Source organism: Ranitomeya imitator, chromosome 6, assembly GCF_032444005.1.
Source record: "Ranitomeya imitator isolate aRanImi1 chromosome 6, aRanImi1.pri, whole genome shotgun sequence".
Taxonomy (NCBI): domain Eukaryota; kingdom Metazoa; phylum Chordata; class Amphibia; order Anura; family Dendrobatidae; genus Ranitomeya; species Ranitomeya imitator.
Window position 1 is genome coordinate 291,347,520 of NC_091287.1, and position 144,179 is coordinate 291,491,698.

At 47.5% G+C, this 144,179-nt stretch overlaps 5 non-coding genes and 12 pseudogenes across 5 annotated transcripts; all 17 read right to left on the reverse strand.

Moving 5' to 3' along the window:
* Positions 1-2,780: 2,780 nt before the first annotated feature.
* On the reverse strand, positions 2,781-2,970 carry LOC138643742 (U2 spliceosomal RNA). The gene has a single exon (XR_011314263.1). It is a non-coding gene; the product is annotated as a U2 spliceosomal RNA (small nuclear RNA).
* Positions 2,971-4,181: 1,211 nt separating this feature from the next.
* On the reverse strand, positions 4,182-4,371 carry LOC138643752 (U2 spliceosomal RNA). The gene has a single exon (XR_011314270.1). It is a non-coding gene; the product is annotated as a U2 spliceosomal RNA (small nuclear RNA).
* A 1,289-nt stretch (positions 4,372-5,660) lies between these two features.
* Positions 5,661-5,866, reverse strand: LOC138643724 (U2 spliceosomal RNA; annotated as a pseudogene).
* An 8,198-nt stretch (positions 5,867-14,064) lies between these two features.
* Positions 14,065-14,276, reverse strand: LOC138643700 (U2 spliceosomal RNA; annotated as a pseudogene).
* Positions 14,277-16,419: 2,143 nt separating this feature from the next.
* Positions 16,420-16,631, reverse strand: LOC138643715 (U2 spliceosomal RNA; annotated as a pseudogene).
* A 1,171-nt stretch (positions 16,632-17,802) lies between these two features.
* LOC138643711 (U2 spliceosomal RNA) lies at positions 17,803-18,014 on the reverse strand (annotated as a pseudogene).
* Positions 18,015-28,939: 10,925 nt separating this feature from the next.
* On the reverse strand, positions 28,940-29,151 carry LOC138643709 (U2 spliceosomal RNA; annotated as a pseudogene).
* A 4,593-nt stretch (positions 29,152-33,744) lies between these two features.
* LOC138643704 (U2 spliceosomal RNA) lies at positions 33,745-33,956 on the reverse strand (annotated as a pseudogene).
* Positions 33,957-35,118: 1,162 nt separating this feature from the next.
* LOC138643705 (U2 spliceosomal RNA) lies at positions 35,119-35,327 on the reverse strand (annotated as a pseudogene).
* Positions 35,328-40,448: 5,121 nt separating this feature from the next.
* On the reverse strand, positions 40,449-40,660 carry LOC138643729 (U2 spliceosomal RNA; annotated as a pseudogene).
* Positions 40,661-41,821: 1,161 nt separating this feature from the next.
* LOC138643719 (U2 spliceosomal RNA) lies at positions 41,822-42,027 on the reverse strand (annotated as a pseudogene).
* Positions 42,028-51,845: 9,818 nt separating this feature from the next.
* LOC138643744 (U2 spliceosomal RNA) lies at positions 51,846-52,054 on the reverse strand (annotated as a pseudogene).
* An 11,700-nt stretch (positions 52,055-63,754) lies between these two features.
* On the reverse strand, positions 63,755-63,966 carry LOC138643720 (U2 spliceosomal RNA; annotated as a pseudogene).
* Positions 63,967-65,154: 1,188 nt separating this feature from the next.
* On the reverse strand, positions 65,155-65,350 carry LOC138643740 (U2 spliceosomal RNA). Its single transcript, XR_011314261.1, has one exon. It is a non-coding gene; the product is annotated as a U2 spliceosomal RNA (small nuclear RNA).
* Positions 65,351-67,791: 2,441 nt separating this feature from the next.
* Positions 67,792-67,978, reverse strand: LOC138643747 (U2 spliceosomal RNA). The gene has a single exon (XR_011314266.1). It is a non-coding gene; the product is annotated as a U2 spliceosomal RNA (small nuclear RNA).
* A 6,350-nt stretch (positions 67,979-74,328) lies between these two features.
* On the reverse strand, positions 74,329-74,518 carry LOC138643751 (U2 spliceosomal RNA). Its single transcript, XR_011314269.1, has one exon. It is a non-coding gene; the product is annotated as a U2 spliceosomal RNA (small nuclear RNA).
* A 48,161-nt stretch (positions 74,519-122,679) lies between these two features.
* On the reverse strand, positions 122,680-122,887 carry LOC138643660 (U2 spliceosomal RNA; annotated as a pseudogene).
* Between the last annotated feature and the right edge of the window lie 21,292 nt (positions 122,888-144,179).

The window sequence follows — 144,179 nt, forward strand, 5'->3', positions numbered from 1 at the left end:
CCAAGGCCTAACACGGATACCCTTTGGGGAGATGAGGCAAAAGATTGCCCTGAGGAGGACATTTTAGCAAAGCGGACGCCTTCACAATGGCAGATCTGCTGTTTGTTCAAGCTGTGAGCCCCTCGTTTTTAATCTGCATAACCCCACCTATTGTAACCATCCCCCCTCTTTGTTCCAATGTGCACTACTGAGTGCCAGGAGGAGGGCGAGAGGGAATTTAAAAAAACAAACAAGTGAGCAGCTGTCTTCCCTTAGCTCTCCTGATGCCAGGTATAGACCCTGCTGCCTACCTATCACCATGCTGCCCGCCGCTGTTCCAGCAGCAGACTGAAGATGACTGCCACCGCACTGCTTTATATAGGCCAAGGGCCCATTGTGACACGTGAGGGTTCCAGCCCATTGTGACACGCAGGGCCGGCGTCAGCACCCGGCACAGCGGGCAAATGCCGGGGCTTTGGGAAGAAAGGGGGGCCCACTAGCAGCTGGGAGAGCAGAGCAGGAGATAACATGCTTTCTCCCCCCACAAAGTCACTGCTGGCTGCGTTCTCTTAACCCCTATGTGCCAGCTCTGGCACAAGCATCTTCTCACTCAGTCAGTGCAGCCAGGCAGGCACACATAGGGGTTAAGAGAAGGCAGCCAGCGTGACTGTTTGTGGGCGGTGAGAGCATGTTCTCTGCTCTCCCCCCTGGCTGGCTGCAGACAGTGCTGCTGAGCTGAACTTATCAGGAAGATTCCGGAGGAGCTAGTCCTACCAGAGTGCAAAGGTATCCAGCAATAATTGCAGTTGGTCCTGTGGCTCAGTCTGCTGCTGTCTGTCTATGCTGCCTAAAAATGTGGGTGATGTCTGGAGGAGCAGCTGGTGGGGTGCAGCCTGCAGCCGCCCAGCTCTCCCAGAACCCCAGAATACATGCATGCTGCACCAAACCTGCACCAGTGGGGTAGGAAGAAGCTTAACCCCTTCCCATCTGTATGAAGGTTATTGCTAAACCTTAAATATAACAATCTGACCCGCATAAATGGGGTTAACCAGATGCCAGGAGGAAGGGGAGCTGCTGCCATGTGGGCTGTAGGTTGGGGCCCCGTGGCCCCATGCTGGTGACTGGAGGGACTCTGCCCAGTGCTGGCATGTGGGTGATTTCTGCTCCGGGAGTCTCAGCTTCTCTCCTCCACATCACACTGTGCAGTCACAGCAACATTGGTTGTGTCTGTCCAGGTCCCAGCAGCTGCCACTGCTCCCACCAAGGACATGGCATCACTTAACCCTTCCCCTGCAGCCACCGGCAACAAATCCACATTATTCCTTGATTAAATCAGGTTCCAACCCAATAGAGGAGCAGACATTTCCTGCTGCCATTAGGGTCCAGGAGGGGGTGACATTGGCTGCCCTGCTACTCTGTAGTGGGGGGTGACAAGTGTAACATGGGGTAACGATGAAGGAGAAATGCACAGGATAATAGTGAGAGCGACAGAGGGCAGTGTATGGTATGGAGCAGTCACGGGTGGGCTGCAAGATCCCCCCATACTGTACATGATTGCTCGGGACAGGGAGGCGTTTAATGAGCTTCTAATGACAGGGCACTAATTGGGTCATTAGGGTTTGTGGAAAGGATTCAGCATCAGGTCCCTCATTAATGCCCGAGCGATGTTACTTTATAGCACAGATCTGTTAGGGCCGCAAAACCAAACAACGTTGTTTATGTAGAAAAGTCTTTGTTTCATAGAAAAACTCAAAACAGAAAAGATTTTCTGATACAACAACGCCCTGCTCACGACACTGCACAGCACCTCTCCTGTATATATACACGGCACAGCACCTTTCCCCCTGTATATATACACTGCACAGCACCTTTCCTCCTGTATGTATACATTGCACAGCACTTCTCCTGTATATATACACTGCACAGCACCTTTCCTCCTGTATATATACACTGCACAGTACCACTCCTCCTGTCCTGTATATATACACTGCAGAATTTACAATAGCTGTCACTCATGTAAGAAGTGAAATCTGGCATTGTACTATACATTTCTCTGCCGTATCTGTGCATCATAAATCGGGTATGTGTTAAAGGGGTGGGGCCCACTGAGACTCTTTTGCCCGGGGCCCTCAAAAACCTGGAGCCGGCCCTGGTGACACGTGAGGGTTCCGGACCATGGCCAAGGGCCCATTGTGACACGTGAGAGTTCCGTGCGCAGATTCTATCTAATGCAGGCAGTGCACCTGGTTGCTAGAAAGCATTAGAATACCCACAGAGGTGGAGATAGGCAGCGTATTCAAGATCAGCACAGATACAATTTTTCCTTTTTTTTTTTTTAAATACATATACACCAAATTTAAAAGTCAGTGGTCCACAAGAGGGAGACAATGTTTTACAAAAGAAATCATGCTGTAACAAACGTGGTACGTATGGCAGAACTACTTCTGGGTTACTTAAATTAAAACACTAAGTACTGATAGCAAGGGGCCTAACTTTGCAGACGATATATTTGCAACACTGTAACAAAGGCCAAATACGTGTCCACATCTTCACACACTGGTTGCAACCAATAAAGAGAGATTGATTGATAGATTTCATATTGAACACAATACAATGCTTGACATGCAGAGGTGCAAACAATGCAATGCGCCCAAAATGTTGCAATTGGTCAAGTTAAATCTAGCAAAATGCATTTGGCATCTGAAATGTGCAACTTTGACCCTGAAAAGAATTCACATAATGGGTTAAAACACAACGTGTGCTGATTTCAATTCAATCTGTATTTGGAAGCCGTATCAGAGAAGGAGTGCACTGTTCCCGGAGAAGATACCGCAATAACGGGTCAATGCCTGGAGTGGACAGAGCAAGCTCTTTTTCCCTCTCCCAAATCCATTTACTATATGGTCTCCAATTAGGAGACGTATCAGATACTACACTTGATCTAGGGCGGCGGCGACGACGACGATCATAGCCAAAAGACTGAGAAACGATAACCAGAAATGGTTTTGTACTTGTGCCGCCCCCCCGAGGCCTGACACTCATCCGTCATCCTAGCCAGAAGGCCGAGAAGCAATAGCCCGAAATGGTTTTGCACTTGTGCCGCACCAAGGCCTAACACTGATACCCTTTGGGGAGATGGAGCAAAAGATTGCCCTGAGGAAGACATTTTAGCAACCGGACGCCTTCACAATGGCAGATCTGCTGTTTGTTCAAGCTGTGAGCCCCTCGTTTTTAATCTGCATAACCCCACCTATTGTAACCCTCCCCCCTCTTTGTTCCAATGTGCACAACTGAGTTCCAGGAGGAGGGCGAGAGGGAAATTCAAAAAACAAACAAGCGAGCAGCTGTCTTCCCTTAGCTCTCCTGATGCCAGGTGTAGACCCTGCTGCCTACCTATCACCATGCTGCCCGCCGCTGTTCCAGCAGCAGACTGAAGATGACTACCACCGCACTGCTTTTTATAGGCCAAGGGCCCATTGTGACACGTGAGGGTTCCAGCCCGTTGTGACACGTGAGGGTTCCGGACCATGGCCAAGGGCCCATTGTGACACGTGAGGGTTCCGGAACATGGCCAAGGGCCCATTGTGACACGTGAGGGTTCCGCTCGCAGATTCTATCTAATGCAGGCAGCGCACCTGTTTGCTAGAAAGCATTAGAATACTCACAGAGGTGAAGATACGCAGCATATTCAAGATGAGCACAGATAAAATTTTTCCTGTTTTAAATACATATACACCAAATGTAAAAGTCAGTGGTCCACAAGAGGGAGACAATATTTTACAAAAGAAATCATGCTGTCACAAACGTGGTGCGTATGGCAGAACTACTTCTGGGTTACTTAAATTAAAACACTAAGTACTGATAGCAAGGGGCCTAACTTTGCAGACGATACATTTGCAACACTGTAACAAAGGCCAAATACATGTCCACCTCTTCACACACCGGTTGCAACCAGTAAAGAGAGAATGATTGATTGATAGATTGATAGATTTCATATTGAACACAATACAATGCTTGACATGCATAGGTGCAAACAATGCAATGCGCGCAAAATGTTGCAATTGGTCCAGTTAAATCTAGCAAAATGCATTTGGCATCTGAAATGTGCAACTTTGACCCTGAAAAGAATTCACATAATGGGTTAAAACACAATGTGTGCTGATTTCAATTCAATCTGTCTGTATTTGGAAGCCGTATCAGAGAAGGAGTGCACTGTTCCCGGAGAAGATACCGCAATAACGGGTCAATGCCTGGAGTGGACGGAGCAAGCTCTTTTTCCCTCTCCCAAATCCATTTACTATATGGTCTCCAATTAGGAGACGTATCAGATACTACACGTGATCTTGGGCGGCGGCGGCGACGACGATCATAGCCAAAAGACTGAGAAGCGATAACCAGAAATGGTTTTGTACTTGTGCCGCCCCCCCAAGGCCTGACAATCATCCGTCATCCTAGCCAGAAGGCCGAGAAGCAATAGCCAGAAATGGTTTTGTACTTGTGCCGCCCCCCCCGAGGCCTGACACTCATCCGTCATCCTAGCCAGAAGGCCGAGAAGCAATAGCCAGAAATTGTTTTGCACTTGTGCTGCACCAAGGCCTAACACTGACACCCTTTGGGGAGATGGAGCAAAAGATTACCCTGAGGAGGACATTTTAGCAAAGCGGACGCCTTCACAATGGCAGATCTGCTGTTTGTTCAAGCTGTGAGCCCCTCGTTTTTAATCTGCATAACCCCACCTATTGTAACCCTCCCCCCTCTTTGTTCCAATGTGCACTACTGAGTGCCAGCAGGGGGGGCGAGAGGGAAATTAAAAACCAAACAAGCGAGCAGCTGTCTTCCCTTAGCTCTCCTGATGCCAGGTATAGACCCTGCTGCCTACCTATCACCATGCTGCCCGCCGCTGTTCCAGCAGCAGACTGAAGATGACTGCCACCGCACGGCTTTATATAGGCCAAGGGCCCATTGTGACACGTGAGGGTTCCAGCCGATTGTGACACGTGAGGGTTCCGGACCATGGCCAAGGGCCCATTGTGACACGTGAGGGTTCCGGACCATGGCCAAGGGCCCATTGTGACACGTGAGAGTTCCATGCGCAGATTCTATCTAATGCAGGCAGTGCACCTGGTTGCTAGAAAGCATTAGAATACTCACAGAGGTGGAGATAGGCAGCGTATTCAAGATCAGCACAGATACAATTTTTCCTTTTTTTTTTTTTTTAAATACATATACACCAAATTTAAAAGTCAGTGGTCCACAAGAGGGAGACAATGTTTTACAAAAGAAATCATGCTGTAACAAACGTGGTATGTATGGCAGAACTACTTCTGGGTTACTTAAATTAAAACACTAAGTACTGATAGCAAGGGGCCTAACTTTGCAGACGATATATTTGCAACACTGTAACAAAGGCCAAATACGTGTCCACATCTTCACACACTGGTTGCAACCAATAAAGAGAGATTGATTGATAGATTTCATATTGAACGCAATACAATGCTTGACATGCAGAGGTGCAAACAATGCAATGCGCCCAAAATGTTGCAATTGGTCAAGTTAAATCTAGCAAAATGCATTTGGCATCTGAAATGTGCAACTTTGACCCTGAAAAGAATTCACATAATGGGTTAAAATACAACGTGTGCGGATTTCCATTCAATCTGTATTTGGAAGCCGTATCAGAGAAGGAGTGCACTGTTCCCAGAGAAGATACCGCAATAACGGGTCAATGCGTGGAGTGGACAGAGCAAGCTCGTTTTCCATCTCCCAAATCCATTTACTATAGGGTGTCCAACTAGAAGATGTATCAGATATTAAACTGATAAGCACAGATACTACACTTGATCTTGGGCGGCGGCGACGATCACAGCGAAAAAGGCCGAAAAGCCATAACCAGAAATGGTTTTGTACTTATGCCGCCCCCCGAGGCCTGACACTCATCCGTCATCCTAGCCAGAAGGCCGAGAAGCAATAGCCAGAAATTGTTTTGCACTTGTGCCGCACCAAGGCCTAACACTGATACCCTTTGGGGAGATGGAGCAAAAGATTACCCTGAGGAGGACATTTTAGCAAAGCGGACGCCTTCACAATGGCAGATCTGCTGTTTGTTCAAGCTGTGAGCCCCTCGTTTTTAATCTGCATAACCCCACCTATTGTAACCCTCCCCCCTCTTTGTTCCAATGTGCACTACTGAGTGCCAGCAGGGGGGCGAGAGGGAAATTAAAAACCAAACAAGCGAGCAGCTGTCTTCCCTTAGCTCTCCTGATGCCAGGTATAGACCCTGCTGCCTACCTATCACCATGCTGCCCGCCGCTGTTCCAGCAGCAGACTGAAGATGACTGCCACCGCACTGCTTTATATAGGCCAAGGGCCCATTGTGACACGTGAGGGTTCCAGCCGATTGTGACACGTGAGGGTTCCGGACCATGGCCAAGGGCCCATTGTGACACGTGAGGGTTCCGGACCATGGCCAAGGGCCCATTGTGACACGTGAGAGTTCCGTGCGCAGATTCTATCTAATGCAGGCAGTGCACCTGGTTGCTAGAAAGCATTAGAATACTCACAGAGGTGGAGATATGCAGCGTATTCAAGATCAGCACAGATACAATTTTTCCTTTTTTTTTTTTTTTTTAAATACATATACACCAAATTTAAAAGTCAGTGGTCCACAAGAGGGAGACAATGTTTTACAAAAGAAATCATGCTGTAACAAACGTGGTATGTATGGCAGAACTACTTCTGGGTTACTTAAATTAAAACACTAAGTACTGATAGCAAGGGGCCTAACTTTGCAGACGATATATTTGCAACACTGTAACAAAGGCCAAATACGTGTCCACATCTTCACACACTGGTTGCAACCAATAAAGAGAGATTGATTGATAGATTTCATATTGAACGCAATACAATGCTTGACATGCAGAGGTGCAAACAATGCAATGCGCCCAAAATGTTGCAATTGGTCAAGTTGTTCTGTCCTCACTAGCTGAGGCAGGCTCATACGTAGCTATACAGTCAGCTAAACCGCTATACCGGGGTCCAATAAGGAGACTGTGGTTGAGTCTGTGCTTTATTAAACGTAGTGGTATATTAATGCGGTGAAACTGTGAACAATGATATACATAGAATCAGTGCATGGCATAGAACAGATACATAATACACATGATATACATTATGCATAACATTTAGAAAGCTAGTGACTAAACTGGGAGTACAACTGGTTAAACTAAGCTAATATAGAGCAGGAATATCTATAGGAAGCATAAAGACATACCGGCAATGCAATAGCAAGGGGGATGAAGTGAAGCGTCTTTCCTTGAAGGCAAACTGAAGAAAGTGAAAGGAAAAATGGAGGAAAATGGAGGCTGAGCTACCATAATGCATTGCAAAGGAGGAGGAGAATCAGACATGGATAATACAAAAACAAGATTGAACTGCCAACATAACTCTGACCGCTAGAGGGAGCCAAAGCATCACAGATGAATAAAGGCATGAATATATCAATACTGTATACTGAGGAAACTGCAATTATGCAAGCAAATAACCAGGGAAACAATATTAGATGGCGGAGACAGAACACTCCCCGTCTGGCATCAACGGATGTCACTACTCCTTTCTTCCGAAGGCAACAATAGGACCAGTTCAGATACCGGTCTGGAAAATGTCTTAGGTTCATTCCCTTTGGTCATCCTTAGCTCAACTTTGCGGACGTTGCCGTCCTTGCTCGGGAATGTTGCGGTAACTAGACCAAGTGGCCACTGGTTCCGGTGAATCTGACACTTTCACAAGAACAAGGTCACCTATGTTCAGATTAGGTTTAGTAGATTGCCACTTCGTCCGTGGCTGCAGGGTAGACAAATATTGTTTGCGCCACCTGTCCCAGAAAGTATTTGCAAGACTTTGTACCTGTCTCCATTGGCGCTTGTAGAGGTCCTTCGCGTCGAATCCTCCTGGAGGGGCACTGGACAGTCCTGTTTTCTGGGTAAGTAAAGTAGCTGGAGTCAATAACAAAGGCTCCTCAGGGTCGTTAGGAACTGGAACCAGGGGTCTTGCGTTAATTATAGCTGCAGCTTCAGCCATGAAGGTGATGAGACCTTCGTGGGTGAGTCTCGCTGCTCCTTCTTGAAGAAGAGTGGAGTCAAGAATTCTCCGTACTAGACCAATCATTCGTTCCCAAGATCCTCCCATATGTGAAGAGTGAGGTGGGTTGAATGACCATGTGCAGCCTTGGTCACTGAGGAACCTCTCGAGAGTCTTATAGTTTAGATTTGAGGGTATTCCTAATTCCTTTGCTGCACCAACGAAGTTAGTACCTCTGTCTGAACGTATGTGCTTGATAGGACCACGGATGGCCATAAAACGTCTTAAGGCATTGATGAAGCTTGACGTGTCAAGGGACTCGATGACCTCTATGTGGACGGCTCTGATTGACATGCAAGTGAACATGACTGCCCAACATTTACTATTGGCTTGGCCGCCTCTCGTACGACGTGTAACAACTGACCAAGGCCCAAACACATCGAGACCAACGCTAGTAAAGGGAGGGTCTGGGCTGAGTCTATCTGCTGGTAGGTCAGCCATCTTTTGGGTTTGAGTTGAACCACGAAGCTTACGGCAGGTAACACATTTGTAGATGACACTACTGATGAGTCTTTTTGCACCGATGATCCACAAGCCAGCAGATCTGATGGCTCCTTCTGTAAATAGTCTTCCTTGGTGCTTGACCAGATTGTGGTAATGTTGTACGATTAGGTAGGCAACATGACATTTTCCGGGAAGTATAAGAGGGTATTTCTCCACAAACTCCATCTCAGCTTCTTTGAGTCGGCCTCCTACCCTCAGCAGGCCGCTGTTGTCGATGAATGGGTCGAGTTTTCTCAATACGCTGCTCGCTGGTATTGGAGCTTTGTTAGTAAGATATTGGATTTCTGCCAAGTAGGTTTCTCTTTGAACAGTGAGGATAATGTGATTTCTAGAGAACTCTAAGTCGGAGGTAACGTAGGTATTTTTACAAAGATGCCAACCTTTACATTTTTCTGTGCCACAAGTTCTGGTAGCCATGAATGAGCGAGCTATATGTGTCAGGCAGGTAATGGCTCGAGTAAGTGACTTCCAACTTGAGAATCTGTTGAACCTGCAAGATCCAAGCTGGATAACAGAGGTCATTGTATGTAGTGTAGACACCTGAGGGCGGATTTCAGCATCTGAGTCCTCGCCTACAAGTTCGAAGGTGTCTGGAAAACATTCCTCAATGTACAATAGTTTTGGTCCAGAGAGCCACATTGTGCTTCCTAGTCGACTTGCGTCAACTGCTCTAGTTGCATGATCTGCGGGATTCTGGTCTGTGGGTATGTAATGCCACTGCTGTGGGTGAACTGATCTCCTGATTCGTAGCACTCTGTTATTGACATAAACGTAGAATCACCTGGTTTCGTTGTGGATATATCCCAGGACTACTTTGCTGTCTGAGTAGAACTTGGCTTGTGTCAGGTCGATATCCATTTCGGATGCGATGAACTCCGCTAACTCAACGGCTAAGACTGCGGCACAAAGCTCTAACCTGGGTATAGTGTGCTCTGGTTGTGGTGCGAGTTTGGCCTTTCCCATGACGAAACCAATGTGGCACTGACATTTGGAGTCTACAGTTTTGAGGTAGGCAACAGCGGCAATTGCTTTGACAGAAGCATCTGCAAATACGTACAGTCTTTGGCTCTGTATCTCAGTAGATGGCACAGGGGTGTATGGTCTTGGCATATGCAAGTTGGAGAGTGCCGCTAACGAGTTCTTCCACTATTCCCACTGGATCCTCTTATCAGGTGGCAGAGGTGCATCCCAGTCAGATGTTTCCCTAGTTAAGTCTCTTAGTAGGGCCTTGCCTTGTATAGTAACAGGAGCTGCAAAACCCAAGGGGTTGTACAGACTGTTGATGGTAGACAGGACGCCTCTACGTGTGAAAGACCTTTCTTCCTGGCTGACCTGAAAGGTGAAAGTGTCTGATTGTAAATTCCAGAGAAGCCCGAGGCTGCGATGCATTGGTGCGGGGTCTGACCCCATGTCCAGGTCTCTGAGACCATTACATAGGTCTTGAGAAGGGAACGCTTCCATGAGTTCTTGGCTGTTTGAGGCTATTTTATGAAGCCTAAGGTTCGAGCAGGCAAGCATGTCCTGAGCTCTCCTGAGAAGACTGATGGCAGTCTCATTTGAAGGCATGGCTTTTAGACAGTCGTCGACATAAAAGTCCTTTTCTATGAATTGTCTGACATCTGCTCCGTATTCTGGTTCTCCTTCCTGAGCTGACCTTTTGAGTCCGTAAATGGCGACTGCAGGTGAAGGACTGTTGCCAAAGATGTGCACTCTCATGCGATACTCTGTGACTTCTTTAGTAGGATCATTGTCTCTGTACCAGAAGAATCTTAGGAAGTTCCTGTCTCTCTCTCTCACAAGGAAACAATGGAACATTTGCTGGATGTCAGCGATAAAGGCAATGGAATCCTTACGGAAGCGCATAAGTACACCCAGTAGTTTGTTATTGAGGTCTGGTCCTGTCAGCAGAACGTCATTCAGGGAGACATCATTAAATTTAGCACTGGAATCAAACACGACTCTGATCTGGCCTGGTTTCTTAGGGTGGTATACTCCGAACATGGGTAGGAACCAGCATTCTTCAGAGTCTTTGAGAGTGGGAGCTAGTTCTGCGTGACGGTTTTCAAAAATCTTTGACATGAAGGAGAAAAAGTGATCTTTCATCTCTGGTTTCTTTTGCAGATTACGAATGAGAGAGGAGAAACGTTGTAATGCCTGATTTCTGTTGTTCGGTAGACGTGGTCTGTGGGTTTTGAAGGGAAGAGGTGCGACCCAGCTGTTGGTCTCATCTTTAACGAGTCCCTTGTCCATTACCTCTAAGAACATCTTGTCCTCTACCGACATTGCCACTTGGTTGTCCTGCTTAGTTCTCTGGAAGACTGTGCCCCCCTAACTGATCCTCATAGCTTCCCGACACTATACTGCTGTCGTGAGTAAAGTCTATTAAATGATCAGGTAGTTGGATGCTGTGTGGCAGTTCCCTGACATGGAACTCATTGTTACAAGGTTGAAACAGAGATGGACGTCCTTTCTCCAATGTATTTGTCAGCATGCTTGTCACAGAAGATGGGGCGTGCATGCGTCCCAAGCATACGTTGCCAATTATGACCCATCCTAGGTCTAGCCTTTGGGCATAGGGAGCATTGTGGAGTCTGTTGATATGACGTCTCACTTTATGAACCTGTAGGATATCTCTCCCCAACAGCAGAATTATCTGGGCCTGATGGTCGAGTTCCGGTATGAGGTGTGCTATTTGTTTTAAGTGAGCGTGATGGATTGCTACATCTGGCGTAGGGATTTCAGATCTGTTGTCTGGGATCTGGTTACATTCGATGATCGTAGGTAGTGGTAGGCAGAATTGTCCGTCTAAAGACTCGATCTGGTAGTCAGTAGCTTTCCTGCCTGCTGTTGTCACAGTACCTGCACACGTCTTTAAGGAGTAGGGAGTGCTTGGCCCTTTGATGTTGAATAGGTCAAAGAACGTTGATCTAGCCAAGGATCGATTACTTTGGTCATCTAAGATAGCATACAGTCTTACAGCTTGGTCTCTATGGCCCTTCGGGTATACTTTGACGAGGCATATTTTTGAACAGGACCTACTGTCTATTGTCCCTTTGCAGACCTCGGTGCATTGTGAAGTGATCTCTGGCGTAGCTGTATCAGTGTTCCTTTCCTCCCCGCCATGCTCACTGTCAGCTGGCGTGTTTTGTGTACACCATGGAGCTGGGCCAGGGTGTAGAGCGGTGTTATGATCTGTGGTGCCACATTCTGTGCATTTTACACTGACCTTGCAATCCTTGGCGAGATGAGCTGTGGACGAGCAGCACTTGTAGCAGATACCGTTTTCTTTCAGGAAGCTTCTTCGATCTGGCATAGAGTTTCCTCTGAAGGCTCTGCATTTCAGGAGAGGATGAGGCTTCTGATGAAGTGGGCACTGCTTGTCAGGGTCCTGCACCTTTGTCTCTGATTGGGAGCGGCCAGCAGACCTGTAATTAGAACCTGGAGAAGAAACATAAGTCTTGTGTACTTCCACAGATGTTCTGCGTGGATTTGCAGGTGGTGATGGTGTGGCATATGGTATTGCAAAGTCAAAGCTGGGATCGTTTCTAATTCTTGCTTGTTGGTGTATGAAGTCTACAAAAACGGAGAAGGGAGGGACTGGAACGCTGTGTTTGTATTTGTACGTGGAACCATGTGTGAGCCACCTCTCCTGTAGATTGTAGGGCAACTTCTGGACTATAGGGTTAACACCTCTGGCTGTGTCGAGAAATGCAAGTCCCTGTAGGTCGTCCTCGTATTTGGCAACTTGGACTTCCTTTAGCAAGTCGCTTAGCTCTCTAAGTTTCTGGAGACCTTTGTTAGATATTTTAGGAAAGTCATCGATTCTTTTGAACAAGGCTCTTTCTATTACTTCTGCTGAGCCGTAACACTCATCCAGCCTTTTCCAGATCTCTTTGAGGCCAGTCTCAGGGCGGTTTATATTAATGTCTCTGATCCTTACTGCGTGTTTGACTGACTCTTCTCCCAGGTATTTGACTAACAGGTCTATCTCTTCCCTGTGTTGTAGCCCCAAGTCTCTAATGACATTTTGGAAGGAAGCTCTGTAACCTTCAGCTCGGTCAGTGAATTTCATGAGTCCCTTGGTAACCAGTTCACGTCGTGTGAAGAACTTGGCAAATTCTGTCGTGAACCGGTTGTCAGCAGAGTATACTGGTGATGGGTCGCCCTGATAGTTTTGTGAGGTGCGTTCGTACCTGTTAGTGTCCTCATGGTGGTGCCAGCCGGTGTCGTATTGCTTCGGCCTGATGTACGGTGCGTCAGCAGGGTGATCCACGTTGGTTACTTTGCTGGAGGTGTCGTATTCTGGTTTTGGTACTGGTTCAGGGTTATAGTTTGGATCAGGAAGGTCATTAACATACTTAGATGTGCGTTGTGGTGAGTCTTGCAGTGGAAACTCCAGACTCGACGTACTGCTTTGGCTATGCAGCTTGGGATTTTGCGCGGCTTCTAGCGATTCTGCTTCGGCGAGGGCTGCGGCAGCTTCCCTTTTTGCTGCTAGGCTTTCTAAGGTGGCATCCACACGTGCCTTCTCTAACTGCGACCTTCTCTTTTGATCGGCTCTCTCTAAGCGCGACCTTCTCTCTTGATCGGCTCTCTCTTCATCTATGCGTGCTTTTTCTAATTTAAGTTGCATCTCTTGGTCAGCAAAGCTCGCTCGTATTTTGGCAGCTTCAGCATTTGCGCGGGCAATGGCGACAGCGCTGCTGATGGATGTTGTCTTTGAGGAGACGGAAGTAACAGATCTTGTCCTATGCGATTTGTGAGACATGGTGTCTTGGGAAAGTGCTTGGCTGTGCAGAGATTGCTGTAGCTGTATTTAGTCTCTGAGTAGCCGGTGACTTGAATCCCACTAGTTGGATGGCTGCCGTTTCACTGTTCTGTCCTCACTAGCTGAGGCAGGCTCATACGTAGCTATACAGTCAGCTAAACCGCTATACCGGGGTCCGATAAGGAGACTGTGGTTGAGTCTGTGCTTTATTAAACGTAGTGGTATATTGATGCGGTGAAACGGCAATGCAATAGCAAGGGGGATGAAGTGAAGCGTCTTTCCTTGAAGGCAAACTGAAGAAAGTGAAAGGAAAAATGGAGGGAAATGGAGGCTGAGCTACCATAATGCATTGCAAAGGAGGAGGAGAATCAGACATGGATAATACAAAAACAAGATTGAACTGCCAACATAACTCTGACCGCTAGAGGGAGCCAAAGCATCACAGATGAATAAAGGCATGAATATATCAATACTGTATACTGAAGAAACTGCAATTATGCAAGCAAATAATCAGGGTAACAATATTAGATGGCGGAGACAGAACACAAGTTAAATCTAGCAAAATGCATTTGGCATCTGAAATGTGCAACTTTGACCCTGAAAAGAATTCACATAATGGGTTAAAACACAACGTGTGCGGATTTCCATTCAATCTGTATTTGGAAGCCGTATCAGAGAAGGAGTGCACTGTTCCCGGAGAAGATACCGCAATAACGGGTCAATGCGTGGAGTGGACAGAGCAAGCTCGTTTTTCATCTCCCAAATCCATTTACTATAGGGTGTCCAACTAGAAGATGTATCAGATATTAAACTGATAAGAACAGATACTACACTTGATCTTGGGCGGCGACGACGACGACGATCATAGCGAAAAAGGCCGAAAAGCCATAACCAGAAATGGTTTTGTACTTATGCCCCCCCCCCCCCCCGAGGCTTCTGATGAAGTGGGCACTGCTTGTCAGGGTCCTGCACCTTTGTCTCTGATTGGGAGCGGCCAGCAGACCTGTAATTAGAACCTGGAGAAGAAACATAAGTCTTGTGTACTTCCACAGATGTTCTGCGTGGATTTGCAGGTGGTGATGGTGTGGCATATGGTATTGCAAAGTCAAAGCTGGGATCGTTTCTAATTCTTGCTTGTTGGTGTATGAAGTCTACAAAAACGGAGAAGGGAGGGAATGGAACGCTGTGTTTGTATTTGTACGTGGAACCATGTGTGAGCCACCTCTCCTGTAGATTGTAGGGCAACTTCTGGACTATAGGGGTAACACCTCTGGCTGTGTCGAGAAATGCAAGTCCCTGTAGGTCGTCCTCGTATTTGGCAACTTGGACTTCCTTTAGCAAGTCGCTTAGCTCTCTAAGTTTCTGGAGACCTTTGTTAGATATTTTAGGAAAGTCATCGATTCTTTTGAACAAGGCTCTTTCTATTACTTCTGCTGAGCCGTAACACTCATCCAGCCTTTTCCAGATCTCTTTGAGGCCAGTCTCAGGGCGGTTTATATTAATGTCTCTGATCCTTACTGCGTGTTTGACTGACTCTTCTCCCAGGTATTTGACTAACAGGTCTATCTCTTCCCTGTGTTGTAGCCCCAAGTCTCTAATGACATTTTGGAAGGAAGCTTTCCAAGCTCTGTAACCTTCAGCTCGGTCAGTGAATTTCATGAGTCCCTTGGTAACCAGTTCACATCGTGTGAAGAACTTGGCAAATTCTGTCGTGAACCGGTTGTCAGCAGAGTATACTGGTGATGGGTCGCCCTGATAGTGATGTGAGGTGCGTTCGTACCTGTTAGTGTCCTCATGGTGGTGCCAGCCGGTGTCGTATTGCTTCGGCCTGATGTACGGTGCGTCAGCAGGGTGATCCACGTTGGTTACTTTGCTGGAGGTGTCGTATTCTGGTTTTGGTACTGGTTCAGGGTTATAGTTTGGATCAGGAAGGTCATTAACATACTGAGATGTGCGTTGTGGTGAGTCTTGCAGTGGAAACTCCAGACTCGACGTACTGCTTTGGCTATGCAGCTTGGGATTTTGCGCAGCTTCTAGCGATTCTGCTTCGGCGAGGGCTGCGGCAGCTTCCCTTTTTGCTGCTAGGCTTTCTAAGGTGGCATCCACACGTGCCTTCTCTAACTGCGACCTTCTCTTTTGATCGGCTCTCTCTAAGCGCGACCTTCTCTCTTGATCGGCTCTCTCTTCATCTATGCGTGCTTTTTCTAATTTAAGTTGCATCTCTTGGTCAGCAAAGCTCGCTCGTATTTTGGCAGGTTCAGCATTTGCGCGGGCAATGGCGACAGCGCTGCTGATGGATGTTGTCTTTGAGGAGACGGAAGTAACAGATCTTGTCCTATGCGATTTGTGAGACATGGTGTCTTGGGAAAGTGCTTGGCTGTGCAGAGATTGCTGTAGCTGTATTTAGTCTCTGAGTAGCCGGTGACTTGAATCCCACTAGTTGGATGGCTGCCGTTTCACTGTTCTGTCCTCACTAGCTGAGGCAGGCTCATACGTAGCTATACAGTCAGCTAAACCGCTATACCGGGGTCCAATAAGGAGACTGTGGTTGAGTCTGTGCTTTATTAAACGTAGTGGTATATTGATGCGGTGAAACGGCAATGCAATAGCAAGGGGGATGAAGTGAAGCGTCTTTCCTTGAAGGCAAACTGAAGAAAGTGAAAGGAAAAATGGAGGGAAATGGAGGCTGAGCTACCATAATGCATTGCAAAGGAGGAGGAGAATCAGACATGGATAATACAAAAACAAGATTGAACTGCCAACATAACTCTGACCGCTAGAGGGAGCCAAAGCATCACAGATGAATAAAGGCATGAATATATCAATACTGTATACTGAAGAAACTGCAATTATGCAAGCAAATAATCAGGGTAACAATATTAGATGGCGGAGACAGAACACAAGTTAAATCTAGCAAAATGCATTTGGCATCTGAAATGTGCAACTTTGACCCTGAAAAGAATTCACATAATGGGTTAAAACACAACGTGTGCGGATTTCCATTCAATCTGTATTTGGAAGCCGTATCAGAGAAGGGGTGCACTGTTCCCAGAGAACATATCGCAATAACGGGTCAATGCGTGGAGTGGACAGAGCAAGCTCGTTTTCCATCTCCCAAATCCATTTACTATAGGGTGTCCAACTAGAAGATGTATCAGATATTAAACTGATAAGAACAGATACTACACTTGATCTTGGGCGGCGACGACGACGACGATCATAGCGAAAAAGGCCGAAAAGCCATAACCAGAAATGGTTTTGTACTTATGCCCCCCCCCCCTCCTGAGGCCTGACACTCATCCGTCATCCTAGCCAGAAGGCCGAGAAGCAATAGCCAGAAATTGTTTTGCACTTGTGCCGCACCAAGGCCTAACACTGATACCCTTTGGGGAGATGGAGCAAAAAATTGCCTTGAGGAGGACATTTTAGCAAAGCGGACGCCTTCACAATGGCAGATCTGCTGTTTGTTCAAGCTGTGAGCCCCTCGTTTTTAATCTGCATAACCCCACCTATTGTAACCCTCCCCCCTCTTTGTTCCAATGTGCACTACTGAGTGCCAGCAGGGGGGGCGAGAGGGAAATTAAAAACCAGACAAGCGTGCAGCTGTCTTCCCTTAGCTCTCCTGATGCCAGGTATAGACCCTGCTGCCTACCTATCACCATGCTGCCTGCCGCTGTTCCAGCAGCAGACTAAAGATGACTGCCACCGCACTGCTTTATATAGGCCAAGGGCCCATTGTGACACGTGAGGGTTCCAGCCCATTGTGACACGTGAGGGTTCCGGACCATGGCCAAGGGCCCATTGTGACACGTGAGAGTTCCGTGCGCAGATTCTATCTAATGCAGGCAGTGCACCTGGTTGCTAGAAAGCATTAGAATACTCACAGAGGTGGAGATAGGCAGCGTATTCAAGATCAGCACAGATACAATTTTTTATTTTTTATTTTTAAATACATATACACCAAATTTAAAAGTCAGTGGTCCACAAGAGGGAGACAATGTTTTACAAAAGAAATCATGCTGTAACAAACGTGGTATGTATGGCAGAACTACTTCTGGGTTACTTAAATTAAAACACTAAGTACTGATAGCAAGGGGCCTAACTTTGCAGACGATATATTTACAACACTGTAACAAAGGCCAAATACGTGTCCACATCTTCACACACACACTGGTTGCAACCAATAAAGAGAGATTGATTGATAGATTTCATATTGAACGCAATACAATGCTTGACATGCAGAGGTGCAAACAATGCAATGCACCCAAAATGTTGCAATTGGGCAAGTTAAATCTAGCAAAATGCATTTGGCATCTGAAATGTGCAACTTTGACCCTGAAAAGAATTCACATAATGGGTTAAAACACAACGTGTGCGGATTTCCATTCAATCTGTGTTTGGAAGCCGTATCAGAGAAGGAGTGCACTGTTCCCGGAGAAGATACCGCAATAACGGGTCAATGCGTGGAGTGGACAGAGCAAGCTCGTTTTCCATCTCCCAAATCCATTTACTATAGGGTGTCTAATTAGAAGATGTATCAGATATTAAACTGATAAGAACAGATACTACACTTGATCTTGGGCGGTGGCGACGACGACGATCATAGCGAAAAAGGCCGAAAAGCCATAACCAGAAATGGTTTTGTACTTATGCCGCCCCCCGAGGCCTGACACTCATCCGTCATCCTAGCCAGAAGGCCGAGAAGCAATAGCCAGAAATTGTTTTGCACTTGTGCCGCACCAAGGCCTAACACTGATACCCTTTGGGGAGATGGAGCAAAAGATTACCCTGAGGAGGACATTTTAGCAAAGCGGACGCCTTCACAATGGCAGATCTGCTGTTTGTTCAAGCTGTGAGCCCCTCGTTTTTAATCTGCATAACCCCACCTATTGTAACCCTCCCCCCTCTTTGTTCCAATGTGCACTACTGAGCAGGGCTGCCACTAGAAATTTCGGGGCCCCATACTGGCAAAATTTTCGGGGCCCCCTTGAGACTCCGCCCAGGCTCCACCCAGCCCCGCCTCCACGCTCCACCCCTCGAGCTGTCCACAGTCCCACCGCTCTCTCTTGGAAAAACTCCACTTCTCACCTATCACACATTAACAGTTCCCATCACCAGATCACACATATAGCCGGCAGCTTTTGTTTTGGCCAAAAGATTTTTTATGCTGCCACCATAACACAGTAGACACTTTTGGCCGGGCCCTACTCTACTGTAACCTATTAAATATTTGTTAAAATATGCAATACAATTTAGGTATATTTATATTTATTTTTCAATTTTTTAAATGACCAATAATATCACATACAAAGAACAAATACCACAACACCATGACCAGACCACATATTACCACCACATAGTGACTGAATACTACAATTCTGATCAGTAATAAAAAAAAAGCACCATACTATCACCATAAGTGCCATTATACACAGGAGATCTGTACTTAGTATGCAGTGTTTGTGTACAGATAATACAGTGATCACTAGTGAAATTATACACAGGAGCTCTGTATACAGTGTATAGTGTCAGTGTATAGGTAACACACTGACTTACCAGTGACGTCTCTAGGTTGAAGTCCTTCATCTTTCATCCAGCACAGACCGCCATCATTTCATCCAGCCAGGACTCGTTTCTGCAGCAAATAACACAGTTATCTCGAGCTCTGCTTGTAGAATACATTAATTAATTTTCCCAACTTCTACATTACACCACATGAAGAAAAAGAGGCGACATAGTATCACTCTACACAGTAACAGGATCGCCCCCTCATTTAAAACAGTATCCTCAAAAAATAAAATAAATACATCACTGCAGTAATAATATCCCTAAATTAGTCCCTATGGTAATAATATTCCCCATCCTGGCCACCGTGTGTCTCATTCCTGGCGTCAGCCATATGTTCTCCCATCCTGCCCTCATGAGTATCCATTCTGCCCCATATGATCTCCCCATCCTGACCCATTTGTCTCCATCATATCAATCCTGCCCCATGATCCTGCAAGATCTGTCTCCAGTCATGCCCCCATGTCTTTCATCATACCCCGTATCTCCATTCTGCCCCTGTGTCCAGCATCTCCTCTGCCCCTGTGTCCAGCATCTCCTCTGCCCCTGTGTCCAGCATCTCCTCTGCCCCTGTGTCCAGCATCTCCTCTGCCCCTGTGTCCAGCATCTCCACTGCCCCTGTCTGTGTTCAGCATCTCCTCTGCCCCTGTGTCCAGCATCTCCTCTGCCCCTGTCTGTGTCCAGCATCTCCTCTGCCCCTGTGTCCAGCATCTCCTCTGCCCCTGTCTGTGTCCAGCATCTCCTCTGCCCCTGTCTGTGTCCAGCATCTCCTCTGCCCCTGTCTGTGTCCAGCATCTCCTCTGCCCCTGTGTCCAGCATCTCCTCTGCCCCTGTCTGTGTCCAGCATCTCCTCTGCCCCTGTGTCCAGCATCTCCTCTGCCCCTGTCTGTGTCCAGCATCTCCTCTGCCCCTGTGTCCAGCATCTCCTCTGCCCCTGTCTGTGTTCAGCATCTCCTCTGCCCCTGTGTGTCCAGCATCTCCTCTGCCCCTGTCTGTGTCCAGCATCTCCTCTGCCCCTGTGTCCAGCATCTCCTCTGCCCCTGTGTCCAGCATCTCCTCTGCCCCTGTGTCCAGCATCTCCTCTGCCCCTGTGTGTCCAGCATCTCCTCTGCCCCTGTGTGTCCAGCATCTCCTCTGCCCCTGTGTGTCCAGCATCTCCTCTGCCCCTGTGTGTCCAGCATCTCCTCTGCCCCTGTGTCCAGCATCTCCTCTGCCCCTGTGTGTCCAGCATCTCCTCTGCCCCTGTCTGTGTCCAGCATCTCCTCTGCCCCTGTCTGTGTCCAGCATCTCCTCTGCCCCTGTGTCCAGCATCTCCTCTGCCCCTGTCTGTGTCCAGCATCTCCTCTGCCCCTGTCTGTGTCCAGCATCTCCTCTGCCCCTGTCTGTGTCCAGCATCTCCTCTGCCCCTGTCTGTGTCCAGCATCTCCTCTGCCCCTGTCTGTGTCCAGCATCTCCTCTGCCCCTGTCTGTGTCCAGCATCTCCTCTGCCCCTGTCTGTGTCCAGCATCTCCTCTGCCCCTGTCTGTGTCCAGCATCTCCTCTGCCCCTGTGTCCAGCATCTCCTCTGCCCTTGTGTGTCCAGCATCTCCTCTGCCCCTGTCTGTGTCCAGCATCTCCTCTGCCCCTGTGTGTCCAGCATCTCCTCTGCCCCTGTGTCCAGCATCTCCTCTGCCCCTGTCTGTGTCCAGCATCTCCTCTGCCCCTGTGTGTCCAGCATCTCCTCTGCCCCTGTGTGTCCAGCATCTCCTCTGCCCCTGTCTGTGTCCAGCATCTCCTCTGCCCCTGTGTCCAGCATCTCCTCTGCCCCTGTCTGTGTCCAGCATCTCCTCTGCCCCTGTCTGTGTCCAGCATCTCCTCTGCCCCTGTCTGTGTCCAGCATCTCCTCTGCCCCTGTCTGTGTCCAGCATCTACTCTGCCCCTGTCTGTGTCCAGCATCTCCTCTGCCCCTGTCTGTGTCCAGCATCTCCTCTGCCCCTGTCTGTGTCCAGCATCTCCTCTGCCCCTGTCTGTGTCCAGCATCTCCTCTGCCCCTGTCTGTGTCCAGCATCTCCTCTGCCCCTGTGTGTCCAGCATCTCCTCTGCCCCTGTCTGTGTCCAGCATCTCCTCTGCCCCTGTGTGTCCAGCATCTCCTCTGCCCCTGTGTGTCCAGCATCTCCTCTGCCCCTGTGTGTCCAGCATCTCCTCTGCCCCTGTCTGTGTCCAGCATCTCCTCTGCCCCTGTGTCCAGCATCTCCTCTGCCCCTGTGTGTCCAGCATCTCCTCTGCCCCTGTCTGTGTCCAGCATCTCCTCTGCCCCTGTGTGTCCAGCATCTCCTCTGCCCCTGTGTCCAGCATCTCCTCTGCCCCTGTCTGTGTCCAGCATCTCCTCTGCCCCGTGTGTCCAGCATCTCCTCTGCCCCTGTCTGTGTCCAGCATCTCCTCTGCCCCTGTGTCCAGCATCTCCTCTGCCCCTGTCTGTGTCCAGCATCTCCTCTGCCCCTGTCTGTGTCCAGCATCTCCTCTGCCCCTGTCTGTGTCCAGCATCTCCTCTGCCCCTGTCTGTGTCCAGCATCTCCTCTGCCCGTCTGTGTCCAGCATCTCCTCTGCCCCTGTGTCCAGCATCTCCTCTGCCCCTGCCTGTGTCCAGCATCTCCTCTGCCCCTGTGTGTCCAGCATCTCCTCTGCCCCTGTGTGTCCAGCATCTCCTCTGCCCCTGTGTGTCCAGCATCTCCTCTGCCCCTGTGTGTCCAGCATCTCCTCTGCCCCTGTGTCCAGCATCTCCTCTGCCCCTGTCTGTGTCCAGCATCTCCTCTGCCCCTGTGTCCAGCATCTCCTCTGCCCCTGTCTGTGTCCAGCATCTCCTCTGCCCCTGTGTCCAGCATCTCCTCTGCCCCTGTCTGTGTCCAGCATCTCCTCTGCCCCTGTCTGTGTCCAGCATCTCCTCTGCCCCTGTCTGTGTCCAGCATCTCCTCTGCCCCTGTGTCCAGCATCTCCTCTGCCCGTGTGTCCAGCATCTCCTCTGCCCCTGTCTGTGTCCAGCATCTCCTCTGCCCCTGTCTGTGTCCAGCATCTCCTCTGCCCCTGTGTTCAGCATCTCCTCTGCCCCTGTGTGTCCAGCATCTCCTCTGCCCCTGTCTGTGTCCAGCATCTCCTCTGCCGACTGCCCCTGTCTGTGTCCAGCATCTCCTCTGCCCCTGTCTGTGTCCAGCATCTCCTCTGCCCCGGGCCCCCTCCCCTGGATCGCCGCTACCAAAAAAAAAAAAAAACTTCTTACCTTGCCATGCTCCCGCGGCGGGCGAAGCTCCTCCACGCAGGTGAAGGACGCACTCGCCGGCGGCTGACGATGACGTCAGACGCCGGCGAGGTGCGACTGCGCACTGCCGCCGTTCAAGTCAGCTGCCAGCCTCCGACTGGCTGGCGGCGACTGTTAACTATTGACGTGCGGGCACGGGCCCGCACGTCAATAGTGAGCCGCAGCGCCTGCAGGGGGGGCCCGGTGAGCAGATGAGACGGGGCCCGATGCGGGCCCCCTCTGCCCACCGGGCCCCATACGCCAGTCATGGCTGTCATGCCCTGATGGCGGCCCTGCTACTGAGTGCCAGCAGGGGGGCGAGAGGGAAATTAAAAACCAAACAAGCGAGCAGCTGTCTTCCCTTAGCTCTCCTGATGCCAGGTATAGACCCTGCTGCCTACCTATCACCATGCTGCCCGCCGCTGTTCCAGCAGCAGACTGAAGATGACTGCCACCGCACTGCTTTATATAGGCCAAGGGCCCATTGTGACACGTGAGGGTTCCAGCCCATTGTGACATGTGAGGTTTCCGGACCATGGCCAAGGGCCCATTGTGACACGTGAGAGTTCCGTGCGCAGATTCTATCTAATGCAGGCAGTGCACCTGGTTGCTAGAAAGCATTAGAATACTCACAGAGGTGGAGATAGGCAGCGTATTCAAGATCAGCACAGATACAATTTTTCCTTTTTTTTTTTTTTTTTAAATACATATACACCAAATTTAAAAGTCAGTGGTCCACAAGAGGGAGACAATGTTTTACAAAAGAAATCATGCTGTAACAAACGTGGTATGTATGCAGCGTCGGACTGGAGTACCTTGGGCCCACCAGAGAAAAATCATTCTTGGGGCCCACCATGCCGTTTAAAAATACCACACAGGATGGATCCTATATACCACGCCACACACGAGAGCTGACAGATCCTCAATATATAATACACCACACAGGAGAGCTGAGAGATCCTCTATATACTACACCACACAGGAGAGCTGACAGATCCTCTATATACTACACCACACAGGAGAGCTGACAGATCCTCTATATACTACACCACACGGGAGAGCTGACAGATCCTCTATATACTACACCACACAGGAGAGCTGACAGATCCTCTATATACCACACCACACAGGAGAGCTGACAGATCCTCTATATACTACACCACACAGGAGAGCTGACAGATCCTCTATATACTACACCACACGGGAGAGCTGACAAATCCTCTATATACTACACCACACAGGAGAGCTGATATCCTCTATATACTACACCACACGGGAGAGCTGACAAATCCTCTATATACTACACCACACGGGAGAGCTGACAGATCCTCTATATACTACACCACACACGAGAGCTGACAGATCCTATATATACTACACCACACAGGAGAGCTGACAGATCCTCTATATACTACACCACACAGGAGAGCTGACAGATCCTCTATATACCACCCCACACAGGAGAGCTGACAGATCCTCTATATACTACACCACACAGGAGAGCTGACAGATCCTCTATATACTACACCACACAGGAGAGCTGATATCCTCTATATACTACACCACACAGGAGAGCTGACAGATCCTCTATATACTACACCACACGGGAGAGCTGACAGATCCTCTATATACTACACCACACACGAGAGCTGACAGATCCTCTATATACCATCCCACACATGAGAGCTGACAGATCCTCTATATACTACACCACACGGGAGAGCTGACAGATCCTCTATATACTACACCACACAGGAGAGCTGACAGATCCTCTATATACTACACCACACAGGAGTGCTGACAGATCCTCTATATACTACACCACACGGGAGGGCTGACAGATCCTCTATATACTACACCACACACGAGAGCTGACAGATCCTCTATATACCACCCCACACACGAGAGCTGACAAATCCTCTATATACTGTAAGAGGGTGAACTGTAGTCCCACTGAGAGGGCACTAGGATCCTGTGGTTTTTGCCTGTTGCAGCAGAAGACAGACAGTGCAAAACTCCCAGAGACAATGTGTGCTGGGGGGTAGGGTCCAGTGTCTCGTGTGTGAAGTGAAACTAGGAAGTGAGAGCTGAGAGAGAAAAGGCGGGAAGCAAAGGAGAAGCTGCTGTGAGATCTTAAAAAAAGAGACTGTGTGTGGATTTACTGCAAGTGTTTTTGGAGGAAAAGAAGCTTTTGAGAGACTTTTTGTTGCTAACGTTCCCCTGGAGAAGAGCTAACCTTTTGTTTAACTCTGTGAGAGACTTGTGTTGCTAACATTTCCTGGAGAAGAGCTAACCCTTTATCTAAGAAAAGACTGAGACTTTACTAAGAACCCAGTACGAATTTGGAAGTCTGTGGATTCCCTGTGCATTGAGTGGAGAAACAAGTCTGGACAGACGGCTGATACAGAGACGGACGGATTGTCGTGGAAGCATTCCTAGGAGCTACAGAAGCAGAGACAACATCGTGAGACCACTAATTAAGTCCCCGGCGTTTGGGCTCGGCATCGGCCGACAAGACAAGAGGAGCTTGCTGTAACTTATTGGCGCTGAAGATATGGACTGGCTACAGCCTGTGCGGATTCCTGCCTGAGAGGAAATCTATCTCAGGATACGGTACCATAGTTATAGATACCCGGGTATCTCTGCTCAGAGTGTTAAGTTGTTACTTTAGAGGTGTATCTTATATTAGAGTTGTGTAAGTTATACTCAATGTGCCATTCCAGGGGCTCCCTTAATAACACTACATTCAATTTACACTTGTTCCTGTTTTTAGTTGCCTGTTAGGTAAATTTCTTACTAGTCTGTTGTAGTATACAGTTCTCAGGAGACCTTGGAGTGGCACAGTGATTTCAGCTGCTGATGAGCTAGTGTATCTTTGGGGTGCATCTGCCTTAATATTCTCCATATTACCTTGATTATTTTGCCTTTGAGTAAATACCGTTGGAGATTTCTGCCTTGGTCTTGGTTTGTGACTCACTGGATCATATTCGGACCTCTGGTCATTACAATACTACACGACACGGGAGAGCTGACAGATCCTCTATATACTACACCACACAGGAGAGCTGATATCCTCTATATACTACACCACACAGGAGAGCTGACAAATCCTCTATATACTACACCACACGGGAGAGCTGACAGATCCTCTATATACTACACCACACACGAGAGCTGACAGATCCTCTATATACCACCCCACACACGAGAGCTGACAGATCCTCTATATACTACACCACACGGGAGAGCTGACAGATCCTCTATATACTACACCACACAGGAGAGCTGACAGATCCTCTATATACTACACCACACAGGAGAGCTGACAGATCCTCTATATACTACACCACACACGAGAGCTGACAGATCCTCTATATACCACCCCACACACGAGAGCTGACAGATCCTCTATATACTACACCACACGGGAGAGCTGACAGATCCTCTATATACTACACCACACGGGAGAGCTGACAGATCCTCTATATACTACACCACACACGAGAGCTGACAGATCCTCTATATACCACCCCACACACGAGAGCTGACAGATCCTCTATATACTACACCACACGGGAGAGCTGACAGATCCTCTATATACTACACCACACAGGAGAGCTGACAGATCCTCTATATACTACACCACACAGGAGAGCTGACAGATCCTCTATATACTACACCACACAGGAGAGCTGACAGATCCTCTATATAATACACCACACAGGAGAGCTGACAGATCCTCTATATACTACACCACACAGGAGAGCTGACAGATCCTCTATATACTACACCACACAGGAGAGCTGACAGATCATCTATATACTACACCACACAGGAGAGCTGACAGATCATCTATATACTACACCACACGGGAGAGCTGACAGATCCTCTATATAATACACCACACGGGAGAGCTGACAGATCCTCTATATACTACACCACACAGGAGAGCTGACAGATCCTCTATATACTACACCACACAGGAGAGCTGACAGATCATCTATATACTACACCACACGGGAGAGCTGACAGATCATCTATATACATACATATATATGCATATATACATACATCTCTATATACTACACTACACAGGAGAGCAGTATTGTAAGTCCAGTGTGTGTAGTAAAATACTTACCGGTGGCCATATTCCACTGCAATGAAGACAGAAGCAACGACACAGCGGCAGAAGACGGCGATTGCTGCATATTTTATTACACACAGGGAAGCTTTCTGTTGGGGGCGAGACATTGTTTTTATTAGTATGATTTTGGGGTAGATGTGATTTTTTTCATCACTTGTTATAGCTTTTTTTGTGGAATTGTGGCGACCCGAAAAAAGGACATTTGGAATTCTTGAGTTGTTTCTCTTTACGGTGTTTACTGATCGAGTTAATTGTTTTTATATTTTGATAGATCGGACGTTTCTGAACCCAGCAATGCCAAATATGTGTTGTTTTTTTATTTTTTAAATATATTTATTTTCAATTGACTAAAAAGGGGTGATTTGAACTTTTAGGAATTTTTTAAATTTTGTTTTTACCTTTCACTGGTACAGATAGCCCCCTTAGAGGACATGAGGATGCGATCATCCGATCGCATGTGCCATTAAATACAGTGATGCCACAGCATCACTGCAGATAGCAGAAATCACAGTCTCCTTTAAAGCCTGGCCACAGGAAGAAGACCCCTGGCTGTCATTACAACCCATCGGTGACCCACGATCACGTCATGGGCGCCAATGGGTGAGAGAATGATGCGCACGCATGTTGGCATGTGTTATATGCTGCTGTCAGAGATTGACACTGGCATTTAACACGCGCCATACATGTAAGGCTGATGTCGTAAAGGTGTTACCTGAGGACCCCCTTCACCACTGTGTCACCTCTATTTTCCTGTGGGCTCCCTTCACCACTGTGTCACCCAATATCCTGTGGGCCCCCTCCCCCACTGTGCTACCTCTATTTTGCCGTGGGCCCCCTCCCCCACTATGCTACCTCTATTTTCCTGTGGGCCCCCTCCCCCACTGTGTCACCTCTATTTTTCTTTGGGCTCCCTCCCCCACTGTGTCACCTCTATTTTCCTGTGGGCCCCCTCCCCCACTGTGTCACCTCTATTTTCCTGTGGACCCCCTCCCCCACTGTGTCACCCAATATCCTGTGGGCCCCCTCCCCCCACTGTGCTACCTCTATTTTCCTGTGGGCCCCCTCCCCCACTGTGCTACCTCTATTTTCCTGTGGGCCCCCTCCCCCACTGTGCTACCTCTATTTTCCTGTGGGCCCCCTCCCCCACTGTGCTACCTCTATTTCTCTGTGGGCCCCCTCCCCCACTGTGCTACCTCTATTTTCCTGTGGGCCCCCTCCCCCACTGTGTCACCTCTATTTTCCTGTGGGCCCCCTCCCCCACTGTGCTACCTTTATTTTCCTGTGGGCCTCCTACCCCACTGTGTCACCTCTATTTTCCTGTGGGCCCCCTCCCCCACTGTGCTACCTCTATTTTCCTGTGGGCCCCCTCCCCCACTGTGCTACCTCTATTTTCCTGTGGGCCCCCTACCCCACTGTGTCACCTCTATTTTCCTGTGGGCCCCCTCCCCCACTATGTCACCTCTGATTTCCTATGGGCCTAGTCAGAGAGGGAAAGTGGAGGCACAGTAAAATAGAGGTGGATGACACAATAGGGGAGGGGGTCCACAAGAAAATTAGAATATCACTGTGGGCCCCCTCCCCTAACTGTCTCTGTGCAGGCATCATAGAGTTATTTACTTACAGTCACAGTGACTCTGACTGCAGCCATCAGACTCCTTCTGCAAGTTCTGCTCCGCTGCTGCTTGGGTAGGACTGCTGACCAATCACAGCACAGCTCCTTGCCTGAGCTGTGCTGTGAGCTCACACAAAGAAAACTAACGCTGATTGGCTGAATTGCAGCCAATCAGCGTTTACACTGCTGCCCAGGGCTTTGTGGATTGTGGAAGAGGAGCAGAGATCATACCCAGCACAGGAAACAGGTGACTGCGGCGGGTCAGCTGTGTGTGCTGTCTGCTCTCAGCCTCACAGTCAGCTGTTCCTTTGACTGTGCTGCTGGCTGAAGAGAGGGTCGGCAGTCTGCACACACAGCTCTCCTGGCAGAGGAATGGCAGCGGCAGCAGGTAATGTGAAGGAGCTGCTCCTGCACTTCCCATCACCTGTGCAGTCTGCCAGCTGTGCCTTCTATACAATAAAGTGCGCACTGCTGTGCACAAGCTATGAGAATGCAGGGCAGGCACAAATGAAGGAGGCAGGAGATGGGGGGCGGGGCCCACCGGAGGATTCTCCGGTGTCCCGGTGCCCCAGTCCGACCCTGTATGTATGGCAGAACTACTTCTGGGTTACTTAAATTAAAACACTAAGTACTGATAGCAAGGGGCCTAACTTTGCAGACGATATATTTGCAACACTGTAACAAAGGCCAAATACGTGTCCACATCTTCACACACTGGTTGCAACCAATAAAGAGAGATTGATTGATAGATTTCATATTGAACGCAATACAATGCTTGACATGCAGAGGTGCAAACAATGCAATGCGCCCAAAATGTTGCAATTGGTCAAGTTAAATCTAACAAAATGCATTTGGCATCTGAAATGTGCAACTTTGACCCTGAAAAGACTTCACATAATGGGTTAAAACACAACGTGTGCGGATTTCCATTCAATCTGTGTTTGGAAGCCGTATCAAAGAAGGAGTGCACTGTTCCCGGAGAAGATACCGCAATAACAGGTCAATGCGTGGAGTGGACAGAGCAAGCTCGTTTTCCATCTCCCAAATCCATTTACTATAGGGTGTCCAACTAGAAGATGTATCAGATATTAAACTGATAAGAACAGATACTACACTTGATCTTGGGCGGCGGCGACGACGACGATCATAGCGAAAAAGGCCGAAAAGCCATAACCAGAAATGGTTTTGTACTTATGCCGCCCCCCGAGGCCTGACACTCATCCGTCATCCTAGCCAGAAGGCCGAGAAGCAATAGCCAGAAATTGTTTTGCACTTGTGCCGCACCAAGGCCTAACACTGATACCCTTTGGGGAGATGGAGCAAAAGATTACCCTGAGGAGGACATTTTAGCAAAGCGGACGCCTTCACAATGGCAGATCTGCTGTTTGCTCAAGCTGTGAGCCCCTCATTTTTAATCTGCATAACCCCACCTATTGTAACCCTCCCCCCTCTTTGTTCCAATGTGCACTACTGAGTGCCAGCAGGGGGGGCGAGAGGGAAATTAAAAACCAAACAAGCGAGCAGCTGTCTTCCCTTAGCTCTCCTGATGCCAGGTATAGACCCTGCTGCCTACCTACCACCATGCTCAGGGCCGCCATCAGGGCATGACAGCCGTGACTGGCGTATGGGGCCCGGTGAGCAGAGGGGGCCCGCATCGGGCCCCGTCTCATCTGGTCACCGGGCCCCCCCTGCAGGCGCTGCGGCAGCGGCACACTATTGACGTGCGGGCCCGCGCCCGCACGTCAATAGTTAACAGCCGCCAGCCAGTCTGAGGCTGGCGGCTGAATAGGGCCGCAGTGCGCACTCGCCAGCGTCTGACGTCATTGTCAGCCGCCGGGCCCGGCGGCGAGTGCGTCTGTGTGGAGCCTGGAGAGGGAGCTTCACCCGGCGCTGGAGCTTGGCCAGGTAAGAAGTTGTGTTTTTTTTTTTCTTTGAGAGCTGCTGTGATCCGGGGGGCAGGATGATGGACACACAGGGGCAGAAATGCTGGACACACAGGGGCAGAATGGTGGACACAGTGGGGCAGAATGCTGGACACACAGGGGCAGAAATGCCGGACACAGTGGGGCAGAAATGCTGGACACAGTGGGGCAGAAATGCTGGACACAGTGGGGCAGAAATGCTGGACACACAGGGGCAGAATGGTGGACACACAGGGGCAGAATGCTGGACACACAGGGGCAGAAATGCCGGACACAGTGGGGCAGAATGGTGGACACAGTGGGGCAGAATGCTGGACACAGTGGGGCAGAAATGCTGGACACAATGGGACAGAATGGTGGACACACAGGGGCAGAATGGTGGACACACAGGGGCAGAATGGTGGACACAGTGGGGCAGAATGCTGGACACAGTGACACAGGGGCAGAAATGCCGGACACAGTGGGGCAGAATGGTGGACACAGTGGGACAGAAATGTGGACACACAGGGGCAGAAATGCTGGACACAGTGGGGCAGAAATGCTGGACACAGTGGGGCAGAAATGCTGGACACAGTGGGGCAGAAATGCTGGACACAGTGGGGCAGAAATGCTGGACACAGTGGGGCAGAAATGCTGGACACAGTGGGGCAGAAATGCTGGACACAGTGGGGCAGAAATGCTGGACACAGTGGGGCAGAAATGCTGGACACAGTGGGGCAGAATGGTGGACACAGTGGGGCAGAAATGCTGGACACAGTGGGGCAGAAATGCTGGACACAGTGGGGCAGGATGCTGGACACAGTGGGGCAGGATGCTGGACACAGTGGGGCAGGATGCTGGACACAATGGGGGCAGGATGCTGGACACAGTGGGGCAGAAATGCTGGACACAGTGGGGCAGAAATGCTGGACACAGTGGGGCAGAAATGCTGGACACAGTGGGGCAGAAATGCTGGACACAGTGGGGCAGAAATGCTGGACACAGTGGGGCAGAAATGCTGGACACAGTGGGGCAGAAATGCTGGACACAGTGGGGCAGAAATGCTGGACACAGTGGGGCAGAAATGCTGGACACAGTGGGGCAGAAATGCTGGACACAGTGGGGCAGAATGGTGGACACAGGGGCAGAATGCTGGACACAGTGGGGCAGAATGCTGGACACAGTGGGGCAGAAATGCTGGACACAGTGGGGCAGAAATGCTGGACACAGTGGGGCAGAAATGCTGGACACAGTGGGGCAGAAATGCTGGACACAGTGGGGCAGAAATGCTGGACACAGTGGAGCAGAAATGCTGGACACAGTGGGGCAGAAATGCTGGACACAGTGGGGCAGAATGGTGGACACAGTGGGGCAGAAATGCTGGACACAGTGGGGCAGAAATGCTGGACACAGTGGGGCAGAAATGCTGGACACAGTGGGGCAGGATGCTGGACACAGTGGGGCAGGATGCTGGACACAATGGGGGCAGGATGCTGGACACAGTGGGGCAGAAATGCTGGACACAGTGGGGCAGAAATGCTGGACACAGTGGGGCAGAAATGCTGGACACAGTGGGGCAGAAATGCTGGACACAGTGGGGCAGAATGCTGGACACAGTGGGGCAGAAATGCTGGACACAGTGACAGGGGCAGAATGCTGGACACAGTGACAGGTGCAGAATGCTGGACACAGGGGCAGACTGTGAGACCCAGGGGCAGAATGCGAGACACGGGGCAGAATGGAGATACGGGGCATGATTGGAGACACGGGGCAGGATGAAAGACATGGGGGCATGACTGGAGACAGATGGGGCAGGATTGGAGACAGATGGGGCAGAATGGAGACACAGGGGGCATGATTGGAGACAAGTGTCAGGATTGTAGACATGGGGGCATGGTTGGAGACATAGGGGGTAGAATGGAGACATGGGGCATGATTGGAGACACTGGGGGCAGAATTGGAGACAGATCGTGCAGGATCATGGGGCAGGATGGATATGATGGAGACAGATGGGGCAGGATGGAGAGATCACATGGGGCGATCATATGGGGCAGGATAAGGAGATCATATGGGGCAGAATGGATACTCATGAGGGCAGGATGGGAGAATATCTGGCTGACGCCAGGAATGAGACACACGGGGCCAGGCTGGGTGATATTATTAATACCATAGGGGCTAATTTAGGGATATTATTACTGCAGTGATGTATTTATTTTATTTTTTGAGTATACTGTTTTAAATGGGGGGCGGTCCTGTTACTGTATAGAGTGATACTATGTCGCCTTCTTCATGTGGTGTAATGTAGAAGTTGTGAAAAATTAAGTAATGTGTTCTGCAAGCGGAGCTCGAGATAACTGTGTTATTTCCTGCAGAGAGAAGTCCTGGCTGGATGAAATGATGGCGGTCTGTGCTGGATGAAAGATAAAGGACTTCACCTAGAGACGTCACTGGTGAGTCAGTGTGTTACCTATACACTGACACTATACACTGTATACAGAGCTCCTGTGTATAATTTCACTAGTGATCACTATATTATCTGTACACAGACACTGCATACTAAGTACAGATCTCCTGTGTATAATGGCACTTATGGTGATAGTATGGTGCTTTTTTAAAAATTACTGATCAGAATTGTAGTATTCAGTCACTATGTGGTGGTAATATGTGGTCTGGACATGGTGTTGTGGTATTTGTTCCTTGTATGTGATATTATTCGATCACTGTGGTGGTAATATGTCATCTGGTCATGGTGTTGTGGTATTTGTTCCTTCTATGTGATATTATTGGGCATTTTAAAAATTGAAAAATAAATAAAAATATACCTAAATTGTATTGCATATTTTAACAAATATTTAATAGGTTACAGCAGAGTAGGGCCCGGCCAAAAGTGTCTACCGTGTTATGGTGGCGGCTTAAAAAATCTTTTGGCCAAAACAAAAGCTGCCTGCTATATGTGTGATCTGGTGATGGGAACTGTTAATGTGTGATTAGTGAGAAGTGGAGTTTTTCCAAGAGAGAGCGGTGGGACTGTGGACAGTTCGAGGGGTGGAGCCTGGAGGCGGGGCTGGGGTGGAGCCTGGGCGGAGTCTCAAGGGGGCCCCGAAAATATTGCCAGTATGGGGCCCCGAAATTTCTAGTGGCAGCCCTGACCATGCTGCCCACCACTGTTCCAGCAGCAGACTGAAGATGACTGCCACCGCACTGCTTTATATAGGCCAAGGGCCCATTGTGACACGTGAGGGTTCCAGCCCATTGTGACACGTGAGAGTTCCGTGCACAGATTCTATCTAATGCAGGCAGTGCACTTGGTTGCTAGAAAGCATTAGAATACTCACAGAGGTGGAGATAGGCAGCGTATTCAAGATCAGCACAGATACAATTTTTCCTTTTTTTTTTTTTAAATACATAAACACCAAATTTAAAAGTCAGTGGTCCACAAGAGGGAGACAATGTTTTACAAAAGAAATCATGCTGTAACAAACGTGGTATGTATGGCAGAACTACTTCTGGGTTACTTAAATTAAAACACTAAGTACTGATAGCAAGAGGCCTAACTTTGCAGACGATATATTTGCAACACTGTAACAAAGGCCAAATACGTGTCCACATCTTCACACACTGGTTGCAACCAATAAAGAGAGATTGATTGATAGATTTCATATTGAACGCAATACAATGCTTGACATGCAGAGGTGCAAACAATGCAATGCGCCCAAAATGTTGCAATTGGTCAAGTTAAATCTAGCAAAATGCATTTGGCATCTGAAATGTGCAACTTTGACCCTGAAAACAATTCACATAATGGGTTAAAACACAACGTGTGCGGATTTCCATTCAATCTGTGTTTGGAAGCCGTATCAGAGAAGGAGTGCACTGTTCCCGGAGAAGATACCGCAATAACGGGTCAATGCGTGGAGTGGACAGAGCAAGCTCGTTTTCCATCTCCCAAATCCATTTACTATAGGGTGTCCAACTAGAAGATGTATCAGATATTAAACTGATAAGAACAGATACTACACTTGATCTTGGGCGGCAGCGGTGACGACGATCATAGCGAAAAAGGCCGAAAAGCCATAACCAGAAATGGTTTTGTACTTATGCCGCCCCCCGAGGCCTGACACTCATCCGTCATCCTAGCCAGAAGGCCGAGAAGCAATAGCCAGAAATTGTTTTGCACTTGTGCCGCACCAAGGCCTAACACTGATACCCTTTGGGGAGATGGAGCAAAAGATTACCCTGAGGAGGACATTTTAGCAAAGCGGACGCCTTCACAATGGCAGATCTGCTGTTTGTTCAAGCTGTGAGCCCCTCGCTTTTAATCTGCATAACCCCACCTATTGTAACCTGCCCCCCTCTTTGTTCCAATGTGCACTACTGAGTGCCAGCAGGGGGGGCGAGAGGGAAATTAAAAACCAAACAAGCGAGCAGCTGTCTTCCCTTAGCTCTCCTGATGCCAGGTATAGACCCTGCTGCCTACTTATCACCATGGTGACCGCCGCTGTTCCAGCAGCAGACTGAAGATGACTGCCACCGCACTGCTTTATATAGGCCAAGGGCCCATTGTGACACGTGAGGGTTCCAGCCCATTGTGACACGTGAGGGTTCCGGACCATGGCCAAGGGCCCAATGTGACACGTGAGAGTTCTGTGCACAGATTCTATCTAATGCAGGCAGTGCACCTGGTTGCTAGAAAGCATTAGAATACTCACAGAGGTGGAGATAGGCAGCGTATTCAAGATCAGCACAGATACAATTTTTCCTTTTTTTTTTTTTAAATACATATACACCAAATTTAAAAGTCAGTGGTCCACAAGAGGGAGACAATGTTTTACAAAAGAAATCATGCTGTAACAAACGTGGTATGTATGGCAGAACTACTTCTGGGTTACTTAAATTAAAACACTAAGTACTGATAGCAAGGGGCCTAACTTTGCATACGATATATTTGCAACACTGTAACAAAGGCCAAATACGTGTCCACATCTTCACACACTGGTTGCAACCAATAAAGAGAGATTGATTGATAGATTTCATATTGAACGCAATACAATGTTTGACATGCAGAGGTGCAAACAATGCAATGCGCCCAAAATGTTGCAATTGGTCAAGTTAAATCTAGCAAAATGCATTTGGCATCTGAAATGTGCAACTTTGACCCTGAAAAGAATTCACATAATGGGTTAAAACACAACGTGTGCGGATTTCCAATCAATCTGTGTTTGGAAGCCGTATCAGAGAAGGAGTGCACTGTTCCCGGAGAAGATACCGCAATAACGGGTCAATGCGTGGAGTGGACAGAGCAAGCTCGTTTTCCATCTCCCAAATCCATTTACTATAGGGTGTCCAACTAGAAGATGTATCAGATATTAAACTGATAAGAACAGATACTACACTTGATCTTGGGCGGCGGCGACGACGATCATAGCGTAAAAGGCCAAAAAGCCATAACCAGAAATGGTTTTGTACTTATGCCGCCCCTCGAGGCCTGACACTCATCCGTCATCCTAGCCAGAAGGCCGAGAAGCAATAGCCAGAAATTGTTTTGCACTTGTGCCGCACCAAGGCCTAACACTGATACCCAGGGGCGTAACTATAGCGGTCGCAATTGCGACGGGGCCCGGACTTCCTAAGGGCCCGGACCCGCCCCCGCCCCCGCCCCCGCCCCCGCCCCCGCCCCCGCCCTTCCGTCCATGGACAATAGCGAAGGAGAATGAATGACTCACCGACCAAACCATTTGTGAGTGACCCGCAGCAGGGAGCCGTCACCGCAGGTCCTCCAATTACATGGGGGAAGATGGATGGAGTCAATGCAGTCACATGATCCAACCATGTGACCTGGAGAGGCGTGTCCACACAGGTCCTTCAGTGAGTCGCACCAAAGGAAAGGAGTCAGGACTGGCCCCCTGCCTGCTGCTCTCCCTGCTCCTCAGCCTCATCTCCCCTGTAAGTGGCAGCCGCTGCAGAACTTCATTACAATCGGAAAAGTTCCTGTTCTCATCAGCTCTGCTGTGCCGGCAGATATGGAGCCGAGCTGAGATTGTCTCCATGTTTGGGAGTGAGTTGGTCAGATGTAGCAGTGCTGAGGGGCTCGGTGTTTGCAGGGAGTTGTCATGGTGTAGAGAGTGGTCAGCAGCAGTGTAAGATGTAGCAGTGCCATGTTTGTTATTTGTAGCAGGGCTGCAGTGTTTTATCCACACGTGTCCGGATGACTTTGTCCAGATGTAGCTGAGTTTGTGGAGATGTAGCAGAGCTAAAATAGTTCTGTGTTTTCTTAGACGTGGCACAGCAGAGCCTGACTTATGCAAAGAAATGTAGCAGAGCTGAGTGTGTATGATGTAGCGGATCAGCAGAGCTGAGGTTTATTCGCAGACGCAGAATAGCAGAGCTGTGAGATGATAAAGCACACAGCCGGCTCTGCTACATGTCCCATATTCCCTGCTGCAGAGGCCTCCAGGGCTGGCGGCTGCTACAGATCTCCTGCGGCTGTGGAACTACAAAGCTCAGCTCCATGCTGGCAATCCTCTCCTCTGTAGGGAGCAGGGACCTCTGGAGTCGGTGGATTTCCTTCCTCCATCACTGCCCTCTGAGTGCAGAGTCCCGGGAATTCCCAGGTTCATCCTTATTGTTGGTGCCGCTCATGTAAAGTGTTGGCTTCAGCCTGGCAACTGCCATGTTCTGGAGCTGGTGGAGGTTCCTGCCTCCCTCTGGTGCTGACAGAGTTAATACCCCGTATTCCTGGTGCTGCCACTATATGTGCTGGCATTACAGCCTGGCACCTTCCCTGCACCTTCCCTGCACCCTCCATGGCACCTTCCCTGGCACCTTCCCTGGGACCTTCCCTGCACCTTCCCTGCTTCTTCCCTGCACCCTCCCTGGCACCTTCCCTGTGACCTTCCCTGGCACGTTCCCTGCTTCTTCCCTGTGACCTTCCCTGGCACGTTCCCTGCACCTTCCCTAGGACCTTCCCTGCTTCTTCCCTGGCACCTTCCCTGCTTCTTCCCTGGGACCTTCCCTGTTCCTTCCCTGGCACTACCTGCTCCTTCCCTGGCACCTTCCCTGCTCCTTCCCTGGCACCTTCCCTGCTCCTTCCCTGGCACCTTCCCTGCACCTTCCCTGGGACCTTCCCTGGACCTTCCCTGCTCCTTCCCTGGCACTACCTGCTCCTTCCCTGGCACCTTCCCTGCTCCTTCCCTGGCACCTTCCCTGCACCTTCCCTGGGACCTTCCCTGGCACCTTCCCTGCTCCTTCCCTGGCACCTTCCCTGCTCCTTCCCTGGCACCTTCCCTGCACCTTCCCTGGGACCTTCCCTGGACCTTCCCTGCTCCTTCCCTGGACCTACCCTGCTTCTTCCCTGCACCTTCCCTGGACCTTCCCTCCGGACCTGCGCTAGGAACGGGAGAGGTGAGGATTTTACTTTTTTTTTTTTTCTTTATCTCTGACTCTGTCTGGGGGCAATGCTGGAGACCATGGGGCAGATTGCTGGACACACTGGGGGCAATACTGGAGACCATGGGGCAGAATGCTGGACACACTGGGGCAATACCTTTGACCATGGGGCAGATTGCTGGACACTGGGGCAATACTGGAGACCCTGGGGCAGATTTCTGGACATACTGGGGCAGATTTCTGGACATACTGGGGCAATGCTGGAGACCCTGGGGCAGACTTCTGGACACACTGGGGCAATGCTGGACACTGGGGCAGATTTTTGGACACATTGAGGCAATGCTGGAGACCCTGGGGCAGATTTCTGGACACACTGGGGCAATGCTGGACACTGGGGCAGATTGCTGGACACACTGGGGGTAATATGCTGGACACACTGGGGCAATGCTGGACACTGGGGGTAATATGCTGGGGACACTGGGGGTAATATGCTGGACACACTGGGGGTAATATGCTGGACACACTGGGGCAATGCTGGACACTGGGGGTAATATGCTGGACACACTGGGGGTAATATGCTGGACACACTGGGGCAGACTGCTGGACACACTGGGGCAATGCTGGACACTGGGGGTAATATGCTGGACACACTGGGGCAATGCTGGACACTGGGGGTAATATGCTGGACACACTGGGGCAGACTGCTGGACACACTGGGGCAATGCTGAAAACTGGGGCAGATTGCTGGACACACTGGGGGCAGTGCTGGACATACTGGGGCAGATTGCTGGACACACTGGGGGTAATATGCTGGACACACTGGGGCAGATTGCTGGACACACTGGGGGCAGGACTTGAGGCATGGGCAGAATGTAGATACGGGGCATGATTGGAGACACGGGGCAGGATTGGATCATGGGGCAGGATGGATACGATGGAGACATATGGGGCAGGATGTGGAGATCATATGGGGTAGAATGGATACTCATGAGGGCAGGATGCGAGAACATATGGCTGGAGCCAGGAATGAGACACACGGGGCCAGGGTGGGGAATATTATTACCATAGGGGCTAATTAAGGGATATTATTACTGCAGTGATGTATTTATTTTATTTTTTGAGTATACTGTTTTAAATGGGGGGGCGGTCCTGTTACTATGCAGAATGACACTATATCGCCTTTTTTTCTTCATGTGATGTAATGTAGAAGTTGTGAAAAGTTAAGTAATGTGTTCTGCAAGCGGAGCTCGAGATAACTGTGTTATTTCCTGCAGAAACGAGTCCTGGCTGGAAGGAATGATGGCGGTCTATGCTGGATGAAAGATGAAGGACTTCACCTAGAGACGTCACTGGTGAGTCAGTGTTACCTATACACTGACACTATACACTGTATACTATATACAGAGGTCCTGTGTACAATGTCACCAGTGATCACTGTATTATCTATACATTATATACAGAGCTCCTGTGTATAATACCACCAGTGATCTCTGTATTACCTCTACACAGACACTGCATACTAAGTACAGATCTCCTGTGAATACTGGCACTTATGGTGATAGTATTGTGTTTTTTTTTTTAATTACTGATCAGTATTGTAGTATTCAGTCACTATGTGGTGGTAATATGTGGTCTGGAAATGGTGTTGTGGTATTTGTCCCTTGTATGTAGTATTATTCGATCACTATGTGGTCTGGTCATGGTGTGGTGGTATTACGTCACAGGTTTGGCATGTGGGGGTGACACCATTAGGCCCAGTTTAAGTTCTACAAAACAGGAAAACCATTTTTGGTAACCTTTGTGTGTATTGAGCCGGGGGAGGGGGGGGGGGGCGCCAAACTCGGGAACAGCCCCGGGCGGCAAAAGCTCTAGCTACGCCTCTGAACAGCACACAGATTTCAAACGCCGGGAGTGCGCATGGAATTAGAGCGAGGGAGGACATATTACTGTAGGGACATGTTAGTTATAAAATCATTTTTCTCAGCGAGTACAGGGCAGTATTAGGTCAGACTATACAACATTGCAACACAACTATAGTGTGCGAAATGAATAGGGAAAATGTGAATTTCGGTGGGAAATATTTTGGCGCGGGGGGCCCCATTTGAAAGTTCGCATCGGGGCCCCTCACTTTGTAGTTACGCCACTGCTGATACCCTTTGGGGAGATGGAGCAAAAGATTACCCTGAGGAGGATATTTTAGCAAAGCGGACGCCTTCACAATGGCAGATCTGCTGTTTGTTCAAGCTGTGAGCCCCTCGTTTTTAATCTGCATAACCCCACCTATTGTAACCCTCCCCCCTCTTTGTTCCAATGTGCACTACTGAGTGCCAGCAGGGGGGGCGAGAGGGAAATTAAAAACCAAACAAGCGAGCAGCTGTCTTCCCTTAGCTCTCCTGATGCCAGGTATAGACCCTGCTGCCTACCTATCACCATGCTGCCCGCCGCTGTTCCAGCAGCAGACTGAAGATGACTGCCACCACACTGCTTTATATAGGCCAAGGGCCCATTGTGACACGTGAGGGTTCCAGCCCATTGTGACACGTGAGGGTTCCGGACCATGGCCAAGGGCCCATTGTGACACGTGAGAGTTCCGTGCACAGATTCTATCTAATGCAGGCAGTGCACCTGGTTGCTAGAAAGCATTAGAATACTCACAGAGGTGGAGATAGGCAGCGTATTCAAGATCAGCACAGATACAATTTTTCCTTTTTTTTTTTAAATACATATACACCAAATTTAAAAGTCAGTGGTCCACAAGAGGGAGACAATGTTTTACAAAAGAAATCATGCTGTAACAAACGTGGTATGTATGGCAGAACTACTTCTGGGTTACTTAAATTAAAACACTAAGTACTGATAGCAAGGGGCCTAACTTTGCAGACGATATATTTGCAACACTGTAACAAAGGCCAAATACGTGTCCACATCTTCACACACTGGTTGCAACCAATAAAGAGAGATTGATTGATAGATTTCATATTGAACGCAATACAATGCTTGACATGCAGAGGTGCAAACAATGCAATGCGCCCAAAATGTTGCAATTGGTCAAGTTAAATCTAGCAAAATGCATTTGGCATCTGAAATGTGCAACTTTGACCCTGAAAAGAATTCACATAATGGGTTAAAACACAACGTGTGCGGATTTCCATTCAATCTGTGTTTGGAAGCCGTATCAGAGAAGGAGTGCACTGTTCCCGGAGAAGATACCGCAATAACGGGTCAATGCGTGGAGTGGACAGAGCAAGCTCGTTTTCCATCTCCCAAATCCATTTACTATAGGGTGTCCAACTAGAAGATGTATCAGATATTAAACTGATAAGAACAGATACTACACTTGAGATTGGGCGGCGGCGACGACGACGATCATAGCGAAAAAGGCCGAAAAGCCATAACCAGAAATGGTTTTGTACTTATGCCGCCCCCCGAGGCCTGACACTCATCCGTCATCCTAGCCAGAAGGCCGAGAAGCAATAGCCAGAAACTGTTTTGCACTTGTGCCGCACCAAGGCCTAACACTGATACCCTTTGGGGAGATGGAGCAAAAGATTACCCTGAGGAGGACATTTTAGCAAAGCGGACGCCTTCACAATGGCAGATCTGCTGTTTGTTCAAGCTGTGAGCCCCTCGTTTTTAATCTGCATAACCCCACCTATTGTAACCCTCCCCCCTCTTTGTTCCAATGTGCACTACTGAGTGCCAGCAGGGGGGGCGAGAGGGAAATTCAAAACCAAACAAGCGAGCAGCTGTCTTCCCTTAGCTCTCCTGATGCCAGGTATAGACCCTGCTGCCTACCTATCACCATGCTGCCCGCCGCTGTTCCAGCAGCAGACTGAAGATGACTGCCACCGCACTGCTTTATATAGGCCAAGGGCCCTTTCTGACACGTGACGGTTCCAGCCCATTGTGACACGTGAGGGTTCCGGACCATGGCCAAGGGCCCATTGTGACACGTGAGAGTTCCGTGCGCAGATTCTATCTAATGCAGGCAGTGCACCTGGTTGCTAGAAAGCATTAGAATACTCACAGAGGTGGAGATAGGCAGCCTATTCAAGATCAGCACAGATACAATTTTTCCTTTTTTTTTTTTAAATACATATACACCAAATTTAAAAGTCAGTGGTCCACAAGAAGGAGACAATGTTTTACAAAAGAAATCATGCTGTAACAAACGTGGTATGTATGGCAGAACTACTTCTGGGTTACTGAAATTAAAACACTAAGTACTTATAGCAAGGGGCCTAACTTTGCAGACGATATATTTGCAACACTGTAACAAAGGCCAAATACGTGTCCACATCTTCACACACTGGTTGCAACCAATTAAGAGAGATTGATTGATAGATTTCATATTGAACGCAATACAATGCTTGACATGCAGAGGTGCAAACAATGCAATGCGCCCAAAATGTTGCAATTGGTCAAGTTAAATCTAGCAAAATGCATTTGGCATCTGAAATGTACAACTTTGACCCTGAAAAGAATTCACATAATGGGTTAAAACACAACGTGTGCGGATTTCCATTCAATCTGTATTTGGAAGCCGTATCAGAGAAGGAGTGCACTGTTCCCGGAGAAGATACCGCAATAACGGGTCAATGCGTGGAGTGGACAGAGCAAGCTCGTTTTCCATCTCCCAAATCCATTTACTATAGGGTGTCCAACTAGAAGATGTATCAGATATTAAACTGATAAGAACAGATACTACACTTGATGTTGGGCGGCGACGACGATCATAGCGAAAAACCCCGAAAAGCCATAACCAGAAATGGTTTTGTACTTATGCCGCCCCCCGAGGCCTGACACTCATCCGTCATCCTAGCCAGAAGGCCGAGAAGCAATAGCCAGAAATTGTTTTGCACTTGTGCCGCACCAAGGCCTAACACTGATACCCTTTGGGGAGATGGAGCAAAAGATTGCCCTGAGGAGGACATTTTAGCAAAGCAGACGCCTTCACAATGGCAGATCTGCTGTTTGTTCAAGCTGTGAGCCCCTCGTTTTTAATCTGCATAACCCCACCTATTGTAACCCTCCCTCCCCCCTCTTTGTTCCAATGTGCACTACTGAGTGCCAGCAGGGGGGGCGAGAGGGAAATTAAAAACCAAACAAGCGAGCAGCTGTCTTCCCTTAGCTCTCCTGATGCCAGGTATAGACCCTGCTGCCTACCTATCACCATGCTGCCCGCCGCTGTTCCAGCAGCAGACTGAAGACGACTGCCACCGCACTGCTTTATATAGGCCAAGGGCCCATTGTGACACGTGAGGGTTCCAGCCCATTGTGACACGTGAGGGTTCCGGACCATGGCCAAGGGCCCATTGTGACACGTGAGAGATCCGTGCGCAGATTCTATCTAATGCAGGCAGTGCACCTGGTTGCTAGAAAGCATTAGAATACTCACAGAGGTGGAGATAGGCAGCGTATTCAAGATCAGCACAGATAGAATTTTTCCTTTTTTTTTTTTTAAATACATATACACCAAATTTAAAAGTCAGTTGTCCACAAGAGGGAGACAATGTTTTACAAAAGAAATCATGCTGTAACAAACGTGGTATGTATGGCAGAACTACTTCTGGGTTACTTAAATTAAAACACTAAGTACTGATAGCAAGGGGCCTAACTTTGCAGATGATATATTTGCAACAATGTAACAAAGGCCAAATACGTGTCCACATCTTCACACACTGGTTGCAACCAATAAAGAGAGATTGATTGATAGATTTCATATTGAACACAATACAATGCTTAACATGCAGAGGTGCAAACAATGCAATGCGCCCAAAATGTTGCAATTGGTCAAGTTAAATCTAGCAAAATGCATTTGGCATCTGAAATGTGCAACTTTGACCCTGAAAAGAATTCACATAATGGGTTAAAACACAACGTGTGCGGATTTCCATTCAATCTGTATTTGGAAGCCGTATCAGAGAAGGAGTGCACTGTTCCCGGAGAAGATACCGCAATAACGGGTCAATGCGTGGAGTGGACAGAGCAATCTCGTTTTCCATCTCCCTGATATGGAAATTTGGGTTGGATAAATTTACCTGTGTGTGCTGCGGCCGCTCCCAATTATTATTTATGAGCCCTCAAGAATGAATGAGTCTGACACGTGATGACAGCTTGACATTCAATCAAAGACTGGCCATTTATTTCCTGATACATAGTTTTTATAATAGCATATAGAAAGGTGTGGTTGGGGCGGTTAGTTAATTAACATACAATTCAGTTATTGGTTATCTGATATATATGGAATATTGTGATTAATGCGCATATGACTGCTGATTATGCAACTAAAATGAAGTTCTCTGCATCTGGGACAAAGTTGAGACAACTCAGCAGCACTTAATACATCTGGAGTTCTTCTGCTTTTTGGGTGGAAAACACCGAACAGTCTGTCTGGCTTATATTAGATTATTTCAGCCATTTTAAGCAATTGATTATAAAGTAGCTGAGTAGATAGATATATATTTGCTTTTGTGTAAGTATATGTGATTTAAAGGAATATACATGCAAGTGAGATCTACATGATATAAATATTTCTATCACAAGCCCCCCTTAGATATCACTTGCCCTAAGCCTAGCCTCCTGTCCCAAAGCGCTGCAACTCTTTTGTGCTGCCGGCGATCCGACGCAAACCTAGTGTCTACGCCCTACACCGTACAGTCTTTCGCAATGAGCGATCAGGAGATCTGTCCCTAAACGGGGGTAGAAACATGCATGGTCTCATATTGGCGACTCTGTGCGATCAGTTCCACATATTCGTCGTCATCAGGATTGGAGGAGCCATCAGGTGGGTGAATCTGAATTCGGATAGGTTCGTCCAGGAGGAGATGTGACATCAGGTTTGTTGTTTCCTTTACTGTCTTTTCGATCATCAGGATCATTCTGGCTTAGGCGTATCTTCTGGTACGGGAGCCTTCTTGCAGTGCGATGCGTGGATCCAATTGGCCTTCCCTCTAGTTTCACAGAGGTTGGTGTCGTCAGCAGCACTTGGAAGGGACCGTCAAATCTGGGGTCGAGCGATCTCCTCACAAACTTCTTCACCAACACCCAGTCTCCTGGTTTCAGGGAGTGTGAACCGGGTACTGATCCTGGATCTGGTAATGAAGAGAAAACTCGAGAATGGATGTTAGCAAGTTTCTTGGTGAGTTCAATTACATAAGCAGACAAAGTATCATATTGCATTGTCAACTGCTGAGGGAAGAATACCCCTAGCCGAGGGCTGGACCCAAACAGAATCTCATAAGGTGACAACTTTTCTGGGCCCCGGGGAGTGTGCCTGACACTAAACAGTATGATGGGGAGTGTTTCATGCCATGGTTTGCGTGTCTCTTGGGCAACTTTTAACATCCTGTTTTTGAGTGTCCCATTCAGTCTTTCTACTTTCCCGCTACTCTGGGGGTGGTAGGGAGTGTGTAGGCCTAAATCTAACCCTACTGCTGACCAGATCTCCCTTGTGAGGTTTGCTGTGAATGCGGGCCCCTGATCACTCTCTATCACTTCTGGGACCCCGTATCTGCACACGATCTCTGAGAGTAGCTTCTTTGCAGTAGTCTTTGCTGACTGATTCCTCGCTGGGAAAGCTTCTGGCCATCCTGAAAACACGTCCACGACCACAAGGGCATATTCGAATTCTCCACTTGGCGGCATCTGGATGTGGTCTATCTGGATCCTCTGGAAGGGGTACAGCGGTCTGGCAAGATGATGTGTGGGAACTTTCTCCATTCTTCCAGGGTTGCATTTGCCGCAGGTCAGACAGCTGCTAGTGAACTTGGCTGTTAGGGTGGAGATCCCTGGAGCGAACCAGTAAGCACCAATCAGATCATTCATCTGTGTCTTTGATCTGTGCGTGGGCCCATGTGCCCACTGGACCACCATAGGGTACATGCTTCGGGGTAAACAGGGTTTGTAGTCCATTGAGTATACTCTTCCTTCTTGATGTGTTGCACCCTTCCGCATCCAATTCTCCTTCTCCTCCTTTAGGGCTTGTTCTTGCAACTTCTTGAATAGATCCCAAGGCGTCATCTCATCTGGTGTCTTGTCCTCAGTTGCCACGTAGTAGCCTTCCGGCTCTACGACCTCTCCCATTTCTCCATACTGTCTTCCTTTGGCGGCTTCTTTGGCTGCCATATCTGTCATGTTGTTGCCCCGTGCCTCTACTGTGTTCAGTTTTCCATGTGCTTTGACCTTCAGTACTGCCACCATTTTTGGGAGTTGGAGTGCGCTCAGTAGGTCTTTAATAGCTCCATGATGCTTTACGGTTGTTCCACTTGCTGTGATGAAGTCTCTTGCAGCCCAGATGGGTCCGAAGTCGTGTGCTATGCCATGCGAATACCTTGAATCGGTGTAAATGTTCGCAGTTTTGCCTTCTGCAATCTGGCAAGCCTTCGTCAACGCTATCAGTTCTGCTTCTTGGGCTGACAGGCTAGGTGGCAGACTCCTGGACCACAGGATTTCTTGATTGCTGGTCACTGCACATCCCGTGTGAAATCTTCCTTCATCATCTGCAAATCTGGAGCCATCTACATAGAGGATCAACTCTGGGTTGGCCAGTGGCTCTTCTGCCACATTGGGTAGTCCTGCTGTTTCCTGTTGCATGATGCTGAAACAATCATGATCATCCGGTCGGAGCAAATCCAGATCCTTGTGGAAGGTATCATGCAGATTTTGATCTGGAGGGTCCATATCTGTATCCCCCCTTGGGAGTGGGAGTAGAGTGGCTGGATTGAGGACTGTACATCTGGAGATGGTGACGTTGTCAGGCAGTAGTAGTGAGCACTGTAGACGAAGATGTCTTGCGGTGGAGAGATGTTTTGGCTGGGTTTGATTGAGAATTGCTGAGATGTCATGTGGAGCCAGGATTTCCAGTGGATGTCCAAGAATGATGTCAGCTGTTTTGTCCAGGAGGGCCTGTGCTGCAAATACTGCTCTCATGCAGGAGGGGGCTCCCCTTGCAACTGGATCCAGGCGAGCTGAAAAATAGCCTAGAGGTCTCTGTCTTCCCCCGTGAGTCTGTGTCAGGACTCCAGTAGCATGGCCTTCTTTCTCCATCAGGTAGAGATGGAATGGCTTCTCGTAGTCAGGTAGGCCTAGCGCTGGCGCTGAGACTACTGAGTCTTTTAGCTTCTTGAACGAACTGAAGGCCACATCTGTTAGCAGGAACGGGGTTACGTTAACGCAGTCATACAGAGGTTGCATTAGGACTGAGGCATCAGGGATCCAGGTTCTGCAGTACGATACTAGACAAAGAAAAGCTTGTAGTGCCTTTGGAGATGTTGGGGGAGCCATCCTCTCCACTGTGGTCTTCCGGTCATCTGTCAGGTGTTTAGTCTGGTGAGCAATGCAGTGCCCAAGGAATGTAACTTGCTTCAGACACCACTGGACTTTGTTCTTCGAGACCTTGCAGTGTTGTTTCGCCAGGTAGAGTAGGAGAGACACGGAATGTGCTTTACACGTGTCAAAGTCAACTGCACAAAGGAGTAGATCATCCACGTATTGTAGCAGGGTCACTTCTGCATGTTCTGTGATCCAGTTGGCGAGAACTGTGGACATTGCTTTGGTGAATTGCGAGGGGCTGTTCTGGGCCCCCTGGGGCATCACCGCCCATGTGTACTGTGCCCCCTGATGCGTGAAGGCAAACAGGAACTGGTCATCTGGATGGAGGGGAACACTGAAGAAAGCATTTGCCAGGTCGATCACCGTGAATACTGTTGCTGTGGAAGGCACATTCGAGAGCAGGGTGTGTGGATTCGGCACAATTGGAGTTTCAAATACTGTAGCGTCATTCACCGCTCTTAGGTCATGTACCATTTTGAACTTGGCTGGCTCTCCTTTTACAGTCTTTTTCTTGACAGGGAAAAGCGGGGTATTGCAAGGAGAGGTGCAGGGGACAACGACCCCTATTTCCAGGAACACCTTCAATTGGTCTGAGACGGCTTGACTCTGTGCAATGGACAAGGGATACTGGGCCTTACTAGGATATGGAGTACCTGGCTTGAGCGATACCCGCACCGGGGCAACCTGAAGTTTTCCCACATCTTGGGGTCCCTTAGACCATAGACTTTCTGGTACTACGTCCAGTACCTCCTTGGGTAGGCCTTCATGGGTTGTTTGAGGTTCCTGTAAGGCTGCCAGCATGACTGACTCTTCCTGGGTCAGAGGTGAAGAAAGGGTCACGGTCCCATCTTCCTGGAACACTATGGTTGCTTTTAGTTTCTGTAGAAGGTCTGCCCCCAGTAGGTTGAGTGGGCAGGTTCTTGACACCACAAACTGGGACAGGATAGAGTGTCCTGGCTGAGTGCACACGCTCAGAGGCTTTGTAAGCTGAGAATTTCTGACTTGACCGTTGATGCCTACGCAAGACACAGAGGATTCTGATAGGCAGGTAGGGTCAGGGAGTTCCACATGTCTCATCACACTTCTGGCTGCACCAGTGTCCACAAGAAAAGACCTGACAACGCCATCCACTTTCAGGGTAATTTGAGGGGTTGGTCCTGCTGAAGGGGTTTTGCATGTCAGGAGCGTGGTGTCTTGCGGACCTGGCTTGCCCCTGTCCTATGGATGGGGCGCTTCACTGTCCACCTTGTCTGCTCCTCGGCTTGCTCCTCTGGGCAGGGTCTTGGGTTGTGGTGGAGCTCTGCACCGGCTCTGATAATGACCCAATTTGCCGCAGTTGAAACATCTGACGTTCCTTCTGTCTCGGTATTGCGGTGGCTCTTCAGAGTCTATGGCTGCCATAAGGGGTGTTGTCTTCCGCACTCCTGGTTGGGACTCGATCCCTTTGGCTACGGTGAGCAGGGTGTCCATTGCTATTGACCTGTACTCGGGTCTAGCCACTATCAGTGGCTTCTTGATTGGTTCTCTGAGTCCATGCACAAAGGCCTGTGCCAACATCTGCCTGTGTATCTGATCATGAATGGTGAAGCCCAGGTCCTGGAAAACCTGCATTACTCTGCCATGAAACTTCTCCACAGTCTCTGTCTTCTCCTGACTCATGTCATGTAAGCTGAGGGCCTGTCCGGCCAGCCTGCCTTTGGCCCACTCTCTGAGTTGTTCAATCAGCTTCGGCCCTGACTCCCAGGCATGTACGTCTAAGTCTGCTGAAAGCTTGAAGTGTTCTTTCATGATTGGCCAGAAGGCATCACCTGCCTTTATCTCCATCACTGCCCACAGATCATTCCAGGTGGCTGCATATGTGTGCTGGTTCTGCTGCATTCTTCTGTAGAATGGCATGGGGTGCATCTCTGGGTCTGGAAGATTGTTGAGGATACTGGTCACCTGACTTGGGGTGAAGTGCACATAGTGTAATGGTGGTGCTTCTATCTGCCCGTCTCCTAGGTGCCCGTGGGTTTTTCTTTCTAGTACTGGGTAGCATGTATGAAGTCCCCTCTTCATCCTCATCAGAGGAATAGTTGTGATAGAGTGCACTGGGGTCCCGCAGTGGCTGATAAGCGGTCTTGGATATTGTCTTTTTGTGAGAGGATGTGTCCCCACCCTGCTGAGGCTGTGGAGGATTATAGTTCCATTGTGGTGTGAATGTTGGCTGCTCTGACCAGGGATACTGATCACCATCTGATGGTGATGCCTGTCTCCCCCCCCTGTCCCCGGACCTGAGCTGCCTGCTGCCGGGTTTGCCTGGGGGAAGCCTGCTGCGGCTTGGGGGGTGCCTTCTACTGGGGGATCTCCACCCTCCTCCCCCGATTCCATGACTGTCAGAGGCTTGGCTGTATTGGGAACATAGAATGTGCCTTGTGCTGTGAGCACTGGATACAGAAACACCACACTGCCTGGACTCGGCACCTGCCTGACAGCAGATCAGGAGAAGGAGAGTGTGGCACAGAGTAAGGAAAAGATGGGTGAGTTAGAGGAAAGGGAGAGTGCTTCAGAGAGAGAGAGAGAGGAGGAGATGAAAAGTGTGAAGGAGGTGGGTGTGGTGTAGGAGGAGGAGGTGAAGAAGAAGAAGAAGGAGGTGGGTGTGGTGTAGGAGGAGGAGGTGAAGAAGAAGAAGGAGGTGAGTGTGGTGTAGGAGGAGGAGATGAAGAAGAAGAAGAAGGAGGTGGGTGTGGTGTAGGAGGAGAAGGTGGGGAATAATGAGAAGGGTGAGGAAGAGAAAGAGGAGGAGAAAGAGGTGGAGATGAAAGAGGAGGAGGAGAGGGCAGTGCAGAAGATGGAGAGGAAAAAGATGGAGGAGAAAGACAAGAAGAGAATTCCTTCTTCTTTGATGCAGCCCGTGCCGGCATTGTCAGAGTAACAGTGCCATCTCCCTGTACCAAGTTTGGGCGGGGCGCACCAAATGCTGAGCAAGTCTCCCTGTACAATGGATTCTGCTGGGTGCAGACTGCACACACCCAATATTTTTCATCCCCATATGGGGGAGGTGCTGATGGTTTAACACCTTTCCCTACTTTGTACACATAAAATTCACTTCCTGACTCCTTCACATATCATTCAGTGCTCCCTAGACGTTGTAAGTCTGTAGCCACCTTATACCATGCTGTTGCAGTGGGCAGCAAGTTAGTATCAACTAGCTTTCCTTTCTTTCTTTTTAAGACATCATGCCATTCTGCAGCTCTAAGTCTGCCTCCTTGATGCATTTCACATACTTTCATGAGCTGCCTGTAATTCTTCACATATCTGACACCTTCATGCTCCGCTACTATTTGAGGAGCCGTTTTCTCATCAGGAAGCAAAAGGCTCTCCTGTTGCTTGGCCAAATTATTCCCCATTGCAAAAAGAGAAATAAAAAACACAACAATAAAAATCTCAAGTAGGTAAGTATATAAAAACACGAAAAGTAGAAGAAAAAGGGAGCTTTCAAAAAATTGATGCAAGATGTTGAAATCAAAACATAAAAGAACCATAAAAAAAACTGGGTACACGATCCAAAACTCAGGATTTTCACAGAGAAGGAAGAAAAATAAATAAATAAAAACCCCTTTTAAACAAAAAAAATGAAGGGGCAGAAAAGAAAAGAAACTTTGAAAAACTTAAAGTCTAAAAACTTAAAAAAAAATGCAACAAAACAACAGAAAATAAAATAAAATTAAAACGGCTTCTCCTCTCCCCCCCCCTTTTTTTTTTCTTTCTCTCCGTACTCTGCGCTCAAATGCAGTCAGAGACACACTTCCCCTTTTTATCAGCAGCTGCTGTTATACCAAAAATCACATATGTCACATCAAAAATAATAGATATCATTTAGTTTCACCTCTTCAAATAAAAATCATATATATGCAAAAACAGGAAACTTGGCAACAAAAAGAATAGGAAAAAAAAGACAAAAAAAAAAAAAAACGGTGGTGACCGTGTAATTTACAATGCATATATTTCTCCTAACTGCATGGAGGAGGGGAAGTTCTAAATAGAGAACAGACGGGGAGAGAGAAGAGAAAAAAAAAACTTCTCTTTCAATTCTACACAGTTAAGCAACAATACATGACATTAACAGACAAAGAACATTGACATCCAGGAGATTCGACACCCTCTTTATTATTTTGTGACACGTGCAGGAAGCTTTGGGAAACAGACTACTGCCAATCGCACTGAGCACACCTATGCCCGGGCCACCTGAGTGAGAAACACAACAGGTGGGATTTCTACCACCCCGTTCCAACCTATCTAACTAGATAGTCGGCACTACGGGAATCTGCAGTAGCCCTCTAAGTTATCACTACCCGTGCCTGGAGCCTGGGGCCAGCTGCCCCGGGATTAACTATCCCTCCTATGTACGGGAATCCTGCAATAACTTATCGAGCGATTTGACCTCCTGCGGTCTGTTACCCAGCAACCACAAACAGTCACTGTTCCTTGCTTCTCCCGGATGTTACACAAACACAGAACATATACACGGCACACAGCAGACATCTCGACTTATATCCCAGGGTTTAGGTTCAGGCTCGGACTTTTTACACTACCTGGGAATGCGGTGGTGACCACACCTGACCGGCTAAAGGTACAGACCCGGACTGGGCACAGGGGACATTCAGGTAAGATGATAGAATTTTCTTACCTTACACTGATGGAGCTGCAGTCTCCGTCCCGTGGGCCAAGGCCGTGGCCCGCACCCTCGTCTGTGCGGTCAGTCGGATCCCCTCCTGTGATATCTTCATCCGGCCTCGCGGGGGCGCCACTTGATATGGAGATTTGGGTTGGATAAATTTACCCGTGTGTGCTGCGGCCGCTCCCAATTATTATTTATGAGCCCTCAAGAATGAATGAGTCTGACACGTGATGACAGCTTGACATTCAATCAAAGACTGGCCATTTATTTCCTGATACATAGTTTTTATAATAGCATATAGAAAGGTGTGGTTGGGGCGGTTAGTTAATTAACATACAATTCAGTTATTGGTTATCTGATATATATGGAATATTGTGATTAATGCGCATATGACTGCTGATTATGCAACTAAAATGAAGTTCTCTGCATCTGGGACAAAGTTGAGACAACTCAGCAGCACTTAATACATCTGGAGTTCTTCTGCTTTTTGGGTGGAAAACACCGAACAGTCTGTCTGGCTTATATTAGTTTATTTCAGCCATTTTAAGCAATTGATTATAAAGTAGCTGAGTAGATAGATATATATTTGCTTTTGTGTAAGTATATGTGATTTAAAGGAATATACATGCAAGTGAGATCTACATGATATAAATATTTCTATCACATCCCAAATCCATTTACTATAGGGTGTCCAACTAGAAGATGTATCAGATATTAAACTGATAAGAACAGATACTACACTTGATCTTGGGTGGCGACGACGACGATCATAGCGAAAAAGGCCGAAAAGCCATAACCAGAAATGGTTTTGTACTTATGCCGCCCCCCGAGGCCTGACACTCATCCGTCATCCTAGCCAGAAGGCCGAGAAGCAATAGCCAGAAATTGTTTTGCAATTGTGCCGCACCAAGGCCTAACACTGATACCCTTTGGGGAGATGGAGCAAAAGATTGCCCTGAGGAGGACATTTTAGCAAAGCGGACGCCTTCACAATGGCAGATCTGCTGTTTGTTCAAGCTGTGAGCCCCTCATTTTTAATCTGCATAACCCCACCTATTGTAACCCTCCCCCCTCTTTGTTCCAATGTGCACTACTGAGTGCCAGCAGGGGGGGCGAGAGGGAAATTAAAAACCAAACAAGCGAGCAGCTGTCTTCCCTTAGCTCTCCTGATGCCAGGTATAGACCCTGCTGCCTACCTATCACCATGCTGCCCGCCGCTGTTCCAGCAGCAGACTGAAGATGACTGCCACCGCACTGCTTTATATAGGCCAAGGGCCCATTGTGACACGTGAGGGTTCCAGCCCATTGTGACACGTGAGGGTTCCGGACCATGGCCAAGGGCCCATTGTGACACGTGAGAGTTCCGTGCGCAGATTCTATCTAATGCAGGCAGTGCACCTGGTTGCTAGAAAGCATTAGAATACTCACAGAGGTGGAGATAGGCAGCGTATTCAAGATCAGCACAGATACAATTTTTCCTTTTTTTTTTTTAAATACATATACACCAAATTTAAAAGTCAGTGGTCCACAAGAGGGAGACAATGTTTTACAAAAGAAATCATGCTGTAACAAACGTGGTATGTATGGCAGAACTACTTCTGGGTTACTTAACCCCTTCCCGACCCTTGACGCCACGTAGGCATCATGAAAGTCGGTGCCAATCCGACCCATGACGCCTATGTGGCGTCATGGAAAGATCGCGTCCCTGCAGATCGGGTGAAAGGGTTAACTCCCATTTCACCCGATCTGCAGGGACAGGGGGAGTGGTATTTTAGCCCAGGGGGGGGTGTCTTCACCCCCCCGTGGCTACGATTGCTCTGATTGGCTGTTGAAAGTGAAACTGCCAATCAGAGCGATTTGTAATATTTCACCTATTATAACGGGTGAAATATTACAATCCAGCCATGGCCGATGCTGCAATATCATCGGCCATGGCTGGAAATACTAATGTGCCCCCACCCCACCGATCGGCCTCCCAGCCCTCCGATCTGCCCGGTACACTGCCCCGCTCCCCTCCGTCCTGTGCTCCGCTCCCCCCCGTGCTCTTGTCCGCTCACCCCCGTGCTCCAATCACCCCCCCGTGCTCCAATCACCCCCCCTGCACTCCGATCCACCCCCCGTGCTCCGTTCCACCCCCCGTGCTCCGTTCCACCCCCCCGTGCTCCGTTCCACCCTCCCCGTGCTCCGTTCCATCCCTCCCGCGCTCCGATTCACCCCCCCATGCTCCGATCCCCCCCCGTGCTCCCCCCCACCCCATCATACTTACCGATCCTGCCGGGGTCCGTCCGTCTTCTCCCCGGGCGCCGCCATCTTCCAAAATGGCGGGCTCATGCGCAATGCGCCCGCCGAATCTGCCGGCCGGCAGATTCGTTCCAAAGTGCATTTTGATCACTGAGATATAATCTATCTCAGTGATCAAAATAAAAAAATAATAAATGACCCCCCCCCCTTTGTCACCCCCATAGGTAGGGACAATAAAAAAATAAAGAATTTTTTTTCCCCACTAATGTTAGAATAGGGTTAGGGGTAGGGTTAGGGGTAGGGTTAGGGCTAGGGTTAGGGTTAGGGGTAGGGTTAGGGGTAGGGTTAGGGGTAGGGTTAGGGGTAGGGTTAGGGGTAGGGTTAGGGCTAGGGTTAGGGCTAGGGTTAGGGCTAGGGGGTTAGGGCTAGGGTTAGGGCTAGGGTTAGGGCTAGGGTTAGGGCTAGGGTTAGGGCTAGGGCTAGGGTTAGGGCTAGGGTTAGGGCTAGGGTTAGGGCTAGGGTTAGGGTTTCGTTATGTGCACACGTATTCTGGTCCTCTGCGGATTTTTCCGCTGCGGATTTGATTAATCCGCAGTGCTAAACCGCTGCGGATTTATGGCGGATTTACCGCGTTTTTTCTGCGCATTTCACTGCGGTTTTACAACTCCGATTTTCTATTGGAGCAGTTGTAAAACCGCTGCGGAATCCGCACAAAGAAGTGACATGCTGCGGAATGTAAACCGCTGCGTTTCCGTGCAGTTTTTCCGCAGCATGTGTACAGCGATTTTTGTTTCCCATGGGTTTGCATTGAACTGTAAACTCATGGGAAACTGCTGCGGATCCGCAGTGTTTTCCGCAGCGTGTGCACATACCTTTAGAATTAGGCTATGTGCCCACACTGCGGATTGGCCGCTGCGGATTCGCAGCAGTGTTCCATCAGGTTTACAGTACCATGTAAACCTATGGAAAACCAAATCCGCTGTGCCCATGGTGCGGAAAATACCGCGCTGAAACGCTGAGTTGTATTTTCCGCAGCATGTCAATTCTTTGTGCGGATTCCGCAGCGTTTTACACCTGTTCCTCAATAGGAATCCGCAGGTGAAATCCGCACAAAAAACACTGGAAATCCGCGGAAAATCTGCAGGTAAAACGCAGTGCCTTTTACCCGCGGATTTTTCAAAAATGATGCTGAAAAATCTCACACGAATCCGCAACGTGGGCACATAGCCTTAGGGTTAGGGTTGGAATTAGGGTTGTGATTAGGGTTATGGCTACAGTTGGGATTAGGGTTAGGGGTGTGGGGGGGTTAGTGTTGGAGGTAGAATTGAGGGGTTTCCACTGTTTAGGCACATCAGGGGTCTCCAAACGCAACATGGCACCACCATTGATTCCAGCCAATCTCGTATTCAAAAAGTCAAATGGTGCTCCCTCAATTCCGAGCCCCGACGTGCGCCCAAACAGTGGTTTACCCCCACATATGGGGTACCAGCATACTCAGGATAAACTGCGCAACAATTACTGGGGTCCAATTTATCCTGTTACCCTTGTGAAAAAAAAATGCTTGCTAAAACATCATTTTTGAGGAAAGAAAAATGATTTTTTATTTTCACGGCTCTACGTTGTAAACGTCTGTGAAGCACTTGGGGGTTCAAAGTGCTCACCACATATCTAGATAAGTTCCTTGGGGGGTCTAGTTTCTAAAATGGGGTCACTTGTGGGGGGTTTCTACTGTTTAGGAACACCAGGGGCTCTGCAAACGTAACGTGACGCCCGCAGACCATTCCATCAAATTCTGCATTTCAAAAGTCACTACTTCCCTTCTGAGCCCCGACGTGTGCCCAAACAGTGGTTTACCTCCACACATGGGGTATCAGCGTACTCAGGAGAAACTGGACAACAACTTTTGGGGTCCAATTTCTCCTGTAACCCTTGGGAAAATAAAAAATTCTGGGCGAAATAATTATTTTTGAGGAAAGAAAACGTATTTATTATTTTCACGGTTCTGCATTATAATCTTCTATGAAGCACTTGGGGGTTCAAAGTGCTCACCACACATCTAGATAATATATCCAAGGAGAACTAAGAGTCAAAGAAATTGCCAGAAATAACGTAATCAATCATAACCAATCTTTATTAAGAACAATACAAAATTATTAAAACTGGTACCACATATACAATGACATGTGAAAAATCTATTACCCTATTAGTGTTGTGAGTCTGATTCTTTCCGCATGCCTTCCGCTATCGGGGATCTCCACATGAATATGGCACAAGAATACATACATTTCTAAAGGAATCAGAAGAAACCGTGATATAAGAACAAATTATGGACTATATAATGTCATGTAAAGACATGTGTCATTTGTCATCTATAGGCTATAGATCATACATAGGGACTAAGTCGGTATTTTTTTGTTATACGGTAGTAACTAGATAACCTGATAGGTAGACAAGAAACGGATATAGATCATTTTTTCATATATATAAATACCTATCCTGTTTTCGTTCATGTGTTGTTCTGATGTTGCGGAATTAGCATGTGGTTTGATGATTTTATATAGTATATAAATTACCACATTATGCAATGACTCACCATTAATAGCTTTTGTTTCACTTTTTCCTTTTTTCTAAGCGGTATTTGCACTTTTATGTTCATTGTACCGTTGGTATATGAACTGTGTCTTTTGTTTTTTCCTCTATTTGGGTGAGACTACAGCCCAGGGATTAGGTGGACTGTGTCCCACAATGGAGGATTAGACTCATTATAATGTGCTAACCAGCTACATTTTATGGCTGGCTATTAATAGCGACTCACATCGGGCACTTGTCACTTTGTTTCTTAGCATTTGACACTTTATATACTCCTGGGTTTCGGTCCCCTGCTCGCCGGCGATTACTTGTCATGTGGTGTGGGCGTAGCGCTAGCCCGCTCACGTGATGGTAGGATGCTAACGTAGTAGAAGGGCTGGAACGCAGGGATGCGGTTCACTCATGCGCACTAATACCGGCACAATCGTCGCCTGATTGGCGGCGACTTATATATAAACCGGACGGAGATCCGAATTAGGCCACGCCCCCTGAGGAAGCGGTATTCACCAGACGCGAAACGCGCGTTGGGGTAAACAACAGAGACCAGGACAGGACCTGCCACACCGATCATGGGTAAATAGAGTCTTGAACGTTACTTCACTTTATATATTTTACTATTACAAACATCTGATCGGCCTGGCGATCTGACTGCTGTGGTATACTATTGACACTGTGTATGCTTACCTTAAGGGACAGTCTCAATACCACGGTATGTCGGTGGATCTATACCTGTCATTGTAGCACATTTGTTGCATGGTACATATAAACCTATTTGATGGGGTCCTGATCCAGGGTCTATTGTTTTTTGATGTACTCACGGATTTTTCACATGTCATTGTATATGTGGTACCAGTTTTAATAATTTTGTATTGTTCTTAATAAAGATTGGTTATGATTGATTACGTTATTTCTGGCAATTTCTTTGACTCTTAGTTCTCCTTGGATATATGATTATGATTTGAGTCGCCATAGTAATTTTTGGTCGATTATTCTTTGCTGATGTTCTGTTTATATATATGCTTATTTTCTGTATGTTTTACAGTATCTAAAGTCAGTTCCACTATGGATTATAAAGCCCGTGAACAGACGTGGCTGACACAACTTAACGATGTATTCTGTGATGATCCTGGTACATCTTCGATGGGTGACGGCAGGGGCAAGCAAGAGATTTTTAGACAATTAAAAGACCATCTTAATAAGCGCCTCAGGATATGGTGGAATCGTGCTTTTTTGAATAAGTATTTAGAAAGGGGGCTCATACCACGGGGACTCCGTGTTCAGGTATTCCCATCATTTGAGGTTGAAGATACCACATTTCGCCTGAAATGGGAGGAATTAGCAACAACGTGTTCGAGAGGGTTTATGGAGCTTTTAGTGCTAAATAATCAAAACAATCTGGAGGCTCTTGATCAAAAAATTGAAGAATTGCAAACTAAACTGAAACAAGATTTATCTTGTGAAGCCCTAACTAAATTTAATGCTGAACTAGACAGTGAATTTTGTAGATGGGAGAAAGAAATATGTGATAATAAATCTAAGAAATTCCAACGCGATATGAACGATCAGCAATCTAACACGGTGTATAGATGGAATAGAAGAGGTACTCGGATTAGGGGATCCTCCCGTGCCAGATCTGCCTCCACCGTGTCAGTCACATCAAGTGAGGAATCAAACCCAACACAGCCCAGATATTATGATTTGCGCAACTCTGGCCTAAATCGTGATAAGAGTGTGGTTAGACGTAAGAATCTCCAGACCAGTCAACCAGCTAAGAAAAATAAAAAGGGACTGGAGGTAATAAATCTTTCTACGCACATTCTTACTAATGATCAACTGGATGTGTTACAGAAGGGTTTGACGTTCTCTCCGACTAATAAATTTGATCTTTTTACAGCCGTCAAAGATCTGTTCCTCTTCTCAAGGAAACTAATTTTCAAAAAAATTTTTGAAAAAGATGGCTGTATTCAAACAAGTGATGACATTGAGAGGGAGGCGTTAATGGCACTGGAGGATTTACTAAATGAACAGACGTCCACGGTGAGTACGTTTCCACGAGATTGTGGGCCCAGGTCCACTAATTTTCCCCCCTTGTCTCTGTGTCCTGCAGTGGATATATTTACCAAAATGGTAATTAAAGAATTTCAAGATATATCCACAAGACGTAATAATGACAATCTGACATCCAGACAAAGGATAGCATTGGAACAACTACAAAAATATGATGATTTAGTGATAAAACCAGCAGACAAGGGGGGAAATGTGGTCCTGTGGCCCAACTCACTTTATGAAAAAGAGGCGTTTAAACATTTGAGAGACAAAGAAACGTATAAAAAATTGGACTCTAATCCAACCAATGCTTTCTTCCATGAGCTTGAAGGGATACTAATGGATGCCCATGATAGAGGCATTATCCCGAAGAAGGTATTGGATGGCCTACTCACTAAATTCCCTAGAGTTCCCACTCTGTATTTTATTCCTAAAATTCATAAAAATCCCATCGATCCGCCGGGCCGTCCGATTGTCTCTGGCATGGGGGGTTTGAGCGACCCGGTATGTAAATTCATTGACTACTATCTTAAACCACTTGTGGAGTCGCTCCCCTCCTATGTCAGGGACACGTCGGACGTGCTCCGCCGGATCGATGGGATACAACTTGAAGACAATATGTGTCTTGTCACTGCGGACGTGCAGTCATTGTACACGTGCATTGGCCATGAACATGGGCTGGAGGCTGTCCGCTTCTTCTTAGGTGCAAGTAATTGGGATGGTGCCATGTGTGAGCTGGTCATGGATCTGTTGACTTTTATTTTAACCAAAAATTTTTTTGTCTTTAAAGACGTTTTTTATTTGCAACAGCGCGGCACTGCCATGGGCGCGGCCTGTGCGCCTTCCTTCGCCAATCTCTTCCTGGGGTATTGGGAGAGGGAGATTTTTGGCGGAGGGGGGCCGCAGGCCGTGGACCATGTGCAGTGCTGGCTGCGCTACATCGATGACCTGCTCATCATATGGCAGGGGCCTGATGACGCACTGCATAACTTTATGCAAGAGCTAAATAACAACGTATATAATATCAAGTTGACGTATCAGACAAGCAAGACTGAGGTGGACTTTCTAGACATCAAAATTGAGGTGGATGAAAACCTGTATTTACAGACGGATGTCTTTAGAAAGTCCACTGCAGTCAACTCACTGTTACATGCGAACTCGGGCCACCCGTATAGTACCATTAGGGCCATCCCTGTTGGTCAGCACCTTCGAATGAAGCGGATATGCTCTTCTACGGCTAAGTTTGAAGCACAGGCATCTGACCTTAGAGTCAGATTTCAAGCAAGGGGGTATAGTAATAGAAGCATCAGACAGGGATATTTGAGAGCTAGACATGCGCCACGAGATGAACTATTGTGTTCAAATGGCAGAAATCAAAAAAGAAAGGAACAACAGGATGTCATACGTTATATTACAACCTATAACAGTGAGTGGTCCACAATGAGGGGATGTCTCCAGAAACACTGGGATATTCTCAGAAGTGATCCTACGCTCTCTAAATGCCTCACTAACTACCCCGCAATGACTGCCAGAAAGAGCAAAAATTTGAGAGATCTGCTAGTCTCCAGCCACTATGCCCCTAAGAAAACAAAATATGACTTTGGCTCGGGTGGACCGCCTAAAGGGTGTTTCCCGTGCAGAAACTGTATTACATGCCCAAATATCTGCCGGACCACTACTTTTGATTCAGTGGACGGTAGTAGAACTTATACTATCAACCATCATATAAACTGCAATACGACCCAGGTAGTTTATTATGCGGTATGTGGCTGCCCGAAAATTTATGTGGGCCTAACGTCCCGACGTTTGGGAACTCGCATACGTGAGCACGTACGCGACATAATGGCCGCAAAGACAGTGACTGACATGTCGCTGTTGAAAACGATACCACGTCATTTTAGACAATTTCATGGATGTAGTCCCAAAACATTTCAAGCACGAGGTATTGATCATGTCCTTTGTGGCATAAGAGGGGGTGATGTGAAGCGCATTCTGGCACAGCGGGAGTGCCGTTGGATTACCCTATTAGGTACAATGGCTCCCATGGGTCTTAATGAAACTCAAGGCTTCTCATCCTTCCTATAGACTATGCCGGGAATCTCTTTTTGTCATTTGCCGTTAAACATTGATTTTAATTTGTCTCTCTGTCTTTATTCATTTTTTAGTGTTGTGAGTCTGATTCTTTCCGCATGCCTTCCGCTATCGGGGATCTCCACATGAATATGGCACAAGAATACATACATTTCTAAAGGAATCAGAAGAAACCGTGATATAAGAACAAATTATGGACTATATAATGTCATGTAAAGACATGTGTCATTTGTCATCTATACGCTATAGATCATACATAGGGACTAAGTCGGTATTTTTTTGTTATACGGTAGTAACTAGATAACCTGATAGGTAGACAAGAAACGGATATAGATCATTTTTTCATATATATAAATACCTATCCTGTTTTCGTTCATGTGTTGTTCTGATGTTGCGGAATTAGCATGTGGTTTGATGATTTTATATAGTATATAAATTACCACATTATGCAATGACTCACCATTAATAGCTTTTGTTTCACTTTTTCCTTTTTTCTAAGCGGTATTTGCACTTTTATGTTCATTGTACCGTTGGTATATGAACTGTGTCTTTTGTTTTTTCCTCTATTTGGGTGAGACTACAGCCCAGGGATTAGGTGGACTGTGTCCCACAATGGAGGATTAGACTCATTATAATGTGCTAACCAGCTACATTTTATGGCTGGCTATTAATAGCGACTCACATCGGGCACTTGTCACTTTGTTTCTTAGCATTTGACACTTTATATACTCCTGGGTTTCGGTCCCCTGCTCGCCGGCGATTACTTGTCATGTGGTGTGGGCGTAGCGCTAGCCCGCTCACGTGATGGTAGGATGCTAACGTAGTAGAAGGGCTGGAACGCAGGGATGCGGTTCACTCATGCGCACTAATACCGGCACAATCGTCGCCTGATTGGCGGCGACTTATATATAAACCGGACGGAGATCCGAATTAGGCCACGCCCCCTGAGGAAGCGGTATTCACCAGACGCGAAACGCGCGTTGGGGTAAACAACAGAGACCAGGACAGGACCTGCCACACCGATCATGGGTAAATAGAGTCTTGAACGTTACTTCACTTTATATATTTTACTATTACAAACATCTGATCGGCCTGGCGATCTGACTGCTGTGGTATACTATTGACACTGTGTATGCTTACCTTAAGGGACAGTCTCAATACCACGGTATGTCGGTGGATCTATACCTGTCATTGTAGCACATTTGTTGCATGGTACATATAAACCTATTTGATGGGGTCCTGATCCAGGGTCTATTGTTTTTTGATGTACTCACGGATTTTTCACATGTCATTGTATATGTGGTACCAGTTTTAATAATTTTGTATTGTTCTTAATAAAGATTGGTTATGATTGATTACGTTATTTCTGGCAATTTCTTTGACTCTTAGTTCTCCTTGGATATATGATTATGATTTGAGTCGCCATAGTAATTTTTGGTCGATTATTCTTTGCTGATGTTCTGTTTATACACATCTAGATAAGTTCCTTTCGGGGTCTAGTTTCCAAAATGGGGTCACTTGTGGGGGGTTTCTACTGTTAAGCCACATCAGGGGCTCTGCAAACGCAACGTGACGCCCACAGAGCATTCCATCAAAGTCTGCATTTCAAAACGTCACTACTTCACTTCCGAGCCCCGGCATGTGCCCAAACAGTGGTTTACCCCCACATATGAGGTATCAGCGTACTCAGGACAAATTGGACAACAACTTTCGTGGTTCAGTTTCTCCTGTTACCCTTGGGAAAATAAAAAATTGCAGGCTAAAAGATCATTTTTGAGAAAATAATTTTTTTTTTTTATTTTCATGGCTCTGCGTTATAAACTTCTGTGAAGCACTTGGGGGTTCAAAGTCCTCACCACACATCTAGATTAGTTCCTTTGGGGGTATAGTTTCCAAAATGGGGTCATTTCTGGGGGATCTCCAATGTTTAGGCACACAGGGGCTCTCCAAACGTGACATGGTGTCTGCTAACAATTGGAGCTAATTTTCCATTCAAAAAGTAAAATGGCACGCCTTCCCTTCCGAGCCCTGCCGTGTGCCCAAACAGTGGTTTACCCCCACATATGAGGTATCGGCGTACACGGGAGAAATTGCCCAACAAATTTTATGATCCATTTTATCCTATTGCCCATGTGAAAATGAAAAAATTGAGGCGAAAATAATTTTTTGTGTGAAAAAAAAGTACTTTTTAATATTTACAGATCAATTTGTGAAGCACCTGAGGGTTTAAAGTGCTCACTATGCATCTAGATAAGTTCCATGGGGCGTCTAGTTTCCAAAATGGGGTCACTTGTGGGGGAGCTCCAATTTTTAGGCACACGGGGGCTCTCCAAACGTGACATGGTGTCCGCTAAAGAGTGGAGCCAATTTTTTATTCAAAAAGTCAAATGGCGCTCCTTCCTTTCCAAGCCCTGCCGTGCGCCCAAACAGTGGTTTACCCCCACATATGAGGTATCAGCGTACTCAGGACAAATTGGACAACAACTTTCGTGGTTCAGTTTCTCCTTTTACCATTGGGAAAATAAAAAAATTGTTGCTAAAATATAATTTTTGTGACTAAAATGTTAAATGTTCATTTTTTCCTTCCATGTTGCTTCTGCTGCTGTGAAGCACCTGAAGGGTTAATAAACTTCTTGAATGTGGTTTTGAGTACCTTGAGGGGTGCAGTTTTTAGAATGGTGTCACTTTTGGGTATTTTCAGCCATATAGACCCCTCAAACTGACTTCAAATGTGAGGTGGTCCCTAAAAAAATGGTTTTGTAAATTTCGTTGTAAAAATGAGAAATCGCTGGTCAAATTTTAACCCTTATAACTTCCTAGCAAAAAAAAAAATTGTTTCCAAAATTGTGCTGATGTAAAGTATACATGTGGGAAATGTTATTTATTAACTATTTTGTGTCACATAACTCTCTAGTTTAACAGAATAAAAATTCAAAATGTGAAAATTGCGAAATTTTCAAAATTTTTGCCAAATTTCCGTTTTTATCACAAATAAACGCAGATTTTATTAACCTAAATTTACCATTAACATGAAGCCCAATATGTCACGAAAAAACAATCTCAGAACCGCTAGGATCCGTTGAAGCGTTCCTGAGTTATTACCTCATAAAGGGACACTGGTCAGAATTGCAAAAAATGGCAAGGTCTTTAAGGTCCAAATAGGCTGGGTCATGAAGGGGTTAAATTAAAACACTAAGTACTGATAGCAAGGGGCCTAACTTTGCAGACGATATATTTGCAACACTGTAACAAAGGCCAAATACGTGTCCACATCTTCACACACTGGTTGCAACCAATAAAGAGAGATTGATTGATAGATTTCATATTGAACGCAATACAATGCTTGACATGCAGAGGTGCAAACAATGCAATGCGCCCAAAATGTTGCAATTGGTCAAGTTAAATCTAGCAAAATGCATTTGGCATCTGAAATGTGCAACTTTGACCCTGAAAAGAATTCACATAATGGGTTAAAACACAACGTGTGCGGATTTCCATTCAATCTGTATTTGGAAGCCGTATCAGAGAAGGAGTGCACTGTTCCCGGAGAAGATACCGCAATAACGGGTCAATGCGTGGAGTGGACAGAGCAAGCTCGTTTTCCATCTCCCAAATCCATTTACTATAGGGTGTCCAACTAGAAGATGTATCAGATATTAAACTGATAAGAACAGATACTACAGTTGATCTTGGGCGACGACGACGACGACGATCATAGCGAAAAAGGCCGAAAAGCCATAACCAGAAATGGTTTTGTACTTATGCCGCCCCCCGAGGCCTGACACTCATCCGTCATCCTAGCCAGAAGGCCGAGAAGCAATAGCCAGAAATTGTTTTGCACTTGTGCCGCACCAAGGCCTAACACTGATACCCTTTGGGGAGATGGAGCAAAAGATTGCCCTGAGGAGGACATTTTAGCAAAGCGGACGCCTTCACAATGGCAGATCTGCTGTTTGTTCAAGCTGTGAGCCCCTCGTTTTTAATCTGCATAACCCCACCTATTGTAACCCTCCCCCCTCTTTGTTCCAATGTGCAGTACTGAGTGCCAGCAGGGGGGGCGAGAGGGAAATTAAAAACCAAACAAGCGAGCAGCTGTCTTCCCTTAGCTCTCCTGATGCCAGGTATAGACCCTGCTGCCTACCTATCACCATGCTGCCCGCCGCTGTTCCAGCAGCAGACTGAAGATGACTGCCACCGCACTGCTTTATATAGGCCAAGGGCCCATTGTGACACGTGAGGGTTCCAGCCCATTGTGACATGTGAGGGTTCCGGACCATGGCCAAGGGCCCATTGTGACACGTGAGAGTTCCGTGCACAGATTCTATCTAATGCAGGCAACGCACCTGGTTGCTAGAAAGCATTAGAATACTCACAGAGGTGGAGATAGGCAGCGTATTCAAGATCAGCACAGATACAATTTTTCCTTTTTTTTTTTTTTTAAATACATATACACCAAATTTAAAAGTCAGTGGTCCACAAGAGGGAGACAATGTTTTACAAAAGAAATCATGCTGTAACAAACGTGGTATGTATGGCAGAACTACTTCTGGGTTACTTAAATTAAAACACTAAGTACTGATAGCAAGGGGACTAACTTTGCAGACGATACATTTGCAACACTGTAACAAAGGCCAAATACGTGTCCACATCTTCACACACCGGCTGCAACCAGTAAAGAGAGATTGATTGATTGATTGATTGATTGATTGATTGATAGATTTCATATTGAACACAATACAATGCTTGACATGCATAGGTGCAAACAATGCAATGCGCGCAAAATGTTGCAATTGGTCCAGTTAAATCTAGCAAAATGCATTTGTCATCTGAAATGTGCAACTTTGACCCTGAAAAGAATTCACATAATGGGTTAAAACACAACATGTGTTGATTTCAATTCAATCTGTATTTGGAAGCCATATCAGAGAAGGAGTGCACTGTTCCCGGAGAAGATACCGCAATAACGGGTCAATGCCTGGAGTGGACAGAGCAAGCTCTTTTTCCCTCTCCCAAATCCATTTACTATATGGTCTCCAAGTAGGAGACGTATCAGATACTACACTTGATCTCGGGCGGCGGCGACGACGACGACGACGATCATAGCCAAAAGACCAAGAAGCAATAACCAGAAATGGATTTGTACTTGTGCCGACCCCCGAGGCCTAACACTCATTTTTTTTTTTTTTTAAACCATTCAGGTTAATCTCACAGCAAAAATACGACCAACATATCTCTGCCATAATATCCTCATCATCATGGTTCATTTCTTTAATTCACCATCAAAAAAACAACACTCAGGTATAATAACTAAACCCATTAACATAAGCATAAACCCCAACCTACATATTATTTAACAAAAGGAACTTATTTTACTCAGGTAATACTATCTAAACCTCCCTCCTCCCGAAACCTATCCTTGTCTCGTACTAGTTTCCAAAACTCTTCATGTTCCTTATTTATCTTTTTCTCCTCCCGTTTTATCACTTTTGTCTCTTTTCTTACAAAAAAATCTTCAAAATTCTCATTTGCCGGTTCCTTTACATTTCCCTTGACTTTTACAACCAAATCAACTTTTTTAGGTCCTTTCAATTTCACCTTCTGATGTATCTTCATTATTTCTTCTTCTAGCACATCTCTTGTCATTACCATTTTTTCCTCCTTTTTACCATCAAATATATTTGTCTTTAACTCTTCATTTTCATTTTTACCATCAAATATATTTTCCTCCAACTTCTTCTTAACATGTTCTACATACAAAAAGCCATCCTTTCCATTCACCATTATTTTTCCAGTCTTTATCTCTTCATTTTCACACTTCCACCATAGAAATCTCCTCTTACCATTCCAAACTCCAATACTATTAATATAGTCCTTATGAAAAACCACCATCCTGAAGCAACTTTTCAAATAATCCAATACATCCGTCATTTCCACATAAGGATCATCCATCTGAACAATCAATTTTTTTGGTTCCCCCAAAAATAACGCCTTCACACTGAAACTATCTGAATATTCTTCTCTCCAATTATCCAAAAAACAAAAACACTTATCTTCAGACTTTAAAGTAATATCAAAAATTCTCTTCATCTTAATTTCCTGCATGCACAAAATATCCATTCTTCCAACTGATCCATGCTTCTCCAATAAGTCCAAAATCTTCTGTTCGTCCAAAAGACCATCCAACGATAATTTCTTAACGAAAAATCTCAAACAATTCTTCTTCCTGAAAAGGCCCATCTTTTAATCCTTATGACTGCCCCCCACAGCTATGTGTGGTGACAGGGGTGATCGCCTCTCGTTGCCCAGGGACTAATCCGACTCCCCTATAGCAGCAGGAGGGTGAAGCCACACTGTTATATGCAGCGATCCCTCCAGGCCAAGGAGCCGGGTACCCTGGGCACCTTAGGCCAGACCAAGCGCAGCAACCGTCAAGCCACTGTACTTGATCCTAGCCAGAAGGCCGAGAAGCAATAGCCAGAAATGGTTTTGCACTTGTGCCGCACCAAGGCCCAAACACTGATACCCTTTGGGGAGATGGAGCAAAAGATTGCCCTGAGGAGGACATTTTAGCAAACTGGACGCCTTCACAATGGCAGATCTGCTGTTTGTTCAAGCTGTGAGCCCCTCGTTTTTAATCTGCATAACCCCACCTATTGTAACCCTCCCCCCTCTTTGTTCCAATGTGCAATACTGAGTGCCAGGAGGAGGGCGAGAGGGAAATTAAAAACCAAACAAGCGAGCAGCTGTCTTCCCTTAGCTCTCCTGATGCCAGGTATAGACCCTGCTGCCTACCTATCACCATGCTGCCCGCCGCTGTTCCAGCAGCAGACTGAAGATGACTGCCACCGCACTGCTTTATATAGGCCAAGGGCCCATTGTGACACGTGAGGGTTCCGGACCATGGCCAAGGGCCCATTATGACACGTGAGGGTTCCGGAACATGGCCAAGGGCCCATTGTGACACGTGAAGGTTCCGCGCGCAGATTCTATCTAATGCAGGCAGCGCACCTGGCTGCTAGAAAGCATTAGAATACTCACAGAGGTGGAGATAGGCAGCGTATTCAAGATGAGCACAGATACAATTTTTCCTTTTTTTAAATACATATACACCAAATGTAAAAGTCAGTGGTCCACAAGAGGGAGACAATGTTTTACAAAAGAAATCATGCTGTCACAAACGTGGTACGTATGGCAGAACTACTTCTGGGTTACTTAAATTAAAACACTAAGTACTGAAAGCAAGGGGCCTAACTTTGCAGACGATACATTTGCAACACTGTAACAAAGGCCAAATACGTGTCCACATCTTCACACACCGGTTGCAACCAGTAAAGAGAGATTGATTGATTGATAGATTTCATATTGAACACAATACAATGCTTGACATGCATAGGTGCAAACAATGCAATGCGCGCAAAATGTTGCAATTGGTCAAGTTAAATCTAGCAAAATGCATTTGGCATCTGAAATGTGCAACTTTGACCCTGATAAGAATTCACATAATGGGTTAAAACACAACGTGTTCTGATTTCAATTCAATTTGCATTTGGAAGCCGTGTCAGAGAAGGAGTGCACTGTTCCCGGAAAAGATACCGCAGTAACAGGTCAGTGCCTGGAGTGAACAGAGCAAGCTCTTTTTCCATCTCCCAAATCCATTTACTATATGGTCTCCAATTAGGAGACGTATCAGATACTACACTTGATCTTGGGCGCCGGCGACGACGATCATAGCCAAAAGACCAAGAAGCAATAACCAGAAATGGATTTGTACTTTTGCCGACCCCCGAGGCCTAACACTCATTTTTTTTTTTTTTTCCCTCAGATGGGAAGTTCCACAGTCAGATATCCAAAACTATATGGAACTCAACTCCCAAAACAGCGTGCCACATACTCAATGTAACCACCATGCCCATCATCATTGGAAAACACAACAAAATGTATTGTTAACAACCAAAAAAAGCCTCAAGATACATTAACAAAATGTTTCCACTTTTTAGTTTTCAAAATTCCCTCTGCATCCACCTCCCCTCTCCTCCTCTGATCACACACAAAGCAAAAATACAATTTTCCCAAAATGATTCTTAAACAATTTTTAACCTCAATATCCTTCCTTTTAAACACATACATATTCCTCACATCCCACAATACCTCTTTTATACATGCCATCATCAACCACAATACTCTCTCCTTTTCCCCACACATACCCAATCCAAACATAAAAAGCTCAAAAGACAACAGATTCACCTCACACAGCTCCTTACACAAATGACCCAGACCTGCAATCACACTTCTAGCATACTGACAATTCCAAAACAAATGCACCACACTCTCACTCCCACCACATCCACTCCTCGGACACTTCTCACTCCTCACTAAATCCCGATTTTTCAGAAACTCCCTCACCGGTAACAGCCCATGCAATGACTGCCATACAATCTCACTCTGCCTATTTGTCATACCCTTCATACGTACCTTCTTCCATACTTTCTGCACATCATCCCCTTACCAATTTAAGATCTGGCAAGGACAGCCTGTGAGCTCGTCCAACAATAATGTCACATTCCATCTCTCTGCACTCAATCATCTTATATACAGCTTTCCTCTTTTCTAACAATCTCACATCCACATCACACAGTTCATACTTCACTAAAAATTTGTAAGCCCACACATACCACACAGTAACCTCAAAAGCCACTGGGCTCCTAAGATCTCTTTCACGCCATTTCAAACGAAACAAGAAATTTCCAAACAAAAACCTGCACATACATGCATACTTCCCATCCATCCTAATCACGCCTAATACAAACACCATAATATTCATGCCGAAAAATACATTCAAATTTGGGAAACCCAGTCCCCCCTTATCCAAACTCTTCATAACAATTTCTCTCCTTGCACGCTCCATACATGAACCCCAAAAAGAGACAAACAAAACCCTATTTAATCTTCTAATACACATGTAGCTTGGTGGAAAAACCATCTCAACATACAAAAAAATAGGTAACACAACACTCTTAATAACTAAAATTTTACCAAAAAACGTAAGATCCCTCAAATTCCAAAAATTTAACTTACGCTCCACTCTCTCTCTCACATCCACCCAGCTTTCCTCTCCATCCAATTTCTCTGAAAATTTCACACCCAAAACCTTTATCGGTCCACTCACCACATTCACTCCAGCATCATCGCTCAGACTCCTCCCCCCAAAATTCTTACACTCACTCTTCTCCCAATTCACTTTAAAAGCAGATGCTCCACAAAAAATAGAAACCAACAACTTCACACGCCGTACCGAACACTCTGAATCACACAACACACACACACATCATCCATATAGCCACTCATCTTCCACTCTCTCCCCCCATCCCGGTACTTGCACACCCCGAATCACCTTATCTTTTCTTAACAGACATAACAAAGGCTTAATTGTGCAAATAAATACGATAGGGGACAAAGGGCACCCCTGCCGAACACCTGAAAATACATTTACTCTCCTACCCACATTTCCATTCAACAACACACAACTATAAATGTTCTTATACAAACTTCTCACTCTCTCAACAAACTCAGAAGGAAAACCCATCTTCACCAACACACTAAACAAAAAACCATGCGCCAATCTATCATACGCCTTCCCAAAATCCAAACTCAACACATACACCCCCTTCTTACGATTCATGCAGTCCCACAAACAATCTCTCAACATACACAAACTTCCATGTATTCGTCTTCCAGACACCGCACAACATTGCTCCTCAACCACCACACTCCCAACCACGCCACGCATCCTGTTAGCCAAAAGTTTCGCATAAATCTTATAATCACAATTTAGCAATGTGATCGGCCTCCAATTTTTAAGATTTTTCAAATCACCTTTTTTTGGCAATAACACAACCACCCCTGCACGCATACCATTTGCCACCTCTGCATTCGCCCACATATACTTACATACATCCCCAAAATCCTTCCCAATCACATCCCAAATCACACAATAAAATTCCACCGGTAAACCATCCTCCCCCGGTGATTTATTCATCGTCATACTACACACCACCTTCCATACTTCTTCACCCGTCACATCACCCATCAAACTTTCCCTTTCAATATTATTCAAACTATTTTCCAAAACACTCAGCACCTCACTCTCCAAACCTTCATCCCTCCATTTCACAGCATACAAATCATCATAAAACTTTGCCACTTCCTGATACAAGTCCGCACCACTCACTTCATTTCCATCCATCCCATTCAAAACACTCATACTCTGTCTCTTCCCAAAAACTTTTTTAAAGGAAAAACGCGAACACTTCTCATTCTTCTCCAAATTCTCTATCTTGGCCCTGTACACAATACTCCTCCCTCTTTCTAACAAAAAATCATTCACTTCTTTTTTCACTTTCACTAAATCTTCACTCACATCCATCCCTCCGGCCCTCAACTTATACAACACACTCAATCTTGCATTTAAGAAAACAAACCTTTCTCTCTTTGCAGCCGCACACTTGTACCCGAGTTTTTTAAAAAAAAACTCTTGGTTTTCCATTTAACCCAATCCCACCATTCACACACATTTCTGAAATCACTCCTGCACCCACACCATTCTGCATAATCTCTTTCATACTCCTCTCTCACACCCTGTCCTTCCAGCAAAGTCACATTCAACTTCCACACACCTTTCCCAGCCACCTCATTAACATGCAAATCCAATTCACACTTCATACACACATGATCCGAAAAAACCACACTCTCCTGTGCATAACTAACAGGAATCAGATTTTTTGAAACAAAACAATAGTCCAATCTAGACGCCACCCTCCCACTGTCAGAAAAAAACGTATTTAACAACGGAGTTATCTTGCATGCACGCTGCATATCCTTTAAACCAAAATCACTCACCATAACCATTAACACTTTCCCTGACACATCCACATTCACACTTCCCACAATACAGTTCATATCACCCACTATCACAACAGGTACTCTTCCTGGAATAAAAAACTTAATTTTTTCAAATAAAACTTTACGCTCCTGTTTTTCTACAGGAGCATATACATTAATAACACAAAAACGAACATTTCTAAATTCAAAATTTGCCAACACACACCTCCCAACCTCAATCACCATATAGTCACACAAATTCACATCATTTCCCTTCACCAAAAAACCCACACCATCATTTTTATTACAGGCACTCCCTGACCACACAGACGCACCATGAGGCCATTCACTCCCCTTCACATCATCCACAATCCCACACTCCTGCAGACAAAAAATTCCTGCATTTTGGGTTGCAAAAAAATCCAAAATGGCCGCCCGCCGCAACCTGTTTTTAAAAACCCTCACATTTTGTGATATGATTGCAAAACCCATAACATACACAGGAACAAAAAATACAAAAAAAAAAACAACCTACAAACAGGACATTACACAACTTACATGTAAGAAAAAAAATGGAAGAAAAAAAAAAAAACACCATTTTTAAAGGCAACTGCTATATACATAAAAAAACACCTAGCTACTGAAACAATAGCACATAACTATGCAGTATCGCCACTGTCCTCCTCCACCATCTGCGCTGAGCAGCTTTCAGAGCCGCTGACCTCCATACACTCCTCCACACGTGTCTTCTTCCGCCCAACCTTCCTCTGGGGCGCTCCTCCTTCAGGAACCTCAAAATCATGGATTTCCCCACCACACTCCCTGGGACACTTTCGACCTCCAGGCTCCTCTTCTGAGGAAAAAACACCAATGTTTCTTGGGCCAGACTCAGGAATCAAAGACTCAGCCATCTCCTCCACCTCAGAAATATCAAAGTCCATCAATGATCCCATCTCCTCAGCTTTGGTAACTGGGACCTCCTTTTTTTTCTTATTTTTATTAGCCATAGCACGCTCTTCCTGCTTTGCGGCTCTCCAGAATAATTTGTCCTCCCGCTCCTCCTTCCTTTTTTCAGCCTCCTTGTCCTCCTGCCGCCTCTCCCGCCATCTCTCAATCATAGAGGGCGGAATTACCTCAGCGCTTTGCTGCGCAGAAGCCTTGCTTTCCTCCCGCTTCCTCTCCTCCTCATGTTTCTTGACCTCCTCCTCTCTCTTTTTTTCCTCCTCCTGCCTCCGCTCCTCCTCACGTTTCTTTACTTCTTCCTCCCGCCTCTCCTCCTCTCTAGTCGACCTCCACGGCCCACCATATGGACAGTCCTTATACAGGTGCCCTGTATTACCACACCGGTCACACTCACGTGGCATTGGACACTGAGCTGCCGCATGGCCTTCTCTTTTGCAATTACGGCAAACCAAGCTCTTATCACACATGCTCTGCAAGTGCAAAAATTGAAAACACTTCCTGCAGTATAGAGGCTGCCCTGCATATGTCAGAAAGCCCCTATGACCCGCCACTGAAAAATTCGCCGGGGGGTGGGTGAAACCTCCCAAACAACTTGGGTCTTTCCTCAGTTTCACACGAAACACATACTTGCAGTTGAAAATGCCTAAGCAATTTTTCTGTTTCTCTCCACCCTTGACATATTCACAGTACCGAGCCAGGAACTGCTCCAGCAGAATTACTTCTGTATAAGGGTTATATACAGTAACCGTCACCACTTTTTCCATGAGCCCAAACAGAGGCTCCACCCGCACTCCCTCCAGGCATGGGTCACCATCATGACTTCGGAGCCACTCAAACACAGTTAAACAGCAAAGCTCACTCACAAAGGTAACATCATATGAACCTTGGTTATGAAATTAATTCACATTGAAAATATCAGTCCGATGAGCTCCAGCCTTTCCCTCCAGCAGGTCACGAACCACGTACACCACGTTGTTTTTGGCACCATCTTCCACGACCACACGAATCGTATTCTTGATGAACATCTTCAATCTTCTCTGCCGATATGAATATCGCAGTAGCAAATTAGCAGCACGCTGCCAGGAAACACTCGCACCCCCTGACCGCGATACAAGATTGCAGCCAGAAGGCCGAGAAGCAATAGCCAGAAATGGTTTTGCACTTGTGCCGCACCACGGCCTAACACGGATACCCTTTGGGGAGATGAGGCAAAAGATTGCCCTGAGGAGGACATTTTAGCAAACCGGACGCCTTCACAATGGCAGATCTGCTGTTTGTTCAAGCTGTGAGCCCCTCATTTTTAATCTGCATAACCCCACCTATTGTTACGCTTCCCCCTCTTTGTTCCAATGTGCAATACTGAGTGCCAGGAGGAGGGCGAGAGGGAAATTCAAAAAACAAACAAGTGAGCAGCTGTCTTCCCTTAGCTCTCCTGATGCCAGGTATAGACCCTGCTGCCTACCTATCACCATGCTGCCCGCCGCTGTTCCAGCAGCAGACTGAAGATGACTGCCACCGCACTGCTTTATATAGGCCAAGGGCCCATTGTGACACGTGAGGGTTCCAGCCCGTTGTGACACGTGAGGGTTCCGGACCATGGCCAAGGGCCCATTGTGACACGTGAGGGTTCCGGAACATGGCCAAGGGCCCATTGTGACATGTGAGGGTTCCGCGCGCAGATTCTATCTAATGCAGGCAGCGCACCTGGTTGCTAGAAAGCATTAGAATACTCACAGAGGTGGAGATAGGCAGCGTATTCAAAATGAGCACAGATACAATTTTTCCTTTTTTTAAATACATATACACAAAATTTAAAAGTCAGTGGTCCACAAGAGGGAGACCATGTTTTACAAAAGAAATCATGCTGTCACAAACGTGGTACGTATGGTAGAACTACTTCTGGGTTACTTAAATTAAAACACTAAGTACTGATAGCAAGGGGCCTAACTTTGCAGACAATACATTTGCAACACTGTAACAAAGGCCAAATACGTGTCCACATCTTCACACACCGGTTGCAACCAGTAAAGAGAGATTGATTGATTGATAGATTTCATATTGAACACAATACAATGCTTGACATGCATAGGTGCAAACAATGCAATGCGCGCAAAATGTTGCAATTGGTCCAGTTAAATCTAGCAAAATGCATTTGGCATCTGAAATGTGCAACTTTGACCCTGAAAAGAATTCACATAATGGGTTAAAACACAACGTGTGCTGATTTCAATTCAATCTGTATTTGGAAGCCGTATCAGAGAAGGAGTGCACTGTTCCCGGAGAAAATACCGCAATAACGGGTCAATGCCTGGAGTGGACAGAGCAAGCTCTTTTTCCCTCTCTCAAATCCATTTACTATATGGTCTCCAATTAGGAGACGTATCAGATACTACACTTGATCTTGGGCGGCGGCGACGACGACGATCATAGCCAAAAGACAAAGAAGCAATAACCAGAAATTAATTTGTACTTGTGCCGACCCCCGAGGCCTGACACTCATGCGTCATCCTAGCCAGAAGGCCGAGAAGCAATGGCCAGAAATGGTTTTGCACTTGTGCCGCACCAAGGCCCAACACTGATACCCTTTGGGGAGATGGAGCAAAAGATTGCCCTGAGGAGGACATTTTAGCAAACCGGACGCTTTCACAATGGCAGATCTGCTGTTTATTCAAGCTGTGAGCCCCTCGTTTTTAATCTGCATAACCCCACCTATTGTAACCCTCCCCCCTCTTTGTTCCAATGTGCAATACTGAGTGCCAGGAGGAGGGCGAGAGGGAAATTCAAAAAACAAACAAGCGAGCAGCTGTCTTCCCTTAGCTCTCCTGATGCCAGGTATAGACCCTGCTGCCTACCTATCACCATGCTGCCTGCCCAGTAGCGTAGCTACCGGGGGGCAGAGGGGGCCATCGCCCTGGGCCCCGCGCTCTGAGGGGGCCCACCCGGAGCTACACTACTGCAATTGCATCGGCGCGCTGCAGTTCCACTCTGCGACAGGGCAGGGAGAATCGATCTCCCTGCTCTGCCGCTATAGGGCCCCTGAGCAGGCGGTGGGGGGGGCCCGGAGCCAGCAGTGGGCCCCCCGCCCACTATTGCAATGTGAGCTGTATCGGCATCTAGCCGATACAGCTCACCGCAGTGATGAGGGAAGGAGCGCTGCGCTCCTTCTCCCATCATCCCCCACACTGACAGCGGGCGCGATGACGTCACTGTCCGGCGCCCGCAGTCAGTGTAGATGAGCGGGAGCAGGGAGCGTCGCTGGAAGAACAAGGAGGAAGAGAGGTGAGTATTTGTTTATTTATAGGATCTGCATATTGGGGGGGTGCTGCCTTATTTACAGGATCTGTCTATTGGGGGGGTGTGCTGCCTTATTTATAGGATCTGTCTATTGGGGCGGTGCTGCCTTATTTACAGAATCTGCCTATTTGGGGGGGTGCTGCCTTATTTACAAGATCTGTCTATTGGGGGGGGTGCTGCCTTTTTTATAGGATCTGTCTATTGGGGGGGTGATGCCTTATTTATAGGATCTGTTTATTGGGGGTGTGTGCTGCCTTATTTATAGGATCTGCCTATTGGGGGGGGTGCTGCCTTATTTATAGGATCTGTCTATTGGGGGGGTGTGCTGCCTTATTTACAGGATCTGTCTACTGGGGGGGTGTGCTGCCTTATTTACATGATCTGCCTATTGGGGGGGGGGGTGCTGCCTTATTTACATGGTCTGTCTATTGGGGGGGTGCTGCCTTATATACAGAATCTGCCTATTGGGAGGGCGTTGCTTCATATACATGATCTGCCTATTGGGGGGTGCTGCCTTTTATACAGGATCGGTCTATTCGGGGGGTGCTGCCTTATATACAGGATTTGCCTATTGGGGGGTGCTGCTTTATATACAGGATCTGCCTATTGGGGGGTGCTGCCTTATATACAGGATCGGCCTATTGGGGGGGTGCTGCCTTATATACAGGATTTGCCTATTGGGGGGTGCTTCCTTATATACAGGATCTGCCTATTGGGGGGGTTCTGCCTTATATACGGGATCTGCCTATGGGGGTGCTGCCTTATATATGGGATCTGCCTATGGGGGGTGCTGCCTTATATACAGTATCTGCCTATGGGGGATTCTGCCTTATATACAGGATCTGCCTATAGCGGGGGGTGCTGTCTTATTCTACAGGATCTGCTTATGGGGGGAGTGCTGCCTTATATACAGGATCTGCCTAGAGGGGGGAGTGCTGCCTTATTCTACAGGATCTGTCTATTGGGGGGGTGCTGCCTTATATACAGAATCTGCCTATTGGGAGGGCGTTGCTTCATATACATGATCTGCCTATTGGGGGGTGCTGCCTTTTATACAGGATCGGTCTATTCGGGGGGTGCTGCCTTATATACAGGATTTGCCTATTGGGGGTGCTGCTTTATATACAGGATCTGCCTATTGGGGGGTGCTGCCTTATATACCGGATCGGCCTATTGGGGGGGTGCTGCCTTATATACAGGATTTGCCTATTGGGGGGTGCTTCCTTATATACAGGATCTGCCTATAGGGGGGAGTACTGCCTTATTCTACAGGATCTTCCTATGGGGGGAGTGCTGCCTTATATACAGGATCTGCCTATAGGGGGGAGTACTGCCTTATTCTAAAGGATCTGCCTATGGGGGGGTGCTGCCCTATACTACAGGGTCTGCCTATGGGGAGTGCTTTAAACTACAGGGTCTGCCTATATGGGTGCTGCCTTGTGCTATATTGAGGACTATCTGGCACATTATAGTATATGGCGTTTATCTATGGGGCCATCATACAGTATGGGGATTACAGTGTTGGAGCCATCAAACAGTTTGAAGGCTACTAAGGCGTCAGTATACTGTGTGGGTGGTACTATACAGTTAGGGGGCATTATGCTGTGTATAGGGGAGCTGTACGGGGGGAGACTCGGGACATTATTAAATGTAAAGTGGGCACTTATTGAAATAGGGGAAATCAGGTTACTGTGACTATCAAAGGGGCACACAGAGGGCATTATTACTTTCTAGGGGGCAAAATGTGGGCTCTGTTTTCTAGGGCACTTGCACCCGGCATTACAATATTATAGAGGGGTGCTTTAGAATTTAGAGGGTACAGAGAACCACAGAGTAGGTGCAGTAATAGGGTTACATACGGCAGCAGCGGCTCAGTATTGGGGTATCAGGTGCAGTAATAGGGACACATACGGCAGCAGTGGCTCAGTATTGGGGTATCAGGTGCAGTAATAGGGACACATACGGCAGCAGCGGCTCAGTATTGGGGTATCAGGTGCAGTAATAGGGACACATATGGCAGCAGCGGCTCAGTATTGGGGTATCAGGTGCAGTAATAGGGACACATACGGCAGCAGAGGTTCAGTATTGGGGTATCAGGAACAGTAATAGGAACACATACGGCAGCAGCGGCTCAGTATTGTGGTATCAGGTGCAGTAATATGGACACATACGGCAGCAGCGGCTCAGTATTGGGGTATCGGTCAGTAATAGGGACAAATAGGGCAGCAGCGGCTCAGTATTGGGGTATCAGGTGTAGTAATAGGGACACATACGGCAGCAGGGGCTCAGTATTGGGGTATTAGGTGTAGTAATAGGGACACATACGGCAGCAGCGGCTCAGTATTGGGATATCAGGTGCAGTAATAGGGACACATACGGCAGCAGCGGCTCAGTATTGGGGTATCGGGCAGTAATAGGGACACGTAGGGCAGCAGCGGCTCAGTATTGGGGTATCAGGTGTAGTAATAGGGAAATATATGGCAGCAGGGGCTCAGTATTGGGGTATCAGCAGGATTAGGGGTTTGTGCAGGTTGAGAATAGATGGTGATGGCTGGTATGTGAGAAGTGAAACGTGTCTTTGTTGTTTTCTCTGCAGACAAGTTGTAGCTGGAAGAAGTTGTCATGTCGGTCTGGGCTAGATGGAAAAGACGGGAAAAGTGACTATTCCATCATAAAGAACGTCAATGGTAAGTCCTTATCTGTAACTGTGCTGTGATCTCTTATATGCTCTGTAGGGCTGGTATTTACCACTGACCATATGGCGGTAATATCCATGTTGGTCGATATATAGAGATTATCTTCAGTAACAGCGCGGTCATCTGCTGAGGTTCTCCACTATTAGGGGGCGTCATCGAGTTGTAATCAAGGTTACCTGGTTAGGGGCCCACTCAGAAGCTTCGCCCCCCCTGGACCAAAACCCTAGCTACGCCTCTGTGCCCGCCGCTGTTCCAGCAGCAGACTGAAGATGACTGCCACCACACTGCTTTTTATAGGCCAAGGGCCCATTGTGACACGTGAGGGTTCCAGCCCATTGTGACACGTGAGGGTTCCGGACCATGGCCAAGGGCCCATTGTGACACGTGACGGTTCCGGAACATGGCCAAGGGCCCATTGTGACACGTGAGGGTTCCGCGCGCAGATTCTATCTAATGCAGGCAGCGCACCTGGTTGCTAGAAAGCATTAGAATACTCACAGAGGTGGAGAGAGGCAGCGTATTCAAGATGAGCACAGATACAATTTTTCCTTTTTTTAAATACGTATACACCAAATTTAAAAGTCAGCGGTCCACAAGAGGGAGACAATGTTTTACAAAAGAAATCATGCTGTCACAAACGTGGTATGTATGGCAGAACTACTTCTGGGTTACTTAAATTAAAACACTAAGTACTGATAGCAAGGGGCCTAACTTTGCAGACGATACATTTGCAACACTGTAACAAAGGCCAAATACGTGTCCACATCTTCACACACCGGTAGTGCAGCGCCCCAGAGATCTGGTCGTTGCAGTAACGTCGCTCTGCCACTAAGGGGAGTGATGGTACGTCTGATGGCACTAAAGGAATTCTCCTGACCAGGTATCACCAAGCACACACTACACTTCACACTCCGGCCACTAGGGGGAGCAAAAGGCTTATTTATTGGGCCACTTCTCACATTGGTAAAACTAGGGGTCGGACAGGAAGTTAGGCAGAACGAAGCCTGGGAGAGTTCCAGGGAGGACCTGTCAGACCTGGGAAATCTGGCAGGTACCTAGCGAAAAGGACAGATGGTTACGGGACCGCGCCTGCACTACCTTGCGGCGGTACCCTAAGAAAGAGACAAGAAAGGAAGGATATTTTGGAGCAGTGTAAACGAGATCAGCACAAAGGAGATCCAGTAGGAGTCGTGCCGAGAGAGAGAGGCAACATCTTACTGAGGAGCATAGTCGGTGGCCGGAGCACCGAAGAAGTAACAGTCTCCACGCATTACTTCAAACAGCGGCAGGACAGTTAATTACAGGTTGGCTGTCTACCATACAACACCTAAGAAGGACATAGGAGGCAACGTGGGAGAGGGGCGACACTAGGGTTCCAGAATACCTCCAGGCCTACCTGTCCTAAAGGTGCGTCCTAGCCATAACATACCTGGGGGGACGGAAAAGAGAAAGATCTAAAACGGACGAGAACAGCAGTTGTGATGAGTATCCTGAATGCTCAGCAGGGAAGCACTACAACACACAGGCGCTAGTGGGTAGACACTGATTTTCACCTGCAAAGGGAACCCTGGATGTGCCTTCGGACCGGCCGGTCTCAGACAGCCCTGGTGAAAGTGCCCCGGATTGAGGATCCTGAAACCTTCAGTAGAAGGTAAAGAAACTGAACTCTGTGTCCTCGTTATTCCTTGCACTCCGCACCACCATCTTTATTGAACGCCCCTTAGCAGGGTCACGACCGGGTTCAGCCACCGTGACAGCCGCCGAGCTGAAGGAGAAGGGACCGGTACCGAGTGACTTGTGGCCCTGTGTCTGGGGGCGCTCCAACTTGGCGTCACGAACAGGATTGTACTTAAGCATGAGGAATCGGGTCATGTGTGCCTTGGAACTGTGATTGAACTGTGACTTATTGCAAAGACACAGCTATTTGCCGCCAAAAATCCGCCATTGCCGCGCCGTGTGGAGCACGAAGGGAGGAGTCATAGCTTCGTGGGTGGAGCCGGCTGGAAAAGCGCGCGGAGCGGAAGACGCGGTGAGGCGCCGACCCCGGAAGGCGAACCCCGACCGATTAGCAAGGGGGAGGAACGGCTATGTCGGACCCCGGAGGGGCGGAGGCGGCGGCCACAGCTGCAGACTCGGGAGCACTTCCGGATTCCGCGGTAAGTGCAGCCACACACCCAATATTACGGCTAGAGGCCGCGGGGCTTACCGCTTCCACCAACCAGCCGGATGGTGCCGCCGCTACAGCAGCCATAATGCCCTTCTCTATGCCGTACCTACCAGGGGCCCCCTGGCTCCCGCGATACTTTGGAGAAGCTCATACGTTAACTGACTTTAAAGAAGGGATTTGTAGCCTGCTCGAGTTTTATCCCTTGACGGAGCCTCAGAAGGTTCATATGATAATCGGCCAACTCTTTGGAGCGGCATTGAGGGAAGTAAAGTCCTGGCCCGCTGCGGACAAGAAAACTGCGCAACAATTATTTGCCAAGCTTAAAGCCACCTTTGATACCCGCACCGCTACGGAAATTAAATTGACGTTCTATGGGTGCAAGCAGCGGCCGCAGGATAGCTTACGGGACTATGCCCTTAATCTGCAGGAGGCGCTGCGGGCAATCAAGCAAAGTGACCCAAACAGCATGCAAGATGAAGATAAACTGCTGAAAGAGCGGTTCATCGAAGGGCTCCTGTGCAGTAATCAAAGGGCCCAGCTACACTTCCTGGCCATGCAGAATCCAGACCTGACCTTCGCGCAATTCAAAGATAAAGCTATCCAGGCGCTACCGGAGCGGCAGCCCAGCCGTGCCACACTTCCCAGGCGGCAAGCCCTCACATACCACCAGGAGGTGGCGCCGGACGCACCTGTCTCCGCCGAGGCCGATGCCCAGACCCTGGACGACGATTCCCCTGCAGGACTGCGTCTCCAAGTACAGGAACTGACCAGGAGCGTTGCTGCCCTAGCCCGGACCGTCCAGTCCCTACAGGAGGCCCCCAAGGCGAAGATCCAGCTGGCTTCCAGACCGGAGGATATCCCCTGGCAACGACCAAGGAGGGTTCCATCGACCAGAGGCAGAGACGACGATCGTTTTCATTAGAATGGACGACCTATCTTCCGCCATTGCCACCAGGTGGGCCACCTTGCAAGGTACTGTCAGTTAAACGAGCAACCCCTGGGGCCAAGGGCCAACCCCCAGGAGTAGAATGCCCAGGCCCGCAAAATTGGAGAGCCAAATACATTGGGGGACGTCCTGTTCTCCCTATCGTGATCGACGGTATCACCATGAACGCTTTGCTGGACACCGGCTCCCAGGTGACAACTATGCCCTACATCCTTAATAAACGTTATTGGGAGGACACTGACATCACCCGTGCCCCTAATGATGATTTCACCATAATAGCTAGCAATGGTCAGCCACTGCCGCAAGTGGGATACAAAGAGGTCACTATTAAGGTGGGGCGGGTAGAATTGGAGGCCCAAGGAATTGTCATTGTTGATATTGACCGGCGTGAACGTAACCCTATGATGACCATCGGTACTAATGTTATAGAAAATTGTCTTGCAGAAGTTATTGTTTTGTTGCAGCAAGTAGCAGAGACAGCTGGTCACAGTGAACAACGTGCCTTACAGAAAGAAATCAGAGCCCTAATGCGGAGACAGCAAGTGGAGTTGACTGGCGGTGACATTGGCCGGGTCACAGTGAGTGATTCGAACCCCATTGCAATACCCCCCAGGAGTGAAATGTTAATATGGTGTCGGGCAGCCATAGGTCTCGGGGGTAAAGACTATCAGGCCCTGGTAGAACCCGTGTATTCAGAGAATAGGCCTACCATCCGGACGGCCAGAGGGGTGGTTGATGTCCGCAAGGGGAGGGTGCCGGTACGTGTTCTTAAATGCGGGAAGGAGGAAGTCCACCTCACTAAATATGTCACACTTGCCAAGCTGTTTACTGTTAATAATAGCATGATACAGGCACCCGGGCCCTTGGCTCCGTCCAGGTCTGCGGAGGACAACGGCTCTGCAGAACAATCAAAAAATTGGTGCCAAGAATTACATGTGTGCACTGATGCTACTCCATCTCACCAGATACAGGGGGCCTACAGGGTGGTTCACGAGTATGAGCGGGTATTCAGCAAACACCCCCTTGATTTTGGGTGGGTAAAAGGGATTCAACATCACATCCCCACAAGAGACCACCAGCCCGTAAAAGAAAGATACCGTCCTGTACCCCCAGCTCATTATCAGTGTGCCAAGGACATGTTGCGAGAGATGAAGGAGGCTGGGGTAGTGAGAGACAGCTGTAGCCCCTGGGCAGCTCCATTAGTCCTTGTTAGAAAGAAGGATGGCACCATGAGGATGTGTGTGGATTATTGGCAATTAAACCGCATTACACATAAGGACGCATAGCCCCTACCTAGGATAGAGGAGTCCTTGGCTGCGTTAAAGTCTGCTAATTACTTTTCTACTTTAGATCTCACCAGTGGGTATTGGCAGGTTCCCGTGGCAGAGGCGGACAAAGAAAAGACAGCCTTCACGACGCCGATGGGTCTCTGCGAGTTCAACTACATGCCCTTCGGATTGTGCAACGCCCCGGGGACGTTCCAGAGGATGATGGAGTGCTGTTTGGGACACAAGAACTTTGAGACCGTGCTGCTGTATCTGGACGATGTCATTGTCTTCTCTAAGACCTATGAAGACCATCTGAAGCACCTGGCCGACGTCTTTGAAGCGCTGTCCAACTTTGGCTTAAAGGTGAAACCGTCCAAGTGCCATCTGCTCAAACCCAAAGTACAGTACCTGGGCCATGTGGTGAGTGCCGAAGGAGTGGCCCCAGACCCCGACAAGGTCACGGTGACCAGGGACTGGCCGCAGCCCAGTACCATTCATGAGGTCCGGCAGTTCCTCGGGTTGGTGGGTTACTACCGAAGATTTATCAAGGACTTCACCAAGAAGGCCGCGCCGTTTCAAGACCTGTTGGTGGGCCAGCCCAAGAAACCCAAGGGTAAGAATACCCCGCTGGATTGGAATGACGGACTGGAAGGGTCGTTCACTTGCTTGAAATCAGCATTAACGGGAGAGGAAATACTAGCCTACCCGGAATACGACCAACCATTCGTATTGTACACGGACGCCAGCAACGTGGGGCTGGGAGCGGTGCTGTCCCAGGTCCAGAAGGGCAAGGAACGAGTAATCGCCTATGCCAGCAGGAAGCTTCGCCCCACTGAAAGGAACCCAGACAACTACAGTTCCTTTAAGCTGGAGTTCCTCACAGTCATTTGGGCCGTGATGGAGAGGAACTATCTGGCCTCAGCGAAATTCAGCGTCTTCACGGATAATAATCCACTTACGCACTTGGATACAGCGAAACTCGGCGCCTTGGAGCAGCGGTGGATGGCCCGGTTGTCTAATTACGATTTTACCATCAAGTACCGGGGCGGGGCACAAGAATGCGAATGCCGATGCATTGTCCCGAATGCCTCACCTACCCGAAACGGAGGAAGACCCAGAAGCATTTGAAGAAGTGGAACTGCCCGCTTTCCATCGTCCCAAGGCAACTCAGTGTTCCCATCAGGTGGAGAACAGGCTCAGAAACAAACAGGGCGCCCCGTTGAATCCCCTGCCCCACCACGGGTGGACAGAGAACCAGGATGGTGACCCTGCGGTCCGTCGGGTGAAGGAGCTCCTGACGCAGGCAGGTTTGCATCCTGGCCCGGATGACCCACCGGACACATTACAGTTGTGGAAGGAGAGGGGCAGGCAGTTTCTTCACGATGGCAAGCTGTGCCAAAGGAACATCGACCCTCGCACTCACGAATTAGTGTGGCAGATTGTGGTCCCCAGACAAGATGTGCCCATGGTCCTGGGAGCATACCACGATGGGGCAGGACACTGCGGATGGAGAAAGCTAGAGAGGCTACTCCGTGGGAGGTGCTACTGGGTCGGCATGAAGAAGACTATCGAGAAGTGGTGTCGAGAGTGTGGCCCCTGTGGCCTATGCCGGAAGGATCGTGACAGCCAACGGGCTCCCCTGCAGCCCATCATCACCAAACGACCGCTCTAGTTGGTCGCGCTGGATCACGTAAAGCTAACACCTAGCCGGTCAGGGTATATCTATGCTCTCACCATGGTGGACCACTATTCCAGGTACCTGGTAGTCGTACCAGTCAAAGATCTGACGGCTAGGTCGGCTGCCAAAACCTTCCAGCAGTACTTCTGTCGACCCCATGGGTACCCAGAGAAGGAGTTGACCGATCAGGGGCCGGCATTTGAAGCGGAGATGTTCCAGGAGTTCTGCAATTTGTACGGGTGTAAGAAGATCAGAACCACGCCGTACCATCTGCAGACCAACGGGATGTGTGACAAGATGAATCAAGTGGTGATCGACTTACTGAAAACCTTACCTGTAGAGGAGGGGAACTTGTGGCCTACAAAGTTATCAGACCTGGTGGACATGTACAACCACATTCCGGTGAATTCCACCAACTGCACCCCAGCGTACCTGATGCGAGGAAGGTCTAGCAAGTTACCCGTCGATCTGGACATGGGGGTTCTGACCCCCGAAGAGATATCACCAGATGCGGATTGGGATACCGAGAGACAGCAGAGGTACCGCAAAGTACAGGAATGTGTGGAAAACAGTCTCGCTCAGGCCAGACAGAAGCAAGAGAGGGACTACAACCAGCGTGCTCCCGCTCCATTGGCACCTGGTGAGAAAGTACCCAAAAGAAAGAGGAGACTACACAAGCTGGATGATCAATGGGAAGCGGAACCGTATACCGTTCTCCCCTCCGACTTCGACAATGCAAAGGTCTGTCTCATCAGTAAGGACGGAGGAGAGACCTCAGCGGCCATATCCAGAGACCACCTGAAAATATGCCCGGATAAGCTGAAAGATGGGGAAACAGATCCCAGGGTTCCTCCGCCTGTGGAAGAAGAGAAGATGATACACACTGTTCTTGGCGATTTTCCCCAGTCCTGGACTTAAATAAATCAGGCCATTGTGGTACCTGTCCTAACGTTCCGTCAACCGAGACCGCCAGAACTAAATGTGGTGCCAGGGCAGCTGGACCCGCCAGCGCAGCCGACCCCACCAGAAGATGCGATGCCAACGGTCGAACCAGCGGGTCCTCCCTCTGTCATCGGTGAATCTGCCATGCCTACTACTAATAGTGGTAGCTCTGAGGACGCAAGTATGCCAGTGCTGCCCAGAATCACTAGAAGTGTAGCTAGAAGACAGTGCACTACACTAGCGATAGCAAGTGTAGCGGGTCCTGTCAGGCCAGTAGCAACCCCTGCGCTGCGGAGGTCCACGCGTAGCACCAAGAACCAGACTCCTACTTCGTTATAGACCTTGGCGATATTAGCGATAGTTGTTATTTGGTTGAAAATGCTTGTGTAAATATTTGTGTTATAGGTTAAAAATGGACAATGGTGTGATGGACAGTGAATCACTCCAAAACTTTCACAGGGGCCCCTTTGTTTACCCGGGGTCCCTGCTGTTCTATGGTTACACCTACAGAACTGGGAGACATGGACTGTGCATGACCAATCTTTTGCAACGTTCAAGCATCCTTACCTTCCATAACGGAAAGCACTGTTATATTTACTTGTTCGTAGTATATATATAAGATTTTTTGTGTGTTTCCTATTAACATGTATTGTTGTTCTTCTGTTCCCAGTCCGGGAGTACTGGATTTAACCGGGGGGGAGTGCAGCGCCCCAGAGATCTGGTCGTTGCAGTAACGTCGCTCTGCCACTAAGGGGAGTGATGGTACGTCTGATGGCACTAAAGGAATTCTCCTGACCAGGTATCACCAAGCACACATTACACTTCACACTCCAGCCACTAGGGGAAGCAAAAGGCTTATTTATTGGGCCACTTCTCACATTGGTAAAACTAGGGGTCGGACAGGAAGTTAGGCAGAACGAAGCCTGGGAGAGTTCCAGGGAGGACCTGTCAGACCTGGGAAATCTGGCAGGTACCTAGCAAAAAGGACAGATGGTTACGGGACCGCGCCTGCACTACCTTGCGGCGGTACCCTAAGAAAGAGACAAGAAAGGAAGGATATTTTGGAGCAGTGTAAACGAGATCAGCACAAAGGAGATCCAGTAGGAGTCGTGCCGAGAGAGAGAGGCAACATCTTACTGAGGGGCATAGTCGGTGGCCGGAGCACCGAAGAAGTAACAGTCTCCACGCATTACTTCAAACAGCGGCAGGACAGTTAATTACAGGTTGGCTGTCTACCATACAACACCTAAGAAGGACATAGGAGGCAACGTGGGAGAGGGGCGACACTAGGGTTCCAGAATACCTCCAGGCCTACCTGTCCTAAAGGTGCGTCCTAGCCATAACATACCTGGGGGGACGGAGAAGAGAAAGATCTAAAACGGACGAGAACCGCAGTTGTGAGGACTATCCTGAATGCTCAGCAGGGAAGCACTACAACACACAGGCACTGGTGGGTAGACACTGATTTTCACCTGCAAAGGGAACCCTGGATGTGCCTTCGGACCGGCCGGTCTCAGACAGCCCTGGTGAAAGTGCCCCGGATTGAGGATCCTGAAACCTTCAGTAAAAGGTAAAGAAACTGAACTCTGTGTCCTCGTTATTCCTCGCACTCCGCACCACCATCTTTATTGGACGCCCCTTAGCAGGGTCACGACTGGGTCCAGCCACCGTAACAGCCGCCGAACTGAAGGAGAAGGGACCGGTACCGAGTGACTTGTGGCCCTGTGTCTGGGGGCGCTCCAGTTGCAACCAGTAAAGAGAGATTGATTGATTGATTGATAGATTTCATATTGAACACAATACAATGCTTGACATGCATAGGTGCAAACAATGCAATGCGTGCAAAATGTTGCAATTGGTCCAGTTAAATCTAGCAAAATGCATTTGGCATCTGAAATGTGCAACGTTGACCCTGAAAAGAATTCACATAATGAGTTAAAACACAACGTGTGCTGATTTCAATTCAATCTGTATTTGGAAGCCGTATCAGAGAAGGAGTGCACTGTTCCCGGAGAAGATACCGCAATAACGGGTCAATGCCTGGAGTGGACAGAGCAAGCTCTTTTTCCCTCTCCCAAATCCATTCACAATATGGTCTCTAATTAGGAGACTGTTATGGCTGGCAATCAGGCAACACAGCGTGCAGTAATCAGCGCACATACAGAGATCTGGCAATAACCAAAAACAATAGGACGAGCTCTGAGACGTGGAATCTCTGTAGACTGCAGTACCTGATCTATCCTCACACAACTATAAGCAGCAGTGGATTGCGCCTATCACTACCTATGCAACTCGGCACTGCCTGAGGAGCTGACTAGCCTGAAGATAGAAATACAAGCCTGACTTACCTCAGAGAAATACCCCAAAGGAATAGGCAGCCCCCCACATATAATGACTGTTAGCAAGATGAAAAGACAAACGTAGGAATGAAATAGATTCAGCAAAGTGAGGCCCGATATTCTAGACAGAGCGAGGATAGCAAAGAGAACTATGCAGTCTACAAAAAACCCTAAAACGAAAACCACGCAAAGGGGCAAAAAGAACCACCGTGCCGAACTAACAGCACGGCGGTGCACCCCTTTGCTTCTCAGAGCTTCCAGCAAAAGTTAATAGCAAGCTGGACAGAAAAAACAGAAACAAACTAGAAGCACTTATCTAGCAGAGCAGCAGGCCCAAGGAAAGATGCAGTAGCTCAGATCCAACACTGGAACATTGACAAGGAGCAAGGAAGACAGACTCAGGTGGAGCTAAATAGCAAGGCAGCCAACGAGCTCACCAAAACACCTGAGGGAGGAAGCCCAGAGACTGCAATACCACTTGTGACCACAGAAGTGAACTCAGCCACAGAATTCACAACAGTACCCCCCCCTTGAGGAGGGGTCACCGAACCCTCACCAGAACCCCCAGGCCGACCAGGATGAGCCACATGAAAGGCACGAACAAGATCTGGGGCATGGACATCAGAGGCAAAAACCCAGGAATTATCTTCCTGAGCATAACCCTTCCATTTGACCAGATACTGGAGTTTCCGTCTAGAGACACGAGAATCCAAAATCTTCTCCACAATATACTCCAATTCCCCCTCCACCAAAACAGGGGCAGGAGGCTCCACAGATGGAACCATAGGTGCCACGTATCTCCTCAACAACGACCTATGGAATACATTATGTATGGAAAAGGAGTCTGGGAGGGTCAGACGAAAAGACACCGGATTGAGAATCTCAGAAATCCTATACGGACCAATAAAACGAGGTTTAAATTTAGGAGAGGAAACCTTCATAGGAATATGACGAGAAGATAACCAAACCAGATCCCCAACACGAAGTCGGGGTCCCACACGGCGTCTGCGATTAGCGAAAAGCTGAGCCTTCTCCTGGGACAAGGTCAAATTGTCCACTACCTGAGTCCAGATCTGCTGCAACCTGTCCACCACAGAATCCACACCAGGACAGTCCAAAGACTCAACCTGTCCTGAAGAGAAACGAGGATGGAACCCAGAATTGCAGAAAAATGGAGAGACCAAGGTAGCCGAGCTGGCCCGATTATTAAGGGCGAACTCAGCCAACGGCAAAAATGACACCCAATCATCCTGGTCAGCGGAAACAAAACATCTCAGATATGTTTCCAAGGTCTGATTGGTTCGTTCGGTCTGGCCATTAGTCTGAGGATGGAAGGCCGAGGAGAAAGATAGGTCAATGCCCATCCTACCACAAAAGGCTCGCCAGAACCTCGAGACAAACTGGGAACCTCTGTCAGAAACAATATTCTCAGGAATGCCATGTAAACGAACCACATGCTGGAAGAACAAAGGCACCAAATCAGAGGAGGAAGGCAATTTAACCAAGGGCACCAGATGGACCATTTTAGAAAAGCGATCACAGACCACCCAAATGACCGACATTTTTTGAGAAACGGGAAGGTCAGAAATGAAATCCATCGAAATATGTGTCCAAGGCCTCTTCGGGACCGGCAAGGGCAAAAGCAACCCACTGGCACGTGAACAGCAGGGCTTAGCCCTAGCACAAATTCCACAGGACTGCACAAAAGCACGCACATCCCGTGACAGAGATGGCCACCAGAAGGATCTAGCAACCAACTCCCTGGTACCAAAGATTCCTGGATGACCGGCCAGCACCGAACAATGAAGTTCAGAGATAACTTTACTAGTCCACCTATCAGGGACGAACAGTTTCTCGGCCGGACAACGATCAGGTTTATTAGCCTGAAATTTCTGCAACACTCTCCGCAAATCAGGGGAGATGGCAGACACAATGACTCCTTCCTTGAGGATACTCGCCGGCTCAGATAACCCTGGAGAGTCGGGCACAAAACTCCTAGACAGAGCATCCGCCTTCACATTTTTAGAGCCCGGAAGGTATGAAATCACAAAATCAAAACGAGCAAAAAATAACGACCAACGGGCCTGTCTAGGATTCAAGCGCTTGGCAGACTCAAGATAAGTAAGGTTCTTATGATCAGTCAAAACCACCACGCGATGCTTAGCACCCTCAAGCCAATGACGCCACTCCTCGAATGCCCACTTCATGGCCAGCAACTCTCGGTTGCCCACATCATAATTACGCTCAGCAGCAGAAAATTTCCTGGAAAAGAAAGCACATGGTTTGAACACTGAGCAACCAGAACCTCTCTGTGACAAAACCGCCCCTGCACCAATCTCAGAAGCATCAACCTCGACCTGGAACGGAAGAGAAACATCAGGTTGACACAACACAGGGGCACAGCAAAAACGACGCTTCAACTCCTGAAAAGCTTCCACGGCAGCAGAAGACCAATTAACCAAATCAGCACCCTTCTTGGTCAAATCGGTCAATGGTCTGGCAATGCTAGAAAAATTACAGATGAAGCGACGATAAAAATTAGCAAAGCCCAGGAATTTCTGCAGACTTTTTAGAGATGTCGGCTGAGTCCAATCCTGGATGGCCTGAACCTTAACCGGATCCATCTCGATAGTAGAAGGGGAAAAGATGAACCCCAAAAATGAAACTTTCTGCACACCGAAGAGACACTTTGATCCCTTCACGAACAAGGAATTAGCACGCAGTACCTGGAAAACCATTCTGACTTGCTTCACATGAGACTCCCAATCATCTGAGAAGATCAAAATGTCATCCAAGTAAACAATCAAGAATTTATCCAGATACTCACGGAAAATGTCATGCATAAAAGACTGAAAAACAGATGGAGCATTGGCAAGTCCGAACGGCATCACCAGATACTCAAAATGACCCTCGGGCGTATTAAATGCCGTTTTCCATTCATCTCCCTGCCTGATTCTCACCAGATTATACGCACCACGAAGATCAATCTTAGTAAACCAACTAGCCCCCTTAATCCGAGCAAACAAGTCAGAAATCAATGGCAAGGGATACTGAAACTTAACAGTGATCTTATTAAGAAGGCGGTAATCAATACACGGTCTTAGCGAACCATCCTTCTTGGCTACAAAAAAGAACCCTGCTCCCAATGGTGACGACGATGGGCGAATATGTCCCTTCTCCAGGGACTCCTTCACATAACTGCGCATAGCGGTGTGTTCAGGTACGGACAAATTAAATAAACGACCCTTAGGGAATTTACTACCAGGAATCAAATCGATAGCACAATCACAATTCCTATGCGGAGGTAGGGCATCAGACTTGGACTCTTCAAATACATCCTGAAAGTCCGACAAGAACTCTGGGATGTCAGAAGGAATGGATGACGAAATAGACAAAAATGGAACATCACCATGTACTCCCTGACAACCCCAGCTGGTTACCGACATAGAGTTCCAATCCAATACTGGATTATGGGTTTGTAGCCATGGCAACCCCAACACGACCACATCATGCAAATTATGCAGTACCAGAAAGCGAATAACTTCCTGATGTGCAGGAGCCATGCACATGGTCAGCTGGGCCCAGTACTGAGGCTTATTCTTGGCCAAAGGTGTAGCATCAATTCCTCTCAACGGAATAGGACACCGCAAAGGCTCCAAGAAAAATCCACAACGTTTAGCATAATCCAAATCCATCAGATTCAGGGCAGCGCCTGAATCCACAAACGCCATGACAGAATACGATGACAAAGAGCACATTAAGGTAATGGACAAAAGGAATTTGGACTGTACAGTACCAATAACGGCAGAGCTATCGAACCGCCTAGTGCGTTTAGGACAATTAGAAATAGCATGAGTAGAATCACCACAATAGAAACACAGTCTGTTCAGACGTCTGTGTTCTTGCCGTTCTACTTTAGTCATAGTCCTGTCGCACTGCATAGGCTCAGGTTTACTCTCAGACAATACCGCCAGATGGTGCACAGATTTACGCTCGCGCAAGCGACGACCGATCTGAATGGCCAAGGACATAGACTCATTCAAACCAGCAGGCATAGGAAATCCCACCATTACATCCTTAAGAGCTTCAGAGAGACCCTTTCTGAACAAAGCCGCTAATGCAGATTCATTCCACAGAGTGAGTACTGACCACTTCCTAAATTTCTGACAATATACTTCTACATCATCCTGACCCTGGCATAAAGCCAGCAGATTTTTCTCAGCCTGATCCACTGAATTAGGCTCATCGTAAAGCAATCCCAGCGCCTGGAAAAATGCATCAACATTACTCAATGCAGAATCTCCTGGTGCAAGAGAAAACGCCCAGTCCTGTGGGTCGCCGCGCAAAAAAGAAATAATAATCAAAACCTGTTGAATAGGATTACCAGAAGAATGAGGTTTCAAGGCCAAAAATAGCTTACAATTATTTCTGAAGCTCAGGAACTTAGTTCTGTCACCAAAAAACAAATCAGGAATCGGAATTCTTGGTTCTAGCATCGATTTCTGATCAATAGTATCTTGAATCTTTTGTACATTTACAACGAGATTATCCATTGAGGAGCACAGAGCCTGAATATCCATGTCCACAGCTGTGTCCTGAAGCACTCTAATGTCTAGGGGAAAAAAAAGACTGAAGACAGAGCTAAGAAAAAAAAATGATGTCAGGATTTCTTTTTTCCCTCTATTGGGAATCATTGGTGTGGCTCCTTGTACTGTTATGGCTGGCAATCAGGCAACACAGCGTGCAGTAATCAGCGCACATACAGAGATCTGGCAATAACCAAAAACAATAGGACGAGCTCTGAGACGTGGAATCTCTGTAGACTGCAGTACCTGATCTATCCTCACACAACTATAAGCAGCAGTGGATTGCGCCTATCACTACCTATGCAACTCGGCACTGCCTGAGGAGCTGACTAGCCTGAAGATAGAAATACAAGCCTGACTTACCTCAGAGAAATACCCCAAAGGAATAGGCAGCCCCCCACATATAATGACTGTTAGCAAGATGAAAAGACAAACGTAGGAATGAAATAGATTCAGCAAAGTGAGGCCCGATATTCTAGACAGAGCGAGGATAGCAAAGAGAACTATGCAGTCTACAAAAAACCCTAAAACGAAAACCACGCAAAGGGGCAAAAAGAACCACCGTGCCGAACTAACAGCACGGCGGTGCACCCCTTTGCTTCTCAGAGCTTCCAGCAAAAGTTAATAGCAAGCTGGACAGAAAAAACAGAAACAAACTAGAAGCACTTATCTAGCAGAGCAGCAGGCCCAAGGAAAGATGCAGTAGCTCAGATCCAACACTGGAACATTGACAAGGAGCAAGGAAGACAGACTCAGGTGGAGCTAAATAGCAAGGCAGCCAACGAGCTCACCAAAACACCTGAGGGAGGAAGCCCAGAGACTGCAATACCACTTGTGACCACAGAAGTGAACTCAGCCACAGAATTCACAACAGGAGACGTATCAGATACTACACTTGATCTTGGACGGCAGCGACGATCATAGCCAAAAGGACGAGAAGCGATAACCAGAAATTGTTTTGTACTTGTTCCGCCCGACCCCCCCGAAGCATGACACTCATTTTTTTTTTTTTTTTTCCCCTCAGATGGGAAGTCCCACAGTCAGATATCCAAAACTATATGGAACTCAACTCCCAAAACAGCGTGCCACATACTCAATGTAACCGCCATTCCTATCATCATTGGAAAACACAACAAAAAGTATTGTTAACAACCAAAAAAAACCTCAAGATACATTAACAAAATGTTTCCACTTTTTATTTTTCCAAATTCCCTCTGCATCCACCTCCCCTCTCCTCCTCTGATCACACACAAAGCAAAAATACAATTTTCCCAAAATGATTCTTATACAATTTTTAACCTCAATATCCTTCCTTTTAAACACATACATATTCCTCACATCCCACAATACCTCTTTTATACATGCCATCATCAACCACAATACTCTCTCCTTTTCCCCACACATACCCAATCCAAACTGTCACGATTCCCCTGACCGCTGTCACCAATGGGTCAGGATTCACACCGTGACCGTCACCCCTACGTCTCGGATTGAGGTGACTTGAGGCCAACAGATGGCTATCACATGTGCAGGGGGGCTTATCTTAGTTATCCCTCCACTGCTACAATGTGATGAAAAAACACACACAAGGCTATTGACCTCTTAGTTTACAGCAGGGGCTTATTCTAGGTATCCCACTGCTTTCAATATACCACAAACTGCAGGGATTTATGTATATCCCACTTACAGTTCCACTTAACACTTGCAGCTCTCTGGCGCCCCCTTACTCTCAGGTCAGATTAGGTACTGCACCCTGGGTAATTAGTCGCCAGAAAGGCTGCCTGCTATGTACTGGCTATTGGGCATGCTGCAGCGACGCGATAACTACTCCCACTCAGGCAGGAACAATAATTATCAATGCTGCAGTCGCTTCAGCATCCCTCAACAGTCAGCGCACTCTCGCTGCCACCAGCTTCGATTAACGGGTCCGAAGCTAACCCAACACAACAGTAGCAGTAGCGTATTTCCCTTCAGAAGACTTAGGGTACGGTTTTTAGAGCATGGAGAAGAACTAACATATAATAGTATATCCCATTAAAAAAAAAAATAGGCAGTGCTTTATCAAAAATATTTTATAAAGATGTTACAAATGAGACAATTGCAAATATGTACATGGGTAATTATAACATAAAGGGAATAAAAGAGAAAAGATAACACTCACATGTTAAAAGCATGGCGGGCACCCCAGGCTAGTGCAGTTTCCATACATCTCTTCCAGAAAAATAGGACAAGGAGTCCAGAAGAAGAAATCCAGCAGAAGGCTGAGCTGGGGAGTGTGCAGACAGTTATAACTTCAAGGCTGTGACATCACAGAAAGGCTGGCTTATCCAGACCCTCCTCTCTCTACCTTCTGAGTAAACTTTAAACTATTTCCTCTGATTTCTATAACTTCACTACAAAACATGTCAGAGTCCTAACATACTCATAATTCATCTTGGATTAACATGAGCATTCTAATGAGATCAAATATGTCCTATCTGGGATACATATTTACAAAGAAAACCCTACTTCTTTACCAGATGGAGTTAGAAGCCCGAGTTAGGATAGATACACCGAGTGAGACTAAGAATATATATTTTCGTATTTCTAGCTTAAATCGTTTGCCTAATATCTAACAAAAACTAAACAAAGAATCTTTCATGGATCCTTGAAGTTTCTACTTCACTGATAGCTGAACAAGAGCTTACACAGGAAATGCCGGTCGTAAATTCCGTTCGGCCATAAAACTCCCCACACTCTCTGAGAAGGAAAGCCAGGAATTGGCAGCTACAAACTGTTACTCCAAGAAGGGGGGGCTTAGCCCACGCAGGCTAGCAAGAGAACTACTTATGATATTTCATACCATATCGTGACACCTCCCCCTTTTGGTGTGCGCTAGGGAGGCAGTACCCCACGGTATGCCTTCATGGGCACCTCAGTAGGTTCACCCTGGCGGGAGAGTTCATCTGCATTCCCATGCTCTTTGCCCGTTTTGTGTTCCATGGTGAAGTCAAACTGCTGAAGGGCAAGGCTCCAGCGTAGCAACCTGCCGTTGGTTCCACACATGGCGTTTAGCCAGCGCAGAGGGTTGTGGTACAAGTAGGGCTGCAAGCGCTGCAGGGCCCAGACTATGGCCAGGCACTCCTTCTCGATGGTGGAGTAGGCCACTTCCCTCGGCAAAAGTTTCCGGCTCAGGTATAACACGGGGTGCTCTTGGTCCTCCGAGTCAACCTGACTGAGTACAGCACCAAGGCCAAACTCGCTGGCATCGGTCTGCACCAAGAACGGTCGACTGCTGTCGACTGCTTTCAACACAGGGGCGTTGCACAGTGCGGGTTTCAACGCCTGGAAGGCCCCCTCACAGCCATCTGTCCAGTTGACAATGTGGGGTAGCTTCTTCCTGGTGAGGTCCGTCAAAGGTTTTGCCAGGCTACTATAGTGCTTTACGAAGCGCCTATAGTACCCTGCAGTGCCCAAGAAGGATATCACCTGTTTCTTGGTCACGGGAGTGGGCCAGTTCACGATCACTCCCACTTTGTCAGGCTCTGGCTTCAGGGTGTTCCCGCCTACCCGGTGCCCCAGGTAGTGAACCTCCCTCATGCCCATCTGACACTTTCCCGGCTTGATAGTCAGTCCTGCTTGGTGAATTCGCCTGAGCACCTCCTCGAGATGCTGCAGGTGTTCCTCCCAGGAGGAACTGAAGATGGCAATGTCATCCAAGTACGCCACGGCGTACTTCTCCAGTCCCTGAAGCAGGAGGTTGACCATCCGCTGGAAAGTGGCAGGGGCATTCTTCATGCCGAAGGGCATGACCGTGGACTCGTACAGTCCAAAGGGTGTGATAAAGGCGGACTTCTCCTGTGCCTCAGGGCTCAGGGGAATCTGCCAGTATCCTCGACTCAGATCCATTATTGTTAGGTAATCTGCGCCAGCTAACTTCTCAAGCAGCTCCTCGATGCGCGACATTGGGTGCGCATCCGAGGCTGTGATGGCGTTGAGCCCCCTGTAGTCCACGCAGAACCGGGTGGTCCGGTCCTTCTTTGGCACGAGAGCTACAGGTGATGCCCACGCGCTCTTTGACCATCGAATCACCCCCAGCTGTAACATCTCATCGATCTCTTGGCGCATAATCTGCTGCACCTGGTCAGAGATTCGATAGGGTGTTCGCCGTAGTGGGGCGTGATTCCCGGTGTCCACCTCGTGGACGGCTAACTCCGTCCTCCCAGGTCGGTTGGAGAACACGACCCGGAAGGGTTCCAGTGTGGTTTGCAACTGCAACCGCTGTGGTTCAGTTAACGAGGCGCTTACCTCCACGTCCTCGATGGACCCATTGGCCTTGGCTTGGGCCAGCATGTCCAGGAGGGTGTCTTCCTCACCGTCTTCGGGCAAGCTGCAGACCGGTAGGACAAAAGGTTCACGTACGTGATGAGCCTTCATCATGTTGATGTGAAAGGCCTTTCGCCTACCCCGAGCGTGGTCAAGCGTGACCACGTACGTGACCAGGTTGAGCTGTTGGTGGACGACGTACGGGCCCTCCCAGGCTGCCTGAAGCTTATCCGTTGGTACGGGGACCAGCACCCACACCTTTTGACCCACGTGGTAGGTCCGCTCCCGGGCGTTCTGGTCGTACCAGTGCTTCTGATCAGCCTGAGCCTGCGTCATGTTGTCATGCACCAACTGCGTCAAGGTCTGCATCTTGTCACAGAAGCGCATGACATACTCCACTATGGACACTTCAGAAGGGTTCGGCTCCTCTTCCCAGGATTCTCTTACCAACCCAAGGGGTCCCCGGACTCGCCTGCCGTACAGGAGCTCGAAGGGGGAGAACCCCGTCGAGGTCTGCGGAACCTCTCGGTAAGCGAACAGCATGTGTGGGAGGTACCGCTCCCAGTCGCGCCCTTGAGTCTCAACCAGCATGCGTAGCATCTGTTTGAGGGTACCATTGAAGCGTTCACACAAGCCATTGGTCTGTGGGTGATACGCACTCGATACCAGGTGCTTCACCTGCATTCTCTTACAGAGAGCCTCCATTAGGCGAGACATAAATTGGGTCCCTTGATCAGTAAGCATTTCCCTGGGAAACCCTACACGTGAAAAGATGGCCAACAGGGCATCCGCCACCTTATCTGCCCTAGTTGATGACAGAACTACTGCCTCTGGGTACCGGGTAGCATAGTCTACCACAGTAAGGATCTATTGCTTTCCAGAGCTGCTGGGGACGGCCAGCGGGCCCACAATGTCCACCGCGATCCTCTGGAAAGGCTCCTCTATCACTGGCAAAGGGATCAGGGGAGCCTTAAGAGCAGGCCCCGCCTTCCCCTGTTATGAAAGGCAATTCAGTACCACAATGGAAATGGAGGTCAGAGCACATACAGTGATCTGACAATAACCCAAAATCATAGAACGAGCTCTGAGACGTGGGAACTCTGCAGACCGCAATCCCTAATCCTCTCCAAACAACACTAGAGGCAGCCGTGGATTGCGCCTAACTCTGCCTATGCAACTCGGCACAGCCTGAGAAACTAACTAGCCTGAAGATAGAAAATAGGCCTATCTTGCCTCAGAGAAATACCCCAAAGGAAAAGGCAGCCCCCCACATATAATGACTGTGAGTTAAGATGAAAAGACAAACGTAGGGATGAAATAGATTCAGCAAAGTGAGGCCCGACTTTCTTAACAGAGCGAGGATAGGAAAGATAACTTTGCGGTCTACACAAAACCCTAAAGAAAACCACGCAAAGGGGGCAAAAAGACCCTCCGTACCGAACTAACGGCACAGAGGTACACCCTTTGCGTCCCAGAGCTTCCAGCAAAACAATTGGACAAGCTGGACAGAAAAAATAGCAAACAAATAGCAAAGAAGAACTTAGCTATGCAGAGCAGCAGGCCACAGGAATGATCCAGGGAAAAACAAGTCCAACACTGGAACATAGACAGGAAGCCAGGATCAAAGCATTAGGTGGAGTTAAGTAGAGAAGCACCTAACGACCTCACCAGATCACCTGAGGGAGGAAACTCAGAAGCCGCAGTACCACTTTCCTCCACAAACGGAAGCTCCCAGAGAGAATCAGCCGAAGTACCACTTGTGACCACAGGAGGGAGCTCTGCCACAGAATTCACAACAGTACCCCCCCTTGAGGAGGGGTCACCGAACCCTCACCAGAGCCCCCAGGCCGACCAGGATGAGCCACATGAAAGGCACGAACAAGATCGGGAGCATGGACATCAGAGGCAAAAACCCAGGAATTATCTTCCTGAGCATAACCCTTCCATTTAACCAGATACTGGAGTTTCCGTCTTGAAACACGAGAATCCAAAATCTTCTCCACAATATACTCCAATTCCCCCTCCACCAAAACCGGGGCAGGAGGGTCAACAGATGGAACCATAGATGCCACGTATTTCCGCAACAATGACCTATGGAATACGTTATGTATGGAAAAAGACTCTGGGAGGGTCAGACGAAAAGACACAGGATTAAGAACCTCAGAAATCCTATACGGACCAATGAAACGAGGTTTAAACTTAGGAGAGGAAACCTTCATAGGAATATGACGAGAAGATAACCAAACCAGATCCCCAACACGAAGTCGGGGACCCACACGGCGTCTGCGATTAGCGAAACGTTGAGCCTTCTCCTGGGACAAGGTCAAATTGTCCACTACATGAGTCCAAATCTGCTGCAACCTGTCCACCACAGTATCCACACCAGGACAGTCCGAAGACTCAACCTGTCCTGAAGAGAAACAAGGATGGAACCCAGAATTGCAGAAAAATGGCGAAACCAAGGTAGCCGAGCTGGCCCGATTATTAAGGACGAACTCAGCCAAAGGCAAAAAGGACACCCAGTCATCCTGATCGGCAGAAACAAAGCATCTCAGATATGTTTCCAAGGTCTGATTGGTTCGTTCGGTCTGGCCATTAGTCTGAGGATGGAAAGCCGAGGAAAAAGACAAGTCAATGCCCATCCTACCACAAAAGGCTCGCCAAAACCTCGAAACAAACTGGGAACCTCTATCAGAAACGATATTCTCCGGAATGCCATGTAAACGAACCACATGCTGGAAGAACAATGGCACCAAATCAGAGGAGGAAGGCAATTTAGACAAGGGTACCAGATGGACCATCTTAGAAAAGCGATCACAGACCACCCAAATGACTGACATCTTTTGAGAAACGGGAAGATCTGAAATAAAATCCATAGAGATATGTGTCCAAGGCCTCTTCGGGACCGGCAAGGGCAAAAGCAACCCACTGGCACGAGAACAGCAGGGCTTAGCCCGAGCACAAATTCCACAGGACTGCACAAAAGCACGCACATCCCGCGACAGAGACGGCCACCAAAAGGATCTAGCCACTAACTCTCTGGTACCAAAGATTCCAGGATGACCAGCCAACACCGAACAATGAACCTCAGAGATAACTTTATTGGTCCACCTATCAGGGACAAACAGTCTCTCCGCTGGACAACGATCAGGTTTATTAGCCTGAAATTTTTGCAGCACCCGCCCAGGGCCGTATTTGCCACTAGGCACTCGAGGGTACGTGCCTAGGGCGGCGACATTGCGGGGGGGCGGCACCTGGGCAAGGATTTTTTTTTTTTTAAGTCACATACGCGACCGACGCAAAACCCCGCCCCCCCGCCTGCCTCCCCGCGCCCCTCCCCGCCTCCGAATCCCACCCACCCTCCATGAAGAGAGACGATACTCACCTCCTGCTCCAGCCTCCAGCGATGCCTGTTCTCACCGTCTGTAGCGTGTCCTGAGTGAGCGGTCACATGGTACCGGTCATTAAGGTCATGAATATGCGCATATTCATGACCTTATTGAGCAGTATCACATGACCGCTCACTCAGTCAGGAAGAAGGCGCTGCGGCGGGACAGAGCGCCAGAAGGATGTCGGCGGCTGCGGCGCGCGCAGTGTGTGGGACAGGCAGCTGAGCTGAGTGACAGGTGAGTATGAGGACGGACGGGGGCGATGTTCTGCAGGGAGGGGGGGCGATGAAGCTCTGCAGGGAGGGAAGGAGGGAGGGAGGGGGGGCGATGAAGCTCTGCAGGGAGGGGGGGCGATGAAGCTCTGCAGGGAGGGAGGGGGGGCGATGATGAAGCTCTGCAGGGAGGGAGGGGGGGCGATGATGAAGCTCTGCAGGGAGGGAGGGGGGGCGATGATGAAGCTCTGCAGGGAGGGAGGGGGGGCGATGATGAAGCTCTGCAGGGAGGTAGGGAGGGGGGGCGATGATGAAGCTCTGCAGGGAGGGAGGGAGGGGGGGCGATGATGAAGCTCTGCAGGGAGGGAGGGAGGGGGGGCGATGATGAAGCTCTGCAGGGAGGGAGGGAGGGGGGGCGATGATGAAGCTCTGCAGGGAGGGAGGGGGGGCGATGATGAAGCTCTGCAGGGAGGGAGGGAGGGCGATGATGAAGCTCTGCAGGGAGGGAGGGGGGGCGATGATGAAGCCCTGCAGGGAGGGAGGGGGGCGATGATGAAGCTCTGCAGGGAGGGAGGGGGGGCGATGATGAAGCTCTGCAGGGAGGGAGGGGGGGCGATGAAGCTCTGCAGGGAGGGAGGGGGGTCGATGAAGCTCTGCAGGGAGGGAGGGGGGGGGCGATGATGAAGCTCTGCAGGGAGGGAGGGGGGGGCGATGATGAAGCTCTGCAGGGAGGGAGGGGGGGCGATGATGAAGCTCTGCAGGGAGGGAGGGGGGGCGATGATGAAGCTCTGCAGGGAGGGAGGGGGGGCGATGATGAAGCTCTGCAGGGAGGGAGGGGGGGCGATGATGAAGCTCTGCAGGGAGGGAGGGGGGGCGATGATGAAGCTCTGCAGGGAGGGAGGGGGGGCGATGATGAAGCTCTGGAGGGAGGGGGGGCGATGATGAAGCTCTGCAGGGAGGGGGGACGATGATGAAGCTCTGCAGGGAGCGAGGGGGGGCCATGAAGCTCTGCAGGGAGGGAGGGGGGGCCATGAAGCTCTGCAGGGAGGGAGGGGGGGCGATGAAGCTCTGCAGGGAGGGAGGGAGGGGGGGCGATGAAGCTCTACAGGGAGGGAGGGAGGGGGGGGCGATGTTCTGCAGCTGTCACGGTCCTGTAGAGTTATCGGACATGTTTGTCTTCTCTGTTGGGCGCAGATGGAGCAGATAACGGCAGACGACCCCCATCCTCCGCGGAGTCCCGTCCACACTGGGAGATCCCGCGTCCGCAGTCGCTTGTGCCGGTGTCACCCGCGCGGATCAGCGCCGTCCTCCCGCGGAAATATCCGGTGATCAGACAGCGAGGCTTCTACTCTGATATTCTGACCTATAGCACCGCTCCTCTGGTGAAAGTGAGTGCAGGCGTCACATGACCGGCAGCCGCGTGCTATACTGCACGTGTCCACGGCTACAGAGCGCTCTGTCCCCGCCGTTCTCCGGTGTCTCCTTGTGCTGCAGCTTCAGCCGTCATTTCCATTATATTGCAGGATGTCAGCGCCGGACCGAGCGTTCAACCGAATCTCCTGAGACAAGTGGACGAGGAGCGCAACACCCCGAAAGGTGAGCGGAGGATACTTGTAACAACCACAGGAAGGTAGACCCCGGCAACCAGATCCAACAGTCACAATAGGAGATGTCACAGCTCACCTCCTCCTCCTCCTTAAAGGGAACCTGTCACCGCCAAAATCGCGGGTGAGGTAGGCACATCGGCATCAGGGGCTTATCTACAGCATTCTGGAATGCTGTAGATAAGCCCCTGATGTATCCTAAAACATGAGAAAAAGACGTTATATTATACTCACCCAGGGGCGGTCCCGCTGTTGGTCCGGGTCTGGCGCCTCCCATCTTCATCAGATGACGTCCTCTTCTGGTCTTCACGCCGCAGCTCCGGCGCAGGCGTACTTTGCCTGCCCTGTTGAGGGCAGAGTAAAGTACTGCATTGCGCAGGTGCCGGGAAAGGTCAGAGAGGCCCGGCGCCTGCACAATGCTGTACTTTGCTCTGCCCTCAACAGGGCAGGCAAAGTACGCCTGCGCCGGAGCTGCGGTGTGAAGACCAGAAGAGGACGTCATCTGATGAAGATGGGAGGCGCCGGACCCGGACCAACAGCGGGAACGCCCCTGGGTGAGTATAATATAACGTCTTTTTCTCATCTTTTAGGTTACATCGGGGGCTTATCTACAGCATTCCAGAATGCTGTAGATAAGCCCCTGATGCCGGTGGGCTTACCTCACCCGCGATTTTGGGGGTGACAGGTTCCCTTTAACACCCTCCCATAGAAGTGAATGGTCCCCACAATACAGTCTGATGTTACTTACATATTACAGTGTCACCCGGGCTCAGTACATGGGGTGTCTCGCCCGTCACTCGGGCTCAGTACATGTGGTGTCTCGCCCGTCACTCGGGCTCAGTACATGTGGTGTCTCGCCCGTCACTCGGGCTCAGTACAGTCATGGTCAAAAGTATTGACACCCCTGCAATTCTGTCAGATAATACTCAGTTTCTTCCTGAAAATGATTGCAAACACAAATTCTTTGGTATCATTATCTTCATTTAATTTGTCTTAAATGAAGAAACACAAAAGAGAATGAAGCAAAAAGCAAAACATTGATCATTTCACACAAAACTCCAAAATTGGGCCAGACAAAAGTATTGGCACCCTCAGCCTAATACTTGGTTGCACAACCTTTAGCCAAAATAACTGCGACCAACCGCTTCCGGTAACCATCAATGAGTTGCTTCCAATGCTCTGCTGGAATTTTAGACCATTCTTCTTTGGCAAACTGCTCCAGGTCCCTGATATTTGAAGGGTGCCTTCTCCAAACTGCCATTTTTAGATCTCTCTGCAGGTGTCCTATGGGATTCAGGTCTGGACTCATTGCTGGCCACCTTAGAAGTCTCCAGTGCTTCCTCTCAAACCATTTTCTAGTGCTTTTTGAAGTGTGTTTTGGGTCATTGTCCTGCTGGAAGACCCATGACCTTTGAGGGAGACCCAGCTTTCTCACACTGGGCCCTACATTCTGCTGCAAAATTTGTTGGTAGTCTTCAGACTTCATAATGCCATGCACACGGTCAAGCAGTCCAGTGCCAGAGGCAGCAAAGCACCCCCAAAACATCAGGGAACTTCCGCCATGTTTGACTGTAGGGACCGTGTTCTTCTCTTTGAATGCCTCTTTTTTTTTCTCCTGTAAACTCTATGTTGATGCCTTTGCCCAAAAAGCTCTACTTTTGTCTCATCTGACCAGAGAACATTCCTCCAAAACGTTTTAGGCTTTTTTAGGTAAGTTTTGGCAAAGTCCAGCCTGGCTTTTTTATGTCTCGGGGTAAGAAGTGGGGTCTTCCTGGGTCTCCTACCATACAGTCCCTTTTCATTCAGACGCCGACGGATAGTACGGGTTGACACTGTTGTACCCTCGGACTGCAGGGCAGCTTGAACTTGTTTGGATGTTAGTCGAGGTTCTTTATCCAACATCCGCACAATCTTGCGTTGAAATCTCTTGTCAATTTTTCTTTTCCATCCACATCTAGGGAGGTTAGCCACAGTGCCATGGGCTTTAAACTTCTTGATGACACTGCGCATGGTAGACACAGGAACATTCAGGTCTTTGGAGATGGACTTGTAGCCTTGAGATTGCTCATGCTTCCTCACAATTTGGTTTCTCAAGTCCTCAGACAGTTCTTTGGTCTTCTTTCTTTTCTCCATTCTCAATGTGGTGCACACAAGGACACAGGACAGACGTGGCCATTATACAGTATGGAGCACTGTGTGGCCATTATACAGTATGGAACATCATGTAGGGCCATTATACAGTATGTGGAGCACTGCATAGCCATTGTACAGTATGAAGCACTGCGTGGCCATATTTTTTTTTTGTTTTAATGTATATGAAACAGTGTGATCAGCAGTGCTAAATGGGTGTGGTTGGGACTTGGATATGGGTGTGATTAGTTGTGAAATGGGTGTGGTCAGAGGCGTGGCCTAAAATTTGCCGCGGCGCACTACGTGCGCCGCAACCTTTAGACCTTTTTCCCTTCAAAAGTTGGGAGGTATGGCACCGCATTTCCCAGATCACATCAAGTACCGCAAATCCCATAAGGAATGAATGAAACCAAACGCAGTGTTGCCGTAAGTGATCCGTTACGTGGCAGATGCAGAAAAACTGCCTGATCTGCTGCAAACGGCAACTTTCACATCAGTGATTCTTCCCAAAGTCACTGCCGATAGTGTCATACTCACCAGAGGGGGAGGCAGCGCTAAAAGTGCCTAGGGCAGCAGAAACTCTAAATACGGCCCTGCACCCGCCGCAAATCAGGGGAGATGGCAGACACAATTACTCCTTCCTTGAGGATACCCGCCGGCTCAGACAAACCCGGAGAGTCGGGCACAAAACTCCTAGACAGAGCATCCGCCTTCACATTTTTAGAGCCCGGAAGGTACGAAATCACAAAGTCAAAACGGGCAAAAAACAGCGACCAACGAGCCTGTCTAGGATTCAACCGCTTAGCAGACTCAAGATAAGTCAAGTTCTTATGATCAGTCAATACCACCACGCGATGCTTAGCTCCTTCAAGCCAATGACACCACTCCTTGAATGCCCACTTCATGGCCAGCAACTCTCGGTTGCCCACATCATAATTTCGCTCAGCAGGCGAAAACTTCCTGGAAAAAAAAGCGCATGGTTTCATCACTGAGCAATCAGAACCTCTCTGCGACAAAACAGCCCCTGCTCCAATCTCAGAAGCATCAACCTCGACCTGGAACGGAAGAGAAACATCTGGTTGACACAACACAGGGGCAGAAGAAAAACGACGCTTCAACTCTTGAAAAGCTTCCACAGCAGCAGAAGACCAATTGACCACATCAGCACCCTTCTTGGTCAAATCGGTCAATGGTTTGGCAATACTAGAAAAATTGCAGATGAAGCGACGATAAAAATTAGCAAAGCCCAGGAACTTTTGCAGACTTTTCAGAGATGTCGGCTGAGTCCAATCATGGATGGCTTGGACCTTAACAGGATCCATCTCGATAGTAGAAGGGGAAAAGATGAACCCCAAAAATGAAACCTTCTGCACACCAAAGAGACACTTTGATCCCTTCACAAACAAAGAATTAGCACGCAGGACCTGAAAAACCGTTCTGACCTGCTTCACATGAGACTCCCAATCATCCGAAAAGATCAAAATGTCATCCAAGTACACAATCAGGAATTTATCCAGGTACTCTCGGAAGATGTCATGCATAAAGGACTGAAACACTGATGGAGCATTGGCAAGTCCGAATGGCATCACTAGATACTCAAAATGACCCTCGGGCGTATTAAATGCAGTTTTCCATTCATCGCCTCGCCTGATTCGCACCAGATTATACGCACCACGAAGATCTATCTTGGTGAACCAACTAGCCCCCTTAATCCGAGCAAACAAATCAGATAACAATGGCAAGGGGTACTGAAATTTAACCGTGATCTTATTTAGAAGGCGGTAATCTATACAAGGTCTCAGCGAACCATCCTTCTTGGCTACAAAAAAGAACCCTGCTCCTAATGGTGACGATGACGGGCGAATATGCCCCTTCTCCAGGGATTCTTTCACATAACTGCGCATAGCGGCGTGCTCAGGCACGGATAAATTAAACAGTCGACCTTTTGGGAATTTACTACCAGGAATCAAATTGATAGCACAATCACAATCCCTATGCGGAGGTAGGGTATCGGACTTGGGCTCATCAAATACATCCCGGTAATCAGACAAGTCCTTTGGAACCTCAGAAGGGGTGGATGATGAAATTGACAGAAATGGAACATCACCATGTACCCCCTGACAACCCCAGCTGGACACTGACATGGATTTCCAATCTAATACTGGATTATGGGCTTGTAGCCATGGCAACCCCAACACGACCACATCATGCAGATTATGCAACACCAGAAAGCGAATAACCTCCTGATGTGCAGGAGCCATGCACATGGTCAGCTGGGTCCAGTATTGAGGCTTATTCTTGGCCAAAGGCGTGGCATCAATTCCTCTCAATGGAGTAGGACACTGCAAGGGCTCCAAGAGAAACCCACAACGCTTAGCATACTCCAAGTCCATCAAATTCAGGGCAGCGCCTGAATCCACAAATGCCATGACAGAATACGATGACAAAGAGCAGATCAAGGTAACGGACAGAAGAAATTTTGACTGTACCGTACCAATGGTGGCAGACCTAGCGAACCGCTTAGTGCGCTTAGGACAATCAGAGATAGCATGAGTGGAATCACCACAGTAGAAACACAGCCCATTCAGACGTCTGTGTTCTTGCCGTTTAACTCTGGTCAAAGTCCTATCGCACTGCATAGGCTCAGGTTTAAGCTCAGGTAATACCGCTAAATGGTGCACAGATTTACGCTCACGCAAGCGTCGACCGATCTGAATGGCCAAAGACATAGACTCATTCAAACCAGCAGGCATAGGAAATCCCACCATGACATCCTTAAGGGCTTCAGAGAGACCCTTTCTGAACATAGCTGTCAGCGCAGATTCATTCCATTGAGTGAGCACTGACCACTTTCTAAATTTCTGACAATATACCTCTATCTCATCCTGACCCTGACAAAGAGCCAGCAAATTCTTCTCTGCCTGATCCACTGAATTAGGCTCATCGTACAGCAATCCGAGCGCCAGGAAAAACGCATCGATATTACTTAATGCAGGATCTCCTGGCGCAAGAGAAAATGCCCAGTCCTGAGGGTCGCCTCGCAAAAAAGAAATAATAATCAAAACCTGTTGAACTGGATCACCAGAGGAGCGAGGTTTCAAGGCCAGAAATAGCTCACAATTATTTTTGAAACTCAGAAACTTAGTTCTATTTCCAAAAAACAAATCAGGAATAGGAATTCTTGGTTCTAACATAGATTTCTGATCAATAGTGTCTTGAATCTTTTGTACTCTTGCCGAGAGCTGATCCACAAATGAAGACAGACTTCTAATGTCCATCGCTACACCTGTGTACTGAACCACCCAAATGTCTAGGGGAAAAAAAGGCAAAACACAGTGCAAAGAAAAAAAAATGGTCTCAGAACTTCTTTTTTCCCTCTATTGAGAATCATTAGTACTTTTGGCTTCCTGTACTCTTATGAAAGGCAATTCAGTACCACAATGGACATGGAGGTCAGAGCACATACAGTGATCTGACAATAACCCAAAATCATAGAACGAGCTCTGAGACGTGGGAACTCTGCAGACCGCAATCCCTAATCCTCTCCAAACAACACTAGAGGCAGCCGTGGATTGCGCCTAACTCTGCCTATGCAACTCGGCACAGCCTGAGAAACTAACTAGCCTGAAGATAGAAAATAAGCCTATCTTGCCTCAGAGAAATACCCCAAAGGAAAAGGCAGCCCCCCACATATAATGACTGTGAGTTAAGATGAAAAGACAAACGTAGGGATGAAATAGATTCAGCAAAGTGAGGCCCGACTTTCTTAACAGAGCGAGGATAGGAAAGATAACTTTGCGGTCTACACAAAACCCTAAAGAAAACCACGCAAAGGGGGCAAAAAGACCCTCCATACCGAACTAACGGCACGGAGGTACACCCTTTGCGTCCCAGAGCTTCCAGCAAAACAATTAGACAAGCTGGACAGAAAAAATAGCAAACAAATAGCAAAGAAGAACTTAGCTATGCAGAGCAGCAGGCCACAGGAATGATCCAGGGAAAAACAAGTCCAACACTGGAACATAGACAGGAAGCCAGGATCAAAGCATTAGGTGGAGTTAAGTAGAGAAGCACCTAACGACCTCACCAGATCACCTGAGGGAGGAAACTCAGAAGCCGCAGTACCACTTTCCTCCACAAACGGAAGCTCCCAGAAAGAATCAGCCGAAGTACCACTTGTGACCACAGGAGGGAGCTCTGCCACAGAATTCACAACATTCCCCACTCTTTGACACGTGATACAGGAGCGGCAGTAGTTTGACACATCTGTCCCCATCTTAGGCCAATAGAAGTGTTGAGACAGCCGGGCCTTAGTTTTGCTGATCCCCAAGTGTCCAGCTAGCGGGATCTCATGGGCAATCCGCAACAACTGACCCCGGAATTGCTGCGGGACGACCAGCTGTCTTTCCCTCAACCACTCCTTTTGTGATTCTCCGGGTACTGACTCCCGGTATAACCTTCCTCGTTCCCAGAACACCTTCTCCTTATCAGCCTCGGAGAAGTGCGTCCCGGCAAGTTGTCTCAAACTCTCTAGGCTCACATCTGTGTGCAGAGCGGCCTGAGACTCCTGGCTAGGGGAAGCCAAAAGCGACGTCAGGGTCCCTTCCCCACGGGAACCCTCTTGGACCTGCTCTGGGTCCACCTCTGGTTCAGTCACAGTAATGACTGAGGAGGGTCCGGAAGGCTGACAGTTATCTGTGTTCCGGGCACTCTGACTGCGGGTGACAGCAGCTACGTAGGCTGTCTCCCCGGGGGTTTCTACAGGCCCATCAGCTGGCGCTGCTATGGGCTCTACCTCCCCATCCACCCCCAACACTCCAGAGGCAGTGCTACTTATGGGCCATTTACCTTCCTCGGTGGCACTGGTCACTTTCATGGCGTCACCTTCCTCACGGTTCCCATGCATCTCCCCATTTCCTGTAGCACCGACACTTGCCCCCGTTAGGGGTTCCTCAGCCGTCTCACTCCGCAGAGCGACGTGGCTGGGCACGCCTGTACCTATGGACACATTAACCTTCACAGAAAAATCATTATCAGGTTCAGCTGGCACAGGTACAACATTTTCACCATCAATCCTAGGAAAAAAATGGTTATTAGATGCATCATTACAAGATAAAGCATGGTCAGGTAACACATGCGATTTCCCATCATCATCATCATCATCATCATCAGGGTTAACTTTACCCTCATTAGTAGATTGGGGAGGGGTGTCAGGGACGTAGTATGCAACCATCCTCCCCAAATCAGTCCCCAACAAAACATCAGTGGGCAAATTATCAGACAGCCCCACTTCCTTCACCCCGTTCCCGGCACCCCAATCAATAAAAACCCGGGCCATCGGTAAGGGACAGCTGATGCCTCCAATCCCAGTGACAGTTAGGGTTTTCCCCGGAATGATTTCTTCAGGGGCCGCCAGTTCGGGTCGGATGAGGGTTCGTTCAGCCCCGGTGTCTTTGAGGCCTGTAGCAACATGGCCTCCCACAGTGACGTGCTGTACATTGTCACACACCCTCCCAACCACACCACCCACCAAAAGAACCGCTGCATTAGGCCCTGGGGCCTTGGCTGGGGGGTTCTTCGGCCTGTCTGGACAGAAGGTACTGATATGCCCAGGCTGCTTGCAGTAGTAACACTGGCGAGGTTCGGTGGTAGGTCTGGTGTTGTTGGCCACAGGGCCAGGACCTCTGGTGTGTTGGCTGGCAGGGGTACTGGCATTGGATGCAGGCTTACCCCCTCTCCAGCTGGTGGTGACTGGCTTCTGCGCTTCCGATCTACGGTTGGCCTCATAGGCATCGGCAATCTGCGCTGCTTTCGTCACGTCTTTGGGTTCTCTGTCCATCACGAACTGTCGCACCTCAGCTGGGCAAAGATGAAAGAACTGGTCTTTGATCATCAGGTCTCGCAGCTGTGCAAAGGTGGTCACTGACAGTCCTTGGGTCCACTGGTCAAAGTGGGTCCCCAGTCCATGCACCACATCACTGTAACTGTCGTGTGGGCCACGTTGGAGGGTCCGGAACTTTCTACGGTACACCTCGGGTGTAAGCTGGTACTTGGCTATTAGAGGCTGCTTGATGGCCTCATAGTCACCATCTTGTTCTTGAGGGAGGGCAGCAAACGCCTCCAGAGCTTTACCTCTCAGCCCTGGTGTCAGGTATCGTGCCCATTCATCTGTAGGCAGCCGGTACTGTCTGCAGGCTTTCTCAAAGGCCCGCAGAAAAGTGTCCAAGTCTCCGTCCTTCTCCATAACAGGGAAGTGATCGGGCCGGGGCTTCGGTATCTGAGCGCTGCTGGGCTCACGTCTCTGGGCAGTGGAGGGCATCCCCCCCTGCCGGAGCATCTCCAGTTCATGTGCTCGCTGGGCTTGGCGCTCGGCTCTCTCAGCCTCCCGCTCGGCTCGGGCCTCTCTCTCGGCTCGCTCCTGGTATTGCTGGATCAGCTGCAGACGTCTCTCTAGGTCATCTGCGGAGCATTGTTGCAGAGCCAGCTGCAGGAGGAGGTCTGCACCCCCCTGGTTGCCAGTAGGGCCCGTATTCAGTGGTTGGACCTCTGCTGCAGCACCATGTTCGCTTGTACTGGCTTCTGCGGTCTCTGGGCTCTGTGGCCTGGCTTGGTCTGCTTCAAATTGCACCAGTTCAGCGACCATTTGAGTCTTGGTCTTGCCCTGGGGGTTCAGGCCATGGCACGTGCATATCCCAGCCAGAAAGTCCTTCTTCTGCTGGTTGTACCAGGCTTCCCCTTTCGCAGCCATGGTTGCCAAATAAAAGATAGATTAGAAAAATGAAGAGAAAGGGAAGGGATAATTACCAGTACGCAATTGTCTCACAACTAAAAAGCACTGAGTTCGTTCTCCAAACTTATTTGCGCAGAGTCCTCGCAAGAACTTTCTGCAAGTTTTTAGTGAGCGGAATGATTACTCTAACCAAATCACTAATGCTCTAAGATATCCCACCGCCTTGCCACCAATTGTCACGATTCCCCTGACCGCTGTCACCAATGGGTCAGGATTCACACCGTGACCGTCACCCCTACGTCTCGGATTGAGGTGACTTGAGGCCAACAGACGGCTATCACATGTGCAGGGGGGCTTATCTTAGTTATCCCTCCACTGCTACAATGTGATGAAAAAACACACACAAGGCTATTGACCTCTTAGTTTACAGCAGGGGCTTATTCTAGGTATCCCACTGCTTTCAATATACCACAAACTGCAGGGATTTATGTATATCCCACTTACAGTTCCACTTAACACTTGCAGCTCTCTGGCGCCCCCTTACTCTCAGGTCAGATTAGGTACTGCACCCTGGGTAATTAGTCGCCAGAAAGGCTGCCTGCTATGTACTGGCTATTGGGCATGCTGCAGCGACGCGATAACTACTCCCACTCAGGCAGGAACAATAATTATCAATGCCGCAGTCGCTTCAGCATCCCTCAACAGTCAGCGCACTCTCGCTGCCACCAGCTTCGATTAACAGGTCCGAAGCTAACCCAACACAACAGTAACAGTAGCGTATTTCCCTTCAGAAGACTTAGGGTACGGTTTTTAGAGCATGGAGAAGAACTAACATATAATAGTATATCCCATTAAAAAAAAAAAATAGGCAGTGCTTTATCAAAAATATTTTATAAAGATGTTACAAATGAGACAATTGCAAATATGTACATGGGTAATTATAACATAAAGGGAATAAAAGAGAAAAGATAACACTCACATGTTAAAAGCATGGCGGGCACCCCAGGCTAGTGCAGTTTCTATACATCCCAGTCCATGGGATGTACTCAGCTCTTCCAGAAAAATAGGACAAGGAGTCCAGAAGAAGAAATCCAGCAGAAGGCTGAGCTGGGGAGTGTGCAGACAGTTATAACTTTAAGGCTGTGACATCACAGAAAGGCTGGCTTATCCAGACCCTCCTCTCTCTACCTTCTGAGTAAACTTTAAACTATTTCCTCTGATTTCTATAACTTCACTACAAAACATGTCAGAGTCCTAACATACTCATAATTCATCTCGGATTAACGTGAGCATTCTAATGAGATCAAATATGTCCTATCTGGGATACATATTTACAGAGAAAACCCTACTTCTTTACCAGATGGAGTTAGAAGCCCGAGTTTCAAGGGATGGATAGATACACCGAGTGAGACTAAGAATATATATTTTCGTATTTCTAGCTTAAATCGTTTGCCTAATATCTAACAAAAACTAAACAAAGAATCTTTCATGGATCCTTGAAGTTTCTACTTCACTGATAGCTGAACAAGAGCTTACACAGGAAATGCCGGTCGTAAATTCCGTTCGGCCATAAAACTCCCCACACTCTCTGAGAAGGAAAGCCAGGAATTGGCAGCTACAAACTGTTACTCCAAGAAGGGGGGGCTTAGCCCACGCAGGCTAGCAAGAGAACTACTTATGATATTTCATACCATATCGTGACACAAACATAAAAAGCTCAAAAGACAACAGATTCACCTCACACAGCTCCTTACACAAATGACCCAGATCTGCAATCACACTTCTAGCATACTGACAATTCCAAAACAAATGCACCACACTCTCACTCCCACCACATCCACTCCTCGGACACTTCTCACTCCTCACTAAACCCCGATTTTTCAGAAACTCCCTCACCGGTAACAGCCCATGCAATGACTGCCATACAATCTCACTCTGCCTAAGCTAAACCAGGGATTCAAGCTTGAGGAGGCCAATTTGCATATTCCAGGTGCCTTCCGGGAAAAGCGAAGTCTCCCTAAGCTAGAAGATCGTTGGGTACAGCCGGGACCAGCTGCTTGGAAAGCATCACCAAACCAGGGATTCAAGCTTGAGGAGGCTAATTTGCATATTCCAGGTGCCTTCCGGGAAAAGCGAAGTCTCCCTAAGCTAGAAGATCGTTGGGTACAGCCGGGACCAGCTGCTTGGAAAGCATCACCAAACCAGGGATTCAAGCTTGAGGAGGCTAATTTGCATATTCCAGGTGCCTTCCGGGAAAAGCGAAGTCTCCCTAAGCTAGAAGATCGTTGGGTACAGCCGGGACCAGCTGCTTGGAAAGCATCACCAAACCAGGGATTCAAGCTTGAGGAGGCTAATTTGCATATTCCAGGTGCCTTCCGGGAAAAGCGAAGTCTCCCTAAGCTAGAAGATCTTTGGGTACAGCCGGGACCAGCTGCTTGGAAAGCATCACCAAACCGCGCGCCTTACGGCGCGCAAATTTTTGCCTGTAGGATATTATTGCAAGAGAGCTTGGCTGAGTAGATTACACAAAAAGGAAAACACACAGCAAGTCAGCAGGATCTAGGAGCAACATGGCAGATGTGACAACCTACATGGTGAGCTGCAGCATGTGCTACATGTTCACAGATCGACCAGAAGAATTTCACCTGTCAGAAGTGTAGACTAGTGGCCCTTTTAGAAGAAAAGGTGCGGGGTCTGGAAGAAAGAATAGCAACTTTGAAACTCATCAAAGAGAATGAAGACTTTCTAGACAGAACAGAAGCATCTCTACTGGTCACAGAAGGTGAAAAAAGTGTCAGAGAACCTCCAAAAGCAGATGAGTGGAAGCATGTGACCAAAAGAAGCAAGAAGACCATGGAGAAATCACCAACCACACAACTGAAGAACCGATATCAAATCTTTGTAGAGGATGAAGATGGCACACCTAAGGATGAAGCAATACCAGCAAGCAAAAAAGAAAAGGGCACACAGCAACAAGTGACAGCAAAAAGTACAGCCAAGAAGCAACGAAGAGTGGTGGTGGTGGGAGACTCACTACTGAGAGGCACAGAAGCAGCCATCTGCAGACCGGACATAACTGCAAGAGAAGTATGCTGCCTTCCAGGTGCGATGATCAAGGATGTGACCGATAGGATACCAAAGCTCTTCAGCTCCAAGGACGTCCACCCATTTCTTCTGATACATGTTGGCACCAATGACACGGCAAGGAAGGACCTACCGACAATCTGCAAAGACTTTGAAGAGTTGGGGAAGAAAGTAAAGGAACTGGATGCACAGGTAGTTTTTTCTTCTATCCTTCCAGTAGACGGGCATGGAACCAGGAGATGGAACAGGATCCTTGATGCAAACAACTGGCTAAGACGATGGTGCAGACAACAAGGATTCGGATTCCTGGACCACGGTGTGAATTACTGGTACGATGGACTCCTCGCCAGAGACGGACTACACCTCAACAAACCTGGCAAACACACATTCGCCAGAAGACTCGCTACACTCATCAGGAGGGCGTTAAACTAGAAGAAGAGGGGACGGGAAGAAAAACATTAGACTTGAACAAAGAAGACCCAGGAAAACATACTCAGATGGGAGGTAAGAACATTTCTAAAACAATCCACAGCGAGGAGATTGGAACAAAACAAAATCCTCTAAACTGCATGCTCGCAAACGCCAGAAGCCTGACAAACAAGATGGAAGAACTAGAAGCAGAAATATCTACAGGTAACTTTGACATAGTGGGAATAACCGAGACATGGTTAGATGAAAGCTATGACTGGGCAGTTAACTTACAGGGTTACAGTCTGTTTAGAAAGGATCGTAAAAATCGGAGAGGAGGAGGGGTTTGTCTCTATGTAAAGTCTTGTCTAAAGTCCACTTTAAGGGAGGATATTAGCGAAGGAAATGAGGATGTCGAGTCCATATGGGTCGAAATTCATGGAGGGAAAAATGGTAACAAAATTCTCTTTGGGGTCTGTTACAAACCCCCAAATATAACAGAAACCATGGAAAGTCTACTTCTAAAGCAGATAGATGAAGCTGCAACCCATAATGAGGTCCTGGTTATGGGGGACTTTAACTACCCGGATATTAACTGGGAAACAGAAACCTGTGAAACCCATAAAGGCAACAGGTTTCTGCTAATAACCAAGAAAAATTATCTTTCACAATTGGTGCAGAATCCAACCAGAGGAGCAGCACTTTTAGACCTAATACTATCTAATAGACCTGACAGAATAACAAATCTGCAGGTGGTTGGGCATCTAGGAAATAGCGACCACAATATTGTGCAGTTTCACCTGTCTTTCACTAGGGGGACTTGTCAGGGAGTCACAAAAACACTGAACTTTAGGAAGGCAAAGTTTGACCAGCTTAGAGATGCCCTTAATCTGGTAGACTGGGACAATATCCTCAGAAATAAGAATACAGATAATAAATGGGAAATGTTTAAGAACATCCTAAATAGGCACTGTAAGCGGTTTATACCTTGTGGGAATAAAAGGACTAGAAATAGGAAAAACCCAATGTGGCTAAACAAAGAAGTAAGACAGGCAATTAACAGTAAAAAGAAAGCATTTGCACTACTAAAGCAGGATGGCACCATTGAAGCTCTAAAAAACTATAGGGAGAAAAATACTTTATCTAAAAAACTAATTAAAGCTGCCAAAAAGGAAACAGAGAAGCACATTGCTAAGGAGAGTAAAACTAATCCCAAACTGTTCTTCAACTATATCAATAGTAAAAGAATAAAAACTGAAAATGTAGGCCCCTTAAAAAATAGTGAGGAAAGAATGGTTGTAGATGACGAGGAAAAAGCTAACATATTAAACACCTTCTTCTCCACGGTATTCACGGTGGAAAATGAAATGCTAGGTGAAATCCCAAGAAACAATGAAAACCCTATATTAAGGGTCACCAATCTAACCCAAGAAGAGGTGCGAAACCGGCTAAATAAGATTAAAATAGATAAATCTCCGGGTCCAGATGGCATACACCCACGAGTACTAAGAGAACTAAGTAATGTAATAGATAAACCATTATTTCTTATTTTTAGGGACTCTATAGCGACAGGGTCTGTTCCGCAGGACTGGCGCATAGCAAATGTGGTGCCAATATTCAAAAAGGGCTCTAAAAGTGAACCTGGAAATTATAGGCCAGGAAGTCTAACCTCTATTGTTGGTAAAATATTTGAAGGGTTTCTGAGGGATGTTATTCTGGATTATCTCAATGAGAATAACTCTTTAACTCCATATCAGCATGGGTTTATGAGAAATCGCTCCTGTCAAACCAATCTAATCAGTTTTTATGAAGAGGTAAGCTATAGGCTGGACCACGGTGAGTCATTGGACGTGGTATATCTCGATTTTTCCAAAGCGTTTGATACCGTGCCGCACAAGAGGTTGGTACACAAAATGAGAATGCTTGGTCTGGGGGAAAATGTGTGTAAATGGGTTAGTAACTGGCTTAGTGATAGAAAGCAGAGGGTGGTTATAAATGGTATAGTCTCTAACTGGGTCGCTGTGACCAGTGGGGTACCGCAGGGGTCAGTATTGGGACCTGTTCTCTTCAACATATTCATTAATGATCTGGTAGAAGGTTTACACAGTAAAATATCGATATTTGCAGATGATACAAAACTATGTAAAGCAGTTAATACAAGAGAAGATAGTATTCTGCTACAGATGGATCTGGATAAGTTGGAAACTTGGGCTGAAAGGTGGCAGATGAGGTTTAACAATGATAAATGTAAGGTTATACACATGGGAAGAAGGAATCAATATCACCATTACACACTGAATGGGAAACCACTGGGTAAATCTGACAGGGAGAAGGACTTGGGGATCCTAGTTAATGATAAACTTACCTGGAGCAGCCAGTGCCAGGCAGCAGCAGCCAAGGCAAACAGGATCATGGGGTGCATTAAAAGAGGTCTGGATACACATGATGAGAGCATTATACTGCCTCTGTACAAATCCCTAGTTAGACCGCACATGGAGTACTGTGTCCAGTTTTGGGCACCGGTGCTCAGGAAGGATATAATGGAACTAGAGAGAGTACAAAGGAGGGCAACAAAATTAATAAAGGGGATGGGAGAACTACAATACCCAGATAGATTAGCAAAATTAGGATTATTTAGTCTAGAAAAAAGACGACTGAGGGGAGATCTAATAACCATGTATAAGTATATAAGGGGACAATACAAATATCTCGCTGAGGATCTGTTTATACCAAGGAAGGTGACGGGCACAAGGGGGCATTCTTTGCGTCTGGAGGAGAGAAGGTTTTTCCACCAACATAGAAGAGGATTCTTTACTGTTAGGACAGTGAGAATCTGGAATTGCTTGCCTGAGGAGGTGGTGATGGCGAACTCAGTCGAGGGGTTCAAGAGAGGCCTGGATGTCTTCCTGGAGCAGAACAATATTGTATCATACAATTATTAGGTTCGGTAGAAGGACGTAGATCTGGGGATTTAGTATGATGGAATATAGGCTGAACTGGATGGACAAATGTCTTTTTTCGGCCTTACTAACTATGTTACTATGTTACTATTTGTCATACCATTCATACGTACCTTCTTCCATACTTTCTGCACATCATCCCCTCTCACCAATTTAAGATCTGGCAAGGACAGTCTGTGAGCTCGTCCAACAATAATGTCACATTCCATCTCTCTACACTCAATCATCTTATATACAGCTCTCTTCTTTTCTAACAATCTCACATCCACATCACACAGTTCATACTTCACTAAAAATTTGTAAACCCACACATACCACACAGGAACCTCAAAAGCCACTGGGCTCCTAAGATCTCTTTCACGCCATTTCAAACGAAACAAGAAATTTCCAAACAAAAACCTGCACATACATGCATACTTCCCATCCATCCTAATCACGCCTAATACAAACACCATAATATTGACGCCGAAAAATACATTCAAATTTGGGAAACCCAGTCCCCCCTTATCCAAACTCTTCATAACAATTTCTCTCCTTGCACGCTCCATACATGAACCCCAAAAAAAGACAAACAAAACCCTATTTAATCTTCTAATACACATGTAGCTTGGTGGAAAAACCATCGCAACATACAAAAAAATAGGTAACACAACACTCTTAATAACTAAAATGTTACCAAAAAACGTAAGATCCCTCAAACTCCAAAAATTTAACTTACGCTCCACTCTCTCTCACATCCACCCAGCTTTCCTCTCCATCCAATTTCTCTGAAAATTTCATACCCAAAACCATTATCGGTCCACTCACCACATTCACTCCAGCATCATCGCTCAGACTCCTCCCCCCAAAATTCTTACACTCACTCTTCTCCCAATTCACTTTAAAAGCAGATGCTCCACAAAAAATAGAAACCAACAACTTCACACGCCGTACCGAACACTCTGAATCACACAGCACACACACATCATCCATATAGCCACTCATCTTCCACTCTCTCCCCCCACACCCCCCCCCCGGTACTTGCACACCCCTAATCACCTTATCTTTTCTTAACAGACATAACAAAGGCTCAATTGCGCATATAAATACGATAGGGGACAAAGGGCACCCCTGCTGAACACCCGAAAATACATTTACTCTCCTCCCCACATTTCCATTCAACAACACACAACTATAAATGTTCTTATACAAACTTCTCACTCTCTCAACAAACTCAGAAGGAAAACCCATCTTCACCAACACACTAAACAAAAAACCATGCGCCAATCTATCATACGCCTTCTCAAAATCCAAACTCAACACATACACCCCCTTCTTACGATTCATGCAGTCCCACAAACAATCTCTCAACATACACAAACTTCCATGTATTCGTCTTCCAGACACCGCACAACATTGCTCCTCAACCACCACACTCCCAACCACGCCACGCATCCTGTTAGCCAAAAGTTTCGCATAAATCTTATAATCACAATTTAGCAATGTGATCGGCCTCCAATTTTTAAGATTTTTCAAATCACCTTTTTTTGGCAATAACACAACCACCCCTGCACGCATACCATTTGCCACCTCTGCATTCGCCCACATATACTTACATACATCCCCAAAATCCTTCCCAATCACATCCCAAATCACACAATAAAATTCCACCGGTAAACCATCCTCCCCCGGTGATTTATTCATCGTCATACTACACACCACCTTCCATACTTCTTCACCCGTCACATCACCCATCAAACTTTCCCTTTCAATATTATTCAAACTATTTTCCAAAACACTCAGCACCTCACTCTCCAAACCTTCATCCCTCCATTTCACAGCATACAAATCATCATAAAATTTTGCCACTTCCTCACACAAGTCCGCACCACTCACTTCATTTCCATCCATCCCATTCAAAACACTCATACTCTGTCTTTTCCCAAAAACTTTTTTAAAGAAAAAACACGAACACTTCTCATTCTTCTCCAAATTCTCTATCTTGGCCCTGTACACAATACTCCTCCCTCTTTCTAACAAAAAATCATTCACTTCTTTTTTCACTTTCACTAAATCTTCACTCACAATTATTAGGTTCTGTAGAAGGACGTAGATCTGGGTATTTATTATGATGGAATATAGGCTGAACTGGATGGACAAATGTCTTTTTTCGGCCTTACTAACTATGTTACTATGTTACTATGTTACATCCATCCCTCCGGCCCTCAACTTATACAACACACTCAATCTTGCATTTAAGAAAACAAACCTTTCTCTCTTTGCAGCCGCACACTTGTACCCGAGTTTTAAAAAAAAAAACTCTTGGTTTTCCATTTAACCCAATCCCACCATTCACACACATTTCTGAAATCACTCCTGCACCCACACCATTCTGCATAATGTCTTTCATACTCCTCTCTCACACCCTGTCCTTCCAGCAAAGTCACATTCAACTTCCACACACCTTTCCCAGCCACCTCATTAACATGCAAATCCAATTCACACTTCATACACACATGATCCGAAAAAACCACACTCTCCTGTGCATAACTAACAGGAATCAGATTTTTTGAAACAAAACAATAGTCCAATCTAGACGCCACCCTCCCACTGTCAGAAAAAAACGTATTTAACAACGGAGTTATCTTGCATGCACACTGCATATCCTTTAAACCAAAATCACTCACCATATCCATTAACACTTTCCCTGACACATCCACATTCACACTTCCCACATCACAGTTCATATCACCCACTATCACAACAGGTACTCTTCCTGGAATAAAAAACTTAATTTTTTCAAATAAAACTTAACGCTCCTGTTTTTCCACAGGAGCATATACATTAATAACACAAAAACGAACATTTCTAAATTCAAAATTTGCCAACACACACCTCCCAACCTCAATCACCATATAGTCACACAAATTCACATAATTTCCCTTCACCAAAAAACCCACACCATCATTTTTATTACAGGCACTCCCTGACCACACAGACGCACCATGAGGCCATTCACTCCCCTTCACATCATCCACAATCCCACACTCCTGCAGACAAAAAATTCCTGCATTTTGGGTTGCAAAAAAATCCAAAATGGCCGCCCGCCGCAACCTGTTTTTAAAAACCCTCACATTTTGTGATATGATTGCAAAACCCATAACATACACAGGAACAAAAATACTAAAAAAAAAACCTACAAACAGGACATTACACAACTTACATGGAAGGGAAAAAAACAAAAAAAAAAAAACAAAAAAAAAAACCACAATTTTTAAAGGCAACTGCTATATACATAAAAAAACACCTAGCTACTGAAACAATAGCACATAACTATGCAGTATCGCCACTGTCCTCCTCCACCATCTGCGCTGAGCAGCTTTCAGAGCCGCTGACCTCCATACACTCCTCCACACGTGTCTTCTTCCGCCCAACCTTCCTCTGGGGCGCTCCTCCTTCAGGAACCTCAAAATCATGGATTCCCCCACCACCCTCCCTGGGACACTTTCGACCTCCAGGCTCCTCTTCTGAGGAGAAAACACCAATGTTTCTTGGGTCAGATTCAGGATTCAAAGACTCAGCCATCTCCTCCACCTCAGAAATATCAAAGTCCATCAATGATCCCATCTCCTCAGCTTTGGTAACTGGGACCTCCATTTTTTTCTTATTTTTATTAGCCATAGCACGCTCTTCCTGCTTTGCAGCTCTCCAGAATAATTTGTCCTCCCGCTCCTCCTTCCTTCTTTCAGCCTCCTTGTCCTCCTGCCGCCTCTTCCACCGTCTCTCAATCATAGAGGGCGGAAGTACCTCAGCGCTTTGCTGCGCAGAAGCCTTGCTTTCCTCCCGCTTCCTCTCCTCCTCCCGTTTCTTGACCTCCTCCTCTCTCTTTTTTTCCTCCTCCTGCCTCCGCTCCTTCTCACGTTTCTTTTCTTCCTCCTCCCGCCTCTCCTCCTCTCTAGTCGACCTCCACAGCCCACCATATGGACAGTCCTTATACAGGTGCCCTGTATTACCACACCGGTCACACTCACATGGCATTGGACACTGAGCTGCCACATGGCCTTCTCTTTTGCAATTACGGCAAACCAAGCTCTTATCACACATGCTCTGCAAGTGCCCAAATTGGAAACACTTCCTGCAGTATAGAGGCTGCCCTGCATATGTCAGAAAGCCCCTATGACCCGCCACTGAAAAATTCGCCGGGGGGTGGGTGAAACCTCCCAAACAACTTGGGTCTTTCCTCAGTTTCACACGAAACACATACTTGCAGTTGAAAATGCCTAAGCAATTTTTCTGTTTCTCGGCACCCTTCACATATTCACAGTACCGAGCCAGGAACTGCTCCAGCAGAATTACTTCTGTATAAGGGTTATATACAGTAACCGTCACCACTTTTTCCATGAGCCCAAACAGAGGCTCCACCCGCACTCCCTCCAGGCATGGGTCACCATCATGACTTCGGAGCCACTCAAACACAGTTAGACAGCAAGGCTCACTCACAAAGGTAACATCATATGTACCTTGGTTATGAAATTCGTTGACGCTGAAAATATCAGTCCGATGAGCTCCAGCCTTTCCTTCCAGCAGGTCACGAACCACGTACACCACGTTGTTTTTGGCACCAACTTCCACGACCACACGAATCGTATTCTTGATGAACATCTTCAATCTTCTCTGCCGATACGAATATCGCAGTAACAAATTAGCAGCACGCTGCCAGGAAACACTCGCACCCCCTGACCGCGACACAAGATCGCAGCCAGAAGGCCGAGAAGCAATAGCCAGAAATGGTTTTGCACTTGTGCCGCACCAAGGCCTAACACTGATACCCTTTGGGGAGATGAGGCAAAAGATTGCCCTGAGGAGGACATTTTAGCAAACCGGACGCCTTCACAATGGCAGATCTGCTGTTTGTTCAAGCTGTGAGCCCCTCGTTTTTAATCTGCATAACCCCACCTATTGTAACCCTCCCCCCTCTTTATTCCAATGTGCACTACTGAGTTCCAGGATGAGGGCGAGAGGGAAATTCAAAAAACAAACAATCGAGCAGCTGTCTTCCCTTAGCTCTCCTGATGCCAGGTATAGACCCTGCTGCCTACCTATCACCATGCTGCCCGCCGCTGTTCCAGCAGCAGACTGAAGATGACTGCCACCACACTGCTTTTTATAGGCCAAGGGCCCATTGTGACACGTGAGGGTTCCAGCCCGTTGTGACACGTGAGGGTTCCGGACCATGGCCAAGGGCCCATTGTGACACGTGAGGGTTCCGGAACATGGCCAAGGGTCCATTGTGACACGTGAGGGTTCCGCGCGCAGATTCTATCTAATGCAGGCAGCGCACCTGGTTGCTAGAAAGCATTAGAATACTCACAGAGGTGGAGATAGCCAGCGTATTCAAGATGAGCACAGATGCAATTTTTCCTTTTTTTAAATACATATACACCAAATTTAAAAGTCAGTGGTCCACAAGAGGGAGACAATGTTTTACAAAAGAAATCATGCTGTCACAAACGTGGTACGTATGGCAGAACTACTGCTGGGTTACTTAAATTAAAACACTAAGTACTGATAGCAAGGGGCCATACCTTTGCAGACGATACATTTGCAACACTGTAACAAAGGCCAAATACGTGTCCACATCTTCACACGCCGGTTGCAACCAATAAAGAGAGATTGATTGATAGATTTCATATTGAACGCAATACAATGCTTGACATGCATAGGTGCAAACAATGCAATGCGCGCAAAATGTTGCAATTGGTCAAGTTAAATCTAGAAAAATGCATTTGGCATCTGAAATGTGCAACATTGACCCTGAAAAGAAGTCACATAATGGATTAAAACACAACGTGTGCTGATTTCCATTCAATCTGTATTTGGAAGCCATATCAGAGAAGGAGTGCACTGTTCCCGGAGAAGATACCGCAATAACGGGTCAATGCGTGGAGTGGACAGAGCAAGCTCTTTTTCCATCTCCCAAATCCATTTACTATAGGGTGTCCAATTAGGAGACGTATCAGATATTCAACTGATAAGAACAGATACTACACTTGATCTTGGGCGGCGACGACGACTATCATAGCCAAAAAGCCGAGAAGCCATAACCAGAAATGGTTTTGTACTTGTACATGTTTTTATGGATGCATCCTTCTTGCGTACGCCGCTGTCATGACAACGGCCACTTCCGGTTCATCCTGGCGCAAGGATTACGTTTTTTTGCAGCTGCATACACTTATGAGACCATCTGTTATATATAAAAAGGTACCTCCCCAACGTCTAACCACCCCTGGACGAAGCATTTCACTGCGAAACGCGCGTCGGGTGTGGTAGACTCCTGGTTCCTCTCCTGTACACGGGTAACACATGTCCTACGTATATATTCTGTAGGAAACAGGAACACATGGGCTGCAAAAAACGTATCAACCAAATACCCTGTTTTTTACATCTTTTACTAGCACTTGCGGATTACTGCAACATTTTTTCAAACTGAATGTTTTTGGTTTTACTATTCTCTTTTGTGTCTTCAGGTTTCTTGGTGGTGTGTGAACATGATCATACAGACTTGTTCACTGTGCAAGTAGCCCATGTGTTCCTGTTTCCATAATTGTTCTCTTGTGTCTACAAGACTGGGGAGTTCCACCACTCCTCTTGGGCTATCTGCACAAAAGCTGTTCTACCCTGTATGCACACATGGATTTTTTCCTCTCTGAACCCTGTTCACACAGGTTATATACAGATGATCAGGTTTTTAAATACATCAGATAGGGATTGCATACATTAGTTAGGACTGCTCTGATAAGGGTATACCGTGAAGATTGGTAGAGCAGCTTAGTATACATTTTTTGCAAAAAACGTATCAACCAAATACCCTGTTTTTTACATCTTTTACTAGCACTTGCGGATTACTGCAACATTTTTTCAAACTGAATGTTTTTGGTTTTACTATTCTCTTTTGTGTCTTCAGGTTTCTTGGTGGTGTGTGAACATGATCATACAGACTTGTTCACTGTGCAAGTAGCCCATGTGTTCCTGTTTCCATAATTGTTCTCTTGTGTCTACAAGACTGGGGAGTTCCACCACTCCTCTTGGGCTATCTGCACAAAAGCTGTTCTACCCTGTATGCACACATGGATTTTTTCCTCTCTGAACCCTGTTCACACAGGTTATATACAGATGATCAGGTTTTTAAATACATCAGATAGGGATTGCATACATTAGTTAGGACTGCTCTGATAAGGGTATACCGTGAAGATTGGTAGAGCAGCTTAGTATACATTTTTTGCAAAAAACGTATCAACCAAATACCCTGTTTTTTACATCTTTTACTAGCACTTGCGGATTACTGCAACATTTTTTCAAACTGAATGTTTTTGGTTTTACTATTCTCTTTTGTGTCTTCAGGTTTCTTGGTGGTGTGTGAACATGATCATACAGACTTGTTCACTGTGCAAGTAGCCCATGTGTTCCTGTTTCCATAATTGTTCTCTTGTGTCTACAAGACTGGGGAGTTCCACCACTCCTCTTGGGCTATCTGCACAAAAGCTGTTCTACCCTGTATGCACACATGGATTTTTTCCTCTCTGAACCCTGTTCACACAGGTTATATACAGATGATCAGGTTTTTAAATACATCAGATAGGGATTGCATACATTAGTTAGGACTGCTCTGATAAGGGTATACCGTGAAGATTGGTAGAGCAGCTTAGTATACATTTTTTGCAAAAAACGTATCAACCAAATACCCTGTTTTTTACATCTTTTACTAGCACTTGCGGATTACTGCAACATTTTTTCAAACTGAATGTTTTTGGTTTTACTATTCTCTTTTGTGTCTTCAGGTTTCTTGGTGGTGTGTGAACATGATCATACAGACTTGTTCACTGTGCAAGTAGCCCATGTGTTCCTGTTTCCATAATTGTTCTCTTGTGTCTACAAGACTGGGGAGTTCCACCACTCCTCTTGGGCTATCTGCACAAAAGCTGTTCTACCCTGTATGCACACATGGATTTTTTCCTCTCTGAACCCTGTTCACACAGGTTATATACAGATGATCAGGTTTTTAAATACATCAGATAGGGATTGCATACATTAGTTAGGACTGCTCTGATAAGGGTATACCGTGAAGATTGGTAGAGCAGCTTAGTATACATTTTTTGCAAAAAACGTATCAACCAAATACCCTGTTTTTTACATCTTTTACTAGCACTTGCGGATTACTGCAACATTTTTTCAAACTGAATGTTTTTGGTTTTACTATTCTCTTTTGTGTCTTCAGGTTTCTTGGTGGTGTGTGAACATGATCATACAGACTTGTTCACTGTGCAAGTAGCCCATGTGTTCCTGTTTCCATAATTGTTCTCTTGTGTCTACAAGACTGGGGAGTTCCACCACTCCTCTTGGGCTATCTGCACAAAAGCTGTTCTACCCTGTATGCACACATGGATTTTTTCCTCTCTGAACCCTGTTCACACAGGTTATATACAGATGATCAGGTTTTTAAATACATCAGATAGGGATTGCATACATTAGTTAGGACTGCTCTGATAAGGGTATACCGTGAAGATTGGTAGAGCAGCTTAGTATACATTTTTTGCAAAAAACGTATCAACCAAATACCCTGTTTTTTACATCTTTTACTAGCACTTGCGGATTACTGCAACATTTTTTCAAACTGAATGTTTTTGGTTTTACTATTCTCTTTTGTGTCTTCAGGTTTCTTGGTGGTGTGTGAACATGATCATACAGACTTGTTCACTGTGCAAGTAGCCCATGTGTTCCTGTTTCCATAATTGTTCTCTTGTGTCTACAAGACTGGGGAGTTCCACCACTCCTCTTGGGCTATCTGCACAAAAGCTGTTCTACCCTGTATGCACACATGGATTTTTTCCTCTCTGAACCCTGTTCACACAGGTTATATACAGATGATCAGGTTTTTAAATACATCAGATAGGGATTGCATACATTAGTTAGGACTGCTCTGATAAGGGTATACCGTGAAGATTGGTAGAGCAGCTTAGTATACATTTTTTGCAAAAAACGTATCAACCAAATACCCTGTTTTTTACATCTTTTACTAGCACTTGCGGATTACTGCAACATTTTTTCAAACTGAATGTTTTTGGTTTTACTATTCTCTTTTGTGTCTTCAGGTTTCTTGGTGGTGTGTGAACATGATCATACAGACTTGTTCACTGTGCAAGTAGCCCATGTGTTCCTGTTTCCATAATTGTTCTCTTGTGTCTACAAGACTGGGGAGTTCCACCACTCCTCTTGGGCTATCTGCACAAAAGCTGTTCTACCCTGTATGCACACATGGATTTTTTCCTCTCTGAACCCTGTTCACACAGGTTATATACAGATGATCAGGTTTTTAAATACATCAGATAGGGATTGCATACATTAGTTAGGACTAGAGTTGAGCGACCTTGACCTTTTTAGAGTCGAGCCGGGTTTTGCGAAACCCGACTATGTCCAAAGTCGGGTCGAGTGAAATCGGCCGATTATGACGTAAAGTCGGGATCGACCGAAACACGAAACCCAATGCAAGTCAATGGGGCAGCATAGTCGGCAGTGAGTGGGGGCCAGGAAAACACCTAGAGTGGCCATTTTAATGTCAAAACCATCCATTCTTCTTAATGAAGCTTGTCAAGCGTAATTTACCTTATAATAATTGGAAGGCATTTGAAATTGGGGGTCATTTGGCTAAAGTTGTGGGGGGTAGGGCTGGTTCAAGTAATTAGTGGGCCCAGGAAATCTGGACCACGTCACGGCAGTGGAGCAGGGAGAGGTAAGTATTTCAACTTTGCAAGTGCTGTGAACCTGAGCAAGCAGGGGGGGCCCACTCGTTGGCATTGGCACTGGCACAGGGCCCCTCAAAGTACAGCGGTGTGTTTGCACGGCGGGGGCGCCTCCCACCGGCAGCAACACTTTTGCGTACTATGAGAGGCCCTGTGCCAGTGACGTCGCCAACTAGTATTCCTCCCCCCACCTGATGAAGGAACCTGCACTTTCATCTGCACCTTCCTCTTTGTCCCCGTGTAAGGTGGTATGGTATGCGGGAAGAGCAACCTGACTTTCAGCAGGGTCACAATGTTGTTGTGTAGCGTGCACGGGGAATGTTGCGTTATGGGTCAATGTACCAGCAGACTCATCTATCACTGGCTGGGCAATGGGCACGATGAAGTGGAAACACAGATATAGGCCCAAAGAAGAAAGTGGGCTAAATGCAGTTCAAAATTGGTAACACAGGAATAACCAGGGGGCATTGCAGTGGAGGACAACTGGAATGAGAGGCTGACACAGAGAGTAGGGCCAAATCAGTAAGTAGTCGAAATGCAGTTCAAAATTGGCAACCGTAGTAAACAGGCGGCACAGCTTTGTTCAGTGGAGGAGAACAGCAAGGAGTGGCAGACACCGATAGTAGGCCCCAAACCAACTAGTACGCCAAATGCAGTTGTTCCATTTAACCACAATTTAATGAGAGCCTGAAGATAGAAGCTCAGGAAAGGCAACCTGGGGAACACCTTGGAGTGTAACACACCATCTCTCTCCACCCCATACCCATTTTGTATGGCCTAATGCAGTGTACTTTTCTACAACTACTAAACGAGAGTCGGAAGACCGAAGCAATGGCAAGGAAACCTGGGGAACACCTTAGAGTGTAACACACCCTCTCTCTACACCCCATACCCAATTTGAAGGCCTAATGCAGTGTAGTTTCCAAGAACTACTAAACGAGAGCCGGAAGATCGAAGCTCAGGAAAGGCAACCTGGGGAACACCTTGGAGTGTAACACACCCTCTCGCTACACCCCATACCCAATTTGAAGGCCTAATGCAGCGTAGTTTCCAACAACTACTAAACGAGAGCCGGAAGATCGAAGCTCAGGAAAGGCAACCTGGGGAACACCTTGGAGTGGAACACACCATCTCTCTACACCCCATACCCAATTTGAAGGCCTAATGCAGAGTAGTTTCCAAGAACTACTAAACGAGAGCCGGAAGATCGAAGCTCAGGAAAGGCAACCTGGGGAACACCTTGGAGTGTAACACAACGTCTCTCTACACGACGGAAGGGCTGATTCTTAGGAAGGAAGGCTGTTGGAAATAAGCATTGCGCGTCCGAGGGTGATTATATTCTTATTAGGTATATACTCACCCTCGGACGCGCCCTGCTTCTTTATTTGGAATGAATGTTTATTTGCAATGTGGTGTTGACTTTCTCTATTATTTTGGTAATTAATGATTTTATTATTTTCATTATTTTGCATCTTCTCGGCAATAATATAAAGAAGACGCGACAGGACAACACTCGGTGGATGCCATATGTGTGTTTTCAATTTAAAAAAACTTTCAGTTAACTACTTGCAGGAGAAAGTAATTGTAGCTGGTGGCCATTTTTAGTACTGTACCAGATTAGAGTTGTGTGTTTGTTTTTAATGTTAAAATGTCTGCATTTGATATCTCACCAGTATTTTCTTTTTTATAAGCAAAATACTTATTTTTATATTTTCTGATGTTGGTTCCAGGGGTACACGGCCAGCAGTGCCCTGGTCAGTGTAGTAGTAGTTGAAAGAATGGACCGCAGACAGGCATCGAAGGCCTAAAATAATAACACATGGCTGTAGGCAATTTTAAATTGGTTCCAGGGGTACACGGACAGCAGTGGTGTGGTCAGTGGAGGCCTAGTGGAAGGAGTGACCGCAGACAGGCATCGAAGGCCTAAAATAATAACACATGGCTGTAGGCAATTTTAAATTGGTTCCAGGGGTACACGGACAGCAGTGGTGTGGTCAGTGGAGGCCTAGTGGAAGGAGTGACCGCAGACAGGCATCGAAGGCCTAAAATAATAACACATGGCTGTAGGCAATTTTAAATTGGTTCCAGGGGTACACGGGCAGCAGTGACCTGGTCAGTGTAGTAGTAGTTGAAAGAATGGACCGCAGACAGGCATCGAAGGCCTAAAATAAAAAAATTGGGCTGGCTGTAGGCAATTTTAAATTGGTTCCAGGGGTACACGGCCAGCAGTGCCCTGGTCAGTGTAGTAGTAGTTGAAAGAATGGACCGCAGACAGGCATCGAAGGCCTAAAATAATAACACATGGCTGTAGGCAATTTTAAATTGGTTCCAGGGGTACACGGACAGCAGTGGTGTGGTCAGTGGAGGCCTAGTGGAAGGAGTGACCGCAGACAGGCATCGAAGGCCTAAAATAATAACACATGGCTGTAGGCAATTTTAAATTGGTTCCAGGGGTACACGGACAGCAGTGGTGTGGTCAGTGGAGGCCTAGTGGAAGGAGTGACCGCAGACAGGCATCGAAGGCCTAAAATAATAACACATGGCTGTAGGCAATTTTAAATTGGTTCCAGGGGTACACGGGCAGCAGTGACCTGGTCAGTGTAGTAGTAGTTGAAAGAATGGACCGCAGACAGGCATCGAAGGCCTAAAATAAAAAAATTGGGCTGGCTGTAGGCAATTTTAAATTGGTTCCAGGGGTACACGGCCAGCAGTGCCCTGGTCAGTGTAGTAGTAGTTGAAAGAATGGACCGCAGACAGGCATCGAAGGCCTAAAATAATAACACATGGCTGTAGGCAATTTTAAATTGGTTCCAGGGGTACACGGACAGCAGTGGTGTGGTCAGTGGAGGCCTAGTGGAAGGAGTGACCGCAGACAGGCATCGAAGGCCTAAAATAATAACACATGGCTGTAGGCAATTTTAAATTGGTTCCAGGGGTACACGGGCAGCAGTGACCTGGTCAGTGTAGTAGTAGTTGAAAGAATGGACCGCAGACAGGCATCGAAGGCCTAAAATAAAAAAATTGGGCTGGCTGTAGGCAATTTTAAATTGGTTCCAGGGGTACACGGGCAGCAGTGACCTGGTCAGTGTAGTAGTAGTTGAAAGAATGGACCGCAGACAGGCATCGAAGGCCTAAAATAAAAAAATTGGGCTGGCTGTAGGCAATTTTAAATTGGTTCCAGGGGTACACGGGCAGCAGTGACCTGGTCAGTGTAGTAGTAGTTGAAAGAATGGACCGCAGACAGGCATCGAAGGCCTAACATAACAAACTTGGGCTGGCTGTAGGCACTTTTAAATTGGTTCCAGGGGTACACGGGCAGCAGTGGTCTGGTCAGTGGAAGTCTAGTGGAAGGAGTGACCGCAGACAGGCATCGAAGGCCTAAAATAATAACACATGGCTGTAGGCAATTTTAAATTGGTTCCAGGGGTACACGGACAGCAGTGGTGTGGTCAGTGGAGGCCTAGTGGAAGGAGTGACCGCAGACAGGCATCGAAGGCCTAAAATAATAACACATGGCTGTAGGCAATTTTAAATTGGTTCCAGGGGTACACGGGCAGCAGTGACCTGGTCAGTGTAGTAGTAGTTGAAAGAATGGACCGCAGACAGGCATCGAAGGCCTAACATAACAAACTTGGGCTGGCTGTAGGCACTTTTAAATTGGTTCCAGGGGTACACGGGCAGCAGTGGTCTGGTCAGTGGAAGTCTAGTGGAAGGAGTGACCGCAGACAGGCATCGAAGGCCTAAAATAATAACACATGGCTGTAGGCAATTTTAAATTGGTTCCAGGGGTACACGGACAGCAGTGGTGTGGTCAGTGGAGGCCTAGTGGAAGGAGTGACCGCAGACAGGCATCGAAGGCCTAAAATAATAACACATGGCTGTAGGCAATTTTAAATTGGTTCCAGGGGTACACGGGCAGCAGTGACCTGGTCAGTGTAGTAGTAGTTGAAAGAATGGACCGCAGACAGGCATCGAAGGCCTAAAATAAAAAAATTGGGCTGGCTGTAGGCAATTTTAAATTGGTTCCAGGGGTACACGGGCAGCAGTGACCTGGTCAGTGTAGTAGTAGTTGAAAGAATGGACCGCAGACAGGCATCGAAGGCCTAAAATAAAAAAATTGGGCTGGCTGTAGGCAATTTTAAATTGGTTCCAGGGGTACACGGGCAGCAGTGACCTGGTCAGTGTAGTAGTAGTTGAAAGAATGGACCGCAGACAGGCATCGAAGGCCTAAAATAAAAAAATTGGGCTGGCTGTAGGCAATTTTAAATTGGTTCCAGGGGTACACGGGCAGCAGTGACCTGGTCAGTGTAGTAGTAGTTGAAAGAATGGACCGCAGACAGGCATCGAAGGCCTAAAATAAAAAAATTGGGCTGGCTGTAGGCAATTTTAAATTGGTTCCAGGGGTACACGGGCAGCAGTGGTGTGGTCAGTGGAGGCCTAGTGGAAGGAGTGACCGCAGACAGGCATCGAAGGCCTAAAATAATAACACATGGCTGTAGGCACTTTTAAATTGGTTCCAGGGGTACACGGGCAGCAGTGGTCTGGTCAGTGGAAGTCTAGTGGAAGGAGTGACCGCAGACAGGCTTCGAAGGCCTAACATAACAAAATTGGGCTGGCTGTAGGCACTTTAAATTGGTTCCAGGGGTACATGGGCAGCAGTGTATGGTCAGTGGAAGTCTAGTGGAAGGAGTGACGGCAGACAGTCTTCGAAGGCCTAACATAACAAAATTGGGCTGACTGTAGGCACTTTTAAATTGGTTCCAGGGTAACACGGCCAGCAGTGGCCTGGTCAGTGTAGTAGTTGTAGAAAGAAGGGACCGCAGACAGGCTTCGAAGGCCTAACATAACAAAAATGTCAAAACAATGGTATTGTCAGTGCCAGGCATTGAAGGATGTCAGCGGCTAGACTACACATTGGTGAAGCTGTGAGAGATAATTTTGCTAGTGGTAGAGCACTGTTTGAGCTGGGGGGGGGAACTGTCTTGTGGCCGGCGGTACAGGCACAGGGCCCCTCATATTACAACGGTGTGTCTGACGTTGGGTGCGCACCACCACCGCCAGAGACACTTTATTGTACTATGAGGGACCCAGTGGCAGTGCCGTCGACCAAAAGCGGCCACACCCACCTCTTCAGACAAACAGCACTCTCAAGGGTCCAAGCGCAAAGTGGCGATAGCACGGCCCCGTGTGGGGAGTTTGGCCATTTCGTGAGGTGGAAACATGTCGTATGCTGGACAATCAGGTGAAGAAAATTACGAGATTGGAAAAGTCATTCAGAATAGTCCACAGGCAAGACCTTTTCATAGGAAAGCTAGGTGTCAGCCGGGCAGGGTGGGGCAAAAGATTTTGAAATCCAGTTGTGGTTCATTTTAATGAAGGTTAGATCATCTACATTTTGGGTAGCCAGACGAGTCCTTTTTTCTGTTAGTATTGAACCTGCAGCACTGAATACTCTTTCTGATAGGACACTAGCTGCCGGGCAAGCAAGCTCCTGCAATGCATATTCTGCCAATTCTGGCCAGGTGTCTAATTTGGATGCCCAGTAATCAAATGGGAATGACGGTTGAGGGAGAACGTCGATAAGGGATGAAAAATAGTTTGTAACCATACTGGACAAATGTTGTCTCCTGTCACTTTGAATTGATGCTGCAGTACCTGTCCTGTCTGCGGTCATAGAAAAATCACTCCACAACCTGGTCAGAAAACCCCTCTGTCCAACGCCACTTCTGATTTCTGCCCCTCTAACACCTCTGGTCTGCTGGCCCCTGGAGCTCGTGTGAGAACGATCACGGGCGCTGTGTGCAGGGAATGCCAGAAGCAAACGGTCAACAAGAGTTGATTGTTTTGTTGCTAATATTAGTTCCAAGTTCTCATGTGGCATAATATTTTGCAATTTGCCTTTATAGCGAGGATCAAGGAGGCAGGCCAACCAGTAATCGTCATCGTTCATCATTTTTGTAATGCGTGTGTCCCTTTTGAGGATACGCAAGGCATAATCCGCCATGTGGGCCAAAGTTCCCGTTGTCAAATCTGCGGTTGTGCTTGGTTGAGGGGCAGTTGCAGGCAAATCTACGTCACTTGTGTCCCTCAAAAAACCAGAACCCGGCCTTGCCACGCCACCAATTTCCCGTGCCCCCGGGAAAGCTTCCTCATTAAAAATATACTCATCCCCATCATCCTCCTCATCCTCCACCTCCTCTTCGCCCGGTACCTCGTCATGTACACTGCCCTGACCAGACAATCGCTGACTGTCATCAAGGCTTTCCTCTTCCTCTGGTGCAGACGCCTGATCCTTTATGTGCGTCAAACTTTGCATCAGCAGACGCATTAGGGGGATGCTCATGCTTATTATGGCGTTGTCTGCACTAACCAGCCGTGTGCATTCCTCAAAACACTGAAGGACTTGACACATGTCTTGAATCTTCGACCACTGCACACCTGACAACTCCATGTCTGCCATCCTACTGCCTGCCCGTGTATGTGTATCCTCCCACAAAAACATAACAGCCCGCCTCTGTTCGCACAGTCTCTGAAGCATGTGCAGTGTTGAGTTCCACCTTGTTGCAACGTCTATGATTAGGCGATGCTGGGGAAGGTTCAAAGAACGCTGATAGGTCTGCATACGGCTGGAGTGTACAGGCGAACGGCGGATATGTGCGCAAAGTCCACGCACTTTGAGGAGCAGGTCGGATAACCCCGGATAACTTTTCAGGAAGCACTGCACCACCAGGTTTAAGGTGTGAGCCAGGCAAGGAATGTGTTTCAGTTGGGAAAGGGAGATGGCAGCCATGAAATTCCTTCCGTTATCACTCACTACCTTGCCTGCCTCAAGATCTACAGTGCCCAGCCACGACTGCGTTTCTTGCTGCAAGAACTCGGACAGAACTTCCGCGGTGTGTCTATTGTCGCCCAAACACTTCATAGCCAATACAGCCTGCTGACGTATGCCAGTAGCTGCCCCATAATGGGAGACCTGGTGTGCAACAGTGGCAGGTGCGGATGGAGTGTTTGTGCGACTGCGGTCTGTGGACGAGCTCTTGCTTCTGCAGGAGGACGAGGAGGAGGAGGAGGAGGGGGTGCGAACGGCTACAGACAACTGTTTACTAGACCGTGGGCTAGGCAGAACTGTCCCAAACTTGCTGTCCCCTGTGGACCCTGAATCCACCACATTTACCCAGTGTGCCGTGATGGACACGTAACGTCCCTGGCCATGCCTACTGGTCCATGCATCTGTTGTCAGGTGCACCTTTGTGCTCACAGATTGCCTGAGTGCATGGACGATGCGCTCTTTAACATGCTGGTGGAGGGCTGGGATGGCTTTTCTGGAAAAAAAGTGTCGACTGGGTAGCTCGTAGCGTGGTACAGCGTAGTCCATCAGGTCTTTGAAAGCTTCGCTTTCAACTAACCGGTAGGGCATCATCTCTAACGAGATTAGTCTAGCTATGTGGGCGTTCAAACCCTGTGTACGCGGATGCGAGGCTAAGTATTTCCTTTTTCTAACCATAGTCTCATGTAGGGTGAGCTGGACTGGAGAGCTGGAGATCGTGGAACTAGCGGGGGTGCCGGTGGACATGGCAGACTGAGAGACGGTGGGAGATGGTATTGTTGCCGCCGGTGCCCTAGATGCAGTGTTTCCTACTACGAAACTGGTGATTCCCTGACCCTGACTGCTTTGGCCTGGCAAAGATACCTGCACAGATACAGCAGGTGGTGCGCTAAATGGTGGTCCTACACTGCCGGAAGGGATGTTGCGTTGATGACTAGCTTCATTGGCCGAGGGTGCAACAACCTTAAGGGACGTTTGGTAGTTAGTCCAAGCTTTCAAATGCATGGTGGTTAAATGTCTATGCATGCAACTAGTATTGAGACTTTTCAGATTCTGACCTCTGCTTAAGGAAGTAGAACATTTTTGACAGATGACTTTGCGCTGATCAATTGGATGTTGTTTAAAAAAATGCCAGACTGCACTCTTTCTAGCATCGGATACCTTTTCAGGCATTGCAGACTGAGCTTTAACCGGATGGCCACGCTGTCCTCCACCAGGTTTTGGCTTTGCCACGCGTTTTGGGCAAGATACGGGCCCGGCAGATGGAACCTGTGGCGATGTTGATGCCTGCTGCGGCCCCTCCTCCTCCTCTGCTTCAGAACTGCTGCCGCCTGCACCCTGTTCCCCCAATGGCTGCCAATCGGGGTCAAGAACTGGGTCATCTAATAACTCTTCTTGTACCTCCTGCGCAACTTCGTCTGTGTCACCGTGTCGTTCGGTGGTATAGCGTTCGTGATGGGGCAACATAGTCTCATCAGGGTCTGATTCTTGATCAGCACCCTGCGAGGGCAATGTTGTGGTCTGAGTCAAAGGACCAGCATAGTAGTCTGGCTGTGGCTGTGCGTCAGTGCACTCCATGTCAGATTCAATTTGTAATGGGCATGGACTGTTAACTGCTTCACTTTCTAAGCCAGGGACGGTATGTGTAAAGAGCTCCATGGAGTAACCCGTTGTGTCGCCTGCTGCATTCTTCTCTGTTGTTGTTTTTGCTGAAGAGGACAAGGAAGTGACTTGTCCCTGACCGTGAACATCCACTAACGACGCGCTGCTTTTACTTTTACCAGTTTCACGAGATGAGGCAAAAGAGCTAGAGGCTGAGTCAGCAAGATAAGCCAAAACTTGCTCTTGCTGCTCCGGCTTTAAAAGCGGTTTTCCTAATCCCAGAAAAGGGAGCGTTCGAGGCCTTGTGTAGCCGGACGACGAACCTGGCTCCACAGCTCCAGACTTAGGTGCAATATTTTTTCCCCCACGACCACCTGATGCTCCACCACTACCACTACCCTCATTACCAGCTGACAATGAACGCCCCCGGCCACGACCTCTTCCACTAGACTTCCTCATTGTTTTAAAAACGTAACCAAACTAACGTTATTTGTTGCAGTCACACAACTTACACGGTGAGCTATAACTTCTGTATGATTTAGCTACCCCTTTACAGGTTGGTGAGACCACAGCGAAAATCAGGCCCAATGTTACACACTCTTTTTTTGGTGGCTGCAAATTAGAGAGATGCCCCACACGCAGGACTGTCACTGAAGCACAAATGTTAATATTAATGTCACACTATTATTTTTTTTTTATTTTTATTTTTTTCAGGAACACTTTAGAAACCCCCCAAAAAAAAAAAAATAGATTTTTGCAGGGAGAATTTAGAAAACAAATGTAACAAACTATATGCTTTCTATGGGCCACTGAGTGAGAGATGACGCACACAGGAATCAGGAGTGGCACACAAGCCCAGAGGCCAATATTTTTCTACCAATGATTGATGGAGTTATTTTCTCTGGTAGATTTTGGAACCCAAATCAAGGAAAAAAAATGTAGGCTTTCTATGGACCACAATTGGAGAGAGAGAGAGAGAGAGATGGCACACCCAGGAGTCAAGACTGGCACACAAGCAGAAAGGCCAATATTAATCTCCCACTGTTTTTTTTGGTTGTTTTTTTTTTTTTTTTTTTCAGGGAGACTTTAGAAAAAAAAATAATAAAAAAAATATGATTTTATCAGGAAGAATTTAGAAACCAAATAAAATAAAATGATTTTTTCAGGGAGAATTTAGAAAACAAATAAAACCAAAAATAGGCGTTCTATGGCCCACTGACTGAGAGATGACGCACCCAGGAGTCAAGACTGGCACACAAGCAGAAAGGCCAATATTAATCTCCCACTGTTTTTTTTGGTTGTTTTTTTTTTTTTTTTTTTCAGGGAGACTTTAGAAAAAAAAATAATAAAAAAAATATGATTTTATCAGGAAGAATTTAGAAACCAAATAAAATAAAATGATTTTTTCAGGGAGAATTTAGAAAACAAATAAAACCAAAAATAGGCGTTCTATGGCCCACTGACTGAGAGATGACGCACCCAGGAGTCAAGACTGGCACACAAGCAGAAAGGCCAATATTAATCTCCCACTGTTTTTTTTGGTTGTTTTTTTTTTTTTTTTTTCAGGGAGACTTTAGAAAAAAAAATAATAAAAAAAATATGATTTTATCAGGAAGAATTTAGAAACCAAATAAAATAAAATGATTTTTTCAGGGAGAATTTATAAAACAAATAAAACCAAAAATAGGCGTTCTATGGCCCACTGACTGAGAGATGACGCACCCAGGAGTCAAGACTGGCACACAAGCAGAAAGGCCAATATTAATCTCCCACTGTTTTTTTTTTTTTTTTTCAGGGAGACTTTAGAAAAAAAAATAATAAAAAAAATATGATTTTATCAGGAAGAATTTAGAAACCAAATAAAATAAAATAATTTTTTCAGGGAGAATTTAGAAAACAAATAAAACCAAAAATAGGCGTTCTATGGCCCACTGACTGAGAGATGACGCACACAGGAGTCAGGAGTGGCACACAAACCCAGAGGCCAATATTTTTCTACCAATGATTGATGTAGTTATTTTCTCTGGTAGATTTTAGAACCCAAATCAAGGAAAAAAAATATAGGCTTTCTATGGACCACAATTGGAGAGAGAGAGAGAGAGAGAGAGAGAGAGAGAGAGAGAGAGATGGCACACCCAGGAGTCAAGACTGGCACACAAGCAGAAAGGCCAATATTAATCTCCCACTGTTTTTTTGGTTGTTTTTTTTTTTTTTTTTTTTCAGGGAGACTTTAGAAATAAAAATAATAAAAAAAATATGATTTTATCAGGAAGAATTTAGAAACCAAATAAAATAAAATGATTTTTTCAGGGAGAATTTAGAAAACAAATAAAACCAAAAATATGCGTTCTATGGCCCACTGACTGAGAGAGAGAGAGAGATGGAACGCTTAGTACTGGCACACAAGCCCAAAGGGCAATATTAATCTCCCTTTTTTTTTCCAGGGAGAATTTCTGAAACCCAAAAAAAAAATAAAATAGGCTTTCTATGGCCCACTATTTGTGAGAGAGATGGGACGCTCAGGACTGGCACAGATGGCACGCTCAGGACTGGCACAGAAGCCCAGAGGCCAATATTAATCTCCCTTTTTTTCTGGGAGAATTTATAAAACCAAAAAAATATTTAAATAGGCTTTCTATGGCCCACTATTTGTGAGAGAGATGGCACGCTCAGGACTGGCACAGATGGCACGCTCACAACTGGCACAGAAGCCCAGAGGCCAATATTAATCTCCCTTTTTTTCTGGGAGAATTTATAAAACCAAAAAAATATTTAAATAGGCTTTCTATGGCCCACTATTTGTGAGAGAGATGGCACGCTCAGGACTGGCACAGATGGCACGCTCACAACTGGCACACAAGCCCAGAGGCCAATATTAATCTCCCTTTTTTCAGGGAAAATTTATAAAACCAAAAAAAAAATTAAATAGGCTTTCTATGGCCCACTATTTGTGAGAGAGATGGCACGCTCAGGACTGGCACAGATGGCACGCTCACAACTGGCACACAAGCCCAGAGGCCAATATTAATCTCCCTTTTTTCAGGGAAAATTTATAAAACCAAAAAAAAAATTAAATAGGCTTTCTATGGCCCACTATTTGTGAGAGAGATGGGACGCTCAGGACTGGCACAGATGGCACGCTCAGGACTGGCACAGAAGCCCAGAGGCCAATATTAATCTCCCTTTTTTTCAGGGAGAATTTATAAAACCCAAAAAAAAATAAAATAGGCTTTCTATGGCCCACTATTTGTGAGAGAGATGGCACACTCAGGACTGGCACACAAGCCCAAAGGCCAATATTAATCTCCCACTGTATTTTTATCAGGGAGAATTTATACACCCCACAAAAAAAAATACAGAAAAATGAAAAGGCTTTCTATGGCCCACTATGTGAGAGAGATGGCACACACAGGGATGGCACTCTAGCAGAAATGCCAAATTGCCAATCTTAATCTCCCACCAAAAAAAAAAAAAAAAAAAAAACAGGGAATGTCCTACAATTACTATCTCCCTGCCTGCAGTAATCTCAGCCAGGTATGGCAGGCAGCTACTATCTCCCTGCCTGCAGTAATCTCAGCCAGGTATGGCAGGCAGCAATAAGGAGTGGACTGATGCACAAATGAAATAAAAAGTGTGGACAAACAAAAAAGATAGCTGTGCAGAAAGGAAGGAACAAGAGGATTTGTGCTTTGAAAAAAGCAGTTGGTTTGCACAGCGGCGTACACACAGCAATGCAGCTATCAGGGAGCCTTCTAGGGCAGCCCAATGAGCTACAGCGCTGAGGGGAAAAAAAAAAAAAAAAAAAATTCCACTGTCCCTGCACACCGAGGGTGGTGTTGGACAGTGCAAATCGCTGCAGCACAAGCGGTTTTGTGGTTAATGGACCCTGCCTAACGCTATCCCTGCTTCTGACAAAGCGGCAGCAACCTCTCCCTAAGCTCAGATCAGCAGCAGTAAGATGGCGGTCGGCGGGAACGCCTCTTTATAGCCCCTGTGACGTCGCAGACAGCAAGCCAATCACTGCAATGCCCTTCTCTAAGATGGTGGGGACCAGGACCTATGTCATCACGCTGCCCACACTCTGCGTTTACCTTCATTGGCTGAGAAATGGCGCTTTTCGCGTCATTGAAACGCGACTTTGGCGCGAAAGTCGCGTACCGCATGGCCGACCCCGCACAGGGGTCGGATCGGGTTTCATGAAACCCCGACTTAGCCAAAAGTCGGCGACTTTTGAAAATGTTCGACCCGTTTCGCTCAACCCTAGTTAGGACTGCTCTGATAAGGGTATACCGTGAAGATTGGTAGAGCAGCTTAGTATACATTTTTTGCAAAAAACGTATCAACCAAATACCCTGTTTTTTACATCTTTTACTAGCACTTGCGGATTACTGCAACATTTTTTTCAAACTGAATGTTTTTGGTTTTACTATTCTCTTTTGTGTCTTCAGGTATATATTCTGTAGCAGGGCATATGCTTTGGTAATTTCCGGACATTGTGCATATTAGGTGTTTTTGGCTTATTTAACCTCGCGTTACAACGTGTGTTGATTTTTTGTAAAGAGCCATGTGCAAATATATGTGGAGTTATTTTTTTTGCTCCAGCACCGTTATATATATACACCTCTACTTGGTGAACAGTGACTATAGCACTGTCTTGGAGTAAATAAAATAACTCCATAGCTGCCCTACTGCTATATATAGCATGCCTGTTATGTAATGAGAGTCTCTATTGTCACACTTAGTGCATATATATATTGATTTGCTGTTATTTACCAGGTTCTGTCTACCCGTTCTGTGTTTCTTATGTCTTACCAGTGTGCCTGTTATGGCTTTTTTAATATAGACCACGTTGTGGTCCTCTTTCTATTAATAAAGTGATTCTTTTATAGTATTAATGTGTGGTGCCTTTGTTTATAGGTGTTTTTTTGTGTGAAAATTTCAGAAAAATTGGGTAGAGAGGAAAGCTGGGTGGATGTGAGAGAGAGAGAGTGGAGCGCAAGTTAAATTTTTGGAGTTTGAGGGATCTTACGTTTTTTGGTAACATTTTAGTTACTAAGAGTGTTGTGTTACCTATTTTTTTGTATGTTGCGATGGTTTTTCCACCAAGCTACATGTGTATTAGAAGATTAAATAGGGTTTTGTTTGTCTTTTTTTGGGGTTCATGTATGGAGCGTGCAAGGAGAGAGATTGTTATGAAGAGTTTGGATAAGGGGGGACTGGGTTTCCCAAATTTGAATGTATTTTTCGGCGTGAATATTATGGTGTTTGTATTAGGTGTGATTAGGATGGATGGGAAGTATGCATGTATGTGCAGGTTTTTGTTTGGAAATTTCTTGTTTCGTTTGAAATGGCGTGAAAGAGATCTTAGGAGCCCAGTGGCTTTTGAGGTTCCTGTGTGGTATGTGTGGGTTTACAAATTTTTAGTGAAGTATGAACTGTGTGATGTGGATGTGAGATTGTTAGAAAAGAAGAAAGCTGTATATAAGATGATTGAGTGTAGAGAGATGGAATGTGACATTATTGTTGGACGAGCTCACAGGCTGTCCTTGCCAGATCTTAAAATGATAAGAGGGGATGATGTGCAGAAAGTATGGAAGAAGGTGCGCACAGGGGCGGATTATCAGAGGGTCAATATGGGCGGTAGCCCAGGGCCCAGTGGTCTGGGGGGGCCCTGGGCTACCGCACAGATTAACCCTCTGATAATCGTCTGTGAATGCCCGCCGGGCGGCGTTTATGAGCCCCTGGACCCGGTGGGCAGAGAGAGGGGGCCCGCATTGGGCCCCTTCTCATCTGCTCACCGGCCCTTTCCGGCGCTGCGGCGGTTTCCTATTGATGTGCGGGCGCGCGCCCGCACGTCAATAGTTAACAACAACAGCCGCCAGCCAATTGGAGGCTGGCAGCTGAAGTCGGCCGCAGCGCACACGTCGCTGGCGTCTGACGTCATTGTCAGTTGCCGGCGAGTGTGCGCTGCTGAAGGGAGCTCGCCGCCTGGAGCACGGACAGGTGAGGAGACTGCTTTTCTTTTTTTGATCAGTTAAACGGTGGACACACTGGGGGGCAATGCTGGAGGGAGGACACACTGGGGGGCAATGCTGGAGACACTGGGGCAGGTTGGAGGATACACTGGGGACAATGCTGGAGGACACACTGGGGGGCAATGCTGGACACACTGGGGCAGGTTGGAGGACACACTGGGGGCAATGCTGGAGGACACACTGGGGCAATGCTGGAGACACTGGGGCAGATTGCTGGAGGACATACTGGGGGCAATGCTTGAGACAGTGGGGCAGATTGCTGGAGACAGTGGGGCAGATTGCTGGAGACAGTGGGGCAGATTGCTGGAGACAGTGGGGCAATGCTGGAGACAGTGGGGCAATGCTGGGGACAGTGGGGCAATGCTAGGGACAGTGGGGCAATGCTGGGGACAGTGGGGCAATGCTGGAGACAGTGGGGCAATGCTGGAGACAGTGGGGCAATGCTGGGGACAGTGGGGCAATGCTGGGGACAGTGGGGCAATGCTGGAGACAGTGGGGCAGATTGCTGGAGGACACACTGGGGGGCAATGCTGAAGGACACACTGGGGGGCAATGCTGGAGACAGTGGGGCAGATTGCTGGAGGACACACTGGGGGGCAATGCTGGAGACACTGGGGCAGATTGGAGGACACACTGGGGGCAATGCTGGAGACAGTGGGGCAGATTGCTGGAGACAGTGGGGCAGATTGCTGGAGACTGGGGCAGATTGCTGGAGACTGGGGCAGATTGCTGGAGACAGTGGGGCAAATTGCTGGACACAGTGGGGCAATACTGGAGACAGTGGAGCAATGCTGGGGACAGTGGGGCAATGCTGGGGACAGTGGGGCAATGCTGGAGACAGTGGGGCAATGCTGGAGACAGTGGGGCAATGCTGGAGACAGTGGGGCAATGCTGGAGACTGTGGGGCAATGCTGGAGACAGTGGGGCAGATTGCTGGAGGACACACTGGGGGGCAATGCTGGAGACAGTGGGGCAGATTGCTGGAGGACACACTGGGGGGCAATGCTGGAGGACACACTGGGGGGAAATGCTGGAGACACTGGGACAGATTGGAGGACACACTGGGGGCAGATTGCTGGAGACAGTGGGGCGGATTGCTGGAGACAGTGGGGCAGATTGCTGGAGACAGTGGGGCAATGCTGGAGACAGTGGGGCAATGCTGGGGACAGTGGGGCAATGCTGGGGACAGTGGGGCAATGCTGGGGACAGTGGGGCAATGCTGGGGACAGTGGGGCAATGCTGGAGACAGTGGGGCAATGCTGGAGACAGTGGGGCAATGCTGGAGACAGTGGGGCAGATTGCTGGAGGACACACTGGGGGGCAATGCTGGAGGACACACTGGGGGGCAATGCTGGAGACAGTGGGGCAGATTGCTGGAGGACACACTGGCGGGCAATGCTGGAGGACACACTGGCGGGCAATGCTGGAGGACACACTGGGGGCAATGCTGGAGACAGTGGGGCAGATTGCTGGAGACAGTGGGGCAGATTGCTGGAGACACTGGGGGTAATATGCTGGACACACTGGGGCAGATTGCTGGACACACTGGGGGCAGGACTGGAGGCATGGGCAGAATGTACACACGGGGCATGATTGGAGACACGGGGTAGAATGAAAGACATGGGGCAGGATTGGATCATGGGGCAGGATGGATACGATGGAGACAGATGGGGCAGGATGGGGAGATCATATGGGGCAGGATGGATACTCATGAGTGCAGGATGGGAGAACATATGGCTGGAGCGAGGAATGAGATACATGGGGTGGGGAATAGTATTACCATAGGGGCTAATTAAGGGATATTATTACTGCAGTGATGTATTTATTTTATTTTTTGAGTATACTGTTTTAAATGGGGTTTACACGAATCCACAGAACACACAGGTACTATGTATATATACACGTGCTAATGTAGGCAATAATTTGTATAAAGTGCTCAATAGGAGTAACTAGTGCGCTGTGGAAGAATTTGTGGAGAACCCACACAACCAGAGATAGAGACTACCATAGCCAGTATATAGATAGAAGCAAGAAAAAACACCAAGCAGGAATTATATCTCAAAACGCCTTTATTAAATACAATTGGCAATTTATATTTTATTCACTCAAAATTCTACGTATAAGGACAAGAAATATGTGTACCCGTATAAAAACAATATTATATAAATAAAAAATCTTTTAAAAAAAAGGAACTTGGTACAGGCTGACCCCAACCGTATCTTTATGTATAAGAGGGTGCGTGGCTCCCACAAGATATAAAAAATATATCCTATTTCAACCGCAGCCAATCTTAAATAAACAAGTAGTAGAATCTGACACACCAAAAACGCAGTATCTGTATATAATAGACTGCACACACTAAAGTGCAATGTGCCAAAATACAATATAACAAAGTACAAAATATATCAAAGAAGTGGGTGGTAAAAATGCCTAAAAAATAATTAGAATATATATGACAATGGTTCACAATGAAGGTGCAGAAAGTTTGCAGAGAAGTGACAAAAGCAAGCATAAAAAGGCAGTCTATCAAGTCACAATGAATACTGCGTATAAGCAGAGAACATAATTAAGGTGCCAAAGTGTCAGATTTAACTGGGAAAAAGTGCACCGTTAAATTCCATGCCTAACCCACCTGGGCACAATGCTGCCGATTATACCACAAAAAGCCGCTAGAGCACCACAGATTTGCCAAATAAAGTGCGGCTGCCTAGGCAATCCAGGTGTGGACTATAGAAAAAATGGGGAGCGCACTATACCTTAATTCTAATAACTGGGTCAGCAGGGTCAGCCAGGTCCTCTTAGAACGCGCCCCGACGCGCGTTTCGGATATTAATCCTTCGTCAGGGGGGTGGCTATTAAGGCGCAAAAGCGCCACTTATATAGTATCCCCTCATCTAGCGCCACGGCCCGGGTGTAGGCGGCGCATGCGCGGACCCTTCGTTCCCGGACTTCCGCCGCCCGCGTCACGCAGCCGGACGTACGGGGGCAGAGTACCCGACGTCTCCATAGCAACAATGACGCGCAGCGGCTGAGTCCCTTCACGCCGACCGGGCATGCGCACCACCAGAGGCCGCGCCTAGGTATGAAAAAGAGCATGGATTTTAAGACACTGGCAGATACAAAAACTATACTTG